Source organism: Haliotis rufescens, unplaced genomic scaffold, assembly GCF_023055435.1.
Source record: "Haliotis rufescens isolate VD_foot unplaced genomic scaffold, xgHalRufe1.0.p SCAF_2, whole genome shotgun sequence".
Lineage (NCBI taxonomy): Eukaryota > Metazoa > Mollusca > Gastropoda > Lepetellida > Haliotidae > Haliotis > Haliotis rufescens.
The window spans coordinates 20669449-20804980 of NW_025963890.1; the positions used below are offsets into that span (position 1 = coordinate 20669449).

At 38.3% G+C, this 135532-nt stretch overlaps 1 protein-coding gene across 3 annotated transcripts; it reads right to left on the reverse strand.

Moving 5' to 3' along the window:
* Positions 1-43105: 43105 nt before the first annotated feature.
* On the reverse strand, positions 43106-103722 carry LOC124114196 (transcription factor AP-2-beta-like). Of its 3 annotated transcripts, none has more exons than XM_046474791.2 (7): positions 103359-103722; positions 66016-66486; positions 55638-55695; positions 50604-50808; positions 46243-46361; positions 45847-45988; positions 43106-44657 (listed from the first exon to the last, which is right to left on the reverse strand). In XM_046474791.2, exons 1-7 carry the CDS (start codon positions 103392-103394, stop codon positions 44348-44350), a joined length of 1341 nt encoding a protein of 446 aa, XP_046330747.1. In that variant the 5' UTR covers positions 103395-103722; the 3' UTR covers positions 43106-44347. The 3 variants fall into 3 exon arrangements, with proteins under 3 accessions (XP_046330747.1, XP_046330746.1, XP_046330745.1); XM_046474790.2 differs by lacking the exon at positions 103359-103722 and adding an exon at positions 67035-67440 and having other exon boundaries at positions 50604-50760; XM_046474789.2 differs by lacking the exon at positions 103359-103722 and adding an exon at positions 67035-67438.
* Positions 103723-135532: the final 31810 nt, after the last annotated feature.

A 135532-nucleotide genomic window follows, 5' to 3' on the forward strand; every position in this document is an offset into this window, starting at 1 on the left:
AATTTCACGCGTGGTATACAGTATTTGGATCTGCGTGTACGAATGGGTGCTGAGCTGTGGGCACAGGGACGTATTTGACTGAAGGGCACACGAAGTGTTTTGTGTATTTGACTGTAAACATAGAGTGCATTTAACTGTACCAACAGTGTATGTGTGTATTTGACTGTAGGCAATGTTTTTCTGAAGGGCACACAAAGTGTTTTGTGTATTTGACTGTAAACATAGAGTGCATTTAACTGTACCAACAGTGTATGTGTGTATTTGACTGTAGGCACACGATGTGAATTTGGCTAGGAGGCAGTGTTTTTCTGTTTGTGACTGTAGGCAATGTTTTTGTGTATGTGACTATGGGCAGACGAAGTGTCTTTGTGTCTATGAGTGTAGGCACACGAAGTGTTTTTGTGTATGTGACTGGGCACACGAAGTGCTTTTATGTATGTGACTGCGGGCACATGCAGAGCTTTTGTGCATGTGACTGTAGGCACACGAAGTGTTTTTGTGTATTGGGCTGTAGGCACACGAAGTGTTTTTGTGTATTTGGCTGTAGGCACACAATTTTTTGTGTGTGTATTTGGCTGTGGACACATGTAGAGTTTTTGTGCATGTGACTGTGGGCACACAAAGTTTATTATGTATGTGACTGTGGGCGATCGAAGTGTTTTTGTGTATGTGACTGTGGGCACACGAAGTGTTTTTGTGTATGTGACTGTGGGCACACGAAGTGTTTTTGTGTATGTGACTGTAGGCAGTGTTTTTGTGTTTGTGACTGTATGCAATGTTTTTGTGTATGTGACTATGGGCAGACGAAGTGTCTTTGTGTATATGACTGTAGGCACACGAAGTGTTTTTGTGTATGTGACTGGGCACACGAAGTGTTTTATGTGCATGTGACTGTGGGCACATGCAGAGTTTTTGTGCATTTGACTGTGGGCACACGAAGTGCTTTTGTGTATTTGGCGGTCGGCACACAAAGTGTTTTTGTGTATGTGACCGTGGGCACACGAAGTGTTTTTGTGTATTTGGCTGTCGGCACACAAAATGTTTTTGTGTATGCGACTTTGGGCAAATGCAGAGTTTTTGTGTATTTGGCTGTAGGCACACGAAGTGTTTTTGTGTATGTGACTGTGGGCACATGCAGAGTTTTGTGTATTTGGCTGTCGGCACACAAAGTGTTTTTATGTATTTGGCTGTAGGCACATGCAGGGTTTTTGTGTATGTGACTGTGGGCACACGAAGTGTTTTGTGTATATTGCTGTAGGCACACAAAGTGTTTTTGTGTATGTGAATGTGGGCGCCTCAAATGTTTTTGTGTATATGACTATAGGCACATGAAGTGTTTTTATGTATTTGGCTGTGGACACACAAATTGTTTTTATGTATATGACTGTAGGCACACGAAGTTTTTTGTGTATATGACTGTGGGCACATGCAGAGTTTTTGTGTATTTGGCTGTATTTGGCTGTAGGCCCATGAATAGTTTTTATGTATGCGACTTTGGGCACAGGAAGTGTTTTGGGTATGTGACTGTTGGCAGAAGAAGTGTTTTTATGCAGGTGACTGTAGGCACACGAAGTATTTTTATGTATTTCACTGTAGGGCACACGAAGTGTTTTTAGGTATTTGACTGTGGGCACAGCCAATCTCTTTGACTGTAGGCACACACAGTGTATATGAGTATTTGACTGGTGGCAGACGACGTGTATTTCACTTGAGGAAGACATTTTCTCCTTCACTGTGAGCAGCCGCGAAAGATGTAACGACACGCACCGGCTACTGGTTCCGTGCACGCTACGTGAGTCGAAACGGAAAAAAATGTGCATGTTCACGCCTAATAACTTGAAAGTTCATCTCTAAATTGTTCGGTAAAATGTGATTATGGTACATCAAACACGATTAGCCGACAGCTGATGCAGTTGAAGGACCTGGTGTTGATGAATGCAGCAACTTAACTGATCAGTCGATCTTTTCGACTCAGCGATATCAATATATTTCAGCCATCATTTGGCAGATCATAAACGCATCCTATTGTAATTCTGAAAGTGTCAATACTAGTAGTTAGTCATAGCTGGATGGTTTTATATTTTACATTTTTGAGTTCACGGCTTTCTAGCATCGACATTTCGCTGACCCAGATGAACAAAGTCTAGAATAATTTGGCAAGTCTAGGTTGCCTCAGCTCTTGGTATTGTTCTGGGCTCCATTTGAATAATACTTTCAATTTTGTGGATAAATATGTTTATAAAAGATAACGTTATTTCTGGAATTAAATGTCAGTCTAGTACATTGCCTGAATGGAAAGCTTTTTTTCTGAAATGTTCAGTCCCTTGTGTGACTCGCATTCTCACATCTCATTCTCACCCCTTCAATTTATTCATTTCGTCATTTATATATCTTATAGAGATGATGGTTCATACGAGGTTGTGCATATGAGTTTTATCATCCCATTTCCATCATTATTGTTGGTAATTCGTCAATATGCGTATAAAGGGGTAGTTAGACATATTTTAACTTATTCATCGTGTAAGGAAGAGGATGTAAGTACTATTTAATATCCAATATTCAAACGAATTGTAGGCCGTCGTGCTTATATATATCACATCAACGATTTCTCAAATCAGCATGAGAAAATGTCCCAACCTTAACCGAACATACTTCACAACACAGCAAGACTATGATGATTAAGGTAAAAGTGAATCCTAAATCCGTGTACGGAGTTCACCGAATGACGTCATCCCCTAGCTTGCTATGTGATGGATTGCATGCCTTCGTTCACTTCACAAGGGTTAAAGCAAATAATCCATATACAGACGCTCCCCTATAATTGATGAGATTGAGTGGATTGGCCATAGTTTCCTCTTCCTTCTAATAGGGGCGGTGGGTTAGCCTAGTGGTTAAAGCGTTCGCTCGTCACGCAGAATGACCGGCTTCGATTCCCCAGATGGATACAACGTGAAATAAGATTATTTCTCCCCCAGAAAGGTTAGTATCCTGTATCTACGACGTCACGAACACGTCATCCTCCCAAATCATTCCACTCAAGGATTTCCGTCCCCATCTGTACCGGGTAGTCCTATTGGTTGATTTCTTCCCCGCTTGTGTAGCCCATTAATACGAATTACGTGGACTGTTAGTGAGTTGGGTTTAACGCCGCTTTGAACAGCATTCCAGTTCTATCACGGCGTGTCAGCTTGGTGTGGGAGGAAAGCCCGAAGTGATGCATGTCAACTGTCACACCTCTATCTATATACTGGTAAATGCCAAGAATCAACACTCTTGATTAATTAATGTTTAGTTACAATAGCCGGAAAGGAAATTCGTTTGTGACTCATCATACAATAGGCTACAGACTTTTCAATCATAGATGATGACAACAATAAAAACAAATTTAAAGCATGGGAAAGTGATATAACCTTTGGCTTTAAAAAACACCATTTTGAGAAAAAACGTTAACCAAGTGATAAAACAGAAAAACCAGACTGTTTTTCTCTTTCTCTCATATCTCTGAGACATGTTAGGCCATCTTTATATGAAGAGACCTCCGCGGATTGTTTACCTATTACAAAACCCACCTGTATCGTGGGGACAAGTCATTCATCATTTGCGAAACATTATAATCACACCCAGGATCAATATTAACAAAACCCTGTCGCAAATGAACATGTATTGTGTTCCACAAAACACACGGAGGAAAAAGCGTAATTCAGTGTGGTGGATGTTTGTGCGCCTCTTACAAAGTTTCCACACAGTGAAATGAGGTAACATGAATTGATGTTAATTTTACCAACACGCGTATCGATGCTTAAAATAAAATCTAATGAAATCTAGGCAGCTAAACGACAAAGCATAATTCTTTCAAATTATCCTTTTCACAACAAAGCTAGGGAGTTCCTTGATGTGAGATGGCGAAATGCACGACCCTTGTTCGTGGAAAGTGCAAAGCCATCCTCCGCCGTTTGACATCAATATTTAGCAGATTTGAGATGAAAACTCTCCATTTTATTGCTTTAAAGCAAAGCACCACGCAACAATGATCACAGTCGGTGGAGTAGGTACGGGAGATTTCATGATAACTAGCCTCAGCCGAACGAAGCTACCTGGCGTCTAATAGCGAAAATGACACAGGGTCCCCCTGACCTCGTTAATTCACGTCGAGCACGAGACACATATTTCCGTGAAAATGACGTCATCAGGACATGTGCTCAAAACTTTATGACCAACCAATCAGAAAAAGTGTTCCTTAGGATCTCACGTTCGACTAAATCAGGAAACCTAAGTTTGGACCTCTCGTGTATTAAGTTCACATCCTCCCACCGGGATGTGTTCTTGCGCGAAGGCGTGTAACCGTATGGCGTCAAAATTAATCCGCATTATGAATCCACATTATTGTTTCGTAATACAAGATTAATTAACATAATTCAAAAATATGTAATTGGTTTAAGATCTCATTTGAAATCGGAATTTGAGTTGCATGAATCATAGAAACACGTTGATGACGCCGTTGTGGAAGTTGTCTGTTGCCAGAAGATATTTTTGCACATGCGTGTTGAGGGGAAGGTGTGAGCGGGGACAATCACTTGCCGTGAAAAAGTGCCGCGTGTGGCAGATCGAGTTTAGTGCAGTAGTGTCAAAACTCATACCTGCGTCAAGGTTTGACGATTCTTGTCATTTATGACCAGTTCTTTGAATAGCGACCACGCGACTCCTGGAAATCGCCGGATGTAATATCAACGCAAGATTTCGCGATATCTGAACGAGATCTCACCATGACTTAAGCTCAAAGCATAATTTATGAGGCATATCACTGCATATTGAAAGCTCTGTCTCAAAGTGGCACCACACACATACCATTAAATTAACCGCGATGCTCCGGGCATATAGGGAACAACATGTCACATCAAACGATGCATAATGAATTGCATATTTGGTTACAGCTGCTGCCGTTCAATGGTGAAGGATCAATTGAGACAATTATTGAACAAATCACTGAGATACGACACATTTCCATAAAGAACTGGAGAACTATATTACATATATTGCGGTAAACGGTAAAACTTCCGTTATTAGTTATTACATTTTAAAAAAGCATTGAGAAATATCAGGCTTAAATGCATCTCGCATTTATCAGCATGGTCGATCGCTCGCATAACCTAAGAAACCGTTATTAGCAGAGAAGCGATTAACCGCAGTGTCTAGAGTCAAGGGGAGGGTGTGGAAGCCCCTGGTGAAAGTGTTATCTCGTCACGCCGAAGGCCCGGGTTCAATTCCGCATATGACCCGTGAAGATCCGGGTTAGAATAGGTCTTCAGCAACCCATGCTTGCCGTAAAAGGTGACTATGCTTGTCGTAAGAGGCGACTAACGGGATCGGGTGGTCAGGCTCGCTGACTTGGTTGATGCATGTAATCGATCCCAATTGCATGAATCGATGCTCATGATATTAATCATTGGATTGTCTGGTCCAGACTCGATTATTTACAGACCGTCGTCATATAGATGGAATATTGCTGAGTGCGGCGTTAAACAACAAACGAACCACCCAACCAACCACCCAACCAACCAATTCCTCATATGAGTAAATTGTGTGACCCCATTTTTATGTCCCTCTCGTAAAAGCCAAAATAGCGGTGTTCGCACTTATTTACATTCCGATAAAGACAGAATAGTTTTGTCTTCATAATATATCCTTTATTTTTCATCTGGAGTCACCTTCTAATATCAAAAAACTGCTTACAGAACAATCCAGATTAAAGCTATATTTTGAAGAAAAAAGCACTCATATTCCGCGAGAAGCCAAAAGGGATCTGATACTAACCGGATGTCATCAAATGAGTTAAATCCATATAAGTTAATACCAGACAATAACTTTGGTATCATAATTATTTATTACAATATTAATTCCCCTTGGCTCTGTGTTTTATGGTTATAATGTCTGTGCATTTATGTTTATTGCTAACTAAAACGATGCTCCTTTTTGAATTATCGTTTTCATTAGTAAAACTCTAGTTCATGTGGTACAAAAAGTTTATGCACGTAATACCAAAGTCACGAAGGCGCAGTTTACACGTTTATTTGTTTATTGTTTAACGCTGCACTCAGCAATATTCCTGCTATATGACGGCGGTCTGTAAATAATCGAATCTGGACCAGGCGATCCAGTGATTGACATTATAAGCATCGATCTACGCGATTGGGATACGATGACATGCATCAACCAAGTCAGCGAGCCTGACCACCCGATCCCGTTAGTCGCCCCTCACGACAAGCAAAGCCGCTTTTTTTCGGCAAGCATGGATTACTGAAGACCTAATCCAGCCCGGATCTTCACGGGTCGCAGTTTACATGTAAGGTATCTGAAAAAGGGATGGACATCATAAAATGTATTGAAAGAGATCAAGATGAGAAGATACACCACAACAGCTTTAGCAGCTAACTATCCCTGGGCATAGGGAAGCCCAATGGCTAAAGCTGTCGCCAGTCACAGCCTTGTTTCATCCTCCGCATGCATGTGATAAGCCAATCGCTTTGTTGCTACTGGAACAAGTATCCAAATGGCGGCGTTAAACCCGATTCACTCACACACTCATAGCCTCATAAAATATCATAAAAACGGTGCAATTTTCGATTTTTGTTGTTTAACGCCGCACTCAGCAATATTCCAGCTGTATGACGGTGGCCTGTTAATAACGGTGGCCTGTCTGGACGAGACAATCCAGTGATTTTATCACGAGTAAAGATCCATTCCGTCGGTGTACGGTGACACGCAGTCAACCCAATCCATTCGGTCGCGTCCCACGACCATCATAGTGAGTGAGTGAGTGAGTTTGTTGTTTAACGCCGCATTCAACAATATTCCAGCTATATGACGGCGGTCAGTAAATAATCGAGTCTGGACCAGACAATGGGATCGATGACATGCTTCAACCAAGTCAGCGAGCCTGACCATCCGATCCCGTAAGTCGCCTCTTACGACAAGCACAGTCGCCTTTTACGGCAAGCATGGGTTGCTGAAGACCTATTCTACCCCGGATCTTCACGGGTCCCGACCAGCATAGGTTGCTGGGGACCCGGGATCCACATGGGGCCATGCAACCACATTTTTTATGAGTTAACAGGCGGCTTCTAAACGTCCTTTAACGATCTTGTCCTAAGGACGGAATATAATTTGACCATGAAGAATTTACTGACTTCCTCAAAATGGAACTGTCTATTAACACAAGCACAAATTTGAGAATTATCGAAAACAATAGAATGATGACGTCATGAAACTGAATGATGAAAATAAGACGATGATTCCATACTTGGTTGTTGTCACGTGTACAGTGGAATCCCGTCAGCTCAGATATTTCGAAGAAACGCTTTTTACATAAACACATGTATTTGCTGAACTAAATAGCTAAGATCTCACTGGCATCTAACTATACTAAAGATGTTTCAATGCACTGATATTGAAGTGCATTTTCATTTCACTTAATTGACACTGAATATGGGAATTTCGCCATAAGGCAGAACTCAATTCTCCAAAGATACTTGACGGCAGATGAGAAGACAATGTCAATTGCTGAAAAGCTTTCTCGAAATCTTGACCTGGCACTTTAATTGAGTGAGTGGATGTTGTTTAACGCCGCAGCCGGCTTCAGCTATGACACGACAGTTGGAAATAATTCAATATGGACAGGTAAACACAGGCATTGGGCACAACAACAGTCGTTCATTCGCGCACAGACCCGTCATTAACTGCACGCGCAAATCATGCCAATACGCCCTCGCTCAACTACTCCCAGTTCATGGAACAAATCCAACGTGTAACAAATGTAATATTTGGGATTACACTTTCGTAGTAAAGTACAAATTCTAGTTTTAGGTTGTCCCCTCAACGATTTGATCCCACATTCTCTCAGAGTGAGGCACCTAATCGCCAGCACACAAAGTCAGCGATCCAAACCACTCAGTCATCGAGGCTCCCACAACGTGTCGTTGTTCCCCTGGGAATTAATTTGTACATCTCTTTTTTGGTTATAATCCAAAATGGATGATAATCAGTCTTACACACACAATATCTCAGCCTGCTGCTAGGGGCGCGTGTGTCCCAAGGTGGTCAGGTAGCCTAGTGGTTAAAGCGTTCGCTCTTCACGCCGAAAACCCGGGTTCGAATCCCGGCATGGGTACAATGTTTAAAGCCCATTTGTGGTGTCCCTTGCCCTGATATTGCTGGAATATTGCTAAAACCATACTCACTCACTCACTCATGTGTGTCCCAGCCATATAAACTGCTGTGCAGAGTTGCGTCCCTTACGCGTTCCATCGGGATCAAATCGCCCAGATTATGTTCTTGTTCCAGTTAGCACCATATATGTGCTTCGGGTGGTTCACAACGTACACCCGTGAAGATCCGGGTTAGAACTGGTCTTCAGTAACCCATGCTTGTCTAAGGAGGCGAGGTGGTCAGACTTGCTGAGTTGGTTGATGTGTATCATCGTAACCCACATGAGTAGGACCGCTTCCGTGGTCTAGTGGTAGAGTGTCCGCCCGGGGAGCGGATGATCCGGGGTTCGATCCCCGGTCGCGTCCTACCAGAAGACGTTAAAAGATGGAACTTGTTGTTACCCTTTCTGGCGCTCGGCATTAAGGGGCTAAAACAAGGAGTGGTTGGCTCGGAGTCAGTATACTGTGTCTGAGTGGGGTATGGTATCTAACACTATAAATCGGACTAGTACAAGCAGCCACACACACACACGTGCATGCACGTCGCTATATAAATGCAATAATCTTGGACGCGACGTTAAACCCAATTTCACCTCACCTCATCTTCCTAATTGCGTAGATCGATGCTCATGATGTCAATAACTTGATTGTCGGGTCCATCTCCTGCGTTTTATTTCTTCAACAGTATATTTTGTATGGAGCAATGAATAAATGGCCAAGGGCCTGAGGCGCGCGTCGTGACTCACTGGGTTAGTAGACAGTTGTTCCATTGTCTTCATTTCACAACTATCCACTGTATGACGAGAGAGAGATGACTTCAACTTTCCAACAGTCAACTTTCTCTTTTGGTCAAGCAATATTTCAGCAGAACAAGCCCTTTTAAATTATGAGGTACAATCAAGCATGCTCTTTCCATGAAGATTTAAAAGAGCGTCATCCAACTCTTGCTCCAAAGTTGTTTGATCAGGGTTACAACATTCAAGGCCTCAGCTGTGAAAAACAAAAACCTTTTATGGACAGGTTGAGGACATGTCCAAATTTAACTCATCAGCGACAAAATGATATCCGATGCAAAATGACTTGTTCCATATGTTCTCGTACTGGATCAGGTGAACGAACACCTGATGTCCGGTGTAATTCCTTTTTTGGACATTTGTCTTGCCTTTGCATGTGTTTGTAACGGATGCCACCGGTGGGGCAGGATAAGCACACCTTTTCGCGAACACACGATATCATCACTATTTCATAGTGATTCGTAAACACATTCTTACTATATTGTCGAAATCGTACAAAGGACTAAGCTTTTAGCAGAGATTTCTTCAAAGTTTATTTCAGAAGAAAGGCCATTGGCCGATGTACAATGAATTACAAAAATCAATTTTGAGACAGATGTGCGTTTTGCCTAACAAATAGAGAGTTGTATATAAACTTTGCACAATTAATCAACATCAATTGCTTATTGCATGACACAAGAGAGTACAATTTTCTTAAACATGGGTTATCACAATAATATTTTGGGAAATATGTGTTTCTTAAATGCTTATAATATGGACATACTAACATGAAACGGAACTCATCTTCAACAGCTTGCATGTCACAATAATTACAAAGTCTTTGAGAATATCCCACACCACAGCGTCTACCAACATTTTTTATCAAGGGTAGCTCACCAGATCGTAACAGAAAAATAACATGTCTATAACGTTGGCTAGATAAATTTGTTACATAGAATTCAACGAGAATTCAGCAGAGATTTCTCGTGATTATGGAAATGGATTTGAGGCTTTTATAAAGGAAATGGTTAAATGACTTTATAACTGAAATCATAATACCCAGCATCGTTGGACCTTTTCCGCCATGCAACTACAAACGTTTGAACACGAAGCCTACGTACATATTGCTGTTATCTATACAGTAAATGACCCTACAGAAGCCTATTTCATGACCACAGGTCGCCCCCAGATGACCATGGGTCAAAGCACTGGACGGTGACTTCAAGTTGTTGGTAGTTACTGATATATATGTGGAGATTGTGCGGCGCAGCTAATTGAATCCACACAACGGAATGTTCTTATCAAAGTTTTCGCGACTGTCACACTCCCATTGATGGCCGTAACGTGGGTTGGGGTATACATCGGGCACGTTACTGCTGGGAGTGACCGTGTGGGCTGAAGTCACCACGGGTGGGTGCTTCTGGAATGTCCCCACCTTCGTGCTCGACGCTGATGCTAGGCACGGGGGGCAGGTGACTTGGCTCGACAAGGTCGTACCATCGCTGACATCTCCGAAGTAATCTTGGTGATCTGTTTGGATCGCTGATTCAATTACCTCCCTGACCACGATCTCGACTAATCGAGCTTTTGCCTGCCATCTACTGCATGACCAAGGTAGGTTGGGACATGGTCGGGGCGTTGTTATCGGTGAATAAGTGATTAGAATTTGATGACGTTGTGAGCCATCTTGCAGCTTTATCACGGTAGCGTACAATGAGGCTAATCAGATGTTGATAAACCTGCACCAGCAGCGTGAACATCAATCAACGACTTGAGAAATGATGAAGACCAAGGAAGCCATTACCGGATGGAGAGAAGATGCAGGGGATCAGTTCCCCCTTTGGATATCCACAGGATTATTTTCCTGGAGTGGGGAGATGAATTTAACGTCGTATTCAGTGATATTACTACTGTACCATATTGGCATGTAAGTGATCGTGATTGGACCCCACATAATCGGGTTTACGGGTGGTCGTTTCAGGCACCCCTGTTTGCCATGCAGAGATGCGTCCCTTCGTGCCTACATCTAAAGATCGTGAGTTTGGATCCCAGATGTGCCCTGATTAGGATTCTTGGTTTGCTAGCGTCACATCCCTCGTGGGCATCACCGAATAGATAAACGTCTGAGACCTGCATCACTTTTGTCTTTCATCCCACATGGAGCTGACACGACATGATATGACTGAAATTCTGTTCCAAAAGGCGTTAAACCCAGCTCACTGATCCTTCAAAGAGGATGCCAAACACGCCCTCTCCTGAATCTCAAACGCCATTGCTCACCCCTGAATGCCAGATACAACTAAACATAAATCTAAAATGCTTTGAGAAAAGGGTTTGATTTAAATTACTGAACAAATAAAATGTATGAAGTATTTTTACGTGCTCCATTATTGTATTTTTATTATTTTTTAATTTGCGTACCAAATACGATTTTATTTGCGTCCTAAATACCCACTAAATAGACCCCCAAATCCCAAAAGTGGGTTGGCAGCCTCTACAACTCCAGTGGTCCACAGTAGTGTTTGGCTGGGAGTATTGTTTAAGACCGGATATATTTGTAGTCTCAAAATAATATTTTCTGCCCAAAACACATTTATTCAGAACATCCAGCATGGCAAGTTGACTGATTTTGGAGACAAAATTATTATTGTTTTCAGAATGTTTCTGATAAGTGTTTTCAAAATGAATTCCAGCCACGCCGACCCGAATATCAAACCGTTGGCCCATATGTTCACAGTACTCAGTAACAGTACAGAATATGCAAACCTGTTTGTGCGATGTTGGTTTTTGAAGAATTTCTACAACCAATAGCCATATGCATGTCGCCCAGCGGAAGTTTGTCTATCATACGGTGATGGTCTACAAAGGACCAATACAGGTGAGAGTTATAATTCAAAATCGCATCGACAATATATCAGCAATATAGCGACGAGCATTTGAGATCCACGGAATGCAGTTTTCCTTCCTAGGCACAGATGTCTAAAATAATAACGTACTCCTTTTTCTGAAAGGTAATCACACAACAGTCCAACAAGCACAAACTGGTTCGCAAATATACTCCTTTCATGCCGACTTTACCAAACAGCTAAGATGAACAGGATCGTCATGTCTTTCCAGCTGCACAACTGACAGGAACTGGATCGCCTTGTTTTCCCAACCAAACAACCAAGATGAACTGGAACGCCATGCCTTTCTAACGGAACAACAAGCACGAGCTTGATCACAATGTCTTCCCAACCAAACAACCAATACGAAGTGGATCGCCATGTCTTTCAAGCCAAATAACCAACACGAGCTGAATGGCCTAGTCTTCCAAACCAAACAACCAACACGAAGTGGATCACCATGTCTTCCCAACCAAACAACCAACACGAAGTGGATCACCATGTCTTCCAAACCAAACAACCAACACGAAGTGGATCACCATGTCTTCCAAACCAAACAACCAACACGAAGTGGATCACCATGTCTTCCAAACCAAACAACCAACACGAGCTGAATATTGTCATGCCTTCCCAACCAAACAAGAAACATGGAGTGGATCGCCATGTCTTTCCGAAACCAAACAGCCAACACGGTGTGGATCACCACTTTAACCGCCGCCATCTTAGCTACCGTCTTCTGTGTTCATGAAAGGCCATACACGTAAGATGGTGTTCCTAGATGGACTGATCTTGTAACACTGAGACAAGCTAAAGTGGATGCTGGATATGATGTCGTGGAACGGGAACACCAATGTCTATTGCCCGGACAAAGGGCAATGTGTATGAGGAACCCTTGGTTCCAATAAGGTTGGAAGCTATACCACGTGTTTATATGAATGTGAATCATGTGATTCCCGTTTGAACACTTTCATGTTTTGGAATCCAGATGTCGAAACAAGGTAAAATGTGTCAACGGGCAAGGCTACTGTCCAGTAAAAAGAAAGGCGTGGTAGTCCGGACCTTGCCTGGTCACCTCACTACTCGGACGATGCAGTTTAAATTATTTGCATCATGATAAAGCAAAATCCATTTCAACCCATGACACATCGTCTATAAAGCCTAAAACGGAATAAAACACTATTTACTCGCGCACTCTATGTATGAAACATATATGTCATAATTTATTAATGGGGCTTCGCCATTCTCCATCTCACATACAGGATACACACTTTACATAATTAAAATTTTCAGATTAAAAATATGAATCGATACTTTGGTAGGTGTAGCATAATCGTATTGTCAGGCGTAAACTGCATTGACACATTGATGAATTGGGACACCCCTAATATTCATAGCACATTGTACAAGACTTGTACACTTGACATGGCTTTGCATGTGTTTGTAACGGGTGCCAAGATGGGACATGATAAGCTCACCTTGAAGCGAACACCTGGTATCATCACTTTTTCATAGTGATTTATAAACAAATGCTCATGATATAGTCGGAAACGTATAATGGACTCTGCGTTTTGCAGATATTTCTTATGATTATTGAAAGGATTTTATCACACATTGTACATGTAATATATCACGGTGAATGTCTATAATGTGACAGCACTGATTTGTAGAGTTTATATGCTATTCAATATTAATCCCAATCACCAATTGACCAACACAAAGGTTTGATTATTTTACAGAAAGTATCGGAGACACAATCCTGTCATTCGACAGACGTCTTGACTGCATGACAACTTACGGGAGACTTACTTTACTTTTATGATGGAGTGAGTGAGTATGGCTTTACGCCGGTTTTGGTTTCTTTACAGCTATATCGCGGCGGGGGACAACAGAAAAGGGCTTCACGTTGTACATCGGCGTGACGATCGAAGGCTATAACCACTAGGCCACCTCACCGCCTCTTTTTGAAAGAAATCAAGCGCGGATAATATCTTTGGAAAAAGAGAACTGTATTTAGTTAACATACACGTGCTAGAGGAATGATAACAATTAACAAAGCCATGTGCATTTGATAGTTGTGGTACATCCCCAAACTGTAAGTTAATGATTGCAACAATTGGACAGAGACACTTTAAAACGTCTAGACTGGAAATTGACATAAGGCAGTTGCTGTCTAGTCTCATTCTAACGTACGAAGGAACTAGTTTCTGTTACATAAGGCAGTTGCTATCTAGTTTCATTCTAACGTACGGAGGAACTAGTCTCTAGTGTCCTTATGCTATTGCATAAGGCAGTTGCTATCTAGTCTCATTCTAACGTACGGAGGAACTAGTCTCTAGTGTCCTTATGCTGTTACAAAAGGCAGTTGCTGTCTGGTTTCATTCTAACGTACGGAGGAACTAGTCTCTAGTGTCCTTATGCTGTTACAAAAGGCAGTTGCTGTCTGGTTTCATTCTTACGTATGAAGGAACTAGTCTCTAGTGTCCTTATGCTGTTACATAAGACAGTTGCTGTCTAGTCTCACTCTTACGTACGGAGGAACTAGTCTCTAGTATCCTTATGCTGCTAAATAAGGCAGTTGCTGTCTAGTTTCACACTTACGTACGAGGGAACTAGTCTCTAGTGTCCTTATGCTGTTACATAAGACAGTTGCTGTCTAGTCTCATTCTAACGTACTAAGAAACTAGTCTCTAGTGTCCTTATGCTGTTACATATGGCAGTTGCTGTCTAGTCTCAGTCTAACGTACGAAGGAACTAGTCTCTAGTGTCCTTGTGCTGTTACAAAAGGCAGTTGCTGTCTGGTTTCATTCTAACGTACGAAGGAACTACTCTCTTGTGTCCTTATGCTGTTACATAAGGCAGTTGCTGTGTAGTCTCACCATTACGTACGAAGGAACTAGTCTCTAGTGTCCTTATGCTGCTACAAAAGGCAGTTGCTGTCTGGTTTCACTCTAACTACGAAGGAACTAGTCTCTAGTGTACTTATGCGGTTACATAAGGCAGTTGCTGTTTAGTCTCATTCTAACGTACGAAGGAACTAGTCTCTGGTGTCCTTATGCTGCTACATATGGCAGTTGCTGTCTAGTCTCATTCTAACGTCCGTAGGAACTAGTCTCTAGTGTCCTTATATTGTTACATAAGGCAGTTGCTGTCTAGTCTCATTCTAACGTACGAAGGAACTAGTCTCTAGTGTCCTTATGCTGTTACATAAGACAGTTGCTGTCTAGTCTCACTCTTACGTACGGAGGAACTAGTCTCTAGTATCCTCATGCTGCTAAATAAGGCAGTTGCTGTCTACAACGCTAACGATGTTTTGTACCAACAAAATAATAATAATATGTAGTAGCTTCTGTTTCGAAATTACATCCAGATTTTGACGACGTTCAGACGCCCTCAGCTGAACAGTCACACACTGAACGTGACCCATCACACATATCAGTATGTAATAACTTCCAATTAGAATACCTGCGCAAAGCACTTAATGTGACTCGACTTTTCATGAATAAAAGGGTTACCGTAAATCCACCGTAACACTACATTTCTTAGTTTGCTCAAACGACTATGAGAGAGATTTGGTGTCTGAGCTTGGAAGTATATAGCGTCATGATACAGCGGAGGATGTCATGCTCCTATGGCATATGAACATCAAAAATGCAGAATGCAGAGAGATATCAACCAATTGAAGTTCTTCTGGTAAATTATAACGAAATAAAAGCAACGAAACCCTTCCATAATCATAAAAAAATTCTGCTGAAAGCATAGTCTGTTGTACGATTCCGACTATTTCAAACTATATCGTGCCTCTTTGTCTAACCATTCTCGAATATTTTTCCATGGGCACCAGTTGCCAATGTTTTCACTGTAGATTCGTGTCTATGAAATAGTGGTGATACCAGGTGTCCACAAAACGATGAACTCAATGATTTAACCAGGGGATCTATATAGAAGGTCTTTGTTTAGTCTCTATATTATTGAACGAATGCGACATTAGTGTCGCCTTGCCAAATGCCACGTCTTGCCACGTGGTTTGTGTCTGGTGGCGATCGAGTCGCAGATAAATACATCATGTAGAAGTGTATATGGTTGTTCTAAAGGGCAGATAATTTAATATTCCGGTGGATTTTGTAAAAGTTTGCCTCACTTATTACCAAAATGTGTTCACTTACTGAATTGTCTTCGGTCTGTTGAAAGCGGTGTTAAAACAAACAAAATTTACAGTTGAGGTATTTGACGTGTTACCGTTTCGGAAAACACCAACGGTTCCCTATGTGGCACGAGCGTAGTGTGATATGAGTGAGTCAGTGAGTCTGGGTTAACGGCCCTTTGAGCTGTATTCCAGTTATATCACGTCGGTTGGTGTGGGAGAAAAGCCCGAAGTGACGCAGGTTTTTTACGTTTACCGCTTTGGTGAAACCCACAAGCACTGTTATGGTGCTGACAAACCTAGAAATACAATCACTGCGAACCTTGATTCGAACCCACGACCATCGGCTTCTGGTTGGCTTGAGGGATGTGATGTGAAATAGAAACGACAAAACTCTTTCCATAACCATGAGAGTCCATTGTACGATTCCGACAATATCAAAACTATTTCGAAACAAATGCTTCTTTGTCAAACCATCCTCGTATCATCTTCCCGAGACAAGGGAGTTAACTGTCTATAAAAGCCCATTTTTTACCCTTGCCGAACAAGGCTGGAATTTCTGAGTTCTATTTTGTCTGGCCTAACGAGTCTATGCACAGTTCAATCAAAAATCGCTAGCGATATCGACATCCGAATCGTAAAGAACATGGCGACTGTCGTGCAGACTTCGGCATATTGCAGGAATTGTAAACGATTTGTACCTTCAACTGGTCTTTAACCTGCTCAAGTGATTTGATGCACTTTGCGAGGTTTTTTTTGGTTGTTTTTGTTTGTTTCACGCCGCACTATTCCAGTCATATGACCGCGGTCTGTAAATAATCGAGTCTGGACCAGACAATCCAGTTGACTTCATGAGCATCGATCCACGCAATTTGGATACGATGACATACATCAACCAAGTCAGCGACCCTGACCACCCGATCCCGTTAGTCGCCTATTACAACAAGCATAGTCGCCTTTTACAGCAAGCATGGGTTGCCTCAATGTAGAAAAATGGAAATACAAAAATATTGGCCACCTATTCGATCTACCCCGGATCTTCACGGGTCCTTTGCGAGGTAAGACAATATACATTTTGAATATTGATCAAATGCAAGTGATATGATTGGTGGATTCTGATTGGACAATAGGAGTGACATAGGGACATAACTCGTAATAGCCACTTGTGACGTTACGATCAAGCCATGAAATTCCAGCCCAGCTCGGCAAGGGTGGAAACTGGACGTTTATGGTCAGTTAACTCCCTTGCCTCGTTTATCTTCCTGTGGGCAGCGGTAGCCAATTTGGATTGTCTCTACTTTTCACGTGCAGTGTTTCGTCCATTAGTCGTACATATCATGAGTTCGAGTTTATAATTCGGCCTGAATACGGTCCTTGGTCATAAACATACCCATGCCTGTTGGTTTCATCAATGTTGTAGGTTGTGTTGATAAACCGACGTAATAATACTGTTCAACTCGGCGATATAAAAATCATTTCACCCATATACCCCCCAAGTCCGAGGCATCGCAGATTCTGCAGTAAATATTGATCTGCCGTCGCATTCATCCATTATCCGCCTGGTCGAGCCGGCTTGGTGCTAACAAGTTTTTAGGCCCTTTTTGGCTTCATTGAGGAAGAAGGGTTTGGATGACTCAACGAATCCGTGTTTTTGGGATGAAATTTTCTGCGTGTTTGTCTGATAATTTTTGCTTTGATGTGCCGAAGGGTCATAATTCACTTGTTCACGTGGGTTTAACTTGCATATTCTATTTTTGGTTTTCATAATAAAACTTAATCGTTTATTACCCAAATTGTTTTTATTGGGTATAAAAAGAGTTGACCGCAAGTCTATTTCCATGCAGCGTGCCTCGTCTTCCGTAGCATTAGGCGACTGAGTGTCACTGTGGAGACACCAGTGCCTGCGCTTTTACACTGATAGTAGGTGAGCCATTTGAGACAAAGAAATCACAATTTCTTTGGCACTTTTACGCAGTGGAAAAACGTACTCAGTTCAAGTAGAAACTGTACATCCAATTTTTAGAGCAACTACACAAGTAATTCTGACATGAATTAAAGGTAATTTTCCCACAGCTATACTTGTCTATTTAGAAAATCTATGAACCATTCAACATCGATAGGTATAGTTCACCAATGATCATTAAAGAGAAACTGAATGGAGAGGCTGTGACTTTCGTATTTTTCAATTTTCTTTGGCACAATTATTATCGTCACCTAATTTAGGTTTATAATGCTTGAATCCCGACTTATTTCGGGTAAGAGGCAAGTTACTTGAGTAAGATATAACACATAAAAATGAATGTTTTGTTTTTCAAAATACACAATACTTCTCCCACTAACCGAAAACTAAAACTATACACCCATGCTTGATAGTGGCTAAAATGAAACAAACAAGGAATGTTTGGTACGGGTATCATAGTTGTGTTTTGGACATTATGTTTGCAGTGTTTCGGCGACTGTTTTCAGCCTAGTAACGTTTTGATAACGTTTGTAGCTGTTTGTTCAATTCCAATTTTCAAGTGTTAATTTTGCAAATGGTTGGTATGGCAGCCATATTGGAATTAGAACCAGTGATATTTAACAACGGAGAGTTGATACACTTTGAGAAAGGGATTTTAGTAGATGTGGGTGAACGTAATGCCACGCAATAGATTATATACACCCATGGTGGAGAGAATGTTTCTTCACTACCACAGGCCTTTCGTCCAGAGTAGTATCAGGATAATACCCACGCTTTCTATTTGTAGCAATAATTGTACAGTAAACTACGCTTATAACGAATACGCTTATAACGAACTGACGGATATAACAAACTTATTTGTTGTCCCTAAAATTTGCTGTAGTAAAGCTGTATATATGCTTATAACGAACTACGGTTATAACGAACTAAAATTAGTGGTCCCTTTGAGTTCGTTATAACCGTATAGTTTACTGTTTATCCAAATATGATACACTCTTGTATAGTTGAACTTCATTGATTTGTTAAATAAACGCAAGCTAATTAAGAATGGGTGATTTTACATTTAACGCCGCATCGGCATTATTTCAGCCACATAGCGACAGCTGATTTAGAACACAACGAACATTTACGAAAAATGTTTTGTTTGGTTATATGTTATGTTATGTTATATGTCGACGGTCTGCAATAATCGAGTTTGGACACTACATTACAGGGAATGATATCATGAACATGGGTCCACCACAGAGAAATACGGTGACATCCAATCAACCAAGTCACAGACTCTGACCACCCAATCCATTTAATCTCCTTTACGACAAGCATAGATTACTGGGGACCTATATTCTTAGCCAGAATCCCTACGAGTCGATATAAAGTAAATTTGATTATTGCATCAACTTTAGAAATATTAATCCTACAAAATAGAAGATCCGGTTGAACAAGGTTCCAGTGATACTCTACACATCTGTGAATTGGGTTGGTCGCATAATAAGGTCCTAGAACTCATTTCACGCTGAATAAACTGGGCCATACATCTGTGTCATGTGTGGCGTGGATCATGGTAGATTCGTTGAAGTATCTATGAATATTCGTCCGCTAAAACAGCATATGAATTGATTGTTTCATTGCGTGCATTGTGCCTATCCTCTTAAGCGTTTTGTTTTCCCATTCCTCTAAACAAAAAACAGTGTGTAATCATGTGGACATGTTTCTGAGTGTAGTCATGTAAATCAACACGGTGAAATATCTGTATAAACACCTTTACAATTTAACATATGTTTATTAAATATAATTCTAATGTATGCGCATACGGTGGAAAGGAAAAATGAGAGTATTTTACTAATTTTTATGCATATTAATTTTCGCAAACATCAAAGTTGACTTTATGGGGCTAATTATTGGTGTGAGACGGTGCGTTTAACGTCGCTGTGACCAGCATTCAGATGTGTTAGGTTAATGCAAGACATTGATAGATCCTGGTACGACAAAGGGACTTAACTCGTTGCGAATTGCCGTCCTCAGACCACAAGGCCATCTGTGTCCCTTAAAATCATTAAACGCATGCATCTAATGTAAAGGAATAATGAACAGAAAGCAGGTTAAATTTGTACTGCAAGACTCCTTCTAATTAATGTAAAGAAACAGACATGTATGTACAGGTGACTTCAATTTATGAATAAATGGTATTTGGATAGACACGAAGCTACATTTACACTACACTTGACTGTGTGTGCCATTATTATTCTGATGTTGGCCGAAACTATTTAGAGAATAATTATCGAGCTGTTATCAAAGGATTACGGATTTCTTGTAGCGAGTAAACTAATTTCGTTATCAGGCTTTGGCGGGGGACTTTCTCTATTATATCTGGACAGACAGACCATAATTGAGAGTGGATAATTCTCTTTCATGAACACATAATCTTTTGTAGTGAGTACGGTTTTGCGAATTAACTTAAGTCTGAACTAATTCAAAATCTAAAAATAACTAAGTGTACAAAAAAGCATTTCAGAGAGACTCAAAAGATCCCCCCCCCCCCCCAAAAAAAAAAAAAAAAAAAAAAAAAATCTTTAAAAAATCCAAGCAAATTGCAGTCACACAAATTCAGTTCTTTTTCGTTCTTTCATATTGTGGCAGATAAACTTGGAAATATTAAGTAGTTCAAACAATTTCTCACTCTTAAATAGAGTAACAAACTTATCTTACTACTGTTTTTTTGTTAATAACGTCACTTCACTTCACTTCACTTTATTTCAGTACTTGGAGGCCAGGGGCCTTTTTGTACAGACGAAATACATTTAAGGTGCAAACAGTATAAGATATAATACATTTCTTTGCTTTTTAACAAAAGCAGTTTTAACATAACTGCACATTATACATGTTGGAGTATTTGTGTTCTTATAGCATTGGCATAAAACAAGCACTTTGCTGTATTCATATTGATAACAGGGTCTTGCGATGACAGTAGTGTATTAAACTTAAGAATATTTGGAAAGATGTAAAATTTAGATTTTATGTAATTTTGCCTAAGATGCTATATGCTGGACTAATTAACAAAAAGTGATATTCATTTTCGATATGGTTTAAGTTACAAACTTTACATTTTCTAAATTCACGAGGAATATTATAGTGTCGTCCACGTTCAATTTCTAAATTGTGAGAACTAAAAAGGCAAGCATAAGCCAATAATTTGTCATTCAATTGTCAACATTTTTCAAGAGACTTAGCGCTGCCAATCGGAACATCGCCACAAGACGTATCCAAAGAGGGGAATCGCAGTCTTCTGTTTGCACGCCATTTAAACGTCCACCACAACACCATTTGCCGCGTTTGTGACCGATACACACAGTCCAACTCCAGTGCAGACCGTCCGAGAACCGACCTACCAAGAGCTACCACGCTTGCACAGGATCTCTACATTCGTCTGTTCCACATACGTCATCGCAATGCCACAGCTACGGAGACTGCAGGACGCATCCCTGAATTAAGGAGGATATCGGACCAGAGTGTCAGGAACCATCTTCGCGAGGCTGGAATCCGACCCAGAAGACCAGTTATCGTCCCTGTTTTACAACAGATCCATCTACAGCGACGCTTGCGTTGGTGCCATACCTTACAGCCTTGGAATTTGAGAAAATGGAGACGAGTGTGGTTTAGCGATGAATCACGATTTCTTCTTCACCGGCGAGATGGAAGACAACGTGTTTATCGTCGTCGAAATGAGCGTTTTGTTGCCCCACATTGTGTACGTGAATTCGACAATTTCGGTGGCGCTAGTGTCATGGTGTTGGGGGCCATATCCCACACCATGACATTTGACAGCAAATCGCTACATTAATCAAATTCTTCAACATCGCCTTCTTCCAATCATTGACCACCAGAGGGAGCTGTTTCAACAGGACAACGCTCAACCGCACACAGCTCGTATCGCGGTAGACTACCTCCATAATGCCAACATCAACGGCTTGTCCTGGCCATCGAGATCTCCAGCTATCGACCCAATCGAACACCTCTTGGATGAACTCGATCGACGTGTACGTCAACGTCAGAACACGTCGCAGACACCCCCACAACTGGCCAACGCGATACAAGCAGAATGGCACAGAATTCTGCAGGACAGAATTCGTACACTTATCCAGTCAGTGCAGAGGAGATGCAGAGCCGAGATTTCTGCCCGGGGCGGTCACACGAGATACTGAGTTCAGCTCAACCTTGTGGCCTTATGTGACATGACAATGAACAGTTTTCAATGCCTTTGTACAACGACAACATGTGACTATCGAGCTCCAAAATTTCATATTTGTATCTATGATATTTATAAGGTGCAATAAATTTACTAAAAATCTACCTGTGCGTTTCTATTTTTTGAAGAGCGTATGTGAACCCTCCATCAGCGGCTCTTGGCAAGGTAAAGGGACGCAACTCCGAACTGAATTGCGGCGGCTAGGGATTAATTCAAATTATCTATATATTATTCCATATTCCGCGTAACTTGGTAATGTTTTTGTTGTCTAAATAATGTCATCACAGAACAAGATAAACTTAAATGCATAAGATGTTAGTGAATTAAAAAAATCCAAATCCAACACAAAATATCATATACCTCAATTATAACATGTGATGATGTTTCAAAACAACTGAGTTTCAGAGCATTATTCAAAAGCTTCCAATCGACGTTTGAGAAGACTGGGCGACTGTATTCTCTAAAATTGTGTTTTTTCCGCAGATGAAGAAGGAAAGAAAGTATTTGCAAGTGTTTCTCGCTTTCTTTTCATCATGACATTGTGTTCGTTTTAACCACATAAGAACAGTATGTCAACAAATAAACACCCCCTTAATGTCCCTTAAAAACGAAACGTGACTCTCCATCACGTAATAGAGATAATTGTCACTGTTAAGTGTCACACGTGATGAGGAAAGGTCAAAGGTACCGAACCGTTCCTTAAAGAAATACTGTCAGTTTTTGTCATCGGAAACCATCCATGGTTAATTAATTATTGAAATGAAATAATTTCCTCCGCAGACGTAGGGTGACATGTTCAAACAATTTCACGCCTTGCTCCTTACGGATCCTCCCGTATGTTTGGCTAACATGACTGTAATTCCCCCTTGTTTTACGCCCTTCCATTCTCCCCCCTCCTTCCCTCATCATTCTTCTATCTCCCTCCCCTATTTGCGCCTCCTTACTGTAACAAGATGCCCGAGGGGGAGGTCTATGATCCTATAGCAGTCAAGGGACTCTCATTAATAAGACAATTAAACCAATAAGCTCACAGGTCGAAGAGGCATTCGTGTCCAATGTAATTACGCGAACAGGTAAACTGACCTTCTAATCCATTATGCCGACTTTGACTACACCTTTCTTTTAGCAAATGTTACCCCTTGTGTTAGCGGTGTCTTGAACGTCGCTCCCTCGGGATATGAAATTGGCTTTTGACAGTTTGATGACTTTACAGAAGAATAATAAACCGGCATCTGTTATTTCTCGATAATCTCAACCCTACGGCTACAAATCAGCAGATATAGATTGGAGGAGATTTGAGACGAGTTCACCACAATGTCCCTATAATGGAGTTTATCTACGTCGCCCCGTTTCACCAGTGTCCTTCCAGTTCCTTTTCGATCGACATCATGGCTTATTCATGCTATTCCGGACTGCTTGTTGGTTTTGAATTTCTAGTTTCTAGAAAAAGAGGGTTTGTTAAAAGTTGAAAAAGATAGAAAGTTACGGTTATTTTTTTAGGTTTTGAAATGAATTTATTTGCATATTTTCCGATCCTCAAATCTAATGAAAACTTTCTTCGAAAGCAACATATTTTTGCAGCTCGTTGATGTTATGTACGTTTAACAGGAACGGGTGTGTGTAGAACGACGTTATAATGAAGTGCATGAGAAATACAGTATCATTTTGATTTTACGCCAGTTTGAAAAGTATTTCCGTTATATCACGGCTTGTCAGTTTACCGTATGAACTTAATCATAACACAACCCGTGGAGGTCAGGGTTAGAATTGGCCGTCACCAACCCATTCTGGTCGTCGTAAGAGCGCGACTTCCGGGAACCGGTGGTCAGGTAAGCTGATTTGGTTGATGTATGTCATCGTAACCCTATTGCGTATATCGATGCTCATGATGTCAATCATTGGATTCTCTGGTCCAGACACGATTAGTTACAGACCGCCGTCATATAGCTGGTGTATTGCTGAGTGTGCGGCGTTAAACAAACAAACAAACAAACTAACAAACAAACAAACAAACAAACAAACAAACAAATACTCATGACACATGCCCCTTTCCTTGGAAGGAGGAAAATATACTCCTGTACAATGCGGAGTCAAAATAATTATCGTTTCAGTACAGGTGAAGTTGTAAATGACACAGGTCATGGGCGATAACTACTTTAGCGAAACCCAGAGGCGCGGTGATAGAGTTCCATGGTAAATATGTAATGGTTACAATGCTACGTCACGGTAGCGCTGTAGTATATACACATGCAATACAAACAATAATCAGTCTGGATTATATGCTGAAACAGATTCCATTGAAAAAGTAAAAAAGTGGCAACAATTATGTGAATAAATCATGGATGGATCACTGAAAGTCAGTAAAGAAGTGTTCGCGAAAAGGGTAAGAATGTCCAGTGAGATATAGAGAATCTCACCCAGTGTCTTTTGATATCAAATATAACAACAGGAGTTGATAAACGAGTGTTGATATATTCGATATCAAAAGACACGAGTGTGAGATCCAACATCATTCTTCCAAATTTTTCAGTTTGTAGACAGTAATAAGCAGTGTCTTAAGTGTAGTAAGTACTGCCAACTGGTGATGTCATTTGATTGTGAAGACATGGTAACCAATGACGTCACAATGGTCTGCAAAGCATTGTAATGCAATTTCATTGCAGAGATATCTACAATGGTATTCATGCGAAGTCACTACGTATATTCGCATGGGAGCGCTATAGTGTTTAGTCATAGGAGCAGTAAACTGTTTGTTTTAGAGAGCAACAATGTAAGTACGCGAAAGAGAATATATGGCCGCTATGATATATGGGCCCGCAAGTGAGTGAGTGAGTATGGTTTTACGCCACTGTTAGCAATACTTCAGCAATATCACGGCGGGGGACACCAGAAATAGGCTTCACACACTGTTCCTGTGTAGGAATCAAACCCGGGCCTTCAGCATGACGTACGAACGTATAGTAATCACGTGAATTTGATATGGATATATGTACATCAAATAGTATGTAATAAATATACCTACGAGCAGACACAGCGCACAGTCATATGCCAAGCGTTGTAGTTTGTGCCTTGTGGCAGACATTGGTTCTTTGCAATTGGTATAGTAATTAAAAGAAAGTATGGAATATAAGACGGCAAACTCTGAAAGTGATGTTTGAACGACTTGAATCCAACTTGCCAGAACTCCCATTTACCATGGTTAGTCATCTGTTCAACGTGCACTTACAGATTAATGGTTGGACACTCTAGATCGCTAGGGTAAGCACTTACATTAACATTTGAGTGCATGCATACGAAAACACAATTGAATAAACTAAGAAGACGAAGTACTAAATAGACATGATGGATTTGCCACAGTAGAACTCTATTAAATGTATACACGATCCTTAGCACACTCAAGAGAGCGCTTAAAGATAGTCATCAAGCGTTCATTCCAAGCGCTGCTTAATCCCAGCAGGAGGCAAACATTATTGTTTACTATTTTAGGGTCACTGGGTTATCTACCCAAACGAACATGCTTTGCGGGATACGTTTCATCAAGACATTGTTATAACACTGGGAGCTCCGCATTAATCGCATTTTATCCTATTGCCTTTGTGTTAAGGAACAGCACAATTAGTACATATATTACCACAAGAATTTGAATTAATATGTTCTGCAAGTTACTAAGATACTTTTGTGATGTACATTGCATTGAACGTTTTGTTTTTTGGAAGGACTGGCACAAGTTATCGCAACTTAGATTGCTGCTTCCAAAGATTTACAAGTGTGATATTTACCAGTTAAGTTACCATTGTTCACTCAAACCGTATTTTCCTTTTTGTACCCCTGAATAGTGTTTTCGTTATATGGTCAGGGTATGCTGAACTATGGACTGGAATCAAGTTAATATCTATATAACTGGTATCGTTCAAATTCACAATAGAATCAATTCACTTTGATGCTGTTGGTTCCTGTGTTAAGATAGGGTGATTTACGAATGACTCGAAAATAAAATAAAATGCAATCAAAAACGTGATTTCATCTGGATAAATATTTGTGAATAGGTGCAAAATAATGTCACCTTCTGTGCCTCTGATGATTTTAATTTCCCTGTCCAGCTGATGGCGTCAACATTTCTCAATTGCTTAGTACTTCAGAGCATGTACAAATATCACAGAAAGAACACGTTACCCTCAGCTAAGGCTTCATTCAGGGATTCATCATCAAAGGCATTGTTAAGACATACCTGAGTTATTACGGTAGTTTTTCAGAGGAATTTAATAAACATGGCGCGTCGCTTGTCAACATGATGCACGATGCTGTCCTATGCTGTGCCCTTCACACGGAGTGTTCGTACCTTCTTACTCGCTGGCAATGAATGTGTCAGAGTTGAGCAGGACATGCGTACCCTTTTTTGCGAACACTCGGTGTCATCACTGATTTTCGGTGACCTATTCATATTATTTTCATCTTTAATTTGCCTTCTACGCACTATGGAATCCGTTTCAGCAGAGATTCTCGAGGTGTTGAATCCCTAAGGTGCGCACTGTAAACAAAACAATTTAAGTCTTAAAGAAAACAATATTGGAGTAGGGATTTTAGTATACTATACTATTTGGTATAGCTTTAACGTTTTGTAATTAACTGCCGGGTAAAAGAACGTATGAAGTGTATACTTTCTTTTACCAGGGTAAAAGAAAATATACACTTGAAAATTGGATTTGACCGAAAGATTACACACGTTACGAAAACTCTGCAAACTTATGGTCCAAAACACAACTATGACATCCGTATCAAATACATCACCATCGATTGACCATTTCTTGTTTGTTTCTTTTTTCTGGAACACCATCAAACACCATGTATGTATGATTTCTTTTGCTTAATATCTTTTGTTTGTATTGTTTTGGACATACATACAGTCGGTTATATGATTGTTTGTTTGTTTGTGAACGCCGCACTCAGCATATTCCAGTATATGACGGCGTTCTGTAAATAACAGGACCAGACGATCTAGTGATTGACATCATGTGCATTCATCTACGCAGTTGGGATACGATGACATGCATCAACCAAGTCAGCGAGCCTGACCACCCACCCACTCTCGTTAGTAGCCTCTTAAGACAAGCATGGCTTGATGAATGTCATTTCTGACCTGGGTATTCCCGGGTAGTCAGTAAAATGAACATCAACATAATCCAGGATATACAGACAATGGAGCTACTGGAAAACCCCGTTAACTGCCCGGTAACGCTCCCATACAAAATCTAAGCGGAAGGTCGGTGGTCCGATTCCCCAAATCCTCATACCAAAATCTCCCGATTAAAACATTGCTGGATTAGGTAACCAGGGGTGGGGAGCTATGGCTACGTTCCCTGCTGTGCACATACAGTAGGTGGGGTTTCCGTCTTAACATTGTCCGATCCAACAGAGTTTCACTGCTGTTATCTGCTAAATGAATTAGGCAGCGTAATGGTTAACCTTCGAATGCTCGGGTTCGATTCCGCATGGTTGCAATGTGCCAACTCCATTCTTGTTGTCCCATGCCGTAACATGGCGCTTATGTTTCTGAAAGCCCCTCGTTCGCCTACTAGTATTTGTTTTCGCCAATGTTTTATTTAATCTTGATTTCTACTTTTCGGCTGATTGATTTGGATTATTCTATACTGACATGTAATAAATCATTGTATAAAGTGCCATTTCGTCCACCAAGAGAATGCTCATGTCGCATAAATGTCACCATTTACATTACCGAACTACGAATCAAGACCTCCAATCTACCCTCCCAAAATCTGTAAATCATCAAACTACCCCAGCTTTTGGCAGTGACAAGCGTAAAGACCCTTGTGCCTTAGCGATCCCTGGCAAGGGTACCCAATACCCTCGTTAAAGCCTTAGGGGTGAGCCTGACCAGGGTACCCGAAACCCTTGTTAAAACCTCGGGGAGGAGTTATGTCCCTTAGTTGATCGGATGACCTCGGGTTGGCCTGCCAGTGGTGACTAATCACGTCAATTACGTGGGTGATTCCTCCCAGAGACGGTGAGTATCTTGAATCAATTTGTCATGGTATGTGAGCAATTCAGAAGGACATGTAGACGCCTTGTTGGCATTCACCGTCTGAGTAATGTGTTTCCAAGACCGTTTAGCCCTAATGCTAACAATGGCAACAATAGGTCCAGGTTTTAATAAACAGGATTTGTCTTCTTACGTTGGTGTGGAGTTTTAATAGTGCTTGAAGTTGTAATGAGGCCTCTCGTTGACGTGGCAGTAGTTTAACAACTGTTTAGCTTACAAAAAAGTGATAATTCATCAGAAAGAGGTACGCGGAGACTAGGTGAAGGGTCAGCACAAACGTGACTAGGGTAAAAATACATACATTAGAAAAAGTCGAGGAAAATATATTCTCGTGTCATCACTGGATGTTGCCTCAGAATTAAAGGACTTAAACACGGGTTATGAAGCATGTGATGTCTCCTAAGGCTTCTAAACTTCCTTCGAAATGTGTCTCTGTTCACACAGCTGCAAATGGGTACCCGGTAGGATGAACTGGTAATGTGAAGGCAAAACCGTCAAACAGATGAGGTTGTACACACACGTAGAACAGAGAATGCAATTGGAATGTGCACTTGCGCTTTAAATAATAATAATAATATTTATAATTATAAATATAATTATAAATATAATTATAATTATAATAATAATAACAGCAACCACCACCACCACAACAACAGCAACAACAGTAATTATAATAATGTCACTGAGGCATTGTTGTAATCATGAACAGTTAGATGGATCTTCCTCATACCATTTGAGCAAACAAACTAACAAAGAGTTGTATTGCATTTTTAATCAAACGAGCTGGCCCTGCCAAGTTCCCCGGACATGCTTCCCCTTTAAGGAGCCCTTTGACGATTTTATGAAATAATCATTGTATATTTACATCGCTATCATTTCAAACGAAATACAAAACTATATGCAGGTTTTCAAAATTATTTTACGGTTGAACTACAATAAGAAATTACACTTTTCTGTAAAATAGAAACCCTTTTCATGACCCCTTTCTCTATTGACATGACGTTAAGTCAGCCTATACCCTGCAAAGAGCAGTGTCAAATTGAACTTCAAAGAAGTCAACATCCTGGCCAAGTATAATGCCTGACACCTCGCACCTTTTAAAAGTTCGCCCTGTTTCCTCGCCATCCATTTAGCACTGGACGAAGACGCAAAACATCGTGCCTCCGCGTTTCATCCAATCAATTGAAAACTGATGGGTCAAATGTGTTGAGATGTTATGCAAACCCGACTATTACTCGGAATGAATGCCCCCAATAAAGCCGAAATGGGAGTGGAATTGTTCACGAGTCGTGGCTTTTTTCACGGAATTAAACGAGTTTGTGTCCCCGTGTGTGCAGAAGGGATGTAGCAAGGCAAATCCTCGCTCGTCAGAGTGTTACGACGTTTGCTAACATAACACAGGCTTTATTTGACTCCTCTGGTCACAAACCCAGCTCAATATCCGGATGTCGAGCTGAGACGTCGTGAAAGGGAGAAGTAGCGACTAGTGATTACTGCTGCTCTTGTTATTACTTCTGCTTCAGTTGCGTCCTGCTTCAGCTGATTTACTACATCCTGCTACAGCTGATCTACTACATCCTGCTACTTCTGCTTCAACTACATCCTGCTACAGCTGCCTCAACTACATCCTGCTACAGCTGCTCCTACTACATCATGCTAAAGCTGTTACTGTTTCTTCTACTACATCCTGCTACTTCTGCTTCAACTACATCCTGCTACGGCTGCTTCAACTACATATCCTGCCACAGCTGTTCCTGCTACATCCTGCTACAGCTGATCTACTACATCCTGCTACTTCTGCTTCAACTACATCCTGCTATGGCTGCTTCTACTGCATCCTGCTACAGCTGTTACTGTGGCTTCTACTACATCCTGCTACAGCTGCTTCAACTACATCCTGCTACAGCTGCTTCTACTACATCCTGCTACAGCTGCTTCTACTACATCCTGCTACAGCTGTTACTGTTTCTTCTACTACATCCTGCTACAGCTTCTTCTAATAATCTGCTACAGCTGCTACTATTGTTCTTACTACATCCTGTCACAGTTGCTACAGATGTTACTCATGCTTCTACTAAATCAGCTACTGCTGAAACTATTACAGCTACTTCTGCTGTTTTTATTACACCCTGCCACAATTGCTACAGTTGGCACTGGTGCTTCCCCTACATCTTGCTACCGCTGTTACTGCTGCTTCTCCTACAGCTGCTACTACTGCTATAGCTGTACTAGCTGCTTACTACATCTGTTACTGCAGTTTCTACTACATCCTGTTGTTACATCTACGTCTGTTGTTAATTGCTGCCATATGTTTTGCAGCTGTTGTAATAGAGTTTACTGATGATGACGTCAATGTCACTATTAACGCTACTTGAACTGCTTATTTTACTACGATGAGCCTGCAACGTATGTTACTACCGATGACGCTGCTGCTTATGTTACTACCGATGACGCTGCTGCTAATGTTACTTCCGATGTTTATGTAACAACCGGTGACGCTGCTACTTATGTTACTACTGATCACGCTGCTGCTTATGTTACTATCGATGACGCTGCTGCTTATGTTACTACTGATGACGCTGCTGCTTATGTTACTACCGATGACGCTGCTGCTAATGTTACTATCGATGTTTATGTAACTACCGATGACGCTGCTACTTATGTTACTACCGATGCTTATGTTACTACCGACGACTCTACTGTTTATGTTACTACGATGATGTTTCTTGTACTACCGACGACTCTAATGTTCATGTTACAACCGATGGCGACGCTAATGTTCATGTTACAACCGATGATTATACCGACGACGCTAATATTCATGTTACAACCGATGATTATACCGACGACGCTCATGTTCATGTTACAACCGATGATTATACCGACGACGCTAATATTCATGTTACAACCGATGATTATACCGACGACGCTAATATTCATGTTACAACCGATGATTATACCGACGACTCTAATGTTCATGTTACAACCGATGATTATACCGACGACGCTAATATTCATGTTACAACCGATGATTATACCGACGACGCTCATGTTCATGTTACAACCGATGATTATACCGACGACGCTATTGTTTATGTTACAACCGATGATTATACCGACGACGCTAATGTTTATGTTACAACCGATGATTATACCGACGACGCTAATATTCATATTACAACCGATGATTATACCGACGACGCTAATATTCATGTTACAACCGATGATTATACCGACGACGCTCATGTTCATGTTACAACCGATGATTATACCGACGACGCTCATGTTTATGTTACAACCGATGATTATACCGACGACGCTAATGTTTATGTTACAACCGATGATTATACCGACGACGCTAATATTCATGTTACAACCGATGATTATACCGACGACTCTAATGTTCATGTTACAACCGATGATTATACCGACGACGCTAATATTCATGTTACAACCGATGATTATACCGACGACGCTCATGTTCATGTTACAACCGATGATTATACCGACGACGCTAATATTCATGTTACAACCGATGATTATACCGACGACGCTAATATTCATGTTACAACCGATGATTATACCGACGACGCTCATGCTCATGTTACAACCGATGATTATACCGACGACGCTAATATTCATGTTACAACCGATGATTATACCGACGACGCTCATGTTCATGTTACAACCGATGATTATACCGACGACGCTAATATTCATGTTACAACCGATGATTATACCGACGACGCTCATGTTCATGTTACAACCGATGATTTTACCGACGACGCTTATGTTTATGTTACAACCGATGATTATACCGACGACGCTAATGTTTATGTTACAACCGATGATTATACCGACGACGCTAATGATCATGTTACAACCGATGAATCTACCGACGACACACATGTTTATGTTACAACCGATGATTATACCGACGACGCTAATGTTTATGTTACAACCGATGATTATACCGACGACGCTCATGTATATGTTACAACCGATGATTATACCGACGACGCTCATGTTTATGTTACAACCGATGATTATACCGACGTCGCTAATGTTTATGTTACAACCGTGATTATACCGACGACGCTCATGTTTATGTTACAACCGATGATTATACCGACGACGCTCATGTTTATGTTACTGCTTCTACTGTTACTTCTGCTGCTTTTGCTACATGCATTGCGGTTTTCACTACATGTCACTCTCACTAATACTTCCATAAAACAGTGTGACTGCATATATGAGTCATATGCATATATAGCAACACTCCTGATATGCCTGATATGTCATGTCATTTTCTAATTAAACAAAAAATAAAACCTCTTTTCAAACGTCAACCAATCGAATTCAGTCCAGGATCTAAATGGCTTCAAATGAAACGCACATGTGAACAAAGAGAATAGGTAATTGATGTTCAACACTCCAACTGACGTCTGTTGCTTTATTATGGACGCTGATATCCTGCTTGTGGACAAACCTGTCGATTCTAGCCACATTTCAATAACAGCTGTTAACCCGCGTATGACATATACATATCCTACTTGCATCTATACCTGATTCAGAGGCAGGTGTCGGCCGTGGATTTACCCTCCATTTGTACCTGGAGGGAACCTGGCACGTATTCAACAAAATGGTGTTCAATAAAACGCCTTTTTATCAAAGCTATCTTCTATTCTACAAATACAAATAATAGATCAAATGACATGCATTTAGCGTTATACATTTTTTAGACTCCTTATTTCATAGAATGAGTACAGGAAATGCACTTGGCGAATGTGATGTAATTATTATTAATTTAACATTCGTTATACAAGTATGTTTTACACTCTGTTGACATTCATATTATTATATTATGTAATGGAATAATTGAAGTAAGAGCCAAATGTTATTTTTATTTCTTCATTTTGTAACTATGTCATTTCAATGATTTTGGAAAACTGAAATCCCTGGTGGAGTGTGTTTTCTGGCCCTCGACAAGAAACCGAATATGGAAACCATATGCATTCCACAAAAGTTAAATAATTTCTATTTATACCAAATATATGTGGTCAACATAGTTAATGTTGTATTTTAAGGAACAGGAACATATAAAAGATGTAAAATAGTTGATATTGTTTTTCACCCATGATGATAAGTTATGCTTCAGACAATAATTAAACCAGACCTTCATTAAATTATTGTTATACGATAGTGCACAGGAAATAATTATCTAGTATTATAGTTGCATGTGTAAAAATATATTCTCTTACATTTTGAAAATATTTTTAGAACACATTGTATTCTTAAGCCATGCATATCTTTTAATATATCAAATAACAATTGTACCTAGCTTGATTTACAATGAAACCTTCATAATTCATACCCTAATTGTGTTGTTATAATAGTAATATATACAACATTTTTGCTTCAGTAAACAACACTCCTCTTTTGACTCGCAGGACTGATGAGAGCTGCCATTATAAATTCAATGTTGAAAAAAAGGACAAAAAGCAATTCCGACAAAAAATTATTAATAGTTTTGAGGTAACGTTTCATCTCAAAAGTTGTGATATTTTCATTTCAAAATTACCCTTTAAATGATTCAGAGAACCTTCCCCATAATTTGAGCTCATTTGCTTTTCAAAGTTTCTGTCATCCTTATCAATACATGTTTCACGGGATTTAATAACTTTGACAAGCGAGGACACAATGACCAAGACATTGTTTGTAGAGTCAAAGCAAAGAAAATCCCGAATTTGGCTATTGAGATATTCCCTTAGCGTTAATGATATGTTGCTTGGCCTATGACGGAGTAATGATAACCCACGAGACCCTCAACACACCGATGTTATCCTATTCGATATTGTGACAACATAATAACTAGTTCTCCCAGAAATCTCCGACACGAATCAAAGAGAAAATTTGGCAAGGCGAAAAAATGTCATTCTGAAATACAAACCATGGAATATCTAAGTGTGGAATTAATTCAACGGAGAATTCCACCATAACAAATATTTTGCTTCGTGTTTGGCGATTTTTGTGTGAACCATGATTTCTTCTCTCCCGGTTTATCCTTCATGTTGGCTGACGAATGAAATCAAAAATAAACATTTTGATTGCGGAGGATTAAATCTCTCTCTGTCGCGTAGTGATTATCGTGAGTATTCGGACCACTGTTTTCCTAGCAATTTGCGGCAACTACAAGAAGAAAGGCAACCGGGGGTTCTTTCTATCTGGTAAATGGTTACTAACGAGACACTAGCCGATCTTTAACAGTCGTAGAAATTAGAGAGCAAGATGGTGCAGACCAGAAGACTTGAGAACACAATGGAGCAGCGATGATTGGCTTCATCTGAAAGCTTTCAGGGGAGCAGGGGAGCTATACTAAAGAGAAAGGGGTGGGGAAATGGGTGGATTAGGGAGAAAGGTGAGGGTAAAGGATGACTGACCTGGATGAAGGAGACACTTTGATGTTAGAAAATAAGTTGCTCAGTATTTATAACAGAAAGTTTAATAAGCATTTTATTTATCTTCTAGTGAAGAAAGATGTTTGCATGTTTGAGCAAATCAATCTCACATTGTTGATCAACCATTGAATGAAGTTTTGCCTTGAAATCTATAACAAAGAAAAACTTCAATTAGGGATACAAAAGAAAATATTGATGAAATAAATAAATAGTTGCATCTTTGCTTGAGGTCGTAGATGTGTTTGACCAATACTTTATTACGATTAATAAATGCTCTTTGTTGTATCACATATTTATGGTTTGAAACTAATAGAGAAATGGCATGTATGTTCTTCTAAAACATAGTATTGTCTTCTCAATAGCAAATGTTCTTGTAGTGTATGTTTTATGTATTTTGTTTCCATTCAATATAAGTCGGCCAAACACTGCTAACAGTTTCTTTAAAGGTAAATGCATTGATATAACCTGTAATATTATATGTTTATAAAAGAACATGACATTTTAAAGCAATTCCAAGCTCAAGACACACAATCTAAGGAGCTTCACGTTAAAACGTAACAAAACGACTTTAATGTTTCTTTGAGATATTTAACGACTGAGGAAAATATGAATGCCACATGTGCATATGCATCGGTTGTTGTAGATGTCCACATGAATGTCCTTATGTTTCATCTAAGCACCCCGCTCCTATTGCTGTGAAAAAGGCCATATGCTGCTCAACATTTACATGCAGTGACAGGAAAATTATCCTGCATAACTTGTCGTCAACTCGTCTCCATCACTGCAAAGGTTATGTATGAGAACACACAGCTGACAACGATGTAATTATGTAATATATGCAAATTTGATGACAATAAAATTGCATTCTTTACCCAAAACATGGCGCACACCACAGCCTCGTTCTCGATGTATAATCCATATCTGTCACCGTTTTGATAACCATGGTAATGACATGATGCAAATTCATTTTCTTTGTTTTTTAATTATATGATAGCCCCACCTGTGCCTACTTTGTGCAACACATTGAAACTCGAAACGTTTAGGGATAATTTTGTAAAAATCAAATGCATGCAAGCATGTGATATGTTAATTTTAGCATATTTCAATTATATTGGGAAAATGTTTCATCTATAGTATAGTGTTTGACACTTGCCAGAGGGCTGGATTGATGTTGAAGATGAAGGCTAGGTCACGATGTGTTAAATCTGAATAACGTATAAACATATAATGGAGTGATTGTTTTTACTGAAACTGTATACTGTAATTTAATGAAAAAGTTAATAATGACAATTATGCATTTTCATGTAATCTTGTTGCAATGTTAGTCTAAATCAGGAATAAAAAATAACTGGGCCACGGTAAACAACATTCTTAAAAAACAGAGTATATAAAAAAACAAACAAATATGTGATGAAAAATACTGACACCGTGGTATAGTAATAATAAATATAAGTACACAAAGCATTCCAAAGTCATAAGAAATTTCTGCTAAAAGAAGGTTCCATTGTACGATTCCAACTTTATCACGGCCCTGTGTTTATCAATCACTATCAAAATATGGGTGAAACCATATAACGGTATAGATTAATTTTTTTTAAGGAAACATCAAAGTTTTGTCGGATATTAAGAAATACTGGTCATCCCGATATATCAAACCAGAATCTACAACACGAGAACAGTATAGTGTAGATTATATCTAATGTCAATCTGTTGAAAAACATACACATGTCGATTCGATTTTGTACGGATTCAATGAACAAGGTACCATGCTGTCAACAGACAAAACACCAATGTCTTATTAAGGTAATATCAATATAACCACTTTAAACCATGAAATTGTGCACGATGAAACATTAAGATGGAATTTTAATACCCAATGCCCTGATACAGAATAGTATATGAAAAGGAGACAGCAAGAATGATGTTGAGTCATTATACACAATTATTATACCTCCATGTCAGATGACATCTTATTGGTCCACGTGATCTAGATAAAATACTGTGTGTCCCGCCTTACACCGCCACGAACAAGGCAGGCTGCACGTGGATTTCTGAGCGGCAGAATAAATCCCTTATACCCGAAACAAAAAGCCTCACGCTTTTTCCGAGTCAATGAAAGTCACGTGACAAAGCAAAAGTTAACCTCGGCTCAACCAAATCGTCTAAAGAATAGAACAGCGGAATGTGTGCTAAGCAGTGAATTTGTTTTTGCAAGGTGTGGTCCGAAATCCCTAAATTATTTTCATCCAATAACATATACCGCCAACATCAACATTGTGACATGACAATGTTTGTTTGCTGCTACAGACAATAATGACTAACATATAATCCTGGAATTAGAGTTATGTATATGGATAATCAATAATAAAGGAACCCTGGAGTATTAAGTAATCTCTTTATCACCGAAGTTTCGACATTGATGATGTTTTTTTACTTTATACTAGATAACAGATACTATACTGATAGTCATGATCTGTGCTCTCAATATAAAGTGTGATATGTAACTCTTTTTCAAAGACAAAAGTGCACGAGTGTCTCAGTTATCTCAGGCGCTGCAGTTGCGTCCTTTTGGCTAGCCAAAAACCTTTGCTCAAGGATTCGAATCAAAGATTCGCTTTGGTCATGTTTCTAGGGTTGTCCCCACATCAAGCTGACACGCCGTGACAAAACTGAAATACTGTCCAAAGCCTCGTTTAACTAAACTCACTCACTCAAACCATACACAATATCCTTGTATCCATGAGAAAAACGTATATGATTGTTTTCAATACATGTTCATTGAGTAAAACATTGTTAGTAGAGCTGTGGATGTTTTTGCGCAATATAATTCACGCATGACTATATTCACAAGTTAAATGTGCATACATTCTGATCTCCTACATATTTAATGAGTCATTAAGTCATAAACACATGGCACAGTTCCACGCATGTCCAAATATGGTTATAAAAGATGACACTGATTTTTTCTTGGTGAAGGAGGGGGAAATGTTCGAAAATACTTTCCCAGTCAGCACTTTAAGATATACTTTTTTCTTTAAAAGGTGAGATGGCAGCACTTCATTGAAACGAATGATCTATTTTTTGTGTGTAAAATCTTGAAGGTAAATTATTCTTTTCCAGCATTTTCGTTCGGGAGCAGATTATTATTTTGTTTTTTCGGAGGTCCAAATGGTCATGGTTGGAGGTCAGGATAGTTTTAGGTCCAATATTTGTTTGGCTTAAGGCTGGATGTTTGGGTGGTTTATTATTGAGTTGATGGTCTAGAGTGTTCAGGGCATGAGGTTAGGGGGATGGAGATATGGATAGTTCATGATTTCAGATCAGGATGGTATGGGGTTTGGACAAAACCCCTACCATATTTATAAAGAATCTCTGCTGGAAGATTTATTTGTTTGTTTGTTGTTTAATAATGCCCTCATTGATATTCCGGCTGTATGACGGCGGTCTGTGAATAATCAAGTCTGGACCAGACAATCCATTGATTAACATCATGAGCATCGCTTTACGCAGTTGGGATACGATGACATGCATCAACCGAGTTGGAGTGCCCAACCATCCGATTCCGTTAGTCGCCTCTTACGACAAGCATGGGTTGCTTTTGACCAATTTTAACCCAAAACTTCACGGGTAGATATACTGGAAGAAACATGATCACCCCTACGAAAATACAACGTATGCACTGTTTTTTAACGTTTCCTCATTTCATTTTGCGCGTAACAACCTTTATGAAATACCGTACAGTCATGTATATGTAATATGTAAAATGAACAGTCCCAACATCCAGAACAAGCACTTTGGATATCTACCTTCAATGCTATCGACAATGATGTCAATATAACTTTTAACACTTTCACCTTCCCATCTTACATAACAAGTGGGCATTTATGCTTTCTGTTTAATATGCGTATTGGATGACTAGCACTTGTAAATGAACCGTATCAAGTTACGCGTAATGGGGTAATGTGTGTGGAAATAAATATATGGTGTGAATATTTGTCCCTTAGAGTCGAGTCGTCAGAAACTGCCATGCAGAATGATCTTAATCTCGCTTTGGTTTTCCTTTCATTAAAACATATGTCAGTGATTGTTTGCTGTGACTGTGATAGCTTGTAGATATGGAAGTATAGATATCGTTGTGAATAGATGGTATACACCAATGTAGGTATTGATGCATGTCTATAGAAAGACAGAGCTGCAGCTAGATATATCTACTAGATGCATGGATATACAGAAATATAGGCACATATACCTGGATGGATGCATATATTAATACAGATGCGTGCACAGATGTTAAACCAAAATATGGAAACCGCCTCCGTGGTCTTGTGGTGTGCTTCTATCCTCGGCTACTTGGTATTTCCCTGCCTGATGCTCGGCACTAAGGGGCTAAAACAAGGACTGGTCGTCTCGGACTCAGTTAAATTCATGTTAAAGAAAGATAAAGTGCATGTACATCGCTATATGAGTGCAATAATATTGGATGTGACGTGAAACCCCATATCACCTCACCTCTGCAAAATATGGATATCTGTATTGATAAAATAATTACCTATATTTGCGTCAGTTTAACTTGTTTAATTTCTTTCAGAGTGACCAGTGATCTGGCTGAGAACCATCTGCAACAATAATAGCATGACGTCAGGAAAATGGTTTAAATATTGATAGATTGAAATACCCACAATACGGAGATACGATGACATGCATCAACCAAGTCAGCGAGCCTGACCACCCGATCTTGTTAGTCGCCTCTTCCGATAAGTATAGTCACACAACAAGCATGGGTTGTCTCAATGTAGATATATGGAAATACAGAAATGCAGGCCTCTATATGAATAGATGGAAATACCGAAATGTAGGCCTCTATATGAATAGATGGAAATACAGAAATATAGGCCCCAAAATGGATAGATGGAAATACAGAAAATTGGGCCTCCAAATAGAACGAAGGAAATACAGAAATCAAGGTCTCTGTCTGGATAGATAGGAATGCGGAAACATAGGTATCTGTATAGATAGGTGAAAATACAGAAATATAGAACTCTAAATGGATAGATGGAAATACAGAGATATAGGTCTCTATATGGAGAGATTGAAACATAGGCATCTCTATGGACAGGTGGAAATACAGAAAATTTGGTCTCTGTTTACATAGATGGAAATACAGAAATATAGGCCTCTAAATTGATAGATGGAAATATAGGTCTATATATGGATAGATGGAAATCAAATTATATAGGCCTCTATATCGATAGATGGAAATACAGTAATCTGGGCCTCTAAATGGATAGATGGTAATGCAGAAAATAAATAAGGACTCTAAATTGAACGATTGAAATACAGAAAATTAGGCCTCCATATGGACAGATGGAAATACAGAAATAGCTGCCTCTGAAAAGTTAGATGGAAATACACATTTATAGGCCTCTATATGGACAGATGAAAATACAGAGAAATGGGCCTCTAAATGGAACGATGGAAATTAGGAAATTTAGGCCTCCAAATGGAACGATGGAAATACAGGTATCTGTATGGAAAGATGGAAATAGAGAAAAATAGGCCCCTTTATAGATAGATGGAAATACAAAAGTATAGGCGTCTATATGGAACGATGGAAATACAGGTATCTGTATGGATAGAAGGAAGCACAGAAATATAGGCATCTATGTGGATAGATGGAAATGCAGAAAAATAGGCATCAATACAGATAGATGGAAATTACAAAAGTATAGGCCTCTATATGGATAGATGGAAACGCAGAAATATAGGCCTCCAAATGGAACGATGGAAATACAGGCATCTGGATGGATAGATGGAAATACAGAAAAATAGGCATCTATACAGATACATGGAAATACAAAAGTACAGGCCTCTATATGGATAGATGGAAATGCAGAAATATAGGTCTCTATATAGAGAGATGGAAATACAGAAACATATGCCTCTATATGGACAGATGGAAATACAGAATAATTGGCCTAAAAATGGAACGATGGAAGTGCAGAAATATAGGCCTTATGTGGAGAGATGGATATACCGAAATGTAGGCATCTATATGGATAGATGGAAATACAGAAATATAGGCCTCTGAATGGATTGATAAATACAGAAAAATAACCATACGTACTCTTGTGCTTTTCACAAATATATCTAAATCGGCCCATACATACATGGGTGGCTGGATCGACAGGGAGACAGATATCGTTTGTGGATGATGAATGCATAAATGAACGTTGGGTGTGACTCGGGAACATGTCGACCTAATGTTTATAACATTTATCTTCTGATAGACAGTAGAACACACGTCAGGCATCTGCTGTATACGCCTATTAGTTTTATTTTTTTTATCGGATTAATACATGTAAAATGCAATTTACAATTGTTACAGCTATCATTTGAAACATGTGTTCGTATTAGCACTGCTATAATCAGTGAAGTTAAGGTTACCGTGATGTTACGAGTATAGTTGTGCAAAAAGGCCTAACATACGTCTGTGCGATGAGACTGAACATTGTCACGGTTCTGTGCTTATGGATATCATAAGTATATATGTTTGTGAAGAAACACATCTGAAATGGCTTATACAAAAGTTTCTTTTGTAATATTATCACTGCCAGTATGACAATCAAAAGCAAAATAGGAATATTCGATAAAACCCATAACGTCGAGCCTGCCAGTTTTTCATACAATAGGTACTATTTTACTATTTGATCTGGTCTATTTCATTATTCACACTGATTGATGGATTTAAGTATCCAAGCGTTTACATTTTGACATCTAAGTTGTATGTTCTAATACTGTAAAAAAACAACACTTTCGTGTTTCTCTAAATTGGAGTTCTTCTTTCAGTTCGAGCAAAACACAATGATGTTCACATTTTCTGCAGTCAGCTGTTCATGATATTACATGCATATTATCAATTTGTTGTTATTTCCAATATTCTGTATTATTGCATGAAATCAGTTCAATCAAGAAATATTTTAGCCATAGAAAATAAGTGAATAAACTCTTAAACTGTTAGTAATCTGCATTAGGTTGCAAGAGTGTTTCAGTACACATAAAATACGTTTCTTTTTAGTTTAAAAAGGGGGTATCGACCGATATTAAAAATCAAAATATAATTTACCTGACAGTGACAGTGTTGGTTGCAACGACTACTTTGTTTTTCAATGTTAATAATAACCGGTGGTACCTCACAAACACATGCAAAGGCAAGTCAATTGTTCACCTAAAATAACAAAGGAACGACCACATGTCTACCATAAAATCTGTTGAATTCTTTACTGGGGCCTTGCATTTTGTAACCCTGATCAAACACCTTTTGTGCAGGAGTCGCATGTCACGCTTTGAACTCTGTAGAAAGAGCATGCTTGATTGTACCTCAAAACTTGTGAAATGTAGTCACGAAAGGCTTGAGCTGCTTGGATATTGCTCCGTATAAAGGGAAAGTTGGCTGTTGAAAAGTTGAAGTCATCCGTCTTGTCATACAGTGTTGTGTATAGCTAGTTATCACTTTGAATATTTAGTCCTATACCTTAACATGAAACAGATGAGGCGGTCTCAATGGTTTCGTTTATTTCTAGTTCCGATGAGTTAATCAGTGGAAGGGAATTAACTATTTGGTCATTATTGATATCAGATCATCGATATACCTGAACCTTAAGTTAAACTTCTTGGCCAAATATCCTTGCTTTGATTTTGCCAACCCGAGCAACAAATTCTGACTCGGGTGCACTGCAAGTGTTTTAACCGCTTGACAATATCCATGGTAATTGTTTGATAGTGTGAAAGGATTTGACAGTTAGACGATATAAATCACATTTGAAATACCATACAGAAGGCTGAAGCGTGTTTGTATTTTAACATATCTATAAAGATGTTTGTATTGAATTATAACACAGCTGTAGAATATTTATGAAATTCATGCACCCGTACGATTACATAAAATATTTGTCGCCTACTGCATAACAAGTTACTATGTACACGTGAGATTCAGCAACGCTTCCTGGTTATAAAACCTGCAGACGACCTGTCAACATCCATCAATCAATGTGTATATCAATCATTTGATTGACATGGAATTGACAACTATTGGAGACGTGCAATAGACGACCATCAACCACATACTTCCTGCAGTGGGTTTTGATATTGCGTGTAAAAACATCACTCGTCATGCAATTAATGCATGATATAGCATCCGTATGACGTATCTTAATAATTTATATCACCATCAGGTACATTTGAGTACGTGGAAATGCTAACCAATCAGAATGTTCCCTGTGCGCAATCTGACCGATCAAAAAGCTCCAAGATGCATCAATTATTGACCGTGCCTTTCCCTTTTCACTGTGCAATGTTGTTTGATGTTAGAAAAGACAAAAGCAATGAGTATTTTGACCCACTTTATTTCATCATGGGACTGGTACCTACAAATTTTGGTCATAATCGTACACATGATATGTAAATAGACCCGTTTTCACGGTAAGAAATAAAAAAATGACATTTTTTTACAATTCATTTTAAGTTAATGTCGTTCTGAAAGGAACAATAGTTTAAGTGTTTTCTCAAATTTGGGGAAATAAGTAGAAAAGAAAAATATAAAACTGCTGTCAACAAGGTATCTGCCTCGAGGTTTCAACAACGCTACCGATCTTTGCAGAAAAAGTACGTTCATAAATTATTCAAGGTGATCTCGCACTAAGTATGCCAAAGAAAATAAATAACAATTAATTTGAGGATGAGTAATGTCATTTTCTGCAAAGGACGGTACCACCGTTTCTCTTATGAAGTATGTATTCGGGCGAATAGCATTTTTTGGACTAGAATAAATAACATCACACGTCTTTGTACGGACGCATACGGTAATATCATACACAATGGTCTCTCAAATATACAAAGGACACAGGGAGAACGTAGTACAACAATTATTAGGCGCTACGTCAAATAACAGAGGAATGCAACTTCGTTCATTTCATAGAAAACTAAGAAAAGTATATCTACCCGTCTATTTTACATATCCTGCAAACTGAAGTCAATTCACAGAGTTCTGAAAGTTAACATTCACAAAGGCGAGGGAGATAGATTTGGTGAATTACGTATTGTCACGTGACTTTCTTCACGTGTCGGAGATGTGTTTACCTCCGTTGTCATGGTAACGTCCTTTGAGACAGATTATGTAGGAAAACCTTGCTTTCCTTTTTGAGTTAAATGTGGGAGAAAATGTCACCTTGAGCACTGCCCAAGCAATACAGAGAACCAGAGGATCAATTATATTGTCTGTAGTTGACACTTCTGGACTCATGCACCACATGCACGCACACATGACGTCATTCGTGACGTCACAATATACCCTGCAGACTGATGACGTAATAGCCACATCAGAGACGTATTTTTTGCACCAATGTTCCGATATGACATCACTTCACAGACGGAATGACTAAATAGCCCCGCTTTAAACACACATCCGCAGTTTATGGAATGTCCCGGCATTCCCTGCAAGCACATGACCCGTGACGTCAGCACACAAACTCGTGACGTTAAGATTTCTTGCGGGAGCTGTCCACACGTTTTTGACACAGACATACGAAGTGTTAGCAGCATCAGGAAATCTCATCAGGAGTCAGCCGTCCTGCTATTCGCGTCGATTTTCATCTTTATCGCTCTTAGATTTACCATTACCGTCCATTGAAGGTACTGTTGGGTTAACCTGCGCCGTTTGAGAGGCAGGGTAGTTCTTATCAAGGAGCTTCAACATTTCATTTAGGTAACTCTGAACAGCAGTCAATGAGGCGATAACGGCTGGGGATCCGAACCCGTGGGTGATCAGGCTAAAGTGCGTGAGGTGACGCTGAATATTCGGTTCCAGAATTGGCTGTGGCCGGGTGTTCCCCAAGGGTGACCGGTCCTGATTTAGCAGATCCGTCAGTTCTTTGACGATTTGCCTGGGAAGACAAAAATAATACATATAAACATCAAGAAATCGTCCCAGAATTATTTTAGCTTTACTGTCTTAAATCGTATTAGTTTTGTTTCATTTTCAAATATACAAATAACATTTTCAAATATATACCATATTTGAAACAATTCTGTTAAAATGAATTAAAAAAATTCTTTTGTTACTACATACCAGAAAATAAATACCCGTTTATCCAAGTACTAATATTTTCGTACAGTGGTTCAACCCTACGATATTGACAAAGTGCCAATGTGTAAGCTTATGGTGAATGTTTCCGTCTCGTTAGTTTGTGTAGATAACAAGATGTGACAAACATATTATTGACACATCCAGCAAATCCAGCAAAACTCCTTAAAGATCAAATTGCAAGTAACCTGGAAATCAGTGATTATTTTCAAGACGATCTAACTAAGTGAAAATTCTCTTTCAATTCAATCATCGATTTCCCAATGATTTTCCCTATCCTTCCTCCTTCAAATAATTAGCGTAAAGACGCTTAATTCACAGAGAAAACGGATAAGCTACCTGTGAAAACATTAAGCAATTTCGGACACATTTCAAACATCAGATCCCATCAATTTGACAGGTTGTGTTGAAATGGAAATTGATGGATTTCGCGCAACTAGCGACCGTGTTAAACCGAGAGTCAATATCTTAAGGAGAAAGCTATATGTGAACGCGGACTTGTATGCAGGCTTAGGGAGGGTTACTTAAAAGTTTTCTCGAGGATAATTTCAGTAGTTAGGAAGATGGACGTCGCAACAGTGCGTTAATGATATTTAGTGTCGAAAAAAATATTTATTTCCTGCGTTGCGGTTGAAGATGTGTTGCTAATATCTCGATAATCAGCTGTAATACGAGGCAATCAGTTTTATAAATGGAAGCCCTATATGAAAATTACATTTAACTTGTCAATTTTCGTTAAATCATATTAATGTCAATGTTTGAAAAAATCCCGCCATGTCTCTGAACACAAATAACAGAATATGAACAGAGTGTTTTGATGTTTTAAGATGAATTTGAATTTTGATAAATCTTGGAAATGCTTGTATTTAATTGTGGGCATATGTATTTGTTGACAGATTAGAAAGATGTATAAGTCGTTTCACATTATTTTTCCTGTAGAGTTTTGTAATATAAAACAAAGATGAATAGGATGTCAAAGTAATGCTTACTTCGCTGCTAGGACCATATTTTTTCTATTATGGGTATCGCTTGGATCCGAGTATTGTCGGAGGTTATATTCCGCACATTGTCGTGATGGGAATTCTGTCTCGCATATATATCCATAGTCTCGTGCAAGCCGTATTGTCTCGCCTGTTATAAAAAAAAGAGAGAAGAAAACATGATATTTTTGTAAATAAATGAAATATCGAGTGAGGATAATTGTGACTTCCTTATTGCATTCATGACGCTACTTACGTTCAATACGCTTTGGTTATATGAATATATATTTCTTATTAAAAATATTAAATTTAACATGTTTTGACAGACTAACACTGAAGTTTGGAATGTATTTTTTCTTAATTGTTGTATTTGTTTATTTACATACACGAGTGAACGAAGCATACCTTCGACAAGTGACGTGAGTAGAGTTACATTAGCTGCCTTTCTTCTGCCGGCTGGTAGACTGAGACCGATCTTCTCTAACTTGTCTCGAAGAGATCTACCACCATTCTTGGACTTAGCTCTGAAAAAAAAGATTACATTTAAAATGTTGCCATAACAGACTCGTTACTGTTACTCGGCCTACAAAACGTGTCGTTTTATTCAACAACGTATCAAGACCTCAATGTCGCCTTTACGACTACCGGAAAGAAGGCTAGGTTGGGTAAGTTGTGTTTACGACTACCGGAAAGCAGACAGCTGGCGCGAGTAAGACACCGCAATGTAATTTACACTCGTCACAACGCAGACAAATCACCAATAAGGGGTCATCATTATCGACACAAATTTGGACCTCCCTAATTTCGTTAATTCCCCGTTTCGAACAGAGATTTTTACGGATGAGAGTCCCCGAGAGCCATTTCTCGTATTAATCCATTTTCGCAGCAGCTCATCGAATCTACATAATTCCACACTCGTCTCGACTGGCATCTGCCATAGTTCACCACGGCCTCTTTAAGCATGATCGGGATTGAGTGATCCGCCGATCGATCACGTCTGTGATTGGTTGATCAGCTCGCTTCCTCAGACACCTGGTGAGCAAACTGGTTGGACAAGTGTTAAATTAGCCCGATTTTGGCGTAATCACCCTTCCATAGTTTCAAGAGATCATAAGCGACTTTCAGTCCCACTTGTCTAGTACAACATGTCGGGTTAAGATGGCAAAGCCCAATAATTAACTTGCTCCTCACTGGAACGTGAGATGTCTAATTAAAGAGGACTCGTTAACTTTATGGTATTTATACAAACTCGACGTTTCCGACAACTGTCAAGTAGTAACGAGGACAGAAATATCTCACTCAGAAATACCCACATTTTCCGAATAATTACAGCAGCGCATATTAACAGCTACTATCGCCAACCTTTGGTTGAAAACGTGACATTCTTTTCTTTACAGCTTGTTTAAAATAGCACTATTTTTTCAGAATTGATCGAATGACATGATAGCGATGCGGTCTGTTTGTCTGCTATGCTGTAACATATGGCGCATGTCTACACTTCACTGGAAGGACTACTTTTTTGCAAAGCGACAGGAGTGCTTGGTGAAGGGATAAGAATCGGACCATGGTTTGTTCGTCAGGAATTCCTCTGATGTTTCGTGGAAGAGCTCTTCAGCCCTCCTTCTTTCGACTTCCAACAGTTTGACAAGAAAGTAGTCTGCGATCCTCTTTTCTTGGTGAATAAAAGAGACACGGCGAATGTTGTTTGCAAACTCCTCTCCAGGGAAAAATGGATTTGTTCAAGGCAATGAGTCGGTTGCTCGTGTTTGGCGGCTCCAGACATGGACAATAGCTCCCTGGGTTCCGCGTATGCCGAAAACTCTTGAACTGGCTTGGATTGCGACTAATTGGGAGCGACGCACAGGCCCCTGAACTCGCGAGTTGCGCCTCACCAGACAATATTAACGGATGAAGAAGGAAAGTCGATGGGTGTTGAGAAATTTCCAGGACAAAAAAAGAACCGTGTTTGTAGCTGAGAAGATAACTTGGTGTTTTCAAACCACGTGACTTGTTTGTGTTTTTCCGTGACTTCATAACCTCATAACCGGAAACACGTGATGTTGTTAAACCTGTCTGCTACGTCACAACAGACTTGAGTTATCGCGGTTTTAGGCTCTACCTTGTGTGGTCTTATGAGACTGTTTGATTAACTCTTGGGCATGCGCTAAAAAATTACATATTTTTAAAGTTAATATCGTGACTTGCTATGATTTGTTGTCGAAACGACTGTTCATATAAATCAATAAATTATAATTATTATTTCTAAGAACAATGAAATAAAACAAAACCTATTTAAAAGAGAACCTAAATAATTATTTTAAACAAAACAAACCAAAACTATAAGTGTATGCCTATTTCATAGTATTAATTTGTTTCCCTCCAAAAAGAAATATTCAATAATTAGGCTATTTACATATTCCTTCACCCCCACCTCCGAGAATGTAATCAGTGATCCCTCCCTCATAACGCGGACCCCTATCCCCGACTATGGCGCCGGATACAGTGAGGTCTGCAAGACCCTACTCCAACAATTATCGGCCAATGCAATTCATAGTCACTCGAGCTCTCAACATCGCTAAATTCCAACCTCCCTGTTTGGACATTCAAGGATGCATTACATTGTAGACAAATTGAGTCGACACTTCATAAAACAAGCAAATTGTAGAAGGGGGTTCGACTCGGATGAAGGGTTAGCGGATTTCGTTTGATGCTTCGGAATGCTATCAATAGCGTTTATGGATTTTTAGGTGCATTATACTTTAGCAGAGATGAGAAATTGAGCGTTTTTGCTGGCGAATTCCACTACCGTAGGCTGTTAGGGGGTTTCCATGGCAATCTACTGATCAGAAAGAAGTGTATTCTGAATCTGAAATATAGACACTGCAACTGCCACAGCTGATGATCAGACGTCTGGCTAGGACGCGCCAAAAGGACACGAAAGGTCCTTGGACATTGTCCTGTATAACTCATCTGGAGTCTTCGCTGAATTTGTGTTCCAGTGGATGGTTTCACAACTCTACTGCTACTGCTCCGGGTTTTAGTGTTCAAGTTTCTTTGAATCAGACACTTGCAACCCCCAGGGCGAACTTCAAAATTTCAGCTCAATGTTATAAGCAACCATCTTAAGTTCCACGACTGAGATCAAAGAAGAATGAGCTACTTGGCAAGGAGAAATATGAAAGATTCTGGAGAGCAGTTTAACGCGTTATTTTCGCTTAATTATATTTTTCTGTTGTACTTTTTATAAACGTATCTCATACGCGACATTGTGACAAAAGAATTGATTCCTTCAGAATGATATAATGACATAAAAAGGCGAGGATGTTTTAAAATCAATGTTACAAACAAGCGTGCTTTGATATCCATGTGAGAGTATATCTCAAACGCTTATCTCAAGGATTTTATACATTACTAATTCACTTGATCTGCGATAAGATTCTTTGATCTTCTGACAGCACAGCTCTCAGTACATTTTTTAGCATGCATTATGAAATGATTTGGGGACCATTTTCGTCCTATATTCATGTGATTCACCTTTCATCTGAGTCATTACAGACAAATTTCTAAAATTATTTCCTTTTGAAATTGTAGACGGCATTTTCTTGCGAGCGAACCTAGTAATCTGCAGTAATCATCGCGGCAGTATAACATTTCCTGTTAGTCAGGCGATCACCAGGGTTCTCCTGTGGAGGTGATAATTGTTCGCACTTTACTCATCGTAAACTAGACCCGAACAGTGGTTTCTCCCGACGATCACAGGCCGGGCCACTTTGTCATGAAATCTGGCGTGAAAATGCTATAGAGAGTAAACAAGACATTACTAAGTGCATATGAAGTCTGCATTATAAAGGCATACAGGAGTTCCACATGTAGCAAGAAAGCCTAAACATCTCCGCGCCGCTTCGCCTTAACAAACACAACAAGGCGTTATTGTCATGGTTTCGGAGGATTCATAAAAGGAAAACCAATAGTGTCAAAGGCCGTTAGAACGGTTTTGGTGGGGTGTCATGTCCACCGGCAGGGGGTCTCGGCGACACAAGATCGGAGAGACATGATTAAAAAGCTCACTCCAGCCCTCTTGTGAAGGACTCAATGAAGGATCGGAGAAGACCCAGTTCATTACCTGATTCAGCTGAGCGTGAAATGAACGCAAGCGACTAACCATGGGCTTGTCGTTCGTTGACGCTCAGCACAATGGCGGTTGAACAAGCTGCGCGGATTTCTAGCAGAAAAATGTATTCTTGGTTTCAGTCGGTCATGTAGATGTGATAACAAGGAGGAAGAAGGTAAGCAATGCTGGAGCAGGGACAATGGTCAGAGGTGATAGATACTTGAAAGGTGGCTGGACAGGTGTTGAGTTACCTGGCCACACCTGAAGACTGGACAAGGAAAGGCCTCCATGTGTCTTCATATTATATCCATTACAACGCACGCTCTTTACACCGCTAATAGGTGTACACTTTACAAAAGGGAGGAGATTATATCTAGTAGTTTATCGACGGAACGTAGTCGTGTCGGTATAAGAATAATGATAATAATAATAATAATCATCATATTGAAGACGCTGAAATGATATCTATTGTAAATGATACTATGAGTTCAATTGATATTTTACGTATTATTATTACTATTATTATTATTATTATTATTATTATTACGTTACACTACTAGATATCCTATTCGACCCTTTGTAAAGTGAATTGCCATTAGCGGTATATTATTATTACTTTAAGTGTCATGAACGAATAAATGGTCTTGACACTTACCTTCTAAGAACGCCACCGAGGAGGGAAGCATTAAGACATTCAGGGGGAGATAATCTCCTCTGCACTTCTGCGACCGTGACCTTGTACTTTGACGTTGAGCTGAGCAGGGACAGGCGACCAGGGACAGAACAGAAGACGTCGGTAGGGGAGACCACGCCTGAAATGACCAGATCTTTATTGTTTTCGTTCTTGGGTCGGATTCCGGCTGCAAAGATAAAGACCCTTTAATTAGATCTTTATGCGAAAATCTATGAGCTGATAATTACTGAAAGTGCAATGCCTTTCGTATGGCTTGTCCCGCAGTTTCAAATTATCCTCCCCGTGAACAGTTCTTTTAATAAATTCGCACTTCTATTGACGTTTCGGAGGCACATTTTCGCGTAAATTGTATTAAAATACATGTCATAAAATCCTCAAATACTCTACGAAGGGACCCCACTGGGCGGCCATTTTTGTTTTTTAGGGTGCTCGGCGTCCGAGTCACCTAGCAGGATGTCAACGTGCCATTAGCCGGCAGCTGGGAATGACAGCCGACGACCATTTATTAATTGCCAACGTTAAAACCAACTCTATCACAGACCAAATCACTGATATTCCCAACCATTTCTTGAATGACACAAATCTGTCTCAATCGCCTTGCCTAAAAGCCCCTTTCTATTATGACGTGCGGCAAGGGGAGCAACCCGAACGCGACCTCTGACCCTGATTTGCGACATTTCTCCCGACCTTCAGCAGAGTAGCTCCGGGCTAAATAAAGAACACATCGACATTAACCCTCACGCTTGCAAGTGCTGAGCTGAATATTTTCTTTGTTTTTATTGGCTGTTGTAACTCAAACCAAATCTGATAAGCTTCCGTTTCTTTCAGTGTCATTTTGGGAAACATAGACGCGTATTTTGTAACGAAACAAAAGCTTCCTTAAGCATTTATGAAGATAGGGCGGAGATTGGATACGGTATGCTACATAATGGTTTATTTGAGCCTCTAATCTATCATATCAGCTGTGCTCGAGACTGTAAGATGAATGTAATCATTACAGTCTATACCTTTAGGTTAAAGGTCGTACATTAATCACATCGATGGGATCCTTCTAACCGAACAGGTATCAAATAAAAAATAAAAATTATTTGGAGAATTTCTTTAAAATGGTACAGAAGAAGAAATGAAAGTTGATTCTTGAAACAATACTCTATAAAAGAGTTGAAATATATCATGCAAAAAAATCTAAAAAATAATTAATTGAACATGAAGTATTGTTTATAAAGTGTCCAAACGGATTTGTCATAAGAATTATTCGGTTAACCATATATTTATACTGAGAGACTAAACCGGAGGCAGCAGTGTTGGTGACCTCATCAATGCATGTGCTGATTGAAGGTCGGCTAAACACATGCCAGTGCATCGAACATCAACGGCGTTCCCGACATATTGCTATTAACGTTACCTCGCAGTGCAAACCCCTGCAATTTGGAAGCTACCTGAGCGAGGTTTATTGATAATCAAAACAGAACAAATATTTATCCTGCCCAGATTGACGGAAATTTCTCATCTTGCTTCCTGTGGCGAAAAAAGGCAGCCTGCTCAGTGCCGTTTGATCAGACGGTTAGGCTGTACATGTTCGGGCCGGGCATCGCGCGTTTCGGCCGCCTCAGACTGCGGTAGAATGTAATCTTTTTCTCTTATACGTCATTAGCTCAACAAATCGTTATGGCCCGCATTCATATGTGCTTTTATCGCATCATATGGACGGGCGAGATCTGAATTACGCTGATCTCAGCATGCCTCTTTGATCTGAACACGCTAGCTAATAATTGATCTATCAGGGGATTCTCAAAACATCTGAATGATCAAAAATTGGATTTGTCTTGTGCTAAAACGACCGATAGCGACTTGAGATGTCAGCGAGCGGAGCATACAGAGGGGCAATCAAATGCGAGAATGGACAGGCGCGCGCACTCAACTCTATGGAATTGTGGGAGGAAACAAAGACCCGCCATGTTGTTCTCTTCCTGAAGTGCCTTCCTAAACAGGGGGCGCTGACAAATGAGATACAGCGACAAGAGCGTTCCTTGCGACCAAAAGCATCCCTGAAAACGTTCAACAACCCTTTCTGTTTGACGAACCCCCTGCTGTTTCGAAAATAAAATAAACATTGTTATTTAATTTCGGACGAAAAAGATCTTTTTGGGCTGAATTGATGTCTCGGACCCAGACGAGACTTGACGAGAGTCTGCGAGTTCTTGGTTTGAATGAATGAGTTTTATCTGTCATTTCACTTTGAAACTAATATAGAATAGCTTGAGTGTCAGCCTAGAATAAAATATCCAATTATAACGAACTTGAAATTCGATGTAGACATTTCAAAGATCAAATATTTACACTGGCACTTTTGGTCTGTCATTCTCACATTGTAAACATTCAACATAAGAGGCCGTCTCGCTCTCTTATTCCTCTTTGAATAAAATTGTTTAATTCGTTTTAGATTATAATCTATATTTTTCCAGATTCCAACATGTTTTCGTTGCTTCGGATGGTGTAACCGGATTGATAAGCTGATAAAATGTTCAAATCAATACCAAATATCGTCAGACGAGGCAGTATCTTACAAGCAATAGAATTAATCTGGTTGCTTAATTTCGCTCGTATCTCTACCCCTGGCTCTTCGTGATAAAAGGATTTATTTCTCACGATGAATAAAATGCGGTTATTAAATGTTTATCAGATATTATGTTTTATTCAAGCTATTTGATTAAAACTGTACACGGAAGTTTTCCCAATTCTATTGCCGACTAACCCGCCATATGTCGGAAGTCACGTGATCAAGTGCAACGCATGCGCTGAACGTAAGCGCAATTAACTTTGGTGGAGTAATATAACAGCACACGTTTGCTCAATGTTTTCAATTGACAGCGACCATGACGAATTGCAACCCTTCCATTCAGTCAAGTAGACTTGTAAATATTGGCTACAAACGATGTTAATTTGCCCTATCAACACTGGCGAAGGGCCTCGGAACCTAATAGTTATTATATCAGCTATTGCACGTCTTCATGGTGACAATCGACTCTATTTACCTCTTAAATTCTCTCCCGAGTTCAAATCTCAACGGCCACGAATAATTTTAGGTTTCCCACGTGGACACACATTTTAGAACCTGATTTGCTTAATCAGAACTTTGTAAAAACGAACAGAGCAAGTGTGAAACAAGGCTTAACTTTTCACCCATGAGTTTCGGGAATGGAATTGGACGTCGGTTTTCTTTTCACGAATCACGAAGTGGAAACGGGAACATGGCTTTCTCCAGTATTAATCCATCAAATTTAGAGAACGCCCCCAGGGCAATCAAAGCCGGGAAGCTGTCCTATCAAAAGTCAAAATCCGTTGTGCCTCGAAATGAGTAGGTTTTCAATTTTATCAGAGGAAACGCGGAAGTGTTGGAAATTTTACAAGAATTCTCTCTTAAGACCCTGATCCCAGGGCGATGGGTTGACTGAAAATGAAGGCATACGTTTTCTAAAAGAGTCGTTAATATTTTTTTAAAATCACCTCAACATGAAATATATGTAATTCCACGCACAACATTAAGAAAACTATTTATTCATTCCAAATACAAATCGAAGCCATATATTTCCGTGAAATAGGTATACATGTGTTTTTAATTATTTCAATCTAGTCAAAAAAATAATCAATCTTATCCCTTCTCGCGACAACGAGATTTCATGCGTTGTCTTGTCCCAAAATGGCCTCCAGCGACACGACGATTTTTTTTCTGCCTCCTAACCAGTGTGACAGTCGGCAATTAGCTCTGTATGAAGCTTATGAGGAGGGCTCGGTGTACCCCTCTATGACTGTCGTCATTTTCCTGACACACACGACTTTCCTTTAGCAATGATAAACCTCAGCCATGCCACCCTTGGCTACACACGGGGTGTTTTTTCTCCGAGTTATAAATATGAGGAATAAGCACCGGGCAGCGCCGATCTAAACTACCGCAAATCCGAGAGGGCGTTTTGCCCAAGGGAAAGGGAGACAAACGTCTTTCAAATAGCTGTTTTCGGGTTTGTACTGTGGATTAGATTATGATGCGTATCAGACATAGCCTTGTGATTCTATCTAGGCTGCCACTGAATCAAATTGCGAACTAACTTAAGGTGTATAAAATTACAAGGTGTCAAAGCAGAAAGATGTTAATTTGTCAAAATGGGAAATACAACACCGACGAACAACGATGGAGTCAGTATAGCGATCGTGTCGGGTTTAATATAATGAGTGTACATTTGTTGCCCCTTCCCGCTCTTGTCTACTCTTAGATGGTGAAAGAGATCATTATATTTCATACTCATAGCCTTAGGTCTACCCCTGTGAAAAGCTACACCTTTGTAGTGTAAATTTTCCTAATTATAGAAAATTGTGGATGAATAAATCTCTTATATTTACAGGAAATTTTCACATTGTAGTGCGATTTATATGATAATATGATTTACTTTGGCTTAAATCCACTGAAAATAAATTGCCTCGAGTTGATACTAAATAACCCTGATTTGTGTCTTCTATTAACAATTTAGTTGTTATAATAAAATAGCTATTTTCAAATGAATGATTCATAGAGTTTTTTAAAGAAATTCGTTAAGGTCAAAATGTGAGCCAAATTTGACTTTTTTTCTCTAAACGAGTCTCCAATGTGTTGCAAAATTCTAACAAATTATTTTAAAGGTCCTGCTTTTACCCCAGCAGCCAAACACAATTCGCAAAAGTAAGCTGGATTTGTCTGGAGAAATTTCGAAAGTAGGTTTTCACGCAATGTGTTAAATGAAATTGAGTTAGAAGGGTAAATATTTTTGCAGCACAAATCGATCGGCAGATTCCCCGTGGGGAAGTTTCTAGGAGAAAGAAAATCTGGTAAAAATTTGAATTAATTTAACCTAAACGTGAATTGTGTCTTCTCCTCAAAGGTTGCTTTCTGACACTTACATTAGGTCAGACATTCTTATTTCGTTAGTTTTATTCGTTAAAAGTAAAAACAGTAAACCTTACCTTTTCGTATAACTGTATTTTGGTCTCCATGAATATAATTCGTGTTATCATCCACGTGCTGAAACAAATAAGAAACCCCATATAAAGAACGTGAAAGGTGATGTCAATAAATCAGGTTATCACAATAAACAATGAAAAATATTAAAACTACATCATAAGCTTCAAAATATGTTTAGAAAACAACATTTCTCATTCATAGCCAGATAAGTTCATGAAAACCATTTAGCATGTTTCTACATTTATATATGTATATATCGTGTCACAGGTTTAATATTAATATTAATGTAAAGATCTTAGTTGATAATATTGTAAATATTTCTAGGCTTCTGTCATTGGTATTTGACAACGCCTTAAGATTCTGTAAAGGTGACTGTCAAGCGGAGCGGCAAGATCAAAGCTTTCGTTCCTCTACCTGTCACAGGTAAAGTTAGATCAAAGATAGGAGAGAAACAGGGTTCTGGTTTGTTCATGTTCACGATTTCTCGGGCGAATGGCGAACAACTCGCGCTTTTCATTGTGTTGTTTAGTACCTGGCGCAGACAAGTACTGGGTGCACGTGTTTTATATTTACAGCAAATGACTGAATATTTTATGAAAATGTGTGAGAATGAAGTTATTATTTCGGTCGATTTAAGAGCGTTTAGAGAAGTACATTAATCAACATGTTGGCTGGTACATGTAGGTTACTTTGAGAGAGAGAGTTATCCTTGGTTTCACACAATGTTCGCTGTTATCTGTAGATATAATCGATGCGACTAAACACGAGAGGTGGCGAGGTGAATTACATCCTGGACAAAAATGTAATTAATATTTCATGACAATACGTTGTAGAAATATTAATTGTGCGCTGAGATCTATTTCGTTGTGTTTGGTAAAGACGGACAGGACATGTTTCAGACAAAATAAAATAAAAATAAAACAAGACTAATTTTACTGTGAACGAATTATGCGTGTTTGAAAAGTATGTAAAATACTACTGAAGGACAATTTAGAGAATATATACACCAACTCAAAATAATTTGACGAAATATTCAAAGCTTTGAAATTAGATGTAACGAAAAAATGAAGCTTTTGGGGCAAAAAACAACATGAACAAGGATAAAAAAGATTATGTCCCCCTTACGATCTCTGTATAGAAACAATTTACCAACAAACATATCGTTGTATAATCATCTTCACATTCACCGGATCACGATGAAATAAATCAATAACTCGTCTGGAGGCAGTCATTTCACCTAAGCCAGCGGAAGGTGTGATATAGTTTTATGTGTATTACGTCATCACATACTGAGCTGTCACGTGCAGATACTGCACGGATTGCATGCCATTCTCGAGTCACGTGAGGACGTGCCCTGAAGCAAGATGGCTCGATATTAGAATCAAGCAAAATTTCAGCATTATTTGATAACGAATACCAGCAAATTTTAACAATCGTAAAGGAAAATGGCACGATGTGATAAACAATAGTTCTTGACATATTTATTGTAATAATCTGTACTTGTTTATCTTAATTTGACCCTATTTAATCAAATAAAGACGTCAGTGTTTGGGGGAAATTATAAAGAACAAAGGATATTTATATGAAAATATTATGAAAAATAAACTGTGAAATTCGATTGTTTCAAACAAAATAAGAAAAAATAGAGCATAGAAATTAATCTTATTCGCCTTATGATGCCGGAATGAAATAATTATTGTAAAATAAACATTTAATTGAAAGTTTATTTGTTTTTTCTGGGCGACAGAAGTTATCTTACTGAAATATATTAATAATGTATTCCTTTCTCGTATCTTTTATTTCCGATTGTTTTAATTTGCTGATTGATGTGATTATTTAGCTTTGTGGAAATTCTGTTCATTGACAGTAAGATAAACTTTGGAAACGACATGAGAATAAAACATTAATAGGAAACATGACACACCGCTTCCTGTGTTTACAAAGGTACGAAACAACAACATTTGTAAAAAGAACACCGCTGACATTTGACGGGGAAGATTTGTGAAGATTTGACACTTTATATGTAAGTCTAATTCATTTGTTTGTTCACATTCCAACGAGGCAATTTCGTCATCAAATATTCACCGTAGAATAATGCCTGTTTGTAAAATTCGTCAGTACATCTCCCAGGCAAACTTAACCTTGTGAATAAAATGTCAAATCTATTTGCAAATGAACCAAACATCCATTCCCAGCATAAACACACGACTTCATGAAAAAGAGCCCTCAGAACTACACACTTATTTTCATATGAAAGAAAATAAAATACATCTCTCTATTTTATCTCTTGAACAAGCTAGAATCAACATTTTTGCATACTCTTCGTATATGGCAACATAGGACTTCTTTGAAAAACGGGAAGGGCTTGGTCTCGTTCGCACCTTCCCAAAAATACAAATTCAAACACAAATTAAGATTCTTTTCAAATACGGAGGCAAAAGCTCCACGTCCTTCAGTTCATAGTTAACACAACTCGTTTCCATAAGCAAACTGGTTCAGAAGGCCGAGTTAGATTTTGAACATGGCGACAATAGTTTGTGTTTACTAAGGTTGGTGTTCTGCCAGGAGTTCACACATTATTCTACACTAATCGTCTGTCAACGCTCTCTAACCGAGGACTAGTGTGTGCTTGGTGTATTTCAATGAGTCCTACGCGGTACGACTAGGAGAAGCGGACGAGGAGTCCATTGTTGAGCATCCTAGGTTGTTATTCCCCAAATCTGCAACATTTCCCCACTGTATGGTCGAATCATTCGTTGCTTACTTTCAAAACGAGAGGGACAATTGCGTTTAATATATGTAAACATCACCTACGACAGGCGGCTGTGAGAATACCACGGAAAGAAAAGAGCCCATTATGTTTGGCTAAAGAATCCAGGTCCTTTTTGGAACATCTACCTCGGTCGCTTATACCCTTATAATTCAGAGGGCTAACTTGTACACTTGTTCATAACCGGTCTCAATCCAAACAGATTATCAATTTAACTACGATAAAGGATTTGTTAGGGGAGGAAGTTGTGGAAACTTTTGACAGATAAAGCTCGAGGAGGGGACATATTAATTTTACTCTCGCAATATCAGACACTGAAGCACATGTCGAAGGCATTCCAGCATGCTTGATCGATAGTAAGCCCAGACTCCTCGAGAGCTTGCCCTGGAGTTTTTATACGCTTAAATTTGTAGCGCTGAGGTTTAAACGGTGAACGGGACAGAGTGAAAAGGCGGGGACCAGAGAGTCCTTTCATTTCATTTCCATTAAATCAAACAGAAATTTACCAAATCCGACCTTCGTGAAGGGAAAGGGTCTATTTTGCTCCCCATTCACTGAATGGGGACGAGAGTGAATTAATTTCTAGTTTCGTGAAGGCGATACGCCCTGGTTCCGTCATCGCTTTTACAAAATGCATGCTTTTTGTTAATTTCTTTTTTTGAAAGGAATCTATCAGCAGCAGTCCGTCGAATTTATTTCAAGGATAGCTAGTCATTTTCTCTTAATTACATGATAGGTGACAAGCACGAGAGGTTTTAGGGATACTGGTTATTTTTTAACAACCAGATCAGAAAAACATTTTATATTTTTTTTAAACCTATCATATCACTAAAACATAACTATGCCGAATCATTGTTTACTTACAAAAAATACCTTACAATTCATCGATTGGTTTCACTTGGAAAAGGTACGTTTATACTTAATTATTGGTTTATCATCTCCAAACGCTCACAAATTGTTTAATTTGAGGCGTCCTTTTTCCTCATATCGAACGTGTAGGAAGGTAAACCTGACCACGTGACCTTGACCTTCCTTTTGTACCGGAAATAAAGACGTACAGTCGCAGACATGCTAGAATCAATAGAGATCCATGGAGGTGGTGGCGCATTCATCGCTTCTGCGCAAGCCTTTAACACGTTTATATGTGTCATCAAAGTAACAATGATCTGTTTGATAATGCATTGATCTGACAACCCTTTGTTCATGGCGAACATTTGTGACAACATTGTCATGGTCCCGCTTCATTCTCCATACTCTCTGCTAATAATATACCATGAACGCTGGCCTTAAAATATGCAAAACAATAATTTTGCTGTAAATGTACACAATAATATATACAGAATCGATGCCAGTACATATGCACAATGATTAGCACATTGTCTCCTGCAGACCGTATATTACAATCCAAATATTATCGTTGTCTATACGCACCATCCTGTTAACTGTAGCAGTGTTGTGGAACAATTGCATGTACTAAGGTATTATTGGTGTTTATAAACACGTAGATGCAAGCTACTTATACCTATAAACGTGGCTTTTACACATCGAGTGGTCATTTATCTTATGAGATTGACAGTACAAGGTGTATATTGTTGAAGAAGGGCCATTGTACTCTATAATAGCCACTATGCTAAAATACTCGACATATTTCTATCATAATGAACACATCTTGGATCTGATCTTGCAGTATGGGAAAGCTGACAAGGTTGAAGGATCAAAGAAGTTCTTATCCCCTTATAATGAGACTCTTCCCCGTCATATTTTCACTTTTTCTTTGACAAGAATGTCTATTGTAAGCATTAAGTCTATGATACAGTGGAGGGCACCTTAAGATGATGGTAAGGATTTGTTGAAACCTTAATGCCAAACGCTATGTTCCTCACAAGATATCCTTCTAATTGGGGGTTGAGCGGTGGATCAAAGGAGTTTTTTACAAAGGCAGCTTCGGTGGGAGCAAGGGTTTCTTTTTCTTCCCCATGAGGTAACTTCTCCGTTGTAAACTCACCTATTAGGGACGTCGATTAACCCACCATGGTGCGACTTTTCACGGTACGGCTTACAACAGAGCGCTCACTACATGGGTCTTCCAAACACTACTCAATTAAATTCACCGATGTTTTTGATCTGTGATCACAATTGACTTTGAGTACGGTTCATCATTAGAATAGTTGTATCTCAAGGATCAAAACACTTATAGAGTTTATTCCCAGCGGGACTGTATTTGGAAAAAGGAATGGGGGTCGCCTGCTGTGGAACGAATCTGTATAGCGGGGTCAACCCCAGTTGGTCCTCTAATCTGTATGAAGATCACCTCACGAGCTGCTGTTGAGTTTGTACACCTGTATACCCACTTATTATCACCGCACCTTGCTCAATCATAAGGCTCTTAACAGGGTTCCTGTGGTGATCCCGTCGTTTTAACTTTCTCACTGTTTCAACATCCTTGATATACAGGACATAAAATCCGTCTCGCTCTTGTGATTCGAAGTAGGACATCCTTTGATACGGGATTATCAACCTTGTGGTAGGCCCGGACTTAATACTAGCCTAATTTATATTTAATTGTTACGTGAAAGGGGGTTTATGGCGGTTTCTTTTGACGACATTATCGAAATGTTTGTAAAATGAACCAGCTAATGACTCACATTGTTACACAACCATTACAATACATATTTACTCATATCCAGATTTTCTGTTAAATGCATTTACAAATAAGATCATAATTACATCATATATTATTTATCAAGTGAACCCGTAGATGTGTCATATGTAAAACATCGTATTTTCGAGGCAAGGAAGATGTAAGGGTTTGATATAGGACACATATGCATGAATACTTGATACAAATATTATCTAGGTCACGTATTTACTAAACTCTCAACAACTCTCGTCCTAGCCGTGTTTTGTCCGAGTTTGATGGATGGTTCATGTCCAATTCATGGCAAGCTGACGACTCCTGAAGACAGATTGCTATCTCTATTTCGTGAACATAGATCAGAGCGAAGCAACGCAGTACAAAAACTACTATATTTGCCGTTATAAGACTTTTTTCATTCAGGTCTGAGATGCATCTTAACGCTTCCAAGGGATTTATCGTCTAAAAACTGAAGAGCATCTTAAGCAAAAAAAAACACGGAATAGAAGTCCGTCTGGGTAACTTAAACAAGTCTGGGTTGATAGAAGCAGAGTTAGTTGACATTCCTAACCTATGGCTGTGGAAAAGAGGTTATAGGACATAAATAGAACAAACCCGCATTTTCATATTAGTTTATTATGGATCTATAAGCTAAGACTCTTCGGCATGAATGCCTTAAATCCGTCTGAACGCCTATTAATTTGTTTTTTCTTGTGTCGAAGCATTTTCTGATTATGCTCATAAACTTTGTTAAGCAACCTCTATCCTATAACGATCTGCGCCCACCCACGTTATATTAGTAATTGTTTAATACCTGGCGTGTAACGGCAAATAAAGCCAAATGGAATGCATTAAGACAAGCAAGGCCTTTACTCAGGTGAAGGATCAGCCATCCTCCGTTGCCCACAGTCTCGGCCCGAGAGGAGTCAAAATGGCGGCCAGGTACGACAGTTAATTGGAAGATCTCTATGCATGGACGGTCATTAAAGCGCCAATTTATCCTGACTTTTAGGAATCTAATTTCGAATCTTGGGATAATAGCACCCTTGCCTCGGCCAAAATTACACTCCCGTGAATGGTAATGTCATTCTAAGCGCCCGTGTGCACAAGTTGTCAGTTCGCGAAGCAGACGATACGAATTACGCAAGGGTGACCGGGACTGCCATTGACAACAAATCACGTGCAATGTCTACTTGAACCACCTTGTTCCCCCGCCATTTGGGCATTTCAATCAGGCGAATGATCACAGTCACTATACGAAATCCTTAATGTGCGTTTAAAATACTGATCGATACAGGGTTTGAAACATCATTTCAGTTGATAGTGGACTTAATTAAAACTTGATGCAGACATCGGGAGTGATCCAATTCGTACAGAAGGAGCGACTTTGCCTGGATTGAACGGGAATCTGATGTCGCGCCATGATACTCTAAATCCTAGATTAAGTCTTGTTCTCCGGTGCGGGAGTTCTCACATACATCAAGAACATAATTTGAGAGGTGATTAATTTGTTGAGGAGACACGCAATATTTTCCGAATAACAAACCAAAAGGTTATGACTAATATTTTCCTGTTTAACCCTAAGGATCAACAAAAATAGATCATAATAAAAATAGATACAAAACATAGTAAGGAAACAAAGCACTTTCGAACAAATCTCGTATATATTTATTATTTGTAAATCATTGCCCTTTCAAAGTATTAAAATTACCTATTTGATAAAATGAAACTGTCAAGTGTTCATATTTCATGCATTCGGTTACATACTTGTTTTTTAAATATAATCAACATGAACCTTATATTGTCTCTCATACTCCCATCACATGTACCTACTAAAATTGTCGAGATAAATAATGGTTAATGTGTTTTCTTCCTTGGGTCATTATTTCAAGCAAATGCCAAGAAATACAGCTGGCAGGAGTTCATGTGCCCCTGTTATGACCTCGGAAGAACATGTTCATTTCTCAAGCTGTTGACATGTCGTGTCAGAATATGCATACAGCCTGAAAGGCTGCGAATGGGCGTATATTTCATTACTATTTCAGACATACATTAACCCAACAATAATATTTCAACAGTTTCAACGAACTAAATGAAATCCTTCCCAAGCACTGCTAAATGTGGACTGTATGACAAAGGCCCTGTTTTCGTTCAACTCTCGTTTTGTTTGTTTTTCCATCCTTTACAAATTTTGGCCAATTTCGATTCGTGGTGGTCACTCAAAGTGTCCATTGGTATGGAAGGATTTCCAACACTGGTTGCAATTATCGTGTATTACAAAACTATGACGTAACACAACCGCTATGTGTATACCATGCAAGGTGCCACACACAGAAAGACGGGGTTGTTTGTATTGATAATAAAGGATCAGGGAGCGCCCCCTGTCAAACCCCAACTGAAGTTTAGGTAAAGTGATGTAAAATGGGTCTTGTCGGGTGCGTTGGACACGTATGAAAATAAACTTAAAACCCGTCACACGTGTTTGTAAGTTGATAATTGTCACCTCAAAGACTCTCATATTTATTCGACAAGTCACAATATTTGCATAATTGAAATACGCGATATTTGAAACCCCCTCTAATGCTGAGCGAAGCAAGAACCCAGTCATGTGTATAATGCAAAGGTTGTCATCTTTTGTACAAATTGATAACATTATCCAAGCAAAAATAATTAGAAATTGAAATAATGACAACCTCCTATTGGACAATCTGTTAAAACTGAACAGAGTTATTATTAAAGATACATAGGAAAGAGAATGATTTTCCTCACAGAAAACATTTTAATTTTATCGTAGCAAATGATACAGCTTGTATAATGTATTTGGAAAGGTTTATGACAAAGGACTGTCTTTGAAATCCTTAGACAAGCCGCCAATCCTTGCTCAAACTGCTGGTTTTAGCAAAGGAATTACTGCAAATTAGGCCTCACAATATTACAATATTTGCCAAATAGAATAATTGTCACACAACATCATGTTAAGTCGGAGACAAGAAGTCATTCCGTGAGAGATAAAAACTATAGGGCGGAGGCAGGCTTAGAAATGAGACGAAATTTAACATTAGATTATCTTCACTTGTCATTCGCAGTAATTCAAAACAGGAAACAAGCGTACGGCGGAGTTCTAAGCAAGCTTTCTTGACCTCCCCTCCCCACCAACTACCCCCGCATGCTCTCGGTGTCTCCCCCGGGGTAGCCCAGCCCTCTCCTGGTAGAAATAAATCCTCCCCTCCTATCCCAAGTCTACTCTGATGAAGCAAGGCTTTGACAGCAGAGCATCTGGGGATCTTTGCTAATTGCTTGGAGTCTTGCATTTCATTTACGTTATTTGTTTAGTTCTTGAAGCTTTGTTTTACACACGACTTAGTTTAATAAAACACGGTGTTCACACACAAATGATTAACACTGTTTTCTGATTTATTTTAATGTGGTTGCTTATTTCGATATTTTCTTGACAACAAATGTTTGCTTATTTGTATAGGATTTAAAAACCTAAATACTGCGTTCTTTGATAAATATTAAACTTTTTGCATAAAATCTATTCTGTTTCACGGATTGACCTTCATAAGTATCAAATAAAAAATAGACAATACATCATTATTACCATACTTATGGAACATTGTATTTTTTCCAACAAATTTCAAACATTTTACATTCTTTAAATCAAACAAATACCATCTCTTCACATACTCAAGTCTTGCTCTTGGAAACTTGATAATATAATTTTGAACATATTTTCCAGAATCCCACGATATGCGATATTATATTTCAGGGATACTTTACCTAGTAAATTACCCCCTTTTAATAAAAACCCTTACGTATAAAGGGTTCTTGTCAGTCTTTCAAGATGACAAGGGAGAATGCATGACAGCTTACTGGTTTCAATGGGGATCGCAGATTTTCGCGGCTTCCTCAATTTGCTGGGTGGCAACCTGAATGGTTTTCGTAATCACTAAAATCTATTTCTTCCCCTCTTTAGGAAAAACGAGTACTCGTCTCGAACGCTCTAAAAGCGAGGCCACGCATGGGCGATTATAGCGAGACCAAGTATGATCATGAGAAAGTTTAGTAAAACTCAGGAATGCGTGACATTAAAATGTGCCCGTGTTTTCTTAGTAAAGATGGTACGAACGAATGTAAACACAAGCTAGGTTAGTTTAGAAATCCCCAATCTGGCTTTGGATGGGATTGACCGTTTGACATGTTTTGCTAAGAAACAATGCGATATGCTCTATATTAAGATTGCTCCAGATTCCGTAAATGTCTTTTGAAAGTCGAAAGAAAAACATTTTACCTATCGCTATGAAAACATTGAATATATTTACTCGAACCACCGTAACTGAGTTTTAAGTGTTTAACTTAGCGGAGTATTTATTATTTATGATAATCGAGTATTCATGTTATTTCTAATATAGATTAGATGTTTTCAGGAATATGAAATGGGATTTAAGATTTGATATAAAATAAATGCTTGTTTCTGTTGCTGTTAAATTTTCTTTTCGTCAGTTGCAAATTTAATAAATTTTGCAGAATAAATTTTGTAAAGCACACACACTTGATTTGCGTCCCTGTTTGCTTTACTGTACAAATTTAAACAAATTGGTTCATGGATATTAAATCTGCAATAACACCAACAAAGTAAATATTACCAGGACTAGAAAAAAACACGTTCTTACCACATTCATACTTTAAAAAAGAAACTAATAAAAAAACCCAGGAACCTACCAAACATTTACTATAATAAAATACCCATAAAACAAAAAATACACTTATACCACATAGTGACAACATCTACAGACATAAATTCTCAATATGTAAAGGAAACCCAAAACAATAACATAATGTGATGCAACATAAAATGACAATAATTTCCATAATTCCATAAAAAGGGGAAAATACATAAAAATACTAAAATAATTGCTACACGAAAATAAATACATTTATTTGTTTAAAATAACACAAAATATGAAATTCTTACCGGAGTGCTGTCTTCGAGGGCTGGCAATCCTGTGTGTATATTTAACATGCCGGGGTCCTGATCCAACGTTAGCCCGTGGTGACCATGCATAAGGACATCAGGTCTTCGGACAGAGCCGTAGTCGGCCCGTCTTGTGTCATATGTTGGAAGTCCAGGGTGCATGGTATGGAGACCGTCGTCGCGATGTCGTAACACATTGCGCTCACTGTGAATTTGGTTGTAGGGGTGCTGGGGGGTTTGGTGGAAGGAGTTAAGATGAGCATGGGCGTACGGATCAACATTGGCATGATGGTGAAAGTCTACAGGCTGCTGGGGAGGGAGGTTATAGGGTGGGGGGAAATAAGGGGGTTGGAAATCTGTGGTAGGGGTGTGAGAGAGACGTGGTGCCGTTGACGAGAACGAACCCGACCCTCCGATCGAACTGACCAACTGTCCAAGACCCCCTTGACCCGACAAGTCGGGGCGGCGATCCTGAAATATAATATGAAAAAATAAACAGCGTGTACATATTATAAAATATATGACATGAGCATGCAAAATGACACCTTCTACTGACCTCAGCCCATCCACGCTCCTGGCGAAGCGTGGTTTAAAATTGGAACAAAATTCATGATAATCCAATATTTGCCTAAAAAACATTCTCGTCTGAGAGCAATATGGCTGCGTGCTGTATGTGAAAGCGCAGACGACAGAATGGGAGGCAGGTTTGGTTTGATGGTGGCGAGCTCAAGACAAAGTATGCCTGTGAGGCATCCACAAAACTGAAGGCCCGGTGAAGTCACTCACAACATCCGACAATACATACACTATAATAACCTACGTACAATTCCAGCGTCTGTCAAGCGGTCACCTATGCGTCTCATTCGCTACACCTGCCCCAAGCAATATTTTCCCATTCAAGCAAATTCTGAATGATGTGTATTCAGTTAACGGCTAAACTAGCATTACCATACAGCGGTTACAAATATGACGAAAATGGCTTTGACAATGAAATGATCAAAGAGTAATTTGCTAACCACCTCATGCTCCAAAAGACCGAACGCTGAAGGCATCTCGCTTCGTTTGTCAACGTAAGTTGGTGATAGACGGTCAAAAGCGCTGTGTTTCGAATCCGACAGGGATATACTGGTATCGTTTCCTAGTGTACTAAGATGGGACATCACTTAGAGTCCCGAGTCGAGCTCATTTGTCCCGTTTCCTAGTTGGTAGAATAAAGGGTAAATCCACACAACGACAAAATGGCCTTCAGATACCACTCCGGGTAGGCAGTCTTGACACTAGCAGACGACACTTTGGAAACGAATCCACGTTGCACTTCGGTAGTAAAGAGACTATTTTGGGCCTCAACAAGCCTAGAGGCAGTTCTGTAATAACAAACTACTGCCTGTAGCTCGGGATATTTGGGGCTTGGCCTTTAGTACAGTCCAGAAAGTGACGAATGACAGCAAGAGTTAGTGAACGCCTAAATACCCATGGCAGATGTGTCGTGCGATCTGATTGGCTAGACGTGACGAGCTTAACTCGCGGTTCGTGTTTTATCCCTTTAGCTCTGCCCCTTTCAACGGGGGTCCTTTGTAATCCCATCACACGAAAACGGGGGCGATTAGCACAGACCCTCAATTAGTTGAATAGAACCTATTGAAAACGTTATTTGCCTAAGAGCTTATGCTTTGTCAGCCTATGAGAGAGTAAGGTATTTTACAACCCTTGGTTGAGCGGTATGTCTAAGTCAATATGAATGACAGCAATCGAGGTTATACCTGCAAAGTACTTAAATAACCAAACTTAGCGACTTTTCACACGTTTGAAAAATACTCTGGACAATTATCAAACAATAACAATAAAACGCTGTGGATTTTATAGACAGCAGCGCTCGGTGTACTGGGCGTCCTTTTGTTTCTTTAATTTAATTTTATGTCAACAAAAAACAAGCTGCCAGTCCAAATAAATAATATTTACAAAGTGACAGTAATGTTGTTTGGTATTTGGCGTTTGAAACACCGATTCTGAAAGAAGGTTTACCTTAACCAAACCTTTGTCATAAATATCATTGAAATATATTTAAAAAAGTATGTATTTGTATTCTTTCAACCTATTACTATTCGAAACGAATAACTTAACATAAATCTAATCCTACTGTGATTGATTAACGTCAATCTAATAGTCGTACTGCTTGATAAATATCAATATTTTCAATAAAATATGTATGCATTTTTATACTAAAAATGTGTCATCTTATGATATCATAAATATATGTTGTTTTATATGTAATCTTTCTTATTTATATGAATAATAGAAGTTCTAAATAATATGCAATGAAATATTTTTTATCAGTTTTTGAAGAAAAAGAAACAAAAACAATAGTATCATCTCAAGTTCGATCAGTGACATATTCAAAAAACATTTCATTTTGACCGACAATTCTGAGTAATATTTCAATGTGACATTTGAAGTTGTTCAATATTCTTGTCATAAATTTATGTCATGTTTATTTCATAAAATGCAGACACCAGTTCAGGGATTGTCGAGGCTGATTTCATATCAACACCATCTATGTATTGACACGAAATATGTACCTGTTGCCCTAAACAACACGTTCACACCTTGTTTGACTCATTTAGGCATAATTTTTCCGGAGTGGTTACGGTTTGATTCGCATAGGTAATGATAAATATCCCAGCCAGGCGTGATGCGACAGACTGTACGTAAAGCACGGCTGCCTCCTGTAAGTTGTCTTTAGAAAACTGACAACGCATAACACTTGCCATATGCCCTTTAGCAGAATGTTACCTATCGCACCCCTTAAGGCACTACGTGAACCCAAACATGACAATTTAACGGGATCTTATTAATTGCATTTCAGACTTACAATAACAGAGAGAAATAATCAATATTGAATATTTACATAGTATTTGAACTATGGGCATGAACGGTGTGCTGACCTCAAAATCGACAAGTGTATATTTCAAGTAATTGACATCATTTACATTTCACGCATCAGCATATGTTTAAATTACACGGTTTTTAAGCTGGGATGTGTTTGTGTCGTAAAGTTTATTATATTCTATCATTTGATTTCGTCATTTCTTGACAGACAGTCTTGTCTCTCTCTTGACTTATGCATCTCATGCAATCAACACTGCTTGACTGCTCGTCACTCATATATTTCACGAAAGTATGTAAGTTATACATATTCTGATGTGCTTGTATCTGAGGTTGTAGTGTTAGATTGACAGGTCATACATCTGTACAAAGACATAGATCACGAATCATCAGTCAGTTGTACATAGCATAGCCATAAATACAACGACAGACAGTCTGCAGATATACACGCAAAACGTGGATGAATATTAAGATCCGTGTGTTTATCGAGTTACCTAACCTGTGTACGCTTGCATCTGAATTTAAGACCATAGTGTGACATGGTTATCTTAAAAGAGAGGCAAATACATGTTTATACCCTTCATCCATCCATCCATCCATCCATCCATCCATCCACCCACTCAACCAAATCCATCCAGTCTCCCAACTCCATCCATCGCATTTCCATCCATGTTTGCTACCCACTTTTGAACATGAACATTATATGTTCTTATAAATGAAAGTAGCTAAACAGTTTTCATACCTATTTGACATAGTACATATGTTGTCTATTTTTACCCCAAATATCATCAGTCTGTTTACACACCCTAGCATTAAGAAACTCGGTCACTGATTTCCAACGTAGGCTATTCGTAACTTTCACATATTTACGAGCAGTTGAGAGACTTAAGTGTGTTTCAAGAACTTGAAAGATGTGGAGATTGGGGTGAACGAATCCTAAGCGAACTGCACTCTGTTCGCTGTTCAAGCCGATAGTATTATCTGGTTCGCACTTTACTGTTCCTTGTGAATCCTATACAAAAGATCATTGTCATGAGCGACCGGAAGTTGCTCCAAGGTCAAGCTGGTACCACCACGTGGTGATATTTATCTAGTTATTCAACAGAATACATAATGTTTACATTGTCATATACATAAACACGTGCTTCTGATAGGTGAAAACCACGTTGCGTCGTAGAATATCTTTACAAATTCGTATCGATTTTCTGTATTTGTTCAATGCAAGATGGCAAGAATACAGGAGAGGGTGTACCTGGCGTACACTAGTTACAGTTGCTATATTGATTGGAATATATTTTGAAAAGAAAACGAATTAAGATTAACCCGAATTGAAAAAAGGCTTTGTTTTACCTGACTTGGCCTTACAGAATTATTGATAGCAACCAATCTATTAGCATACATTCAAATTTACAATACAGAGGTCGTCAAACGGTAGGGTTTGTTGTTTGAGATGTTGATTTGGCTTCAAAGGTGTACTTTTTACAAAAAACCGTATAATTATTTCTTATCTAAGGTTCCTTTTTTGTTTGTTTGAAATACCCCAAAATAACAAATTCTTCCAAAATAAAGGAGTAGTTATGAATGTGTAAGAAAATAGCACCTTATTTTCCAAACGAAGACTAATTTGATGTTTAAGGAGATCAAACGATTTGTCGCCAAATTAAATAAATGTTATGCGTAGATTTAAGCAGCGTTTAAAAGATATAACACTGGCGTTGCACCACCTATAATATGTCCCCCGCGAATTCCTCAAAGACGACGGGGTCTATTAAGGAGGATACACACCGTGAACCAACGTGGGGGTGGTTTCCCCACTGTGCTCCGTGTATAATCTTACACCCTCCCCACTCTTCACCCCCCCCAGCGCCGTACTCTCCGAGCCTCTGTAAATAATTCATAGCTGGAGGGCCATCTTGACCGTTTGCAAGATGACCCGAGAAGATGGTAGATATAAGCAATAATTCCCGCCGCCGTCACGGTGTGTGGACGAGGCGTGTACAGTGTGTGTACTTGGCCAGGAAAGGCCATGTAAATGTGTATGTTGTGTAACGTTAGGCGTACATCACTTGTCATGGTGTTGCGTCAACGTGGTGTGAATAGATCACAGTGCTAATGTCCCGTGGTAATGAGATACATTAATGTTATCGGAGTGTCCATACGTGCTGGTTATCCGTTTATTTGATACGTACATGAAATCAACATGGATGTGATGTTAACACTCCCCTTTATGTAACGACTACATAATGATTCGGATATAATGCACGACAATATTACATTTACTTTGCGAATAAAGCACGCCAGCGTTTGATATATACATAGACACAGTATTCCTTTCAATGCTTGGTGAATAGGAGAGAACATAATAAATTACAATCAAGAAATGTATGCGAACCTGACACATATGAAATAAACATGGATGTTAAAATTCCCTCGGTGTTTGGGACGGCTATGAAATATACATGACTGAAATATACAAGGGCGTATCGTAATGTCACCGTGTGTACGACTGGGAATATAAAGAACACATGAAGTAAAATCATATAAGATGAAATGTACAAGGGTGTCATGTCCGCGTTGCACACAGACGGATATAGCTTACGTGCATGCATGACACAGGACTATAGTGTGTGTTTTCGTGGAAATTTCCATGAGTTAATCTTCATATATCTTATAGACAAGGAAGTGTGCAGTAAAACTATGATGTATGTTAGAAACACGATACATTTCAAATGCACAAGTTAAAGCGTTTCTACTCCAGTCATTCACTGTGTTCTGTATAATGCATTTCTAAAATTCTCGTGGCTGTCTTAATTATCAGATCAATTCATTGTGTAGTTTTAGATCTATCAGTTAAACTTTGTTTAACTTATATTTTTAATGCCAGTTGTGTTAGGTGATAAACTGCCAATCTACATAGAGTTATCTAAATGAATAACAAACGCATTGTAATATTTTGTATACATCACTGTAATACTTATTAGTTTCATTACATCGAACAGTTTGAAATTCACAAAAGCTTAATCTCGTTCAAACTAAATTTGATGTCGTTATCATGATTACATTTATTTCAATACATTGGATTTTATGTAATTTACAGGATAAAACCGCAGCCATTTGACCCAAACATTCAAAGAAAATATATTCAACAAAATAAATGTATTTCGATGAATGAACTCTTTTTTTCTGCATTAGTTGGTATTCTGCCATTTGACATAGTCAGTGCTCTGTCAATCCCTTGGTTTTTATTGTCCATAATTGACGTTAAAGAGGTCTAATGTCCATGTATTGACCAAATGTGTAAACAAGAGGAGGGGGATAGAGCAATAAAACTGACATCGGCGCCCAACGTACTAATCAAGGCGGCCAATAAACCCATCTTACAGAGATGTGTCCCCAAATACCCTTCATTGTTGACTAAAAGCCTGTATAATGTTTGTCTAGTGGTAGGACTAAATGTACTTGATAATGGTTGGTTTAAATTGGTCAATTTACTCGTTCTTTTTATGGTGAACCAAACACGGACTACGTGTTTCTGTTTGAATTGAAATACGTGAAGTATGAAATAAGTTACTTCCAACGGATGTGGGAATATTTCAAAAGTAACATTTGCTGTAAATTCCAAACAAAAATGTCTGAGAATGTGTAACTGAAACGAAATCTAAATTCGGAGTTAAGAAAAAAAATCATCCGGACCAACTGCAATAAATCGCTAGACTATTTATCAAGCTTAATCAATGTCATCTGTCAGTAGGATCCGTGTTTATGTTGTATTTGCTTTGGGAGGTCCCGGCACGAGTATTTTGAGTTTCTTCTAGCTCGCCATCATTCTTCAGCCGGAGACATGTCGTCCCCGACGTTGCTCCGAGTTCCCTTAAGGTCTCCCGAAGTAATCCGATAGTCTCCCGAGCGCCGATCGTGTTTTCCTACTGTTAACTAGAAAGATGACGTGCTTTGTTACGAAATCTCATTGATAATTCGCAATCGTCGGTGGCCAGTGCCAACTGTCCCCACTCGTTGTTTGTCCAGCCAAATGACCGTGTCTTCTGGTCAGACACTGGACGTAAGGGTCCCACTCAGACTGACCAACAAGCATGAAAATTAGGCGACACGTCCATTGTCCAGTCAAATGACCATCGCTGTATTTTGTCCTTTATTTGATTAAAGCAATTGAGAAGGAATGTTGGTTCGTCTTCTGCCAAAACAGACCATTGTTTTTGGATGCAACCACGCGTGAGTGATATACCCATCCTGCAGGGCCAATAATTGCATGAGATCTGGACCTATTAAACTTTCTTTCAGAATCGCTCATGGGGAGAAACCGGATGGTCTTGGGGACATTACAGGTACTCGGGTGTTAATATACCCGGCTCAGAGTTGCATTATAGAACACTCCCGTCACAAGTTGTCAGTTTTAACAACGGCAATGCTTGACAGGTTTCAGATCTGGAACTCATCGCACAAATGATTCCATTTTCGCTTGACCCTGTCAAAAGTCCTATCCTAAATTCTCAACACCACCATCATGCCAAAGAAATGTTAATTCCCCTACGTGGCGCCACCATCTTGATCCGGAATATCAACATTTAGATTCGATTCTTTCCGGTAGTCGCTTCTGACCTCCACAGCGCCGATTCTATGAAAAAAGTGGGAAATATTTTCTTTAAGGCTTAGCCAGGGCGACCGTTTCGTTCCATTCTTGTTTACCTATTAATTAACGTTACTTGAATCGACTCGGGGACAGGCAGTTGAGGTTGTGTTGAAAGTAAATTGGAAAGTATCGTCTCAATGGGGAACGGGCACCTGATCAAGTTATGCAATCGCGCTAATCCGATCCTCCATACCCACAGGCTTATTGATGAGGGTGTAAACAGAAAGCGTGGTATCGGATGCGTTTTATAACGCCTCCTGCAAGGTTTAAGTCTTTGTTGATTAAAAACACCCCCCGTCCATCTTTAGTACAGAAGCATGCCGGATTATTTTCATTATGCTTTTAGTCCCGGGTCTGGCTGTTCCATTTCCTAAATGACCACTGCATCGCCCGAGACTATTGTAAGGTTATCACTGCATAGGACTCTTTAGTGTTAGCTAATGTGTTTCTTCTCCTTGAAAATAACGCTAATTTAAAAGAAGGTAAAGTTTAAATTTTCTCAATTTCACAAAACCCACTTCGCTTCTATATGTCACATAAAAGGCATAAAATTACTTTCCCTCTCTCTTCAAACTCAATTTATATTCGTCCCGGGGCAGTTGCACAGGGTGTACGAGGACCCTTAGTGTAAATACTTGCATTACCCCTAGAGGAGTCGATCTCGACCCTCATTGGAAGGGTGGGAGAGGAGAGGGGTAAACTCGGGCTGGGGTACCTCCTCTCGTCTATATTAACATGTCTCGTGTTCTCAATGATATCAACACCATCCAAGGAATCTGCAGTGGCTGGAAGCCATAATCAGAAGGGTTTTGCCGTGTCAAGAGGAACACGCATGAAGGTTGTTTGGGAGGGGTAAGGATTAACAGCTGTGATGGGTATAGTATTAGGGGGAGGGTCCAGCCTGTCCCCCCAGGATCACCTACTTCATCCAGGCGGACGGAGAGGGGGGTAAACTGTCCCCCAAGGGCGAGCCTTCTTTCAAACTAGAGCTGGACTATTACTTTTGTTGTTTTACAAATAAGCTAGGTTGGCTGTTGAAGTGGTCGTTTTGCAATTAAGCTGCTGCTTCTAATTATGATGTTGACATTAACTGCACACAATTGAACACCATGGCCTATATTTGCCGTACAAGCGCCCTCAGCCACTGATAATAATGCATTTCAACTCGCAGTAGATGAGCAGTTAATTGACTCAAGCAGGGAAGAGAACCGTATCAGAACAAATACTGATATGTCAGACGTGGACTAAACGCCTGTCCATTGCATGATAAACAAGCTTTGCTGTACAAATATGCACTAAGGCTTGGTGTTTGTTGTAATGTTTACGCTAGACCACACTATTGATGGCTAATTGTTTTGGTATGAGCGTGCCACGTTGCATAACGTATACAGTAGAACCAAATAGTGAAATAGTCTTCAAACCCAAAACTAGTATTAAAACCTTAATTTTGTTATGAGTTTTTGCACATAAACTGTTATCAAAAATAGATCTAAGCAAAATCTTACTCATATTAATTTCATTTTTATAAATGAAGTTCATGTCATTATCAAATTATATTTGTTATAAAGTTATACCGTTTGCTTTTCCTGTGAATGCAAGAATACAATTTATTTAGATGGTTCCGTACTGACATAATGATTTAATTGGATTACTTGAAAGATTGATTATCACGTTATGGTTACTATTTATATGGCATATATAATATTTATTCGATAAACATTTGAATAAATATCCAGCTATAATATAGTGTCCAAATTCTATTATACGTGTACGGCACGAGTAGTCACGATTGCACATACCTAATATTTCACAGCTTTGACTGAAACGTTTATTGTTCTAAGTAGATATAGATTTATATTACTAACCGATGTCAACATACGTATATGTTGTAAAACAACACACATTTACTATCTATTCCTTGAGACACATTCACAGGTGATGCTTTGCTTAAGCATTTGCAACAAGGTAGTCCAAAAAACAATTAAATACGAACATGTTATTTCTAGAACGGAAAACTATTTTCATTTATTCGATCTTGGATATAGCGATGGGTATGTTTGATGATGACATTGAACCATTATCGAGAAGATCCGATCAGTAGCAAATGTATTCGTATTCCTAGAAACTCACGATTGACAAAAAATATCGATTGTAAACAAAGCATTGAAAGGGACATAAACTCGCCATACTGGAAGCCTACAACGCACTGAAAGCTCAAGCGATATCGACAAGGGTTGTCGGCAGATCAAAGGGAAGCAACGCCCGTGAATCTCGTTTTGAAAGGTATCCCACTGCACGTGACAAATTATAATCGATAACTCATGATCTTTCTCTCAGCGGTCCTCAATACGACAGCCAGAGATCCCGAGTGCAGTCAAATATGACGGACTATTTGTTTCAATATTCATACGCCCTGCCTCAATCGAATCGTGTTATGCGTTTCAAACGGCAAAGCAATTGAATACTGATATTATTTGTTGAGAGTATGAGTGATTCTTTAAAAAAATAGTGTTATTGTTTGAACTGGACAAACGCAGGGCCACGGAGTATAGGTATGCTAAATATAGACGTGTTTTATTTGCATTTTCTCGTTGAAGTATTTACAATAAACATTCCTAACGATTTACTGCGAATTTCTGTTTTTGGTATATATATATATATCAAAATATGAATGCAGTTTCAAAACACATCTTCATACAATTCGTTTCATAACAGAAAAGTTTATTCTCGTGACGTTGTCAAGATTCAAATGATTTCATGTTTAAACTTGTGCACTTGTGCATGTAATGTTTTTGACACTACATTACCAACAAAATCATATGTTTGTCTTCAGATTTTCAATAGAACATGCGATAATTTTCATATTAAAAGGATTATATTTCTATAAAACTATGCAAGATTGAGTTTGAACATTCCATAACCGCATGATGAAGTGAGATAAAATCTATTTACTTTATAAACTTTATGTTTTGTCCAAACAAAATGTTTTCATTTCTTCAATCCATTCAAACTCAATTACCACGCTGACAACACATTTGCCAAATATTTACAACGGTTCCTATCGTTTTGAAATTGAAATCGAATTAAAGCCAACATATTACACTGAACCATTTTCAATAATAACACAATGAATTGCTATAAACTACAAAGGGTATAGAGTGGATCACCAAGTCACTTCATCCACCGTCAGAAATGACTCGACTTACCCCAGGGTCACGTGAATGTCAATCAAAATGATTGATGGCTGTCGCTCCTCCTATCAATAACACATGAGGTTGATGTAGACGCGCTTCTCAAAGACTGGAGTAAAGTCGTAAACATGAACAAAACAAAACAAGGACATTTCGGATGGGACGAAAAAAGCGTTCATTTCGTATGTATAAATTTTCGTAAATAGACATTAAAAGAAGGACATTATTTGACAGAAATGAGAAACACTTTGCGTCACGTTCGTGTGAAATGTCACACCGTTGATATATTACTTTGAAATATTTGGGAGTGGGTGAAGAAATATACCACCAGGAAGTAGATTGTAATCTTGTAGGTTTTGATAGAAATATCGTCAAATAAATATTGACAGATAGTGGCAACCGTTTGTACATCAACATGAACACTATCACAAAGTCAAATGCAACGGTATAACATATCCTTTAAACCAGAAATATATCCCTTGCTATATATCGTTACAAATACAACAAAACTATTCGGATTTATAACAAAAGGGAGAAGAATTATTTTGCTGAATATATCTCTCAATATGGAACAAGACAATGAAAACAACATATTGTCTCTTAATTAATCCACGTTATCTTGATAACGCAGTGATACAATGCATCTCCAGCTCTAATGCACTTCTTCCGCAATATTTGTGTAGCTTTCTGATCCCGAAAACAAAATCAGCCGTCATGACTCATGAAAAAAACATCAAACTTTAAAGAATACTTGTCACTATAAAATGTCAAAGAAAATTCTCTGCTCTGTAAATTGAGCCAGGGACATTAAAAGTTTCGTATAATGACGTCATTACCAAAGATCCATCATGGCTGTTCTATGTCCTTTGATCTTTGCGGCTGTAACGTTTTCAGGAAAAAAAATATGCCACAGTGTAAGGCCTCTTTGATTTCTTTCCACATCTGTGTACCCCCCCCCCCCTTCTGGTATTTGAATGTAACGCGCCCCAGTTGAAATTTATGATATATTGGCCAAACGTATATTGAGCAGAGCCGATGTGTTTGTTTTAGCGAACCCCCAATGAGCACATCTTAAATCGATCGAGGGACTGTGTTTTTCTCTGGTAAAATATACCATCCACGCAACCTGATTTATATGTTTTTGTCGGATGTTTGAAGGGTGTAATGTGTAAATGACAAAAGAAATGATTGATGGAGCGTAATAGATCAGACTTCGGGCGAATGTGTCATGACCTATGTAGGTATCAGCTTAGAGAACCCCTCTTTCCCTTTGTGTGACTGGGTTTAAAACAACAGCTAAATATGTCGATATTTTATTAGCAACTTAAGGTTCACTCCAGTTGACGTGTAAAATCAAATTTGATAGTAATTCCACGTCTGAAATATTTAAGGAATTTGGAGGGACTTCATTTGAAAATATCAAATGTCACACTTTAGACATGCCATACAAAGACCTTAAATAAAAAACCCTCACATTTATTCGAGCTCTTACTGTAATGAGTTATCGCCCTATCATGCTGTGAGGGGAATATGTACTGAACAATGTATAACTTACCGTTTGGTAGAATAAAACTGTTTTCAATTATAACAAAAATGAAAAAAATACAAGCATAGAAATTTGTATGGTTTCAGAAACATTTGAAATAAATAACATTAATTATAAGACTTTTTTATATCTAAAATAAACAACAGTGCGTTGTAGGAAAGTATTAAAACAATAATACTTGTATACAATCTTTTATTATATTTATCAGAACGATCAATATATAACACAAATACTATTTTACGGATATATTTCAATAACGATAACAGCATAAGTGTACGAAGCGAGACAGATTTGTAAGTCCACTTGATTACAGAATACATAAATGATCAAAATAATCTTTTAAAAGATGAACAATACATTATGTCAACAATAATTTGCATTGTTAGAAATAAAGGTTCTCGATATGAATGAATTACACCGCAGCCCCTTATCGTGCCTTCGTTCAGCAAGCAAAACCTGCCCAAGGCTCCATTCGCACTTTAGGGGCGGAGTCACTATGCCCCGCCCCTCATTACATATACATGAACCGGATCTCACGCTACCCACAATACAAAGGGAGACAACTCTTGTTTAAACAGCGTCTCTCCAATAGGCATATAGGATTTAGCTTGGAGCGAAAGGGTTTGTTTGAAGATCGAGCCGTGACTTGAGATTGGTTTTTGTTTGCAATTGGAAATTGAAACAGTGAAATGGGAAAAAGATTCAGGCGGAGTACTGACCGAAATTGTATGTTTGAAATGAATAAATATGATCGGCATTAATTCACAGGAAACAATTGATTTAGACGTTTAAGAAGACAGTCGTCTCTGGTCGCCAAGTCAATTCTTTCCAGTACAAATTTCTGACGGCAATAAAAAGCTGAGCGCTCACTGAATCACCAAGCTAACGTGAATATTTAGGTGACTTGTTAATTATTTTAAGGGAATGATCTTATCGTTCTTTGGTCTTTAGGATTTTAGTTCCAAGTGAATTAGAGACATTCATCAGCATCTCAATATTGAATTACTAAAACATGCAGTTAGGTTTGGTACTGGAGTTACAAGAATAGAAGAGATGGGATTGAAGATAAGAACATTTCCATTTGAACACAAAGCACATGTATCATAACACACGCGAATAAAAGCGCCTAAACCTCTTCCATATTCATAAGAAATCTCCGCTAAAAACAGAGTCGATTGTACGATTCAGAATATATCATGAGCATGTGTTAATGAATCACTATCAAATTGTTCGCGGAAAGGATAGCGTATCCTGCGCCACCACTAGCATCCGAAGAAAACCCGAAGGGAACTTTGAAAGAAAGTTAAATTTAAACTAATGTAAATGAGAAAAACAATACAGGATGTGAAACTGGCTTTACTTCCACGCAAACGTGAATAACAACGAATACGTTCCAGTTGTTCTTTTCAAAATCATGCAAGTATTACTTCAGTGTCTCACGAGGTTGTTTTCTCTCATGTTATCAGGCGCTACCTTGGGTGCAGACTTTCCGATATTCAAGCGCTTTGCAAGCCTCTAAAATGACATTGCACAAAGTCGAACTTAATTGTACTTCAGATTCCAAGCCGCACAACGCCGACATTTTGTTATTAAAAACTTTTAAAATGAAAACGTCTTTACATTATTGACACATGTACTTTAAATTATACTTATTTCGTCTGATTTAGGAAATGCTTCCCTCATACAATCAGTTCTTTTAGACACGTTTAAATTCACAACATAGAATTATAAAATTGAAAGATATGAATATCTAAAAAGTAGCATTATCAATACACATTTTTTTACTTTGGCATATCCCAATTATTTGTGATATGATCAATCAAATGTTTTATTGGCTTCGCTCTTAAATGTAGTTGCAAACATACATATATTGAAAGTTTCAATTTATAGAAAAAGCAATTCACAGAATAATATGATATTTATTGTTTGTTGTATAAGGCCAAAAGACCTGAATCATGTTTATGTTCCTTAAATATATCTGTGCTGCATTATATGTGAAGATTTTTCTTACAATCCTAAAAAATCATCGCAATGTTATCTATTTAACAATGTTAAAACACTTAATTCTAAAATTAATCCTTCACTCAAAACCCCTTTAAAAAACCCAAACAAAACCAAACTATATTTTTCATATTTGTTCTCTCAATAAAATCCTCATCACAAAGCTTCTTTTTTTTTAACAAAACGAAATACGTGTTAAAAACATTGTTTATAACACTGTTGATAGATAGTTTTGTAAATGTTTTATCAATATTTGCGTCTTTTTTCTAGGTAGGGAAGCCTATGATATGCTGGCGAGAAAACGAGGCATGATAGATCAGCATGCCCGGGATATGCCGGGGATATGCCCGGGGCCTTCCCTCTTTGTGACAGATTGTGTGTAATTAAACCCCAGACCAATCAGCGCGCCATTGACGATGAGCGACCATCCAACAGCCAGTTTGCCTTGCTTGAGTTGCCGAAAAAACTGCCAGGAATCGTTATCCAATTATCTTGGAGAACAAACTTCATGTGAGGGTTCCAAGATTTCTTTTGAAGACTTTCTTTGTGGAACCGTCCCGCCCGCTCTTGGAATCTGGAAGTGGGGCGAGGACTCAATACACAGGACAATTCCACAACGGAGTGGATGCCACATAACTCTCCAAGAGTAAAATTAGATAATGCCCAAATTGAATGAACTACTTTGGTCAGTGTAAACACGTCCGTCGCATCTTTAACCATCACGGCGGCACCAGACTGCCCTCGACATTCAAATCAGTGGACATTTCATGAAATCGATGATGATGAATTATACGATTTTTATTTGATTGATTGCTATCAACATGGGTAGGGCAGGGTTCCGTATTTTTATCTCAATTTAAAACGATTATTGTAATATTAAAGGACACGCTAATCTCGATGGATTAAACCGGACCAGATTCTCGTTTGATCTTGCAGGTTGGATGACAATACGGTATCACTCACATGCAAGTTGTTCGTTAGATGTAAACTTACTAATGTAATAAAGATAGGAATCTATATAGGGTACTTTTACATGTCAACACAGATTACTCCATCCAGGCATATTGATGCATTATGCTTTTAAGTAATTATTATGATCGCTGATGGAAATATTTATACCAGAGTGCAATTATTGGTAAATGTTCGCTTCACCTATATGATTCCAGGAGCGCAATGGCGTTCAATCGCTTCAGAAGCCACGCCAAATATTCCGTGAAATTACGCCTCACAACATTCGCGCCATCGTTTCTTGTCGCGTTAGGCCTGTATTACACGAGTACTGAATCGTTGTGATAGTTCTTAATTCAAGTGTAAATAATATACTTTCTCATGTGAACATTTCTATTTCCTCTGCGCTTGTTGGAGGAAGGAAACAAGGGAATGAGGTAAACATGCGGGAATTGACAGGGAGGTTGTTTTTGCTACAGATATAAAGGTCAGATATATATTCCTGGCTTGCAAACACATTTTATAGTAATACGTGTAGAATGTTAGGCATTTTATGAATGTACATACACACAGACACATGCACGACAATCTGTATTATAATGTACGAATTTAACACTGACGCAAGCCAAAGTGTGCATTTTAACATATAGTATAGATAAGAATATTAATGCAGACATGATGCATATAATCTGATACATGCGATGAAATTCATTAGAACTTTCAATGCACGAGCCACAGATTCCGAATCAATTACAACAGCGACATGCTTTACTAAAATACGAACATTTCAGCGTTGTTTTTATCAAATCAACATTTCGCACCCGGAACTCTTTATTCCGTCGTTTGTACATAAATATTAAATTTATTTTATTTATTCATGTCTTGTAGAAAGAAATCAGCAGGCAGTGGGGAACAGATGTTATAAATCTAACAACAAATAATTTGAATCCAGCAGTTACAGTATATCTCCGTTTTCTCTCCCTGTCAACCCCTATCGACTGCATGTTTATAAAATGTTTCGATACCTGTGCACGATTGTTCAAAGTAGATTGTCCATAGGGGTTCGTACCATGTGTTCATATCATTTCTGCCTGTGGTTCAACGCTTGTGCATTTACATCCCAAAGTGTGATATTTATTAGGTATTCACAAATTCCACAATCAAGGATGCAGTAGGAACAATGTCATTGTACATTACAATTTCCTTACATGAAACAACCCAACAAACAGAAACGATTTATTCCTCTTGTGTTCAACCGGGTGTATCGTTTTAAGCGGCTTTTAACTGCCAATGTCGTTGAATTTTATTAAGGCCAGCTTTTGCGCGACATATTTGTTTATATAAAATCAATAGTACAGAAGTAATGTGAGTTAGTGTAGCATTCGAGAGAAGATATATCAGTTTGTCGAACATATGCCATTGCCGGGGGCTAGACACAGCATTATATGATGATAAAGGCAAACAGCGAGATTGCATTTTAAGCCAATTAAATGAACTAACGATATGTACTGATTTGGAATATGAATGCGAGATTTGATAAAATGGTTTTGTCTTAAATAATAATTTAGTCTCTATCATGCAATAAAGAATAAATGGTATAACTTTTAATTATGTCTAAACATTTTGTGATTAAATTTGTTTGTTTATCTACCGGTTATCGTCCAGCAGATTAATATCACAAACTTCGGTTTTTGCTATTGTAGCACTAGATTGTTCAGTTATTACTTTCTGTATTCATTTATTAAGGAATGTTCATGTATATTATGTCGAAATATCGTAATAGATGTTTAATATGTGGCTTTTCTTGGTTGAACGAAACGACATGCAACAACCCGATTCAACAAGTAAAATGTAATGTTTTGAATACATTTTATTGATTTCTTTTAGTTAGGTTGTAATTTTAGAAATAGCTCACAAAGCATCCTGTAAACAGATGTCTGTGACATTAAAAAATGAAACCATGAGAAAATTAATACCAATGTACAATATCTCGTTCATAGTTGGAAATACTGCGTGGTCCGATTCGGTCATTAGGAGATAAATAAGCGTATAAACGATATGATTGTCCAAATATTAACTCCCCATGTCCTTTATGTGGGGTTGTCTGTCTTGGGGGCACAACTGATTCCTGCTAAGAGTTTTCAAAAGACGATTCTCACAATCTCTTGGGGGTAGCCTTTATCACTATAGACAGATTATCCGCCATACTTTAATGAGGGGAAGAGACACTGCCAAAATTAACAAAATATAAAATGTGGATTGGACTCCAACAACGAAATCAGACCGCATAATCATCCCCAGTTCGACCACAATGGCATTCCGTATTAAACACCCGCAAGTTTCGTGTGCTGAACAGTCGCCGACTGATATGAAGGAAAAGAAACGATGGGCATCCCTCCGAGGGCTAAAGCATATTGGCTGACCCAAGAGTGCTAAAAATGACACCCAGGACAAATTAACAAAGTCACACGACGCTCGTGATATTCGTCCTGAGGGAGTTAGGTTTTGACGTACAAAGTTGACAGGTTAGCAGTTTCTTTTTCGGAGATGCTAATCCCCTAATGACTTCTGTCCTATGGTCTTTTTTCTCTGACAGGAATCATATAGCCTGAATCCAATATTAAATTAACTTCATATAGCAAAGCAGATCTCATTAACGCCAGTTCGCTCTCATTATTTCTAGCAATGGATATTATAACCGAGTCTCACTTTTTTACGGAATTATTTTCATTATATCTAGATTTTCTGATTTGTGACCTGTTTATTGAACCATGGGCGACAGTTGAACAGCGAACAAATCAAACTACTTAAGTGACAACTCAAAAACATTAAAACAGCGTTTGTCCTTGAATCCTGCATCCACTACACAGAGAAATAGAGACTATTGCTGGCAGGGATCTTGAACTATTTGAACGCACAGGTAACGCTAGACTGGTATACGCACTACGCTAAAATCACATTTTTTGTATCAGTTGCGCCAACGTTCAATTATCTGACCCGCGTGTAATTCAGGCTTGGACAAGCCCTGCAGAGTTGTGGATTTTGAAATGACATCCAAAGATATAAGAAACAGTATATTGCAAAAATAATATGTACAACATCATGGGGGGGGGGGGGAAGGAGGAGTTATTTTGCTGTATTATGCAGTGTACGAATACTGCAACGTTTTTGTCAACACAAATACTGCATACTTCGAATCAATCCAATTACCTCTCATCGCCTTCTTTGGGCGCATTTAATTCTAGAGTCCTTGTATGTACACTTCATTTTTAGTCTGTTCTGTTTCATGTTGACTCTCAGGGATTAGCCTGAACATGTCTCATGAAGATCTCTGCACGGGAAGGCCTTGACATTTTCGATCTATAGACATATTGTGACCTTATTGCGACTTACTGGTATTACCTACACGGTGGTCGGGTAGCCAAGTGCTTAAAGCGTTCGCTCGTCACGCCGAAGACCCAGGTTCGATTCTCGACATGGGTACAATGTGTGAAGCCCATTTCTGGTGTCCCCCGCCGTGATATTGCTGTAATATTGCTAAAAGCGGCGTAAAACCATACTCACTTACTCACTCTGAGCTGGGTCTTAGGAAAGGGGGCGGTCGGGTAGCCTAGTGGTTAAAACGTTCGTTCGTCACGCAGAAGACCCGCGTTCGATTTCTGACATGGGTACAATGTGTGAAGCCCATTTCTGGTGTTCCCCACCGTGATATGGCTGGAATATTGCTTTAAGCGGCTTAAAACCATACTCACCCACTCTCAGGAAAGAAAATCAACGAATATATGAAACGCGGGAATATTTGAATGTTTATAATACAGTATTTATTATTAAACCCCCATATTATATGAGTGAGAGAATGTGTATTTTGCTGATATTCACGGCATTTTCCTTTAAGAAACTATTATACTGATACTGAGGCCAATGACTTATTCTACTCTTTCTCTCACCTTTGTTTACATTTGTGGGTTTCTACGGGAGTGTATTAAAATCGGTCTTCTATATTGTAAGTGAGTATTGTTTTATACCGCTTTTAACAATCTTGCAGCAACATGACAGCAGGATGACACCAGACACGGGCTTCAGACATTGTACCCATTTATTGAATCGAACCCGGGTGATTGGCGTGTCAAGCAACCTTTTATGCCCCTTCTGTATCAGGGTATGTAGAGTAGTTCAGTAGTACGTCAGCCTGAAAACAAGTTCGAATCCCTAAATAAAGAAAATATGTTGCATATTCTTGTTTTCTACGCCTTCATGGTGCGATATTTTTCAAATCACACACACACAACACTTTCAGAAGAATCGATATACTGTACATTCAGGAAAACAGTTCTATTTTGCTTATAAAAACGATTGCGGAATGGGGCCTATTATTTCCTCTCCCTAATACACGACGTAGTGGATGTACACTATATCTCTGAAAACGAAGACGTCATCAATAGTAAAGTTCATTCAAATTTAGGGGCGGTCGGGTAGCCCAGTGGTTTAAGCGTTCGCTCGTCACGCAGAAGACCCGGGTTCGATTCCCGACATGGGTACAATTTGTGAAGCCCATTTCTGGTGTCCCCCGTCGTGATGTTGCTGGAATATTGCTAAAAGCGGCGTAAAACCATACTCGCTCACTCATTCAAATTTGTAATATTCGCTTTAAGATGGCAGAAGTCATAAAAAGAACCCAAAATGTGTTTTTGAAATTCGCAAAACCCACCCATAATCAGTATTTGTTTTCAGCATGTAGCTAAGGAAGAAGACGGCCAAAGCATGCTATTTGATACCCGTCATCCGACTTCTACGCCCAATACGTCCAGAAACTCTTGTGAAGCGACACCACTCTCATCCTAGAAATCTCCACTTTTATTTCCTGTCAATTTATCGAATTTTCTTCACTTTGAAATCCTAATTCCGACTGAAATAAACACCCTAGCTTCTTTCATCAGAAAGGAAGTGCTTAACGGAGCCGGTGACGATAGCTAATGACACCGAATAAGCCCGTGCAAGATGTGCCTAGCTGCGATAGGTGCAATCTGCAAGCGGAGATTATGACTGTCCAGAAAGAGAAGAGATGACAATTACCGGCCATTACAGAGGGGCGGGCTAGCATCTTCGTTGCTTCTACTTCTAGATCTGTTAAGCACCTAGTTCTCATGTAATTACCCCTGTGACACTTCTATTAGCGGACAACGTTGCCAGAGACGTCGGTAATGAGGACAGTCTTGTGTAATTGTTTCCCCTCGTTTATTGTTTTCTGCCATATCAATATCTCTGCTAATCACAACAGCGTCCGTTTGGTTTTCTCCATCACCGGTCTGTAAATGAACCTAGATTAACACAGGGCTCTGTCCACCAGACACAGACTGGCCAACGCATATGGAGGTACTCTGTGGTTCTCTATGTATGTATACCTTAGAATATATATGACATATGATATAAATGATGAAGTTAGTATTGTCCATATGTCATTGCATGCTCGATGTCATCATACATTATGGACAGTTAGTATTGTCCATGTCATAGCATACATTTCGTATATGTGATAAGGAACAGTTAGTCTCGTGAACACGTCATTGCCTACGTCATAACATACATTAAGAACAGTTATACTAGTTTTGGGCATATGTCATTGCATACAAGAGACATTAAAGATAAGTATCGTGTCTACTGGTCTATTAAGGAAGGTTTTGACTTGAGTAGAAATCATGACATAGATGTGGAATGAGAGAACATTTGTTCGAACAGTTACTGGTCAACGCATATGGGGTGCATTAGAGGAAAGCTAATTGAGACATATATGATGTTAGACTATTAAAGAAAAGTATTAAACATAAGTATGATATACTTGGTGCATTAAGGACATGCGTTAAACACATAACATCCACGCCAGAAAAGAACCAGTCTCGATTATCTGCTGAAACAGATTCCATTGAGCGTAAAAGGCAAACTAGTGATGATATTTAAATGCATGGACCGATGTAAATTAGTGATGACACCAGATGTTGCGGAAAGGGTAAGCGTATCCTACTGCACACCGGTAGCACCCGCCACTCACACAGTCAGCAAGGAGGAGGTAGATAGCCGCATGCCCTTCCCTATTGCTGTATCCGCCGCATTGCGGCGAACGAAACATGACATTCTTTTTTCATTACAGAGCTGTGAGTCCAAGTTTGTGACTTTGAACAAGGCGTGGTGTGTTACTCATGGTATCACTCACTGGTTTGTAGGGAAGTTATTAATTGCTGCGGCGGCGGAAACATGTCTATACAGATTACGTTAATTGCGTTATGAAGCCGATACGATACAGAGTCGGGCTCATAACGTTCTGTAGCAGTTAGTCTTTGTATAGGTATATTTATTGTTTACATCCAGGAGAAATTAGCATTCAAATTGGAGTATATCTATGTCTACCATTATCCATCATGATTCAGTGAGTATTTGTCGTATATCTGTTAGTCAAACATTATTCACTTATGTACAAGTGGGACTGAATGATGTCATGTTTACCTCATTACGTAACAAATTACACAACTGTTAGTGCTCTTGGTGCATATTTCGCAGACGTGTATTACAAATCGATTTCAGCTCTTGCCTTTTATTCATTAGAAATAAAATAAAATGCATTCTTGTTTGATACATGAAAACAACCAAACCTCTGCGTTACGGGCAATACCCATTGTTTCACTAAGGAAATCATTGTATGTTTGTTATTTATGTACACCCATAACGAAATCACAAACGAGTGGGTGAGTGAGTGAGTTTGGATTTACGCCGCTGTGAACAGTATTTCAGTTACTTCACAGCGTGTCAGCTTTATGTGGGAGGAAAGCCCGAGGTGTCAGACAAACCTAGAAACATTATCGGGGCGAACGGAGATGATTCGAAGCCACAATCATAGATTTGTGGCGTGCCCATAGGACAGAACTCTGCATAGCGAATTGTGGCGCCTTAGACGACTGGACTATCCCTGCCGCCCCAACAGGCATACACAAATAAAGCATTTCGCAAAATATTAATTTTATTAGGTTAAGGTTTTATGAGTTACGACCTTGGGAAGGCAAGCCAGAGGTTGATAGTGTGAACATTGGCCGCAGCAGTCACGTTACCACGGCACAGCAGACCAGTTGAGGCGTTACCATCCGACTACCAACCTTGGCCCAACGCATTGGCAGTATTATTCATTGGCCGTCTACGCCATTGTAATTGAATCAGGATCTACTCCTTTTTTCAATATACATATACAGTGAAGGTGAATATTGTGAGGTAACATGTACAATCCCCCTTATTGCAACTTAAACTTAATATGGTAAAATACCCGAACAAAGAGCCTGTTCAACCTAACAGAAGTTCTAAAATTTAAAGGGTCAAGAAAATACACATGTGTCAGTACATACGAATGACGGCGATATTGTTTTTGTTATTTTGAAGACAGTGCGTGAATATGACAAAGCAATGTGAAAAAATACATTCCAATGAATGTCTGTTGATCTGGAAGCCGACTTGTCAGAGGAAGAATGCTTCATCAAGAACATCTGTCACTTGATGTCACTGTTTGTCGTGTAACTGAACGATCTTTAACGTCGGATAAAGGAAGAATGATTTACACTTTTCACATAAGCATCACGTCATGGTTTAGACAATGCGTATTTCTGAAATGTCATTTATCAGAATGATATGTTGAGAACATAATGTTCATGTCGCGTCGTTCTCAGGAGACTCTTCAAGCTTATTCAAATTGACTTCTGACTTAACGAATATTCCTTAAATGTGAACTTATTCATATTGCACTATATTTAATTGGCTTTAGTGGGTGTCACTATGAATTAGGATAAAGATTTACGTCTATTTCATGTGAACGTGGTATCAGTTTGGTTACCCCTCATGTTGTTTAATGTCTTGAAAATATGAAATATCATTTTGAAGTAATAAAGCATGAATTATACATCACTGTAATAAATTGCTCATAAGCATAAACTATGTTAGTACCTCAGTATACTTTTATCAACACACTCCATAAAAGACCAAAAAGTAGAACTGTTTTAGTGTATGCTTTCAAGGATACAGGTTTACAGTTTGGCCATATAGCATCTTACATTAACATTAAGACATATCTGTTCATATATTAACATGGACATACATATGGATATAAATCTAAGGTCAGCACATGTTTTGTATACATAGGGACTACATGTACGCGGATTTCAGCCTTAGTGTCATTGACATTTATACTCGGGAAATGTCTTCGTTAGATCCGTATGGAAGCGACACACGTAGCAACGGATGTAACGAAATCGGTAGTTACAAAGATTCGGCTGAAACGAAGTCTGTGTAATTGGTATTGTTGACGTAAATTAAATACGTCAATGTTATCGGTTTTCTTGGTATTAATATTCATTTCTCTCGAATATTTCATTTCATTTCATTTCAAATGTCCTTTGGAGTTTTATTCTTAGATGTAAACATTTCAGTTACTAATCCAAAGTATGCTGTTCACGCACGGAGGAAATTTAGCTACGTTGTTTGACGTTGTTTTCCCGGCTTTTAATTAGCGTTAACGTCAGTGAAGAAGAGTATGAAAACATCCTACCATAAAGTTCTAATAAACATGTCGCCTATTAGATTCTCTGTGAAGATGCTTCCGATCTACGTGGCAGGTTTAAAGCCCTGCACACTAGCCGTTGCTCCCGAACTGCGTTGAGAAATGAAAGTCAGCTAAAGTATGTTAGTTTCAACGACGTCGCTTATCAAGAAAACTCTCATGTATCTTGTCCGGCTCTTCTGCGGTACCTCCCTCGCTACTTGCTGACGGACAGAAATAGATCGACAACTTATCTGTCTCTCTCGCTCTACTTCAAAGTCTTCTTGCGACAATAGAATCAATTTATAGACGAGTATGTTTGCTCCTCTAGGTAATCTTGTGCTGAGAATGTAAGGTGATAAACTTACTCAACGTCATCTCAACACTCATAGATCTCCCTTGTTGGTTTGGATCACGATAAAAACAACAAAGACCTTTCCTTCGTCATACATGTATGCAAATATTTACGACTTTGAAACAAAAGAGTGTCTGAAGATGAGGTACATGTTTATGCCATACTCGTTAAGGGCCTTGCGTCAGTGGAAAAGTCGTGTAACACCACTCGGTGGCTTGGACAATGTATTATGTAAATGTTAAGGACGTGATGTGTTCAGGTTTCATTATATACGTGAAAGCCAAGTACCCATAATTTTACGAACAAATAGTTATCAATCCTTTTTCATTCTGGTGGCAATTTCTTTTCATGTTTGCAATACTGAAACTTCCATCAATGAAAATGCTTTTCAAACGGATCGTGGATATCAAAATAAGTACATTATATATGGGTTATTCATCAATCTTAATGACGTCACTTCACAAACTTATGACTCTGTACCGACCGCCTTCTGACACAGGGCTTGAGAGCACCACCTATCGGGGATAGCGTGATCAAAGGTGATCGATCACTGTCGGAGTCAGATGCTGCTTGTGTGATGACAAGTTATTTCCTCAACCGTAATCCAGATCAGTGGATAGGAAAACAGTACGCGTGTTAATGCTTTGTTTAGTCACCTCAGTTTGAGGTTTAATTGTGCTAAATTGGATAACGTGCGCATGACAGTTGGCGTCTTGGCTTGAACGCTGGTTGATTGAACGTGAAAATGATTTCGTTGATTTTGTACGAAACTGATTTTAACCCCCAGTAGCCTTAATACTTGCAAGGAAATTGCCAGCCTTGCTTATGCGATTCAATTTTAAAACTAAATTGCATTTTTTCCTTGAAAATAATCATGGGACGATTTTTCTGGTAAGGAAATGCACGCTACAGATAACTGATTTGCATGCGTGGTATGAAGGTAGTATTCATAATCTCAGGTGATTATGGGAAGCAAAGGGTCACACAATATCATCAAAGGGGCAGGAATCGTGAGATTCGCACGTAAATGCTGCACCTAAACTGATAAAAAGCTGACACTTGGACCAAATTGACAAAACATCAAGGCAATTGTTGTCCGATTATGATAAGATACGGCTTGCAATAATTACACTGTCCGTTGTCTCCACAACCTCAGAGACAGGAACCTGCTTGCGCTGTTCAATATGGTGATTTCACACAGGTAAATTTAGTCCTAATGTTCATCTGACACGTTCATTATTTTAAGAACTGCCTTTATTGATGGATCTTATAGAGGATGCTGACCTTCACTGTTCGATTTTCGAAGAACACATTGTCACACTGATTCATGTAATTGTAGCCACACTGTGATACCACGGCAAGGGACACACACTCCTCTGTGTGTGTGTGTGTGTGTGTGTGTGTGTGTGTGTGTGTGTGTGTGTGTGTGTACACACACATAATGATATATATAGAGAGGTGAGGTGTGTGTGTGTGTGACTGCTTGTACTAGTCCGGACTGATGCCGATTTATAGTGCTAGCACACTGAAATACCATGCCGCAGTTTAACATGAATACCCCACTCAGACACAGTATACTGACGCCGAGCCGACCAGTCCTTGTTTTAGCCCCTTAATGTCGAGCGCCAGACAGGGTAACAACAAGTGCCATAGGAGAGATGAGAGTTGTTAGGAGAGATGAGTAAACGCATGCATGTTCAGGCACTAACGAGAACGTCACGATAGTTCTAGGGTGTATGGTCTGATGAGTCATGCTGACTCTCAAGAGTGAGTGAGTTAAAATGTAACCCCGCATCAGCATTATTTCAGCGATAATTCCAAGTTTTAATATCCACAAGCATCATATAAACACATCAAAGTTAAATTTGCCAAACCTTTTTGAACATAACAATACCATTTACACTTGTTTAAGACACGGGCTAAAAGCGACAAGCAACCAAAGCTAAGCAACCTCAAAGGGGATCATGGGAACTTACAGTAGCTCAGCTTCCTGCAGGACACCCCAGCAGGATTTATGTTATCAATTTAGCTACTGGACATTGTGCACAATACTAGCCAATATTAATAAAAATATTCGGCAATGAGTGGCTTCAAACATATAGCGCTAGTTAAAAGAAATTTAGAAAAGAGCATAATGATAATTGAAGTTGCCTATTTTATTTGATAAACTTTATTTAGACTCAGCATTGCATCAACACCAGATGATACATAAAACCGTTAGAGTGATTATTTGGATTTCGAAGACATTTTGAAGTCGTGATTGGTCAAATGCAGATACACATCTGTGGGGTAGACTAATAGTTAAAACGTTCGCTCGTTACACCCGGGTTCAAATCCCCAAATGAGTACAAGGTGTCAAGCATTGTCGTGATATTCCCTTCGTGATCATGCTGGAATATTATAAGTTCCCACTCAACTCACACGTGATTCTTGTCTGAGTGTGCGGAAAGGATTGTGCGAGGTGTGTGCGTGTTCTTGCGCGCGAAAGTACGTGTGTGTGTGTGTGTGTGTGTGTGTGTCTATGTGTTTGTTCTTGTGCACGAAAGTACGTGTGTGCCTGTGTGTGTGTGTGCTTGTGCGCTAAAGTGTTTTAATGTGAAACCGATTTTGTATGCGAACGAGTCCGTGCATTCTAGTGTATATTCCAATGTAATTACATGCAATTGTCCATGTATTAACGAATAGATATGCCTTAATATGTGTACAATTGTTATCTTCCATCATGATCAACCACATGCACCAGCTCATATACGTTCCAAAGATAAATATCAATACCCACAAGTCCCAACAGCCATTACATATGGCACTGTATTGTTATTTCCAAACATCAGATCTATTAACAGGTGTTGTAAATCCAGACTATATCACACATAAGATTAAGTCACCCTTAATTGGCATAAATATCAGGCCTCAGATTGAGAGTCCAAACAGATAACACCTCGTGTTACGTCATGAAATTACAATTATCAAAATATAATCAGCTATGACAATAGCAGCGGTAGCAGTATGGCAATATATGCCCTGGGCACTTCACTGGATGAAAGTGACATATATACCTACCCTCAGGGTTTCATTAAAAGTGGCAAGATTTCGTTTACTCCAGATAAGAAAATTCCTATTGTTAGTATGCCTGAGGAAACGATTTTCCGAATTCGATGTATTTATGTGTGATGAAATATCTCCTTTTGAATAAATAAGATTTTTTAAAATCTGATATTTGTGGATACCGTCGAACAGACAAAAATCATTTTAGGGTGTGATGAATTTCCTTTTGCATTATATAAATGAAACGAATTTTATGTCTATATTTTAATCATTATCCAGTGATTAATCATATGCATAAAGACGCTTCTCCATATGATCTTAAAAATAGTCAAATAGAGCTCTTAAAAACTGAACATGTGCATATTTTTTATCAAAATTTATCATGATAAAATACATAGTCTATTCAATCGTTATGAGGTGCGGCCTTTTGAGACATCTATATTAAAGGTTTTCACATTTTTCTGAAATACTAGATTATTAGGGGTTCCTATGTGAATCAGCTCAGCTCAGTTTACAATTTTGGAATATAATTCTGCACGAAGATACAAAATATTGACAAATACAGAACCATTTGACATTCTACCTGAAACTATTTTCATAGCCAATGGCAAATCCTGACATATAAGAAAGAAGTAGAAAATTAAAATACAGAAGATACCGGTTCTCGTCACATGATGATGCAGTAGACAAAAAGCGCTTGTCCGTTTGGAATCAATAAACAGGCGTCTGTTCCATATCATGGATTAAAAGCATGTGTGGGAGGGTGGCAGGTTGTTGCTAGGGTAAGTGTGATGGGTTAGGATACACTCATCTTTTCTGATGCACGATTGCAAATGTATCTAAAAAATTAAAAATCTTCAATATGAATTTAATATTACGTATTAGTGAGAGTAGTTTGAGATATTTTCATGTGTGACAAGTGACACTGTTCCCTACACTAGCAAGATGATTCATAATTCACAAATGTCTGCTGGGGATAAAATGCGGTTGGTGTGCGAACAGAATATACTAAAACAAAGACTACAGGGTACTAAATCTAGCCTGTCTGACACGGTAAATCCCACGGTAATGTCCCGTTTCCCTCATCTCATGTGAGCTTCTATGGCGGCAAAGATCAAAGGGACCAGGTAAATGCTGGCCAGGTAAACTAGTGTGTAGTTCACCCTCTCACCCTACAAGACAGGATTGTGCATGCAAAACGCGGATCAGGGGATATACCATAACATGATATAACGATTTCAGGTGAATTCAGAGTTATATTTGTTTACAACTGGGTGTTATGTGGAAAGGGAAATAAAACGTAACATTCATATTCACATCATTACTGGATAAGTATATTCGAAGTATATGAACATACACATACATAAATATACCTATAAATATGTACATTTGTTAGATATACAATACAACAACAAACATGCATATATGAACACATTTCTATAAGTGGACACGTGCAAGTTACAGTATGGAACCTACTCTTTTCTTATCATGGAATAGAGAAGATTCATACACTGACTGATTATGACAAGACACAGATATACTAACATATTTTCTTTCCAGTCAGACAATAGTTAATTATGTCAATGATTACATTTATAAAATACTATATGGAAAGGAAACATTTTGTATTGTCTAATATAACTAATAGAGGGACCTGCTACTGTAAACAAAATCAACGATACATATTAGTCACAATGTTCTAAAGGTAATCGAACGTAAGTACTAAAAAGGAAAAAATGATTTCAGCAGGCTTCCCAATATTCCACACGAACACCCTGCCAGTCTTGGTATTCCGGGATCCATTTCACACATCAACCTGGCATACCATAAATCTCCCATCTACTAAAACATTCTGTGACAAACTTCTGATGATGTAGCCTGGCTTTCATGTTAGACGATACAGTTGAAAATGACTTTTAACGTCGAGATTAAATAGTGCAAGTACACAGAGATATGTGCGGGGCTGAGACAATGACAAATGTGTCATCACATGAGAGCTTCTTCATTACTGTATCAATCATACGAACACAAGTAAAACAGAGGACGGTGATACACGCTGCATCAATCAAGCTCGTTTAATGCTGGAAATAGGTTAGAATATGTCTATAGCTATCACAACACACACACAAAGGATCATATTAGAGTAAGTGATGAGGCATAGCTTTTATAACATGTATAAATTCGTATTTTCGTGTAGTGTTGGGGTTGAACAATGCTTAAGAAATTTGCCAGAAGGTTTTCGTTGCCACAATCAAATACAATAACATACATTAATGAGATACAGCAATATATCAATTGTGATATTCAGTTCGCAATTTTAATGGAATTGCCAAGTTAAATAAAGTAATCATATACGGAAGCTTTAAAAGAAAGCAAATAGTGTAATATAGTGTATTCTGAGATTTACAATAAACTTTGGCAATACAATTGTAATTGGATCATATGAATGTATGAGAAGAAACGTATATTAAGATTGTAAAGTATTTTCAACTGACATTTGGGGAACTATTTAAAGTTTTTGAAACTATAAATTGATCATGTTTCTTCAGATAATACAGGAGTTTCGTTTTGCTATAATAGTCTTTACGTCATTTACAGTTATGTATGAATGTAGTATCAGCATCATCAATTAAAGAAGAAAAACATTCAAATTCGTGTTATGAAATGAAGTATCATGTGATGTAATAACGTAGTCCCATACATACTGTATGTGAACAATAATCTTATTCAAATTTATGCAGCAAGTTTCAAATACTTCGAACTGCAACAGGTCTGTATACTTGGCTATAAACTTGAACCAGCAATAAACAAAGCCAAATATTATTTGAAGGTTTACTTTACTTTTTCACAGTGTATGGGATGTCAGCATGCAGATCCCGCCCCAGCCCGCCATGCATCTGGTCTGTCCCCACACTGACATGCAAGTCAAGGCAAGATGGGAGCCATATGCCGCCTCCCCTCACCCCCTTGAGTTAGGGGGGTCGTTTACATTATTGTCGTCTACATCAGTCGGGATGCTTGTTTGCTACAATGTTCTGCACGAGGTGTATTCACAAACAAAGAATATTGCATATGCATTGGTCTTCATCTGTAAACATGCTGCATACGCGTATCAGACACTGGTTTGCATGCATTGTATTGGTAGTGATATTCAGTTGTAAAATGCAAACTTGCAAAGTATTAATAGGCAAACAGAACGAAACATTGCAAAAAAAGTAACGTTCACACCTAAGTAAACACTCTGTTGCAGTGCAAACTATTGAATGACCAAAGAAGAAAGACTAAAATAGAAACATCTATTTTTAATTTCGAAAGTATGATTTAGTAGTAATTTAGTGTTTAGTAATGTATTATTGACATACATCATTTCCGGATTAGAAAAAGACTGGCTGAATATGTCGTTTGTTTCCCACTGTTTGCTTGAAATATGAAGTATCTGTTACAACATTCACACACTAAGAGTAGGATGAATGTCTGCCAAACTAACATTTACTTTACGGACAATTGTAGCTGTCAAAATGGCAACATGTCAAATGGCTTTCTACAAGAAAAGAAGTTTGTTTTGGAAGATAACATGAAATGAGAATTGGTGTTTATACATTATAAATAATATATCAAAGCAAATTATATAAAAGCACACTTCTTATGTATTGATTCGTGTGGACGTTCACTGCCCTAGAATATATTTAAATGAAGACTGCATTTGATGTGTGAATGACAGGTTCGCCGGCCTCATTATAGTCGTTTGTAAAAAGGAAATTGATTTATTTCATAGAGTCATTACAATTGCATTGATAAATGGATAGAAATATGTCTTCTTGGATAACATCCTGGTGTGCAAGAAAGAAAGTCGTCAAAGTACGTCAATCATTCGGAATAGCAATAATTAACACTGATTCGTGGATGCAAACAGTTTGATTAAAAATACGTCTTTGCGCTGGGTTTGTTCATCAAATGAAATTGCAAGTAGCCAATCAGAACAGGTCACAATGGTTGGTTCTGGGAATAGAATGTTACCCTGATCATAGAAGGTTACCCTACGTTCGCATTAACCCGAAAATTGCTTTTTATTTTCTGAAAAGACGCAATTTAAATCTCTGCTCAAGTCGACAGAATACAAAAACTAATAAACTTGTAGAAGATGTTTTCAATGTATAGAAAATAGTGTTTGAGAGGGAAAATTCCTAAGAACGAGGCAGCCAAATGATAATTGATAGTGCACGTCTGGACCCTACAAAACCAATGGACACCACAAGCCCATAAATCAATTCCCATTTATTCAAGATTCAATTCCCTCGCCTTGGCGCGTTAAACCAGAAAACTAACTACAGAAAGTTTGTAAATGGAGTTTCCGTAAGATCAAGATCGTATTTCACGCTTCTTTAAGCGAACCTCTATAGTTGAGCACCTAATCATAAACGTCTGGACAATGTTACACATGGATGGTGATAAATGTGTATGTTTGCCAATACAATATGTTATAATTATGTCTGTGACTTAAATATGTTGGGTTCTTGATGTAAATTTATATGCCTCTTCCCGCGAGTAGATTTGGCATTAATTTCGTTAGCAGGAAAACGAACAGTAAAAATCAATATTCAAGGCATTAGTAGATCTCAAATTAAACATACAGAGCAATAATAAGGCATCGTGTTGTTGGGGAAATCCGATATAACGACGCAACACATAAAACTATAATAAAATCAGAGTTAAATAAAACTGATTGAATGCTATTAACAATCCAATCGATGGGACAATCTTCTCAATGATGCCAAATGGTATCGGTTTAATTCGCGGAGAATACGGCCGCAAAGCACGACAGGTTTCCTGCAATAGACACAAGGAGATGCTTCGACGGCAATAGAATCTGAATCTCAGTCTTCTCAGATTTCTGTACCAGGTGATAATGACTGTTCATACACAGACGAAATTTCTGGACCAGTCCGGAACCCAACAGTGATAAATACCCAGTATGGTCAGTCGACAGGAAATTCACTTGGTCGAGTCAGGCGACCCGCCCCTGCAATTACCAGTAATTCACAAGGGGCATTTACTGGGCATGGAAGATCGTCTCAATCGAACAGATCAACCTTTGGACAATTCCAGATCTCAAACCGTTGCACAACACACATTTCCTATTCATCTTGAAGAAAATAGGTCGGCAGAAATCTTATTTTACGCAAGAAAACGAAAATTTGGCGGAGGATTGAATGGAGTAATCAGGCCCTGTGGTCGCAGAATAAAAATTTAAGCATTTCATTTCCTCGGCGGATTCTGGGCTTGTCAACTCAGATTGTTTGTAGTTCTCGCTGAGCGGAACTCGGGCTGGTTAAATCTAGAGAAACCAGCCCTTTAGTTCATTTTAGCATGCTCCTAACAATCCCCATGAAATGCCGGTTCTGTGTGCCTCATTTTCCTCCTTGCTCCTAATTATGTTAGCTCTGATCATGTCAATAAACCCAAGTTTGCAAATCTCCCCCGACCGGGTGTCGTATTTGGATTATCCCATAGACTTTCTTACCGAGTCGCCCGGTAATTCTTTCCGTCCAATGCAAACACGAATCCTCTGTTGAGGCCTCAATGACAAAAATTACAAAGTTAGTTCGCCAAACACTCCGATTTGCTTGAAAACAGTAATGCGTGTATTTTCGGGAATAAAGGCGGACTTTTCTTTGCTTTTTTACATGCCTAAGTAGTTTTCACACAAAAATATAAACCTGTTCCCAGTTGTTTTCATATTTCAAGACCGGCGCTGTCCCAAACGAGTACAATAGGCTTGGAAATTGGGAGATGAATTTTAGTGTGAAGAGGACTTGATCGGGGTAAAGTCGGATAAGAAGGGTACATCAATAACAAGAAAAGGAATAATTATTGTTCGTTATGACAAAAGGAGGCACATAGACACGAAGTTCAAGAGACAGTAGCAAACACTATCATAATATCCTCATTAACAATTCATTATAAATAAATATAAACAGAAGCAGAAAAGATCAAAACGATTTGACATCGGAGCAAATTTCCCTAACCTGCACACCAGAAGAAATATAGACTATACAGGGTAATGAAACAGACAAGAATTGAATATTTTTATTTTAGAATTTCATGCCTTAAACTTCCTATTTTCAAATGTAAAATGACAGTGATATATAGTTCATGGCTTCATTAATCTAAACAGACTATATTTATGACACATGGAATTAATTGAAAGAATTATAAATGGGAGTTTCCGCAGTTTTTAAGGCTGGGGCTGACAGGCACCTCAAAGGAAAACAACCGAAATATAAATTGAATCTTGTACCTTTTGTTTCACAAAATCAAACTGTTTTATTTTCGTTTCAGCTGGTGATCTCTGTGTGATAAGAACAGTCGTTCGGTAGAGTTTTAAACAGTAAAGAATTACAAGCAAGTCTTTATGTAAGGCGACAACTTGCTTTTGTGCGAGTATAAAAGTGACCCGCGAGGAATATAGCTTAAGGGAACATCTCAGGGATATGGTGGACAGGCGAGAAAACGTCCATTCTTCTGCATTCTCACTTTAACACTAAAACGTCTTCAGGATTGCCATTATCAGCAGATGAATCGAGACAAGAGGATAAAAACAATAATATTTACTTTTCTCTGTCATTTTCATTTTCCAATGACTGAATTTTCATTGTAAAAGATCCATAAACATTTTTGTTGGAGACAATTTACTATTCATTGAAAATAATCTAAAAAGAATGTTTTAATCAAAAAACGTTCATTCATTTTTACGCATGATGGATTTTCTTAGAATTTTTCACACAATAAGAAGAGAGAAATATTTTTCATGTGACAAATTGTTTGGATAAAGTTTAAGAAAGGTTAATGGGATTATGACTAATTTGAAACAGTTGGAATCTGGTTTAGGTATTCAAAAGAGAATCTTGACATGCTCAATGCAAGCTCTCAATTTCAGCATCTCGCCACCTTTCAAACGCATCCGCTTGGATACAAGTTATATTCTTATTCCCTTTAAATGAACTAGAGTTAAAGACGATATGTTTTGCGATAACCAAAACGTACCTAACATTTCTAAGAATTTGGAAAAGAACATTTTGTTTTTCAAAACGGCGCATCATGCTTTTATTAAAACTGTTAATTCAAATTTCAAAGGTGAGATATTTGTAATGAAGAACCCTTAAATGTTATCACGCAACAGGGTCTATTTGTTTCTCTGTGACAATATCATGGCATTCAGTATTCAAGACCAAACCAGTTAATAAATTCTATTTTTCTAGACGGGGGCATGAAACTGATCTAGTAAGTATTTCAACTACAGCCCGGGCGAGACATGTAATTTGGGCCACCAGTGGGTATTTAAATCCACCATCTGTGTAACTGACAAGAACTGATCCCCAATCCAGCGTTTCTCCATCAAATTCACAATAGATTCCCAGATCAGAAAAATTCCTCTTTTGAAATCTTTTAAGACATGAGTGACGGAAAGCAACATCTTCCCCCACCCCATCCCGTACCCCCCACCCCGAGAATGGGGGGTGGTGTGACGGAGGGTCGAGCAAGATTCACCCAGGATACTGGGTAAAACAAGAATTTGACCTTCGCTCTTCCTTCCACACAGGGGACTGATTGAAACGCTATTAACACACGTTTGCAATCGACATTAATGGATATCCTGTTCAGAACTTATCAATAAGGTTTGTAACGTAAATTAAGCAATGTTTGTTTGCTGGCTTTGAAATCTCGCAGACGCGAGATGTCGGTGATATTCAAGATGGCGGATGTATATTATATGCACATATAAAAGGTACACTTATAGATATCGTTACGCGAAGATAATGGATTGTATGATACGACATCCCCCCCCCATCACCGTAAGGATTTTTGCAGGATTGTCACGTGAAATATTTTAAAACAAAAAATATAAATATTGATAAATGTGACATAGAAACAGAGATCTTCCGCCCCCTTCGTGTATAAACGGTTTGACTTAAAAGAAAAATACAGTTTTCAAAACTCAAATATATAATTCGAATAACAATTCCTTGTGCAAGTTTATATTTGATGTCCAAAGCCTCTTAAAAACACATTTTTTAGTTTGATATGTTAATCAAGAATCTATATTTGAGTAAATTAAAAATGAAAATTAACGCATTTTCGGTAATTCAAAGTGAACACTTAAACTGTTAATAACATTTTTAATCTGGATAGATCACTGAAAATTACGGAGATAATTATGGGGAAAATAAATAGTGCAAATCAATATTTTCTCACGTACTGAATAGCTACAACCCACAACATAGCCGTGACGAGACCGATAGATTGTTATGATTATTTTGTCACAGCCGTTCAATACCGGATTGGCTTGAATTAATACTACAATATTATGTGCATTTAATTGAAGACTTGATAACATCAAATCAAGTCGATGGTTCCTTATCACCTCAACAATAACTGGATATGTTGTGTGTATTCTAAACACCCGCCTGATCGGTCGCGCTAGTTAATACTCCCAATGGGCCGAACGCTGAAATGAAGAGGAGACAAATCGTATTTTCAGCGCCAAAACTTTCTCAATTTGTTTGGGTTCTTCTGTTCTGGGTTCCGAGCTTGTAAGATTGTTCTTCGCGATGGGAGTTGCATAAATAATTCATTCTCGGCGGCTCTTAAGGCGAGAAACAGAAAAGGTGGTCGGTTGATGACATTACAACGTCTAACTAATTGTGGTGTTGTCAGGTCAATTGACTGTGTACAAATTATTTTCTCTAATCCCGTATAGCGTCAACGTTAGAGTGATGTGATTATAAAAAAAACCCTCTTAAAAGCATGCTTAACAGACTGGAAAAATATTTAAATTTGATATTTTGTAACCTAAAAGATTTTATGTTTAAATTAGTTTCATTTCCGTCTAATGGGTGGTATTAAATCTGTATCCCTGGCTGATTCACCCAATATCTCAAAATATGTATCTCATAATTTATGATTTTTTCACTTGAGACAATATACAAATATAAGCAATGTTCCTGGTGGTGTAACTGAATTAATATCCTTTTATTTAGAATCATTATCACCTGAAATATTCCGAAAATAAACGGTAAATTAGTTTACTGCGCTAACGGTATAGAGAGAATATAACGAACAAACGTTACACGATTTTAAGCCTAGAAAATTCTAACCTCTATGACAACAACAAATCGTCTTAACATTTGATCGGGTGATCTCATAAGCTTTCAAGTACTGGTGTAAGTACTAAGCTAAATGTGTAATCGTATTTTCCCTCTAAACTGACAGGAAAGGACGTTTGTGACACGGCAATTTCAAGAAGCACAAGGAGATTTGCGTTCAAAAATTCTCTTGACAAGTACCCGAGGTTTTCTACTACAATACCAGTTATGTTTGTTGGCTGTTAATCTCCCAATCTCCTCTTGACAAAATACAAGTGAACTCATGCCTGTCTTTCGGTATTTTCCTAAACAAAGTCTCACTTGAAGAAACGTCCCGAGGGGAAATGGTTTAGCTGACCACTGGATTTGAGACTAAGAGCAAGATCCATTAGTAATTTTGACGAACGTGAAAAATCGTTGTGAACCCGTCCGTAAGACAGGTGCTGACAAATGCGGCCTAAATTAGCCAGCTATGAACTCTCGAGTCCGTGTCGAGCGAGTGCTTGATGGAAGGTATTTACATATAGCAAGAAAACATTTGTCATATGTCCCGATAAAAGATATTCAGGTAGAGTGGGTATGATATAAGAATGGGGGACAGCGTGCTATACCGGTCATGCAGGCGTGCGTAGATATTGTCTATTGTGAATACAAACACGTAACAACGCTTCATCGGCTTGAGTGAATTTTCTTGAAAAAAGATTCTCGGCTGTGGAAGCACTCCATCTTAAAACACACTGATAATATCCGTAACAGCATCACCAGTCAAGATGTATATTGTTGATGAGTTGATGTAGCAGGGATACCGCAAACAGACTTGAGGGTGACAATTACCAGCTTCCTTACCCCAAGGGGTAGGGGTGAGGGCAAGGGTGGAGCAGGTGATCCCGGCCCCCGGGGGTGCCACCAGGGAGACCATGCGGAGGCAGACAACAAAACGCCTGCCCTCGGTAAATTTCAAGACAGATTCGCCAAAGGTGAAATATAGTAAATTTCATAAAATTGTGAACTTACCTGCCAGCCTTGGGATTCGAGCGCTATGAAGGACATGCTTATGTCTGATGTAGTGAGCTGGCGGCTGGGGTAGTTTAACAAACCCACAGTGCCCAAATGATGATGCTGAAGCCCGCGAAGGGTTTGGTAGATAGAGGAGAACCTCGATGTATCTTTTGGTGTCAGAAGAGTGAGTCTAGATCTGCTACAGGCAAGCTATCACAGGCTGGCCTCCCAACATGCAGGAGAAAGACTCAGTCTGGTCAGATACACAAAATACAAGACTACAGCCCTATAGAAGCTTCAGCCATAGGCATCATCCGAATCTCACCCGTGGCATATAGGGGACCTTCCTTATCGACTGTAATTGACTGCGATTTGGATTCAAATTTTGTTTTTTGTTGTGCCGCTTGATCAGAGCCTATTGGTTGATGGGCTGTATCTGCGCTAAAGGGGAGGCGCCTCGGTGGTAATCCCTACCCCCGCTCGCAATAAACATAATAAATAGGCCGGTAGGCAGGCCGTACGATCGGGAGTGATCAACCAAGCGGTTAATTGACATAAGGAACGTTTGCGAGTATTGGCACTGGTGTTGAGAGAGTTGAGGCCAGTGCTCCAGCCCTACACGGTGGTGTATGGCAATCCTGTCACGGCGAGCTTTACGCCGTGTTCACTCATACACTCAACATTATACCACGGAGACGAATCCATTCGTTCATCAAGGGAAATTGTGGATCGGATATAATAGCCACAAACAAGCGTGGGGCAGTTTCGTACCCCCTCCCGTGCCCTCTATACTAACGGGTGTGCATTAATTCTGTATGAAATGGCCTTTTCTGTCCGACACGTTGGGCTATTTAACGGATCACTTCCTTACCACGAAGGCTCTTCATCGATACAATTGTATACCCCTCCGCCACCAATTGTAAGATCCTCCGCCACCAGTCCTAAAGTTTGTTTTTCGGAAAGAATGGCCAAAAAATAACACAGGTATTTCAATACTATCTCGTCTCACAGAGCGGGAGATTATTGTAGATTATTTCCGCGACAAGGGAGTGATAATATACCGTGCCTACACGGCTAGTGTATAAAAAAGCCGGTAGTTTGATGCGCTATGTTACTTCCAAAGAAGCCCCCGCTTGTCTCTTCACCCGAAAGAGGCTTTCAAGACCCTTGGCCCCTGTTGTAATTACATGTCAAATTATTCTGTTCAACCGGCGGCCTTTTTAACACAGGTGATGAGATTCAACAACATTATTTTATTATGACTAGTCTCTTTCTCCACGGCCCCTTTCAACCCCTGTTTATAAATATTTCCCCGCGCTGAAAGCCTTTCACGTCCACTTGGGAGACTCTCTGAGCCCCTTCTACCTGCCCGTCTCCTTATAATGGCTGCCTCATGATCTGAATCAATATAATCATAAGGTATTTGGCCCTTGTGACGGCAAGATGCAGGGACTCTTGGCTATCATTAAATACAGGTAGTCCTCGATGGTCTGAATCAGACAATTAGGTACAAAGGGAAATATGGCACCCCTTAATGCAATGGCTAGGTTAATTGAATTAGACCAATATCTCACTCAATTAGGATTTCATGCAAGGGTGAGAATGGATCTGATTTGCAGTGATTTACTCTGTAAATGTTCAGGAAAACATATTAGAGGAGAAACCTCACATGAACATATTTAAAACCCGAGAAACGCAGTAAGCATTTCTCGGAAATGAAAACAGGTATTCCTTGGCTTGAATTGGGAATAATTGCAATTTAGTGTTTGGACGTAAACCATGTCAAGTCAAGTAAAGTATCCTTTAGACTAAATTGTTTATTGATTGTTGTATCGCATATGACAACAACTGAAATAGATTTAGTATTTGTTTATTTTGTGTAAGGTGTCAGGCATTTATTAATTCAACAACTTGAATAGCCATCCTGCATCTTGTGTGAGGACATGGAGAAATAATTACGGAATGAGTGTAATGGATAATCCCTTGACGGTTGTTCATTAATTTCTGATGAGCATTTCCTACATTTGTTGGATGTTTATTAACAAGCCCACAATCAGATCAGCAAAAACTCTAGGTTACAATACTCCAAAATGTATCTCGCTATTATTTATTAAAACATACTTTAAAAAACCCACGCTATCTTATACATACATGGTTATGAAATGTAGGACAATAAAGTACCTTCAAAGGAAATACAACTGAAATTTATGAATAAAAATTCTTACCATTCAAAGTATAATGATAGTGTTACTCTGAAAAGGTGACCCAAAGTACTTAGTATTTTAACTTTGTAGGATTAATGTAAAATATTTTAAGAAAGCACGACTATGAGACGCCTTTGAACGTTCTGGAAGGTGTCGGCAGAACAAAGAGAAGAGATGATGGTTGTTTGTGAGTAACAGAAAAGCCATGTTATAGATGCTTGTCTTTGTAAGTCCGTAATAAGATCTTAAAAAGAGTCTTTGTACTTGAGAATAGACTCCTGAAAGTTTGATGTTCTGATCCTGTTCAAAGCCACCTCTTAAACTGCAGTCTAATTTCTTCCAAATTACCATGGCCACGAACCAAGCAACAGTTTCTAAAAAGTTTAAACACCCCGAGGGAGACTCTGTTGAGAACAGGTAAATCACAGCGTTAGAGCCCTGTAAAGCTCAGGTGAGCATTATGGCCGGCAAGTTATATGATCCAGGGAAGACTTGGGCACCGCGGGCGATATGTTGCGGGCTAATCACTCTGTCGAGGGTCCGGGAACTCGGACCTCCGACTGTGTCCTCGAGCTTCATACACATACACCAGTTGGGTACATCTCTCTCCCGGCCACCCGACCACGATCGGGTGGCGTCACACAAACTCCAATTGTCGGCCTGTCTCAATTTGTCGTTGTAGCTCAGATATCAGAGAATTTGTCACACCGTGTTGGCCGATTAAAGACAGGATTTACTGCTCCCTCTAATAGCGCAGCGCTTCATGGGCTCTGTCAAGACGGAACGAAAGGATATATTATTTCTCGAAGACCCGGCGTTCACAGCTGCTCGCGGAGGGATTTTATTACGAAATGATTCAAATAAAACTACCTCCCTTCATCCCATGGATTGCCCAGGCTTTTCAAAAAACGTAATGTTTTCATTTAAAACAGTTGTCGAATCTGTCAAGGCCTACAAGAAGCGAGACTCAGGGTATCACAGGCTCCGTACAACATTAATCCCCAGTAAACCATCCAACAATAACGTTATATTCCTTAAGAAAAGATCGTATGATACAATTACTCCGGCAGACCTCTCCTAGATACTTCCCTAATGCAATAGTAGATGCTTAAATCCAACCTACCACAGGTGGTCATGGTCTTGGGACAGAATTGGGTGAACTAGCACAGCCCCTAGAAATTAGTTTGGACAAATTGCCCCCTAGCAAACTGTAATTTTGTAAAGAAAACTTCAAATTAATATTGCAGGTACACATTTTTTCAACGTTAATTGGAAGATAGTGTCAAATCAGCAAGTCTGTATTATATTCGAATGACAAACGGTTCCAATGGGCAAAGAAACGGTTTGTGTCGTATTGAATTAATAAGGAGAAAAACCCTGATTAACCCATTTGTCTTGTTTTCTTTGCGGAAATGGGACTATTTTATTCATTTACACATAACCCCGATGATAAACTTTCATTAATACACCAGAGGTAACAAATTTAAAAGTGCAGAAAAAGAATAGTTGATGTGTACAAAATGCTGATATAGTTAACACTTTCAGCGAAAACATTGAGATGTATCATGCGGGTCAAACTTACATCATCAGTTGCTACAGAATGTTATTAACAGATGTTGTTTTTGATGTTATTCCACATATTAATAAAAAGATTAAGATTTTATGATGATACGGTTTCATCAATACCATGTTCATTTCATTTATGAGTAACTTTGTTGCTCTAAGCATATTAATAACACGATTGTATGGCCAAGAACGAAATTTGTGAAGGAAATATATCTTTTGCAATAACTGATGCGAGCTGCCAACCTGATTTTGTGTGTGTTAAAATGCTCTTTGAATATGAGGAATAGTTTTCTTCTGTCTTAAAACAAAATATAATGCTTTCACGACTGTCGTTGTAAATAACTGACGCAAGAAGGCAAGTGGTCGGGTTAACCATTTTAATAATTATAACACTGTAACTGAATTATGTCTGCATGTCATTTATACAAAAATATATCTCGGCCAGATGGAGAAATTCCAAAGAATGTGACAGCATTGTGGCATTACTGGCAAGAAATGGCAAGAAAACAAGATTTGCTCTGATTCTACGCGTCTGAAAAAAAATACAATTATTTAAATGATAGCATTTTTTGTCACTCTATTTCACTAAAGTCATTGTCAACTACTTCTATCATGACGTATCTACCATAAAAGATTAATTTTTCGATGACGTAAATTGTACATGTTTGCGTATAAGTGAAAGGTAAGCTTATTGAGTACCTTATTTTCAATATTCGTACTATATTCCTTGATTCTATTGCATGAGAATGTAAGACACCCAATAACAGACGTGAATTACACATTCATTTAGGGCATTGTTCTTCTTGTTCTGAAAATGTCTAAAAACATGAAAATGGCTGAATGTGTATGTAAATATAGAACAACAATTAGTACATTTAACAATGTACATTACACTATCGGCCAAACATTGTGTCTATATATTGTATTGATTTTGTGCATGCTACATATTAAAAACAAATAGGCAAGTCACTGATAACACTTGCATGAGGAAATGAGTATCTAAATGTGGTTCATATATAGAAGAAGGTAAATATGAAAAATACCATGCAGTGGTCTCTTGACAGTTATGTATTACAAAAAGGTTTCTGAGACTGCACATGTTATGAGTATACAATCCCCACAAAAAACGTTATGGACAACAGGGAAACATGTGTCATATATTTTTAATACCGAATCATTATTATATATGTTATTGATTTAAACTGTTTTCCTAATCATGTTGTTCTTGTTATGTGTCGACATAATCATGTACTTGTGTGATATATATGTACATAATTATGTAGTACTTGGGAGATGTACATGCACATAATTATGCTGTACTTGTGTAATATATATGTACATAATCATATTGTACTCGTGTAATATATATGTACATAATTATGCTGTACTTGTGTAATATATATGTACACAATCTTATTTTACTTGTGTAATATATATGTAGACAATCATATTTTACTTGTGTAATATATATGTACACAATCATATTTTACTTGTGTAATATATATGTAAACAATCATATTTTACTTGTGTAATATATATGTACATACTCAAATTGTACTAGTGTAATATATATGTACGAAATCATATATCACTTGTGTAATATATATGTACACAATCATATTTTACTTGTGTAATATATATGTACATAATCATATTTTACTTGTGTAATATATATGTACATACTTATGCTGTACTTGTGTAATATATATGTACACAATTATATTTTACTTGTGTAATATATATGTACACAATCATATTTTACTTGTGTAATACATATGTGATAATCATATTTTACTTGTGTAATATATATGTACACAATCATATTTTACTTGTGTAATATAAATGTACACGATCATATTTTACTTGTGTAATATATATGTACACAATCATATTTTACTTGTGTAATATATATGTACATAATAATATTTTACTTGTGTAATATATATGTACACACTCATATTGTACTTGTGTAATATATATGTACATAATCATATTTTACTGTGTAATATATATGAACATAATCATATTTTACTTGTGTCATATATATGTACATAATCATAATTTACTTGTGTAATATATATGTACATACTTATGCTGTACTCGTGTAATATATATGTACATAATATATTGTTCTTGTGTAATATTTATGTACACTATCATGTTGTACTTGTGTGGTATAAATGTGCATGATCATATTGTACCTGTGTAATATACCTGTACATACTTATGTTTTACTTTTGTAGTATATGTGTACATACTCATGTTGTACTCGACCGTGGTCTAGTGGTAGAGCGTCCGCCTGGAGAGCGGAAGGTGTGGGGCTCGATTCCCGGCCGCGTCATACCAAAAGACGTTAAAAGATGGTACTTGTTGTGACGCTGTCTGGCGCTCGGCATTAAGGGGCTCACACAAGGACTGGTCGGCTCGGAGTCAGTATATTGTGTCATAGTGGGGTATTCATGTTAATCTGCGGCATGGTATCTCAGTGGGCTGGCACTATAAATCGGCACCAGTCCGGACTAGTACAAGCACACACACACACACACACACACACACACACACACACACACACACACACACACACACACACACACACACACACACACACACACACACGTGCACGCACGTCTCTATATAAGATCATAAACGTGGACGCGACGTTAAACCCCATTTCCCCTCACCTCACCTCATGTTGTACTCGTGTATATAATATATATATCCATAACCATGTTGTACGTGTTTAATATTTTTGTACATACTCATGTTGTACGTGTGTAATACAAATGTGTACAATCTGTATATTTCACAAGTGAACACTTCAACCAAACATTATCATGAACCATGTAAGGCACATGCACACATTCATGCTTTCAGTTGACTTTAAATATCTGAAACAAGATTTATTAACACTATATATGTATAACTAGCTCTGCGAAATTCTTTGTATTGAGTTTTTAAATATATTTGGCATTATATTACGCTATAACATGAACGTATTATCAATTGCCGTTATTCCGTGTTGTCAAAGATATGTGATGGTTGCTAAATCATGTTTTGAATATTAGTTTAATACAGTCACGGTACTGAGATACTCAAACAACGTCACAAAATTATTATAAAGTGTAAGTTCTATTTTTTAACTTGTTTTACCCCATTACCAAATTTAGATGTTTAATATGGAATAACCGATTGATTGTAAGGACAAATCTACCTCTGAAACTTGTGTCGCGGTATATACATATGTCCCACTGATAATATTCATAATATAAATATAGGTACTGAATGAACAATACATTTTCTGTGCATTCTTTTCACGACGAGAGGATAACACCATTCATCATTGGCTGTTAGCTATTTAAGATCAAACATAATACTGATTTTGATAACAGTTCATCGAAGACAACATTGTTAAAACTATAACGACCTCTCATATCACAATTCAATTCTGCATAATTACATTTTTAATATGAATATGTATTTATGCAAAATGTACTTGGAATAAATAAGAACAGACTAACTTGAACACCATTTTAAGCAAAGAAAGTTGCCCCAAATGCCTGTATGTCCAATTTCTAGATAATATGTATGCCGTTTTCGCAAACTAAAAAATATGGTGGTAGTAGAAAGAGGTTTGAGGTTATTACGTAAAAATTAAGGCAATCCATACTCTCTTCTAGTTGAGTTAGCTGAGTTCCAGTCAAAGATATGCACAAAAAATAAAATAAGTGCCAGCTTAATTCAACAACACGTGTTATAACACGTGTTATAAGTGTCAAATGTGGAGAGGACATCCATACGCTTTTAATTGTGATGAACTTATAGAAGATTAGGAAGCAGTGTAAGTTGAAATTACCTGGACTGGACTGGAGAACATTACATAATTACGAATCATGTAATGAACAAACTCAGATACTGCTGAACTAACATATATGTAATATGGTGAATGCCGACATAACCATGCATATTCATCTGCACTATATGTAATGTGGGAAATGCAGATATGGCCATGAATGCATCATCTGTAATAGATGTAATATGGGGAATACAAATATGACCATGTATATAACATCTGCAATATATGTAATATGGTGAGACCCGTGATGATCCGGGTTACAATAGGTCTTCAGCAACCCATGTTTTCGTAAGAGGCGACTCTGACTTGATTGATGCATGTACTCGTGGATCGATGGCCCTGATATCAATCACTGGATTGTCTGGTCCAGACTCGATCACTTACAGACCGCCGTCATACAGCGTGAATATTGCTGAGTGTGGCGTTAAACAACAAACAAACCAACAATAATATGATGAATGAAGATGTAACAATACAAATATCATCTGCAGTATATGTAATATGGTGAATATAGATATGGCCATGTATATATCATCTGCAATATCTGTAATATGGTAAATCTAGGTATAACTGTGCATTTGTTATCTGCGAGTGGGTGAGTTTGGTTTAACGCCGCTTTTAACAGTTTTACAGTTATATCACGGCGTGTCAGCTTAATGTTGGAGGAAAGCCCGAAGTGATGCAGGTCTCAGACGTTTACCACTTCGGTGAAACCCACGAGCACGGGTATGGTGCTGACAAACCTAGAAACATAATCGGGGCGAACAGGGATTCGAACCCACAATCATAGGTTTCTGGCGTGCCCAACGGACGCAACTCTACACAGCGAATCGCGGCGCCTTAGACGATTGGGCCACCCGTGCCTCCTGTTATCTGCAATATATGTTATATGACAAATGCAGATATTACTGTGAATACATCATCTGCAATATATGTAATATGGTAAATGAAGCCAGAACTATGCATATATCACCTGCAATATATGTGATATGGTCAATTCAGACATAGCTGTGCATATATAATCTAGAAACAAGGTCATATGGCAAATGCGGATATAACTGTGCATACATCATCTGCAATATATTTAACATGGTGAATATAGACATACCTGTACGTACTTCATCTTGTACAGTATGTGATATGGAGAATGCAGATATGGTCATGTGTATATCATCTGCAATATATGTAATACTGTGAATTCTGACATGACCATGCATGTATTGTCTGCAACATAGGTAATATGATGAATGCAGATATGACATAGTAAATATGATCATATGATGTCTCCAATATATATGTATGTTATGCGTTTAATAAACACATCATCTCATGTATCCCCTGAACTAAATGTTATATTTTTAAGCAAATATGATTATTATCTATAAATATGGTTAAATATAAGATTTGCACATAAAGGAGTGCATGCAAATGGAATCATATATCATCATGTGCACATTATGAAACAGATATTATCTGGGCATTTACTTTTAGCCATGTGCCAGAGACATTACCGATCTTCAACTGGTCTCAAGAATTACTTTTTATCACCGGCGGCGCAATGATACACTGCGAGATACACTGCGAATATGAACTTAATTTTACCAAAACACTCTTCATTTTCAAATGGTCTTAGAGATCACAGTAGTATTGTCGCGTGATTCGATTATGTAGATTCATGAATTTGTATCTTCCATTGTATACACAATCTTTTCTTTTCTCGTGAAAAATGCAAATGTTATTACTCACAAAACAATAAGGTTTTAATATATGTACCATCTATGCTGTGAAAATATGAACATGCTTGTAACCTCACCTATGCCATAGGTGGAATGCAAATCTGACCATGTATGGATGATGTTAATTACAAATGATATAGTGAATACAAATATCAATAAGTCAGTTTCATATGCTCTGCCTACCAGGCATATAAGGCAAAGCGTTGAACGTAGCGGCCATAAAGTCATCTAATTTCTCCTTTCAATGTGCCCAGTAACTCTCCGATTATATGCAGCTTGTCCTAAATCAAAAGTGAAGCCCCCTTGTTCTTTTTCTACTACAACAAAGGGCCCTTTCTGTCTTATGAGAAATGACACATTTTAAAGTTACTATTGTTTTTGCTTTTGATCACTTGAAGGTTTTGGGCTTATGAGATGATCAAGTTCAATATGCGTCTTATATGAGTAAAAACGTTAAATCCAACTATGAACAAGTCCCAAGACAAAGCGTTCAACATATATTTCTGTCTTAAACCCCATCTTCTAAACTCAGCATTTTCGATACAATAAGCCGTACATCTATTTTTGGTATTGTTACAGTAAAAATCGTGAAATTGTTAAGAAGAACAAAGACTATTCATATGAACATATCTGACAGAAAAAAAGAAAGAAAAATGGTTACTGAAGTATCTAACATAAGCATTTATTTCCAATGTTTTCATTTACATTTCATGTTACTGTTCACAAGCCTGCAACTGTTAAGAAAAACCAAGACTATTTCTCTTTCATATGAGCATATAATTCCACACGTTTTGTTCATCTTTATAAAGATCTTGTGGGTTATTATCACACATCGTCCTTTATCTCTTTCATTTCCAAGGTACTAATATGCTTCCCATGTCCATACTTTCGCAACTGTAACTCAAGACGTCAAAGCCTTGGGGGTTGTCATACTCCTATTTTGGTCACACCAAAAGAAACAGAGTCCCGACTGAACGGCAGCCAAAAATCCACGAATCACGAATCATTGAATACTTACAATAATGAAACCACTTGTTTTCGAAAATATATCTTAAACCCTGCCAAAAACAGAAATAGCTAACAATATGTCATGTTTGCACATTAATAAGCAGTACCTCTGAAACGTATTAAACAAAATACTATTATAATGTATTATATCTGATTATCGAGTAAATGTTTTTTCATTAAAAAGCTATTTGAAACCATTAATAAACAGGCTAATTACTTCCGATGAAGGTTTACGCATTGAGATTGACAGAGCAGAAGAGTTGGCTGTACTTTTGCAGCGTTTTTATATGTTTTTAATCGCTCACAAAGTAATTGCAGTTTTCTATGAGTGGTATAAGTCCTTGAATATATGTTCAGTATATAAGGTCGCTTCATGTTGCGGTTTAATCCGAGTCGACAATAACCTTTTACTGACAGTGCCTGTGACACGTGTTGTTGATTGTCGAAGTTTCTGAATGAAGTTCTGTTATGAATATGACGCCCCCATTCACATTTATGACTATATGACTATAAGCATTCAGGACTACTATTGCAGGAATTGGACGTAGTTTTACTCCATGACTCTGATTTAACTTTCACAGAACATCCACTATTCTAAGTAAGCTCTCTGAATAAAGGTCAGCCAGAATCTAAGACCCTCATTCCTATTATAATAGTTGAGGCGTCACAGAACACCTACAAATACCGTGGTCATACATGCTGACATTTAGCGTCGAATGTAGAGGATTGTGGGAACATCCTCCTGTGAATTTACCTAATCACCAAACTTTCAAATACTGCACTGTTGCGAATTTTCCTATTGAAATATATCTACGCGTTCTCCCTTTGTCCGAACATACACCGCCAGGTCGATAGATGTCGCTGTTGTCGCTTTGCCAGCACGTGCATGACGTCAGGATTCCGCGGCACGCGACACGAGTCAACCTGTCATTACCTATTTACCCTTTCTTGTCACGGTCCTTGTCAAATCACTCCCGACCACGATTGACTCCGGGGTCAAAATTTCAATCTTGGGCAAACTCGTAGCTCAAAGCAAAAAGCGAATTTGATTAGGATTAAATATTCACAAACCAATCTCCTTAGAAGGGCAGTGCATTACTAAAAGGAAGGGACCCCCAGATGACTTGGGACTCATTTTCCTCTCTCTTCTTATAGCTCATGACAAGATAATTACAAATCAGGCAGGTGTTTTGTTTAACTTTCTCTGGGGCCATGTTTCCTGCAGTCAAGCGCCTTGCCACTCTGCCAAGTGTAGACGGGCCTAGACTCAACTATAGAATCCTGACGGTAGGCACAGAGAGGGGTAAGCCGACACTTCCACTTCTAACCGAGAGATGCTAGCAAAAACTACTGACATGCCCCTGGCTACAATACGGGGCTGTCTCCGGGTACTCGACCCCTGAAATGAAAAAAATGCCTTATATAATTCAGGGACATGGAAGTCTTTAAAGGGACAATTTACTGAAATGGATTTTTCTTACAACCGTGTAGTAAAAGGTTAGGATGCAACGATAGTGGTACCTAAAAGCCAAACAGAACAACAGCCACAATGAAAGAATTCCACATGATATTACAGTTTACGTAAGCTGGTGATAATCTATCAGTAGACGGGTCCTACTTTTTTAAATACATTCCTCGAATAGTGTACTCATTATTGTGGCCTTTTTGCGTTGCATGCATCTCTGTAAGACCATACCCTTAGGTTCATTTTTTATCGTGTCTGTAATGTTGTTACGTATAGAATATTGAAGCATCACACAAGGGATATTTTGTTTACTCTACATGGCGAAGGTCTTACTTAAAGTTCATTAAGAAGGGAAGCAGTGGCTCAGATCGCTGCGTGGTGGAGACTGTTATCATCACGCACACAGACACGCCTTGCAATGTGTTTTAAACGGTAACCGTCCTGCATACCTCAGCAGAAATGCCACTTTTGAAATGTGGTGTTTCTGTAAAGCTTTCCATTTTCAAATGTGTTCATTCTTTTTTTTCAAATGTCATTTATACATCATTCTCTTAGCTTTAGATATAAAACCCCATCTCAACAATTCTTCATATATTACACTAAGTTTTTTTAATTTTGTTTTGAATACGGTCAATCACCGTTGTGTCGAACTTTGATATGTCGAACTTACGGTTGTCTCGAAGTAAATACAGTGTCCATGCGTATTCCTTCTATATTTATCATTTTCGGTTTTGTCGAACCTAGGATAACTCTAAGCATTTACGTAGGACCCTTCAACTTAATCATTCCTGGCGACAGTTACAGATTGGTCGCTTCCGTTCTTTTGAAGTTGAATGTGATTTAACAGGACACTTATATTTATCAAGATCATATGTTAAAATGAAAAAAAACATAATCAAGGATAACATCATTGTTTGAAGTTCTTGATTATAGCTGGTTTCTTCCAAACGTTATAGAGTGAATCATTCATATTTGCGTTGATTATTACTCATTTGATGTCGCGAGTGTGTTCACTCCCAATAAAGCTGCAGATTCACACACATATTTCTATTTGGATTGACATCTTATCAAGTATACCAAACTATCAAGTCAGCTATTTCTAAATGCTTTCTGTAAAATATTAATAGTCGATGTTTACACAAAATTTACAGATACAAAGTATGAATACTTGTCAATAATTGAAGAAAAATATAACCTTCTCTGTGAATGCTCTGTTTTCAAGAATTTACCTTAAAACAAGTAACCGTAATGCCGGGTCCTATTTCTTAACCACTTAAATAAATACCATGTTTGACAGGGGATACACATATACAACCATCTATCAACCAATAACTGTCATGAAGCAAAGTTTACCCCTTGTTCTTAAGTAGTTATGACAGCAGCACATTTGCAGGATTTGGATAAAATCTATGATGTACAGAATCAATTTACTGCTTTCAGCGGCATGAACTCTTCGGGTTTAAATCAAACAATCGCGGCTGCCAAAAACCGGAAGTTGTATCTCGGACCAATTCGGAAGCCATGTTGTCTAAATATTCACGCTGGAGTATCCGAGCCAAATATCGACAAATGGAAACTTGTCGAGATAGTATAAATAAAACCTAATACTTTCTTTGGATCGTTAATGCTGTGTTTACTATAGTTTTCTCCATTGATTGAATTCGGGAGTAGACAGGCGGGAGCTCAGGAATTCCTTGGGTTGGTAAAAGCGTCTGTGTTGAAGAGAATGGGGTCTGTTCCTGAGCAGAACGTGCGCTATGGCACAACCTGTCTACACGAAAACTGGAGAAAGGGAGATTCTGTTTAATTGATGGGTTTCCAGAAATGGATTGAGTGTTATATGTGTGTATATTAAGGAAAGATTAATTGGGTGTGTTGGGCTTAGGGTATGTGTTATAACTAATGCCTGTTGTGTCAGTTGTGGCCACCTATAAATGCCAGACCTGCATGTTTTGTTTTAAGAGCTGGGATATGTTGGACTATGTTTTATGTCTCTGATGTCACAATTGTCAGGCCAAAAAGTAGTGCAGTTATCTTTTACCAATGAAATTAAGAGGTAATAAATTATGTTTCTCCTGGTGATCCTCGGTTTGTCAGCACCCTGCCCCTGCTCCTTATTTTCACCAACGTGGTAAACCTTCACAACATTTCTTCCCACATTGTAAATAACTGATATCCATGAGTCGTAAAGTCCAACTCATTTACTCTGGCGTATTCACATCTGTATGTAACATAACGTATACATTTTGCGTCGTAAGACCAAAATCGCGATAAAAAAACTTATTAATCATCTTTTATAAAGATCTTTTTTCTAAGATTTTCCCATAAATGTTTATCGATTGTCCCAAAAATGTACTTATGTAGATTCAACAAAATAACCACAAATTCTTTTCATATTTCTTGTGATGGGATTATTTCAGATGAGAAACAATAATATCAGGCATATTTCAGTTTAAGATCCTTAAGTACAACACAAATAGTAAGTTGTCTGTTCATGACGAAGTGGTTCAGAAGATGCACACTTGTGTCGAGTGCTATGAAACAGGGTTGGCATGATGGTCTTCAGATGACATAAATATCATTGGGGAAATATCAAGCTCTAATATATCTTCTTGAGGAGTATAGGTAACAACGGGATCATCGCTACTGTCAGTGTAACATCTTCAGCCTGAATTATTGAAATGGTGGGAAAACACATGTATTTTCTTCCAGAGTATATCCACTTGTCAGGGCACCTTGTGTTAAGACTCAGTTACTCTCTCCCAGTATCATTCTAAGGTCATCCTCACGCCTCGGGTACTTTGACATGGATCACAAATATCGAAATCTTGCCTCCTCTACGGGAACGCATACGGGTTAACACCGTATACCGGTGTTAGGCCAATTCGTGCCCCCAGGCATAATCACATGTTGACTCTGGTCCTAACTCACATATTTCCCACGGAGGATATTTCGGAGAAATCAAGAAAGTCTACCATTGTTTTTTCCTTACATAGTTTCCTAGATTGCTGCTTCTGATACGTATTCATTTGCCTCTATTCCCTCTAGGCTTAGAAAACGGGTTATTAAAACCACATCGAAGAAATCACGCATTGGTACAAAGCAATAGAGACAATTCGGGTTTGTTTCATATATAAATCATGCCGACATTATCTGATTTTATTTTGTATTTTCATGGCACACAGGTCATAAAGTTTGATTATCAAGGAAGTACTGATACCCTTTGTCGTTACATGAAAGACAAACGATATTAATTCACTTTTGAAGATTCGACTTGCAGTTATATTTAACCTTGCCGTCTCATGTCAATATAGCTTCAAGGGGCAATATTTTCATAAATGCAGGAAAGGGAGCTTGGCTAAATTTCTAAAGGAAAATATAAATTTAATAACAAACCTGCTTGCCTGAGCCATCCTGAATATGGTGTAAAACACTCCGTAAATTGGTCATAGTATAAAGCGTTAACCATTAAGTGCAAATTCTTAAATGGTAATTTCGCTATACTTATCACGAAAAACCATATCAAGTATTGAATTGGATGTTATGTGCATTGTTTAGATAATTACTTACCTTTGAAATTGTTTTGTTTCGTGTGATGATATTTATCATTCGAATAAAATTGTTATTGAGTCGAATACAATATGCAAGGCTAACATCTGGTCCCTGAAATGAACTTATTTTAAGAGAAAAACAGTTGTTAAATTATCTTAAATAACAAAAAGGAGCCCGGAGACTCTTTTCATTTTCCTAAAACTGTAGTAATCTTGACCTAACCACTATTATAGACTTGCATGGGCTGTATTGGATATATTTGGTTCAGGGTCTGTATGACAGACAAATAATATGTAACCGAATTGAAAATTGATTTAATTAAAAACATTGTTGTGTCCAAAAATGGTAATATATAATAGTTTGTTCGAATACATCCATGTATACATTTCGGTATTTGGTACGAGCCATCATTCTGGTATCTGATAAAATAAAATACATGCACGTATTTTGGTCATTCCAGACATGGTATGCTATGGAATCAGTGGTAATGGCTAAAATCGTCCTTTGAATCATGTTGTTTTTTAAAATGAATAATATTAGCAAATATTGACTACCCAATCATAGTGTCCAAATATTGGGAAGGAGTAAATGCGAAGCAAAACATGACAATCAAGCCTTAAGTATGGGGGCTTCGTTATGTTCAGTGTCAATGCTCGCAAAGTTACTGCAATGAGGATTGGACTGACAGCTACATCAAGAGTCACAATACATCCTACAATTACTTGGTCGATTAAGTTTGACCTCTAGATGCACTGTTAATATGATGAAATTGCCTCCAGATCTGATGGTGCCCTGGTCTTCAGGCTTATGTCTTGTGTAAGCCCACAGCACCACAGGAAGTTCCACGTCCAGAAGCGTCATGTCGCCCGCCATCGGGACAGTACATCACTGGGGGCAAACCGACTTTATCCCGATGGGGTAAACGATTGAAACATGTTGATGTTTTCTTGAGGGTGCAGGAGCTACAGGCTGAATGTATAGACATAAGGTGGTATAAATGTGGGCATCTCTCTGCCAACTACCATATTGAGATCGTTTGTGGATATACGTTGTTGGTCGACTTGCAATATGGGAACCTGTGTTTCTTGGAATTAATTGCAAATTCTGGTTGGATGGACACAACCGTGCGTTGTTTCTTTTGCTACTTTTAATATTTTGTATATTTGCTTTATTGTGTTCAGACTGTAGCAAGTAATCTGCGACATTGAAAATTCGACTTGTAATTTTAAGGTGTATTATAATTCTGTACGAGTTCAAGTATCGTTTTTCATCTAAAGATTGTTACTGAATATGATTTTATTTGCAATACATGTTGTATACATGTAATCGATGTAGTTTTACGTTTCGTGATGTGTTCAGACTAATCGTTTACGAAGGTTGACGATTTCAAGGAAGGTCTCTTGGTAGTTCAAAGGGCATTTTAACATTGTTGAATGTATTCAGTTGGAAATATGATACTTCGAGTAGGATTATCCATGTTATGCTGCCACTAACCACACTGTTTGCACACGAATGTAAACCTTAGTTTTGTGTTACGCACAAAGGAAAGAAAATCTATCGTCGAGGCAGTCAGAAAAACAAACATGGCGGCCGACAGCGTGTTGCAAACGAACCCCGCACGTGCATGTTCATCCCAGGAAGTATCATTATCCCAAAAACTAATCCGAGTTCATTTCTTTTCTGTCACTTTATGTCATGTTGCCTCCTGTCATCGCCAACGACAAGAGAGGGGTCGTGTTACTTCTAACCTTCCTAATGCACGCACACAGCAGTTAAACAGTCGGCCATATTGTTTCATCGTAAGTAGTGCCAATCAGTCAGCATTCTACAAACGACCATACTGCACGTCGGCACGAATCTTCATGACATGTTTTTAATTTCCTTAGCAAGGTTGGAGCAGGTATATACCCACCCTTCCTCGTGCACTACACGTGCTTGTTAGATTTGTTAGTGTGGTCTCGTTTGCAGCGCGTAGGGTTATCCGCCCGAGACATTAACATCTCATGTTTCGCGGATGAGTTGAACTGTATCAGACGCCATATTGAAACTTAGCTTCATAAATGAAATGTTATACTGTGTAATCTAATGTTTGAGTTACTAATTGCAAAGAATCATTAAAGAGTATGAGCACATCCCACGCATACGACCCGTCATTATGACAAATTTTGTAAAAGCATACGCTATTCTTTTTTATACCTTTCGTCTCATCCGTATCCGAATCTCAGGGCCCTTGGGCAAGAAAACTGGATACCTTGTACAGATCCAAAATCAGTTCTGTTTAACACTTTGTGGCTCACAATGTATAGATGAAAGTTGCTATAGCATATGTTTCATGAAAATCATTCCAGTTAAACCCGGTGAAATACTTCAATATTGCAATTAAACAGAGCTCTCATGTTGAGTTTTACCTCAAGTGACTTATTTGTCGACGGTCTTAGAGTAAACACACCATAGCATTCTTACATCTTGGGATCCAGATCTTCATCGAAACATTTAGTAGTTATTAGTAAACTTTATCTTTTTATCATAAACGTCCACGTTACAACCTGTAGAAATCTACCATTCAAAAATTTACTTTGAACTTTTTCCTTGTTTAAAAAGTCAGCACATTTTATTTTCTTCCTTTCAACTGATGCTATTGATTATATCGTGAAGTTACAAACAGAATGCTTTGATTTAAGCTCAGAAAGAATCCAATTTTCCACCAGACAAGAGAATTGTGAAAATGATATTGTATTGGGCAATGAAACCGTAGGAGCCGCGTATTGCACGTGAAACAATACTTGAGTGCATCTGATAATATGTGCCTTATCTATATAACTGGAGGCGGTGAAAATGCATTTAATCGGGGAAATTGTTCATTTTCCCTCACAAATGAACGCTAAACTGATTACTCTCCATTTTAGAGGCGACTAAGAGCGACAACCTACACGGACCTCACTCGGAAAAGATGGACAGATAACTCGCGGCAAAACTCGGGCCTTGCCTGCTTGATTTTAGTGGCGGGCAAGGCGCGAGCCGGATATTGGACGAGTGACTTGATTCCAAACTGCTTGACGCACCCTCAGGGGACGTCTCAAAATTGAAATTAACGCACAAAAGTGGGGAGATCGCCTTCCTAAGCTCACACTGTAACTACGCTACGCACAAATATAATTACGATTTTTTAATAAGGGAGCTCGTAACACCATGAAGGGTGAGCGAGGATGAGAACACGATATTGTCGAGGTGATACCAGGTATGATATTGTCAGGAATCAAACTATATTCAATCCCTCGGGTTCTTATCCACCAACTCTGGATAAATACATAAGTCTGATCTATTCATCACAAATCACAGGCGTAGACAAGTGGAATGTGTTGTTGCCTTGAGCGGACGGTTCGTCTTGTGGTGCTACGAGGTCTGGTGTATTTTGGCGATGTTCAGTACGGGAAAGAGTTTTCGCGCCTCGTTTGAGAAGCCATGAACCGTATGGTTTTCAATAATATTCTGCTGGGACGAAACCGCAAGCACTAAAGGGCATTTGCTGAATAAGGATTCCAAGAATGTGGTCTAAACGATTGCTGTGGAATTTGTAACAGCTCATTCTATTCAAAGATAATTTTGATAACCCATTCTGTAAAAACGAGAGATTACTACATGTGAATTTTACTATAATGGACATTAAAACTTCAGTGATAAATACAAGCATGTTGAAATAATGTGAATAAATGTAGATAAAAGTGGGGCAAACAAATTTGCAAAGCCAAAATAAACTGCTGAAAAGGACAATATAGATACTAGTATTCTGAGAATATAGAGTAGCATATACATGTTATTGGAAACATCTATGGCAAGATAGGGGCGGTAGGGTAGCCAAGTGGTTAAAGCGTTCACTCGTCACGCCCAAGACCCGGGTTCGACTACCGACATGGGTACAATGTGTGAAGCCCATATCTGGTGTCCCCCGCCGTGATATTGCTGGAATATTGCTAAAATCGGCGTAAAACCATACTCACTCACTCACTCACTCTATGGCAAGATAAATCCCGAAATCTTAAGATGTGCTCGCTTAGTAATAACTATAATATGAAATGTTATTGGCTTTTGTTAAGACATCTTTCTAAGAATATGTAGCGACTAGAAATACATATAATTAAACGTTATTTGAACCATTTAAAGTTTCCTACTGTTGCTGACCAAGGAAAGATCCAGTGAAAACGTTATAAAGCGCTTGCCGTAATCATAAGAAATGTCTGCTAAAAGCTGAGTCCATTGTACCTTTACAACTGCATGATAAGCATGTGTTTATTGCATGTGTTTATGAATCAAATAGTGATGATACCAGATGTAATACTTACCTTCACTTGTTCTATCATTCCTTCTCTACAGTATTATGGTCAAGAAATGTACTTTAAATGATAGTAATCAGAATATCACGGAATGTCAATAACAACGAATGGACATTCACTGACAAGAAAGATCTCGAAGATGCACGTACATATCAAAACTCAATTTTAACAGATGATCTTCACAGAACACCATACAGGCAAAGGCATGTTTACAGGTAATTAAATTCAGACATCGAGGTAACTAAAAATGATTTCCAGAAATACTTCATATACCCTCGTGCATTCATCTAACAACCAGAAAACTGATGTTGCTTATGTGAATCTCATTTACACCGAATAATTTAAGAGTGTCTTTCATATTTTACAATTGAATAATATCGTATTATATATAAGGAACTCGTTTTGTCATCAAATAAGAAATAACATATTCTGTACTATTTCATGGCTCTATGCATATTTTTTCATACAGAAAATGCAAACTAAAACTTTTAAATGCATCTTAAACATTGAAGAATACATTTTAAATCTTAAGTCCACATAACGACACATAAGGCCGTCGTATGTGTTTCCAAGAACTCCTACTCAACTCTAGCTATTCCTGTTTCACCGACGCACCACATTATGTTGCAGTCTAGCCCAGTAATGTAAACGAAATCTCTTTTCAGTAAAAATCGTTTCTTTGTAATAATTCTTTAAAATCTGATTGCGGGACAAACGCTAACCTGAGGCATGGAGAGGAACTTTTATCTGAACTGAGACGAGTTTCCCTAATCCGGTTAGCTTCCCCCCATGGCCATCTTGGTTTGGTTCAAACTAAGGTGATTACAACCGACTGCAGCACGAGCAGGTATGTAAGTTCGGATGATTTCTCTGTCTTTATTGGATCCTATTAATTCTGGGTATTATGTCAAGAGTGGGATTTTATTTAAGCTTTGTGTTTGTTGTACCCTTCACGCGATAAAAGGCACAAATTCCGCTGATTTTTATATATTAAAATCTACATTTCTTCATATTGGTCATTTTGTTAAGTAATTAACTAATGTGATGTTCATGGCGAAATAATGTAGACATTATGAAATGTGCAATATACATGAAATATCAATGCGGTACATACGATATTGTAATATTCAACAAAATGAAACTGCTTCAAATAAAAAACATCTGTATTATATGTAAAATGAACGATATCTAATATGTTCTTCGGTAAATAGATTTCGTTGCTTATAAATTAGATCCTAAAATGAGATATAATTGGATACCGTGTATACAGGAATACCAAAACTAAACGGCTTTTTCACTGATACTTTCCTGTTTTTGAAACATAATAATATGTATATATTAATCGCCATTTACATCGGTATGTTTGACTCCGACCATTGTAAACTAACTCTGTTTCTTTGTAGGTAAAGCGATTGTGGACAACGCGCTCTAAACCTATGAATAAAGTTTCATTTGTCATAGGGAGATTATATTGTATCACAATTTCTATAAAGTGTACTTTACTATTACATTCATCATGGAATCATTTCAATCTTCACAGTAGTATATATGCTTGGATGTACAGAAAATATAATTTTCAATTGATAGTCAAATGTTTTTCTATCTTTTCTATAATTCATGATTGAATAATCTCATTAAAAAAAATGTATTAATAGTGTTAATGCCGAAAATAAAAGGGGTGTTTGGAAGTCTTAAAGAGCATGAATGACGTTATATTGTAAGTTTTATTACATTTAAAGATATATAAAGTCCGGATCAGTGATGTCATCTGCTTGCGAAAACACCGCACAGATGGTTTATTTGATCACGGATTAAAAACATGAATAATTGAGAATTGGAATAATATGGGTAATGTATATTGAGAGTTTTATTACAGTGGACATTTCTAAATGTAAGAAAAAAGGTAATAATCATATTTGCTTGTATGAATAGTTATTTGAGCAATTGAAATTTTTTTATATCCTCCCCCCCCCCAAAAAAAAAGAACCCCAAACAAAACATAACTGCTATATCTGTCATAAAGAACATGTTTTTGTTTCGGATATTAAATCATGAAAGATAAATACCTTTCAACACTTGGTGTGATATCAAAGGTGTAACTTAACATTATACTATCAAGAGATGAAAGCTAACGGGAGGAAATATAATGTCATTTCCGATCTAAAATTCACACGTTTGGCCATGAAGAACTCATTAAGTTATAAATTATGGAGAAAATTGACGATAATTCGATAATTTAGATTTGAGAACTGGGATGTATTAGAGCAAAGACCTGTGCTGCACCTGAACGATCAAACAAGACAGATATGTAGAGGACGGAAACACCTGTCAAGTTTTAATCACGCTTGAGATCGATGATCGATCTTTGGAGGTCATCATTTAAGGTAACACTCCTAATCACAGGTAAATCATGATCTAACGAGTGGCGCCTTGACATGGGTGTTCATCCCCGTAGCATATGGTCCAAGGCCAACCCTTTTTTTCTCGGAATAATTTTTTGTATAATAAGATTCGTCTATGAATATGACAGCGAAGCTTACCCCAAGCTTTATATTCTCTGTTATCGTTTAATGTGTTCGATCGTACAACATACCTTGAAAAATACTCTGATAAATATATGCTGGTTGAAGTTGAAGTAGTATTGCATTTGCTTTCAGCTTTTTTTTTGCAGCTTCGATAGTTTCTCAACAATATGATTCCTGTAAATTAGCTCATAGAAATATAATATAATGTTGACAATAATATCATCACGAAAACGCAATGTGTCTTTTGCCCAAATCACATTTAATATGTAATGTTACAAAAAAACAAACAAAGTTTACAGGAATCTCACAAAAACAGAAATTATGACAACATTTAAAAAAAATCTTGACCTACGTTCCGATGCAGAAAGATGGTTCGATTACATAGTATTCGGTGCAGAAAGGGTATATTGTGTACAGTTCGTGCCTATCACTTATACTATAACATATGTATTAATGTCTTTGACTATCACTTTTTGTCTTGGCACATGTGTCCCAGTGAATATTTATTTATACGTCAGTACTATGCACTCCTTGCCTACTAGTACCCGCTCATCCAAATGTATAGAGCTTCGTTATAAATAGGATAATGGTTTATGTAAATATTCTAAGAAAATCAGACGTTTAAAAGAGTTTGACATGACGAGTCTATTCATTGTACTATCCTCCATTTCCCACACCGCACTAAGTAACACATTCTGACATGGGTCATTTTCAAATTTAAGTAGATTTTCCTAATGTGATGTGGTTGGACGAGAGATCATATTTTGAAAATATTACTAAATATGTCTGCAGATTGTGTACATTTCTATTCGGAAACCTGATACCTTGATAAAACAGTCGGTATCTGCTGTGTCGGCAGCGAGAGTGGACGTTGACAGGTAATGGGTGTACCACTGAACAAGGAAATGCTTGGGGTAATTTTACTATGGATTCCTGTTTAAAAACAGAGTCCGATCAAGGAAGTATAAGTCTATTTTTGGTGTCGAAGTTATACTCGTACTCATGTACGCCCGCTCAGTTCATTTGTAAATAGCTTTGCAAGACATTTCTGATAACTTGATCCATGCTGTGTAATCTGGAACATGATGATTTCCGTCATTAATGCACATAGTATAAGAGCTAATATTGGTTCGATGATTTGTAATATAACAACAGATGTACGACGAAAACAGGGACCCACATTAATGTAAAACGAATTAATAGTAAACATTCGTTATACCCGACCAGAGAGTCTAATCTTTGTGGATGCCCTAAAATACGATGCTTTCTACAACGCATGCTAAGGCGTTGTCCAATCAAGGTTACAAATGTCAAGGCCTTTAGATAAGCTTTCGAAACGTTGTATGGTAGAATGCGGAGGGTATTTCCAAATTTGACGCACCAGTGACAAAAATGATGTCCGATGCAATTCCCAATCTTGACTTGTACCACATGTTCCCGAGTTGTTTTAGGTGAACAACTGACTTGCCTTTGCATGTGTTTGTTACGGTTTCCACCGGTGAGGCAGGATACGCTCACCTGGTATCATCACTATTTAATAGTGATTCACAAACACGTGCTCATGATATAGTCGGAATCGAACAATCGACTGTTTTTGCCAGATATTCTTATGAGTGTGAAAATGACTTTGTCACTTATATTTTCATTAAAGTGTTAATCCCGAACAAATTGATTTTAACGAATAACGACATGTCCTTTTTATGAAGGTTCAGACTTACCTATATTAGACAGCTAAAGGAGTTGACGGATTTCTCTTTTTAATGAAAACAAATTAATCTCACATTTCATAGACGATAAGCATTCGTCGAAAATGTTTGATGCAATGAGTCGTGTTTGAATAATGTAAATCTTCTCATTGTAACTCTACAAACTGTAATCATTCAAAATAGTTTTCTGAAGGTTTGAAAAAAATACAGCTGTAGGAACTTGTACATGGTAACGGTGCGCCTTTTCGCGAACACCTTGTATCATAGTAACTTTAAGGTGATTTACTAACACATGTTTACAATATAATCGGACTCGTATAATGGACTCTGCTATTTGCAGATATTTCCTAATAATGTGAAACAAGAAATTACTTTCAATTTAACTGAGGACAAAGTATACAATATGTCAGTATGGTCGTTTTGATTCTTCCGGTGACAGGCTTATAACGGGGATTTATAATAGACGAAAAAACAGTAAGGCTTTTTCCAATGTGTTTTCAACACTTTTTAACACGAGTAAGTCTTTGATGGGCGTTTTTCTTCGGAACCTACGTTAGCTTAGTGTAGACAATCAGTAAATGTTATATTTAAGTTATGATGTTCGCATCGTTCGTTTATACAAAACTTTCGAGTAATGGACTATTTTCACATCTTTTTTTCATCTTTTCCTTGTCCTTTTGATAAACATGAGAAGCAAAACATCCTACAGACATATTCATTCACCAAGGCGCTGCATATCACTTTCAACTTATTAAGAATCTCACTCTTAAGTTTTAAACAAACACAATGTGTGATGTTAAGTTGTGTGTTAACAATGTCTAAAATTAGTGATGAAATCTAAAAACCCTAATCAATAGTTTGCAAGCTTGTCCCCCGAAGCCGTCTCTGATTGAACCCTACACGTTATACTAATTGCTTTTGTCTTCCATGGGCCGTGCCTCACCCCCAAGGCCTAGCCACCGTCACGCAGGCGACCGACCGGGCCCACCGTATCAACCCCCAAGGTTTGTAACACCCAGGCTTTTAATCTAATTAAAACCTTATGAAGAGAGTTACATACTCCCCGTGTTTTGAGTCCTGCTGATTAGCACTGTCGGTGTAACACACACGGCCGGACCAACATTATCCGAGTCTGGATACAACGACCGTACATACAGGCGTAAAAATGCTCCTTGGCTGGACTGCTGGGTAAAAATGCAAGTTAATTTAGGGTGGGGCTGGCTGTCAGGTAATCCCTGCAGAAAAATAATTTTTAAGTTTCCAACACCACATTTTTTTTCATTTTGGTCCGGATAAATTGTCATAAATTATATGTGAACGCGTGAAGTTCTCTGGCACGGATTTATCGGAAATTGCTATTAAACATATGCTATTAAGCTTAAATGCTCATTATACCCTTGTCGGTGAAGCATGCCACCGAGTTACAGTGTAACATGATTAGATATGCCGAGGAGTAAGATGACACGGAGATCCAATATGTATTGTTTGTGAATATGTCATTATGGGATTACGATAGAAAATGTCCATCTTAAATAGCATGTCAAGCAGACAAGCGCATGTCAGTCCAAGATGATACTTAGCACAATATTAAAAACGCTTCGTGCAGACCGGCTAATTCATACCTTCCACATTAATGGGGTATATTAGTTGAAAATATCCTGAGTGCTGTCGGTCAGTATTGTTTGTGAAAAACACGAACCCGTACGAACAAGTATGTGGCGAGGACAAGACAATACCACAAATAACCAGAAGGTATTGGATTTCATTGCTATATCTACTGGAAGAAGATATAATTTGCTAATGCCCCTGAAGCAGACTTCTTCATGAAGGTAACAGAAACGTAACTTAGCTGATCCCGGATGTAACATTTTAAGGTTTAATAATTGTCAGGACTTGAAACAAAATCTTTTCGCTAGAAAACACCAAATCCATTCTTAGTTCGCAAATTAAAATAAGAACAAACACAACAGCCAAGACTACGTTTGAACGCTCCACATGGACTTTCCCCACAATCTATTTTGCATTTTAGTTTTTTACAGGCATCTTATGTCTGTTCAGAAATCCTTATCACATAATTACTGTTTCATCTAAGATGGATTTCTAAAGTAACATAAACCTAAAGCAAAATTTGTAATCAAAAACATTATTGCTGTTGGGAAAATTATTAAGACCAAATAACCAAACTGACACACAATTTACATGTTAAATAACAAAACTTAGACTTTAACTAGATTCATACTCTTATCCCTGAAATGCGTAATAATTATTGTTTCAAAAGTCACTAACGTTCAATTTCTTAAATTAACATGAATTCTAAAATCATATATGTATATGCAGAACAATATATGCAAATACAGAAATGATCAAAACGTCCAGTAGCTTCCATTTTCTACCTCTTATTAGATCTGCCTTTGTGAATATAATGACTTATAAAACAGTTCGAACTACTTGTAAATGTGTTGATATTTTAAGTAGGTTGTACGGACTTGGGTATTGGACTGCAGGTTTATACATTTGAGATATTTGAAATGTATCAAAATGTGCATATACATATTTTCACGTAACTACGGTATTGGTGAAAAAAATATATATTAAATTATGTAAATTGTCTTTCAATGTTGCTTTGAACATTTAATTAAATCCTCAAGCTTTGAACACTTCACAATGAATTCTGACCGATAGAACTGATAAATACCAAATAATTATGTTTACCACCGACGTTATCCAAATACCTTACACAACACCAGATCACATATTCCTACCATAATCAAATTATTCATCTCCTTCCTTTACCTCCAAGGGGTGTCAAGGAATCTGTTAATGCAAACGCGCATTCTTTAAATGTTGCGTAAACAGATCAGCTGTTTAAAAGATTGGTGATTGACTGAAATGCAAAACCAATTCTCTCAGGTGAGATAAAGTAACCTGGAGGTACAACGTGAGTTTATTATGATATAAAATCCACATGCGTGAAATGGCTACCTGGTGATTACACCTCCAATTCATCTTGTCTTTAAGCAAGGATAGAAAGGGAATTAGTCCACCTAGAGCCTAAACAAAGATAATTGACATCTGAAGCATACAAAATCCTTTATTAATAGAGGCACCTCTTCGGTATGACCCTATTTCTTGGGTGCATGGACCCGAAAGTTGCCTAAAGTCCTATTGAGCGTTGGAGAATATGGAAAACTTGGCATACGTCAAAGCACGAAAGGCGTGCGACATTGGCTTACTTTTCCAATGTCCAAGGGGCAGAGAACGGACCAGAAAGGTTGTAATGAACAGCTTTTGAATAGAACTTGTGTTAGGACGGGCTGAAAGAATTAAAGTCAAGCGACCGGACACTTTCAGCTCGGAGGCGCAAATTCTCAGACGGAAACTGCCGAAAAAAAGTTGAAAAATTTGTAACAAGTCTCCAAACCAGTTTCCAAATCATGAATTTGCCGCGGCGACGATTATGCTTATTTGTCAAGTTCCCGCGGAGAACGAATAGGACTGTAACCGCTAATTTTGTCTAATAATGATCTATTGGGTTATTCGTTGTATTCAATTCTGTCTGTCTTAAGGCATTTGCTCCTAGAGACGTGGAGGATGTACAGCACGGGTGTAATTGACACTACCCTTCGGGCGGCCTGCTATTCTAACCAACTCCTGGACACTGCTAATTGGGCTGGCTGCAGGAAAAAGTCTTATTTCAAACCTAAGTTTTCCTTTAATTAAGATATCACACGGCCTTATAATTATGAAAATTGAGCTTGGTGCGGTATTTGTCCCTCTTCTCGACACGGAAGTGGTGGTTTTAGCCGCCAGAAATCTCCATGAAGTATTTGTGGAGAACAAGAAGCCTACCAGAGATGTCATTGTTTTTGGCTTCCCAATTACCACATTTTCGGACACTCTCATTAACGGCCTAGAAACACTAACATGCTTATATCATTAGAAATAATAAGGACTTCCTTGTCTTTGAAAACACCTTTTTGTGCTGAGTTTAAGTAGAATATTAAACCCAAACTGTAGAATAATAACAGACCGAATCGACTGATTTCTAGTTCTGTAAGAATAATGATGTACTTTTTATAAACTTGAATTTAGACCTCCAGATAATTACATACAAAGAAACAAATGAAAACATCAAAAACACGAACCTGAATGTTAACGTTACGTCGCTACACCACACACATTAGATAATCCTCAACAGGTAAAATAACATACTTTAGGAATATTCTTTGCGTCTGTCTACATATTTAATGTATATATATATATGGTATTTATTTTGTAGAGTTCCAAGATGCTATTAATTCCTTTAAAATACTGTTTTGTAACGTATTTGGTGAAAAGTAAGGTCGACACTGACATTAAAAAAATTAAGAAAGAATCGACACTTCAAAAATCAAATGAATAAAAGTAAAAGTGAAAAAGCTTCACACCAAAAACATTATTTTATAGATTCCCGCTTATAGAAGGGTTTATTTCTATATGTCATATTGGAGGTTCTTGAATGGAGTTAACATTACATTCCAAATGAAAATGAAAAAATGACTTCTTTTTAGCTCTTTGTAACACTTTACTAAGTGTTGAATATCCTAAACATATTCTGCAACATTTCGTTTAAAAAACTCCGGAATGTTTGTTTGATAGGAAATAAACACAAAACATAACAAAGAAATATGTGAAAATTAAAGATAACATATCGTACATATGATAAGACCACGTGTCATCAAATGACTCAGTCACAAAAACAATCTTGTTAAAATAAACATCGAGCTTTACCGAAATGCGACAGTGTCACCCATTCGATCTAGTTCACACATGAACATGGCTTTCCAGTCGTACACTTCCATTTCATCTCAAAATAACATTTATCCGGTGATGAAATCGTGAATCAGTGTGAATGTTTCAATTCTTGCTAAGATGGCGAGTTACATAGCGCAGTACCTAGGGGGGTACTTGTGCGTGAAAAACATCGACTTTAAATACACGTCTGAGGGTCAGGCAGGGCCAACACAGCCCCTCAGCGAGATTAGGAGGGCTTTGAAGTGTCCTATCGTCTCATGAAGTGAGACGAGTAGAGATGCCTTTGTAGAAGACACCAAAAGAAGGCCTAGCATCAATGGATATACCACTATTTAAGGAATACGGACAATAAACTTTGGATTTAATATTATTTTGATCATAGGAGGCGAAAAACTAACTGTCTGATTTTTTTCAAAATGGCTGGATAATCTGGAAAATCCTTCCCTGAGGGATCCAGACAGTCGAGAGATGCTGCCTGAAGATCAACTTTGATATCCTAGTTAGTGTTTTGGAGAATTAATCTCAGGATTTCTTTTGGTTTTATTCAGTGGGGAACAGCTCAAAGCAACTACCGTCCCATTTAATTATTATCCGAGCATTGTGGTTGAACGTGTTGCCGACATCACATTCAGAATTACGTGGGTATAAAATAACACTGATGCTGTTCTTGTAAGTGTAAATTAGTCGTGTAAGTCTGCTTACAATACTGATGAGGCTATCTGACAGGGTGACATAATTCCTATGTGTGCATGGCCGTTAGTTCCATATACATGTAAATGCCTATCGTCATAAAATTCATGGAAGATATTTGGCTCTTCCTTGTACACGTTTATCTCATCGAGGGACCTGATCACGTTGAAAGTTGGGACGAGATATAAGCATATTATTTGACACGAAAAGACAAATGTTCAATTTAATGTGTATTTTCACACGGATTGTTATGATCTTACAATTAACCCATTGCATTATTGAGGCAGACCCAAAGTAGTTCCGGCAAAGTAGTTTTTCGCTTGAATGAAATAACATATTATTTAACTCGAGTAAATATCAATTTAATATGTTCTGACAAGTACAGTGTCTCATCAAGACACACATACTAAATTTCACAACGATGGCTAAAGGTACATACATTTGAACATTCAATTCAAACCGTGGCTGTATAGAATGGTAAGCCACATTAAGACCGTATTATACGCTTCTCATAATATCGTTCTGGAATGATGTCAATCTATACCATAAGACATATAAAGATTTAATTTATTTCTTTCCCTGGACACGAAACTTTAGGGTCTGATTTGGTACTGAATCAACCGATGTAACCGAAACATTTACCAAAAGAAATGATGAAATAATTATATTGACTCTTTGGAGTTATTTTTTTTACAGTTATGTAATAATTGCCAGAAAAAAACATAGAAGAGGAATTCTACAATAGAACCTAACCAAAGTTTTGGCAGCTTTACATGTTTAGATTGAAAGGCGTATGCTCAATATTTATTTCACAAGGAGGACTGATACCTGGCAATGTTCTGAGTGGCTCTTGTAGGTAAGTGAGGCAGATGACAACCTACACCACATATATAAAGACACCCTAAGATACTCCCTACTGTAAGGGATGCTTGAGAGAGGCATGTTGGTAGCCCCGATGAAAGCAGTGGGTTCCGTGTGGGCCGAGATGGTCCATGCGTCTATCACTTCTCATGCCATTTTGTGAAGGCTATTGAAAGACATGACCCCAAGCCATAATCCAAGTTTGAATCTCTATGATAAAGAGTGGGAGATAGGCTTTTAGGGCCGTGTAGAAGATGCTCAAGGCTAGCAAACAGGAATATTCTCAGCGTCTGGCGTTAACATCTTCCAGCCTAAAGGGACATTTCCATCTTCCAGGCTAGTTTTATCTCTGTCCAAACCATCATTCACATCAAACAGGGGGTAATTAAAGTTTGCTACCCCAGGCCCGAAGTAGATATTGTTTCTCATCCATATTGTACGATACCGCTCTTTACGCCCATGCTTGTGTGATTGGGAGACTCTTCTGGAGCGTTGAGTTAATCTTTAATGTTTCATCTGTACATACTGCTATCAAGAACAGAGCAATGTAAATGTTTTATTTTCATTGCTCTTTTGAAACAGTAACCGGTACAAAACAATTGGCTGTAAAATCGGATGAAACAGAGTGCGTTTCGGGAGATGATTTTACATTTATGGTTTAATATTCTTCAAATTTCTTTGTTTAATCAAAGCGCTCATCTGTTTGGTGAATAAAATGAACTGGAAATAGAAGGGATTTGATGTAGGTTCCACGGTCTTTCCTTGAAGACATCAACAAAGCAGGTCTTCAACATCAGTGATGCCCAAGGGGGAGCTTTGTGTTTTGTACAACTTGATAATTGAAACTGTGAAATACCCAACTGTTAAATGACAAGCATCGCTGACGTGCTTGGGGGAAAATGACAGTTCTGTAAGCTTGATGGCAAAATATTGCATTACCCCTGTAAATATCAAACATGGTTGAATGTAATTTGACAGTGCATAGACACCGAGTTGGTGCCCCTTTGTAATCCTCAAGATAGTTGTTTGATTGAGTAGACGTTTGTAATCAATATTTTAAAAAGCCGATATTCCATTTCTTAGAAGTGGCCTCCTATAAACTAGATTAGCATTAATCAGTATATCGAAAGTATAAAAGACTCACGCATATTAACAGTTTCGTCGCATTGATTAGTTTCTGCTACTTACACCCGTTGGGATTCCGGGTAAGAATATAGGTCCATTGCAATATGTGCTTATCGTAAGCGGTGACTAAATGGATCAGGTGATCAGTCTCGGCAAATTGGTTGATTGCGTGTGACCAGATCCCAATTGCGTGAATCGATGCTTGTGTTGTCAATCATTGGATTGTTCGTTCCAGACTCGATCTTTTTACAGACCGTCGTCATCACTGGAATATTGCAAAACGCTGAACAACAAACACACAAACAAACGTACAGATTGGTTCAGTTATTCCGATCTGCTTTTCGTTTCCGGAAGGTGATAGTTCGCAGCCATTCCGCAAGAATAACTTAATAGCAATTTGCTGATCTACACAGTTATGTTCATTTGTAAAAACAGGGACAGTAGTTTCATTTTGAACACCAAAAACATTTTCAATATATCCGAGTTAATAAAGTATCCAATATATAATATATAATAATCATTGCAAGTTTAGATTACAGTTGATTGTAGCAAATGTGTTTGTTTTAGTACATGCTCATTTTTATCAAAGTGATCATTGATTTAAGATATTTTGAACATGGCACAATTCTCTCCGCTGCTTTCTACAGAAATTGAGGGTATCAGACATACAAGGGAGTAGTCGCTCGATGTATGCTATTCAGCATTTGATAGTGATATCTGTATATAGGTGCGGCATTGATATACAAATATCTCGTGCTCTTTTACTTCAAAGT

Excerpts from the sequence above, each read along its gene's own strand:
- LOC124114196 (XM_046474789.2), bottom strand. The coding sequence starts at position 67,175 with ATGTCCCATCTTAGTACACTAGGAAACGATACCAGTATATCCCTGTCG. Across the intron at positions 55,696-66,015 it reads CCCTCGAAGACAGCACTCCG|CACGTGGATGATAACACGAA; the intron begins GTAAGAATTTCA and ends TATTTGTTTCAG. Across the intron at positions 50,809-55,637 it reads AAATACAGTTATACGAAAAG|CCGGAATCCGACCCAAGAAC; the intron begins GTAAGGTTTACT and ends TTATCTTTGCAG.